The sequence below is a fragment of the Arachis ipaensis genome, chromosome B6, assembly GCF_059453495.1.
Source record: "Arachis ipaensis isolate K30076 ecotype BB chromosome B6, ASM5945349v1, whole genome shotgun sequence".
Classification (NCBI taxonomy): domain Eukaryota; kingdom Viridiplantae; phylum Streptophyta; class Magnoliopsida; order Fabales; family Fabaceae; genus Arachis; species Arachis ipaensis.
In genome coordinates this window covers 124,499,761-124,643,939 of record NC_142441.1, presented here as the reverse complement: position 1 = coordinate 124,643,939, position 144,179 = coordinate 124,499,761, and the positions used below count along the sequence as shown (strand labels likewise).

The window sequence follows — 144,179 nt, the reverse complement described above, 5'->3', positions numbered from 1 at the left end:
CTTGTTTGAATGTGAGTTGACTGTAGCTTCTAATTGTAAATTCTTGTTACTTAGAAAATGATCATCAGACCACTTACTCTAACCTTCTTTTTACTAATTCACTGATTTCAACTTCCTAACCTCTTTTTCATTCCTAACCAACCTAACTTTCACAACATCTCTTCTTGGTTTTTCACTATTCTCTTTAACCTTCTAACCAAGGCATGATGATAATTTTTCCTAATTAACATGAATTCTATTTATATCACATTTTGGATTGTGAAATGTTTCTCAGATTTCTAACTCCTATACAATCCGTAATGCACATTTACTCAACTCATTTCATTATTATACTGCTCTTTTGCCACTATGTGCTTATTTTGTTATTTGCCTACTTGTTTTCCTGTTTTATTATATCCTTGATTTCTGTTTTTCAGGATGTTTGACACCCAAAAGAAAGGAAAAGGAAAGGCAACAACTGGCAAACAGAAAAGAGGAGAATCCTCTATGTCCATCCTGGACATCATGCATGATGACTCCTGGCGGGAGAAACACTTTACCCCGTAGGAGAAGGCTGACCAGCTACTCCCTGCCACTGATCCCATAAAGTTTGCAAACAGATACTGTGAGCTGAAGTATCTGGTGTTTGCAACCTCCAGGAACCTGTACTTGGAGCGGACTCTGAAAATTCTGGAAGAACTCCAGCAATACACCGCCGATCAAATCAAACAAAGAGGTTGGTTCTTCTTGGAGAGAAATCTGACAGAGGTCAATGCTTCTTGGGTAAGAGAGTTTTACTGCAATTACTTCAAAACTTCCCTAGATGCAGTGAACCTAAGAGGGAAGCAGATACTGGTCACTGAAGAGGCCATTGAGGATATTCTACAGCTTCAGCCTAAATCCGATCAGCTTGATGGTTACCAAAAGGCTGAGGAGGACATGCGCTTCATGAAGTTTGACTGGGATGCGGTCAAGACAAGGATAGCCCTTGACCCGACTGTCCCATGGGTCATAGGTCAGAACACCACCATGCCTAAGGGAATCAAGCGGATATACTTAAATGATGAGGCTCGGCTCTGGCACCAGATCCTGAGTAACTTTATTATGCCGAGTACTCAAGAGACGGAGCTACCTGCCGCTATGATCACCCTCCTCTGGTGTGTGATGGAGGGTAAGGACCTGTACCTGCCACGATTCATCTGGTACTACATGGCCAGGGTCCACATCAGAGGCACTCTCCCCTTTCCATATCTGATTACTCTGCTTGGCCGTCGAGCTGACGTGCCTTGGGAGGATGCTGATGAGAAGCCACCTGCTGCAGAATGCAAGAAGATTATCCCTCACAGCAGGAACTTTCTGGCTTTGGACTACAGACCTCTATTCCTCACTACCCCTGATGAGACAGCTACACCTTCAGCTGGCCACTCTTCATCTACTGCTACCCCAGCTACTACCACTGCACCTCCACCTGCCTCAGAGCCAGTTTATCACCTCGTGCACCACCTATTTCAGCAGCTAGACCAGATGGAGCGCCGCAACCGGCGCCGATATGAGAGATCTGAGCGTCGCAGCAAGCGACGCTATAAGCACCTAAAGCTGATGATACGATCTGGCGGTGACATCCCCTCCGAGCTTGACACACCATCAGAGCCATCTGAGGAGGAGGCGGATAATCATGAGGCAGAGACCCATCCACAGAGAGAGGCTGAGCAGGCAGACCCGAAGCAGGCTACATCACAGCAGAAGGCCCCACATCAGATTCAGGCTGCAGACCTAGAGGTTCCTATTCAGTCAGCACCTCCTCTGCAGCAGGCAGACCCTCAGGCCACCACCACAGAGACTCCAGCCACACATCCTTCGAGTGATGACACTCCTTCACACCCTGCTTGAGTGAGCATCGAGGACGATGCTTTCTTTTAAGTGTGGGGAGGTCGCCATCTCTGGCGTTTTTTTTTTTTTGTGAACCACTACAGACTCTTTTTATTTTATTTTGTTATTTTTCTGTATTTTGATCTTTATTTTTATTCCTCAGTACTTATACATTGCTCTTTTCATGTATTTTTACTCTATTTCTGTATTTTGCACTTTAGTTCATATTTTAGCCAGTTAGCTTAGTTGCAATTCTAACTTATTAGTTATAGAATATGTGGATTAATTAGTATAGTTTACCCTTTTAGTATATGATAGTTTGGTTTAAATTGAAAATAAAAAGGAAGTAAACTAGAGACTTTAACATAAACAATCCACACACCTTGTATATATAGAATTACATGTTAGATAGTTAACAACATTTCATCAAGGAGGAACACTAAAACTTTAAAGCCACCCAAAATAAGATTTACATTGAGAATAATGGGAACTCTTAATTTTTACTTGCATGACGTGTATAACTGATATATGATTCTTGAGCTAGAGAATACACAGCCTGTGAATTTTGAGCTTAATTGTATGGTTACATTTAAACCATAAATTTTATTCCTGTGTGTTTCGCCCTTCTTTTTATTCTGATGTTCTTTGCTTTGTTTTAATCTATATGTCCGATTATAGAATATAGATACATACTAAGAAAGTGATTGAGGCCATTAATTAATTGCTCACACATCCCAAAGTAGCCTACCTTTTACATCACCCTTGTTAGCCTCCCTTGAGCCTTTTAATCCCCTCTTGTTCTATAAACCACATTACTAGCATTAAGCAGAAAAACAAAATAAAAAAATCCCAAGCTGAATCCTTGGTTAGCTTAAGATAGAAATTGTGTATAATTTAAGTGTGGAGAATTTTATGGGAACATGGATGATAGAAACAAAGGTAGAAAGTTAAAAAGAATAAAAACATTCAAAATAAAAGTTTTGGGAAGCATGCTCATGTGAAATCAAAACAATTAAATTACCATGTGCATAAAAAAATAAAAAAAATAAAAAATAAAAATTTTATTTAAATAAAGGGGATACACAAATTTCCCAAATGCAAAATAAAAGGAATCAATGCACATGGGATTTTTTTGTTAATATATGAGCTTGCAATACAAAGTGAGAAAATTTGGGTAAATAGGCAAAGAAACCTTTGAATTACAAAATATGTATGTTAGGTGAGATCTTAGACTAATCAAGGATTCACTTATTAGCTCACTTAGCCTTATACATATACCCTTCCTTTACCTTGACCCCATTACAACCTTGAAAAAGACCTCATGATTTTTGTATGCCTATATTCTATAATTGTTGATTGGTTAGATGAAGAACAAAGCTACAGGAAGTAAGGATAAAAAGAAGAATAGAGTGATTAACCCAATAAACACTGAGTGACTAGAGAGTAAACACAGAATCCAGTGAGGGTTCAATAGCTCATCACCATATATCTCTGCTTAAATTGTTAATTGTCTTGCAAGTTTGAAAAATATTTCTTTTTACCCATCTCAATTGTAAAAGTACTTTAACATTATCTAAGGTTGGCTCTGCATATATGATTCCTTGAGAATGTGAATTAATTCAACTACATGTAAGTTTTATATACAAGTGAATGACAATTAGAATTGCATGATTCATGTAGGTAGTTGCATTTAGAGTAGATTGCATTGCATGAGATTCCACCACTTTAACTTTAACCTTACTCTTTATCTTGGATTTAGCATGAGGACATGCTATTGTGTAAGTGTGTGGAGGTTGATAAACCCATATTTTATGAAATATTTTGTGCCTAATTTAAGTGATTTATTTAATCCTTCACTCACTTATTCATGTTAATTACATGGTTTTACTTTCCCTTCCTTATTATGTGATATATGTGAAAAACATATTTCCTATGCTTTAAGAATAATTATTTTAATTACCCTTTATTACCATTCGATGCCGTGATTTGTGTGTTGAGTAGTTTTAGATCCTCTAAGGTAGGAATGACTTAAAGGATGGAAAGGAAACATACGAAAATAGAAGGAAAGCACAAAATGGAGTTTTTGAAGAAACTGGCAGCGACGCGAACGCGTGGGCGACGCGGCCGCATGCCCAGCGCGAAGAGAGCACGACGTGATTGCGTGAATGACCCGAACGCGTGCCACGAGCAAAACGTAGATGACGCGGACACATGACCGAAGCGAACGCATGATAAGGAAAACTCCAGATGACGCGACTGCGTGACCCATGCAGACGCGTGACAGAGGTCGCGCACCAGAAAACGCTCCCAGCGATTTCTGAAGCCCTTTCTGGCCTAGATCCAAGTCCAGAAGGCACAGATCAGAGGTTATGAAGTGGGAGAATGCATCCATTCAAGGAGGCTCCAATTATTCACTTTTGATGATTTAGACGTAGTTTTTAGAGAGAGGTTCTCTCCTCTCTCTCTTAGGATTAGGATTTAGGATTTTTCTCGCTTTCATGATTATCCCTTTTTATCAGGTTCAATTTTCCTTTTTATTATCTTCTCAATTTAATTTATCAACTTCTCTATGTTACAGATAATTCTCTTAATTAATGTTATTTGAGGTATTTCAGTTTATGATTGCTCTCTTTTGTTTATGTTACTGTTACTTCCAACCTGAGATATTTTTATTTGAGTAGATTTACTTTTCCCCTTTTGGTCTTGGTTAAGAAATCAGTAACTCGGGAGTTATCAAACTCAACGTGATCGATAATTGTTATCTTTGCTAATTGAATTGAACTTCAATAATTCCAGTCCTTTCTTAGGAATTGACTAGAACCTGAAGATCAGACTAATTAATCCACTTGATCTTCCTTTGCTTTAGCAAAGGCTAACTAAGTGGGATTAAGACTCAATTCTCATCACCATTGATAAGGATAACTTGGATAGGATTTCCAATTTCTCATACCTTACCAAAAGTTTATTTTACAGTCATTTACTTATTTTAATTGCAATTTAAATTCACTATCTCTCCTTACTTTCAAAACCCCAATTTACAATCTTCATAACCAATAATAAGAACATACTTCCTTGCAGTTCCTTGAGAAGACGACCCGAGGTTTGAATACTTCGGTTATCAATTTATTTAGGGGTTTGTTACTTGTGACAACCAAAACGTTTGTACGAAGGGATTTCTGTCGGTTTAGAAACTATATCTACAACGCGACTATTTTTATAAAATTCTTTACCAGCAAAAATCCTAACGTCAGTGACCCCCGGCTGCTGCAACAAAGGATTGGAAAGTTTTACTAGGTCTGGTACCTGCTTCCTCGTTATTCACTATTGTACGACGCACGGACATGCTTAGTTCACTGTACTGTTTGAGCATCTGTGCTTGATCTGGACAGCAGGGATGTGAATAATGCAACACGACCTTCGAAATTATCCAAACACCAACATCCTTCAATACGTGTATATAAATTCTTGCAGGACAATTTAAACCAGCGGAGGGATTTGTCTTCTCGGTCAGAGATATTTTCGATTTCCATTTTCCCTCTCTGCTACATGTAATTATTTGATTCTTAATTTTGTTTCCCTTCTTATTTGTGCACCAAACTCTTGTAGAAAAACCTGAAACCTTTGAATAATCCTTGTAGAATTTTATAGCATCTTCAAGGGTGTTAAAATTCATCCCAACCTTGGGGACATACTAGTCATCAACACCACAGAAGGTCTGCAAAAATACACTCAAAATACACCATATTAAAACAAGCATAAACTATAGAATGCAAACATAACTATAAAACCATTATAAAAAATAAGAAAACCAGATTCATGAATCATAACTAAACAGAAACTAAAACAATTCAACTAAAATAATAAGACAATTCACCTTCCATCAGATGAAAAGTCATAAAATGTAAATGCACCCAAACATCCCTTAAATGCACCCAATTATTACTGATCTACACCCGAATGTCTGATATAAAATGGACAAAATTATTTTAATTCTAATGAGAACTAGTGCATTAGATTGAATTCAAATAAGGAAGAATAAATAGCAAATATCATAGACAAGGTGCACGCATGATTCAGCTACACAATCAAAAACTACTAATTGGATTCAAATTCAGATTCAATTACTAACTAAAACTAAATCACACCTCAGGAACTTCAGTGGATTTAGTTTTAAAATCCACTTCGCTCTGGTTTAGCTAACAATCTGAAGTTGAATCATCCATTATCTTCAAAAACGATTTCACAGCTTGATGGATAAAACCACAATGAAAAATCTGAAGCACGTAAATGAAGAAGAAGAAAGCAGAGAGAAACGCGCGTAAAGAACAAAGGAGAAGACAGAGAGAAATGCACAAAAGAGATGGAAAAGAGAAGACAAGAAAATGCAGAAGAAATTCGAAAAAGGAAGCAAAATCTTTTCGAAAAAGGAAGTTATATATTCGCGCGTTGATTGATTGAAAAATCTGTTAAACAGGCGCGTGAAACATACGTGCCAAGAGAAGCGCGTTTTAGAGATAAGGGATATTGAGGACTTGTAAGACATGTATAGGAAAAAGACTTGTATGTGGAGATTTTCTGTAATAAATTTTGGCACCGTCAACAAAGAAAATGTTAGAAGAATTAATGCAATCAATTTAAAATCTTTGAAGGATGAATTTAATTAAAAAAATCTTTTGGAGATAAATTTAAAGAATGAGTGATCTTTTAAAGACGAATTTGACCATTTACCAAAAAAAACAAAATATTTTATTAAATTTTAGCGTGTTTGATTTTTTTAAGTAAAAACAGATGTTTCCTAACCTAATTATCATTATCCATCACCGTCATTATCCTCAATTTTAACTGTACGCTTTCCACCTAACAAATATCGGTTGACCGTCGACTTACCGATTTCTTCTTTGCTCTTTAAAGTGCGGGCTATGCTACACATCCAAGTGTTTTTCATCCAAGTTTTATTCAAGTAGGTCTAACACCAACAAAAAGTCACTCTCACTAAAAGAGCGTCATTACACGCGCTGATCTTCTTCTTCTTTCAAATTCACGTATACCTCCTCCTTGTTCTTCTTCGCGTCCGCAGATTCTTCTTCTACTTCTCCTCCTCCTCCTCCTCTTCCTCCTTCTCTTCTTCTTCTCATCTTTCGTTATCATCATCACCAACAACATCAATATTTTGTTAATGGATTATTTTTTCAATCGAATTGAATGAAATGCAATTGCTAAATTGAATTATTGAAAGGACGCAAGTGCTTTGAATATGAATTGAATTGAATTGATAATCTCTAAATTGTAGACAAATGTGTTTCGAATTTAATTTTATATAATGGATTATGTTTCGTTTATTCAATACTATACAATTGTTTCACCATGAGTACATATTCGATTCATTATGCAGAAAGCTGTTCAAATTTGAATTTATATAATGGATAATGTTCTGTTTATTTAGTACTATATAATTGTTTCACCATAATAACATGTTTGGTTCATTTTTGTTCTGCACAATTCAAAACTCTACCTCCTCATCTTCTACTGCTTCTTCACCAGGGAGAGGAAGAAAAGACAAAAAAATACAGCAACAACAATAACAAAAGAACGACGATAAGAAGAAAACACGTGAAAAAGAAGGAATGCGAAAAAGGAGGAGAATGAGGAGGAGGAGGAACGCGAAAAAGAAGGTGAAGAAGAAGACGACGCTCCGTGCGTAAACGAACGTGAGAAGAAGAAGAAGAAGAAAAAGCGCGGGAGAGAAGAGAAGAAGAAAAAGAGAAAAAGCATAAGGAAACACGTTACCTAAAATTGCTTGGATGAATTTAAATGCTAAAATTATTTGGATGCGAAGAATATCTCTTAAAGTGCCACTCTACTATCCACATTAAAGTTAGATTAAAACTGCATCATTAAAGTGATTTCTTTATGAAAAGTACATACTTTTTTTTTCTTTTTCTGGTCTTGCAAACATACTTTATCTTATATATATGCCGAACAAAACTTAATTCTTTAAAAAACAAAACAAAAAAACAAAGGTGGGGAAACGCTATATATTTCAAAAATGAAACCAATTGTAGCAAAAAACTGAAAGAAAATGGAAGTAATGTCTGATTAACTGTACCAAATCTTGCAGGATTAAATTCAACCAAATATGTAACGAATTAAAAGCTACTGAAAGATTATAGCAAGGCAAACATACAAGATAATCTATTATTTAACCATAGCTCACAAACAAGCTCACATGACCATAACATATAAGACGTAATTTTTATTCAAATATTCCAACAAAGTAATACAAATAAACTACAAATCTGCCCTAGTTCTGCCTTGATTTAATTCAATTCCCCAAGGATGATCAATATTTTCAACAGCCAAGCCAAAAAAAGCATTTCAAATTTCAAAATTTAATTCAGATTACTTAGTGTTGCCACGGGAACTGTCTACTTCATGCACACTTCCACTATCACCTGCATTAGCTTTCTCAAGCACAAGTTCTTGCTGCAATGATTCCATCATCTCCTTTAAGGATTTCTCGTCTCCTCCTATAAGTTTCGTCAAAATCTCGGCTTCCTGCGGGTTGATTTCCGATTGGTCTATTTGTTGCATGTTTGCAATTTTTTCTGTTTTGGCTTGTTTCAGTGCAGCATGTTGCTGCAGTGCTTCTATCATCATATTTGAGCTTCTCTCTTCACCTTCTAGTTGCATTTTCATTACAGCCTCCGCTTCCTTGTCAAGAGGCTTGAAATATTCTTCAATGGTTGCCTCCTGCATGAAAGCAGCATCTTGTCATGCAACAATTTAAGTTATGCAAAATGAAACAATTACAGAACTTATTATGAATTAGAAAACAAATATCATTGAAAAGATACTGTTCACAGCAGGTGGTTATTTTAAATGACAGAAGATGATGCATCCAATTACAGTATTTTCACAAGCAACATGGAGTGGCAGGTCCACACCCCAAAGCATGCTAGTAGAACTTCTTAAGGGAGAAGGAAAAAACATGATTAGAAGCACTACCTTCAAAGTCTAACCGAAGGAAAGAAATGGAAGATTCAAAGAAGATTCCAAAGAAATACATGCATCTAAAATTTTATATTTTTCATGACAATACAACTTACTGCTTGTTCTAGTTGCTTGTTCAAAGCTTGCATGTCTTGAATCATGCGACGAACCTCAGATAAAATAATCTGCTCAGGTACTTTATTTATGGCTGCCTTCCTTGCTTGTGCCTTTACAAGAGAGAAATAATACACATCACAATGAGAGGGCAAACAATGCTGGTTCAAAAGAAATGTTGATATCTGCTTTCAAATTATTGTGGTCGTGGACACATTTATATAAGCACGGACACATCTCCTAACTTGTGTAAGGCACAACAGTGACACTGACAAGGCAGTGACACAGCAGATATGCGACTGACATGGCATTAACACTATGCAACCACTATCAGAACCAGAGGCAGCGGCAGTGCCAACAAGAGCGTAAGCAGCAGAAGCGTGATTGGAGACAATGATACCGAAACAGATGTGCAAGAACTAGACTCTCCCTCTTCGAACTGGTTTATAGTTTTCTTCTCTCTCCTCTATGTTGAAGTTTAGAGTGTAATTGCATATGTTGTGCATTGCGGAATTGAAATTTGTAGAACTGAAATTTATTCAGTTATGAATATATTTATTTTTTATTAACGTATTTTACTGTTTTTACTGATATTGTGTACCATTAATGCCACCCTCACCAATCACAATACACTTTATAACTATAACTTGCTGGATGAATCCTCACTATTTTAATTGGGTTCTTTTCCAGTACAAGCACTTACTGTGCTTTTTCAAATATACAGGTTGTGCTGTTTGCAAATGCTAAACTTGGAAGAGCTTAAGACATAACATTTTGGAATAATGCTATTATTTTTTTAATTAGCATAGCATTTTCATATTTATAATATTAACATATCATTTCATTATTATAATATATACTACATTTTATTACATGACGTGTCTTAACCATGTCCCGTCCTATAATTTTAATTGCCAGTGTCTGCATAGTGCCATGTGTTAATATCTGCTTCCTAACTAAAGCTAAATTCATATCAACTCATTAGGAATCTCGAGAGCTTAGCAACTAACACAAAGTACAATAAAGTAATAACTATTTTGTTCTCCCTCTTTTATAGAAGCATGATATCAGCAACAAGAAAACGTGAGCATTCTTAGAAACTTAGTATTTACGATCTATTCCAACTATAGATAAAAAAGGTAATGTTCTACGTTCTATCAACTACATTTTAAACTGCATGATCATTACGACAGCTCCATTATAGTAGAATAAGAAGTGCCTTTGATTTGAAGTGACAGTTAACTCTAACTAATCACCCTATTTGACATTTACTGCACAGGCCTTACAAATGAAATCTTGAGTCAAGCTCACAACATACTCCAGCAAAGAGTATAATAAATCAGAAAAGAGAATATATCAGACCTGTTGGAGATGATTCTCAAGCCGGTGCCTAAAGTTTCGGATTTTTCGTTCTTCATACCCTGACATCACCCGGACATAAAATAGCATCCTCCTCCCAAACTCTAACAACTTACTCATACTGGCAAATCATCAACCAGTATTTGTTTGGGAATTTCCTGCAAAAGTTAATCCACGTCAGAGTCGCAGAACTAAAGCTCATTAATGTTAATTCATCTGAAAACTCTTGCAAAAATTAATTCATACTGTTTCATGTGGCAGCCATATGGAATCAAAATTTGGTTAAATGATCACCAAACAACGAGACATGAACCTCACACAAGAAGAAAGCCTTATTTTCCCCTAAATCTGCCTTTCAGAAACAGAAAATAAACATTATAAAACCAAATTTAAGTTCACAAGTAAAATGGAAATGGAACAAATTCTGCTTTAACACTAGTGAGGTTTTGACACAATGAAAAATGAAGTTAAATTCATCACTCCATGAAAAAAATATCAGGAGCTTAGTAACTAGCAAAAAATACAATGTAGTAATAGCTGGCATTTTCTCCATATTTCATAGGAGTATGATATCAGGTCAAAGAAAAACTTAACTTTACTTCATAACTGAAGAATTAATTACAAAAATACTTCATAAACTAATCTTGGACACTGGATATCGATAAACCTCAAACTAGAAACATATATTTTTTGGTGAGGGAAAGGGATCACAGACCCCAAACTGGAACATCCAGAGCAAAATAAAAGAACTGGCTATTCACCAAGCTCAAGAATCTAGCAGCTATCAATAGACCAATCGGTACAGTATCGCTATTCGCCACATGCACTAAAGAGAGACATAAATAAAACCTGAAAGTTCATTTCGGCATTTTATCAAACACAAAACTGGCAGCCCATAAATCAATTTAGAACAAATAAAATTTTGTGTATAACTAAGCCGGAAAATTAAAAGAAATCATCTATTTCGTGTTATTCAATCTGGGATTAAGATCCATAGCATGCCAAGCCACGACGTAATTCGAAATTTCCAAATGCCCATAAAGAATATTAGATGCATTTCTCGATTTCATAGCCAAAAAATATAATAATAAAAAGAAAAAGAAACAACAACATTAGATTAGATCATCCAGAAATTAGAAGTAAGTTTACCGAGAACTGAAGCAGAGCAACACAAGTTTTTTGGGCAAATTCTGCAGAGTACTGTAGTGTGGAGCGAGGTGCGAAGTATCGCAGCTGGAAGAGAATACAAAATTATTCCTTCGTGCTTTTCTTTTTCTCCTTCTCTTTCTCTCGGTTTTTTTTTTTTTCTTTTCTGTTTGTTTGTTTTTTTTTTTTTTGAGGGAAATGTTTAAGATGGTCAAGTTAAAATCTTGAACATTGATGAGCCAACTTGCGGTCAGTAACACTTTTTTTTTTTCTTTGGGACTTAATTATGAGAATCGGTGATCAAATCGATTAAGTTATTAGATTATTAGATCCCTAATTTAATTGGTTGATCACTGATTAAATCGATTAATCCGGTCTTATATAAATAAAAATAAAAAATAATAAAAAATTTAAAATTAAAATTTAAAATACATAGTTTTATTAACATTTTAAAAATATCTAGCTATTAAAAACAATATAGAATAGAAATAATAAGTATTTTGTTAATTTTACTTTATCATAAATATTTTAATTTTATTTTTCTATTAAAATAACCATTATTTTTTAATTTTAATAATTTATTAATTAATTTATATCTATTATAATATTATATACAAGTATTTATTAAAAAATAATATTAATAGATATTATATAATTATAAAAAGAAAAAATAAGTGAATTTATAACTAAAATTAAAATAAATTAAATAAAAATAAATTATTTGATGAAATATATTTATATATATATTATAATTTGTAATTAAATTAATAAAAAATATGATTGCCTAGTGGTTGTGAATGGCACCCTTTTCATTGAGGCACCCCAAGCATTTAAAAAAAAAAATTACCTTCCAAACAATTCGGTCGGACTGGTCTCACCGATTTTCACCAGTTCACTCTGAGTTTGATCAATTTGCACCGATTATCTACTTTGTTCGATTCAAGCATCGGATCTGACTAGTATAAGATTCGGTTTATCAAATTTTCGGTCGAACCGGCATAATATGAACCTAAGAAAAATAATTTGTTTATTTACTAGTTATTAATACTTTTAATCAATACCAAAATCATAATTAAAAATGCTTCTTGTACCGTATCCTATCTTGTGCCGATCTTTGAAATAATGAACTTTGAAATGCCTAAAAATTTTACGCTTCTAATGACACTGGCGCCGTACAAGGGGATCGGAGATCCTAAAGTTCACGTTACAAAATTTGAATCCATGATGTTTCTTAACAGTGACTCCGATCCTATCTTGTGCTGATCTTTTCCTACTTTTTTAGATGGAGCAACTTTATTGTAGTTTTCTAATTTACCTGCAGGTTCAATCTCGAGTTTTGACAAATTCACCAAGTTATTCATAAACAACTTTGCATCATCCAAAATTTACGTACAAGATTCAGACTACCTCAGTACGATCAAGCAGGGACAACATGAGAGCCTAAAAAACTACATGACACGTTTCACAATGGCAGCCATGAAAACCCCATACCTCAATCCGGAGGTACACCTGCATGCAATAAAAAGTAACCTCCAACTTGAAAAATTCCTTGAAGCAGTAGCAGTGGCAAAGCTGAAGGCATTGGAAGAATTCAGAGACAAAGCAACTGGACAAATTGAAGTCGAAGAACTAAGAGAAGCTCGAAGAATGGAAAGACTACCATCTCGAAAAGAGGAAAAAAGGTGATGAGCAGATAATTTATACGCTTTTTGGCATTGTTTTTAATACGTTTTTAGTATATTTTAATTAGTTTTTATTATATTTTTATTAGTTTTTATTTAAAATTTACTTTTCTGGACTTTACTATGATTTTGTGTGTTTTTCTGTGATTTCAGGTATTTTCTGGCTGAAATTGAGGGACATGAGCAAAAATCTTATTCAGAGGCTGAAAAAGGACTGCAGATGCTGTTGGATTCTGACCTCCCTGTACTCAAAGTGGATTTTACGGAGCTACATAAGCCCAATTGGAGCGCTCTTAATTGCGTTGGAAAGTAGACATCCTGGGCTTTCCAGCAATATATAATAGTCCATACTTTGCCCGAGATTTGATGGCCCAAACAGGCGTTCCAAGTCGCTCAAGAATTCTGGCGTTTAACGCCGGAACTGGCATAAAAACTAGAGTTAAACGCCCAAACTGGCACAAAAGTTGGCGTTTAACTCCAAGAAAAGTCTCTACACATGAAAGCTTCAATGCTCAGCCCAAGCACACACCAAGTGGGCCCCGGAAGTGGATTTTTACACTAAACATCCTAGCTTACTCATTTTCTGTAACCCTAGGTCACCAGTTTACTATAAAAACTATTTTTAGTGATTCATCTTGTACCTCATGATACTTTACACGTTTCTTATTGTATTCTCTACGGCATGAGTCTCTAAACCCCATTGTTGGGGGTGAAGAGCTCTGCTGTTCTTCATGAATTAATGCAATTACTACTGTTTTCCATTCTATCACGCTTGCTTCTATTCTAAGATATTCATTTGCACTTCAACCTGATGAATGTGATGATCCGTGACAATCATCATCATTCTCACTTATGAACGCGTGCCTGACAACCACCTCCGTTCTACATGCAATCAAGCTTGAATGTGTATCTCTTGGGTTTCTAATCTAAGATTGGAACCTTCGTGGTATAGGCTAGAATTATTGGCAATCATTCCTGAGATCCGGAACGTCTAAACCTTGTCTGTGGTATTCTGAGTAGGATCTGGGAAGGGATGACTGTGACGAGCTTCAAACTCGCGAGTGTTGGGCGTAGTGACAGACGCAAAAGGATCAATGGATCTTATTCCGACATGATCGAGAACCGACAGATGATTAGCCGTGCGGTGACAGCGCATTTGGAATATTTTCACTGAGAGGACGGGAAGTAGCCATTGACAACGGTGATGCCCAACTTAAAGCTTGCCATGGAAGGAGCCTTGCGTGCATGAAGAAGAAGATAGTAGGAAAGCAGAGATTCAGAAGATAAAGCATCTCCAAAGCCTCAACCTGTTCTTCATTATTGCGTAATAAGTATTTATTTCATGTTCTTTTACTTTTTACAATTAAATCTGAGAATTATTGACATCCTGACTAAGAGTTATAAGATAACCATAGCTTGCTTCAAGCCGACAATCTCTGTGGGATCGACTCTTACTCACGTAAGGTATTACTTGGACGACCCAGTGCACTTGCTGGTTAGTTGTGCGGAGTTGCAAAAGTGTGATTGCAATTTCGTGCACCAAAAGGCCGCACAGATCTCAAAACGAGGGACTTAAGAAACTTTTCAAGTTGACACCAAAATTTGATTCATATACCAAGTTCAACACCAAAAGAGAGGATATAATTACAGAAATCTTACACAACAAACTTAAAAAGCCGCCAAGAAAAGCCGGAACATATCAAGATCAGAAGTATGTAGACAAGATCAAATACTATGCATTCCTCCAAAAATATGGCCATACCACTGATGAATGTGTAGTAGCCAAAGACCTATTGGAGAGGTTAACCAGACAGGGTTTATTGGATAAATATGTCACTTCCAGAAATCAAAAGGAAGCAGCCAGGGATACTGACAAGCTGAGCCATTGTTTAGATCATAAAGACAAAGGAACTTGGCATGGAGCGGTCAAAATTCCTACTTCGAAAGGAGTAATAAATTACATTTCATGAGGTTTTGAAGGAGGAAGAGCAACCAATACAGCCAGAATAAGAAGTTACTGAGCCATGATGACGATTGATGGATTTTGTCAAAAGATACATACTTCACCTCCATTTGCTGTAAAAGATCAAGCTAAGAGGTGGTTAAATAACCAACCCACAGCAAGCATAAAAACATGGAGACAATTAACGGACAAATTTCTGAATCAATTTTACCCTCCAAAAAGGATGACACAGCTAAGGCTGGACATCCAAGGCTTTAAACAAGAGGATCATGAATCTCTTTATAATGCCTGGGAGAGGTACAGAGGGATGTTAAGAAAATGCCTCTCTGAAATGTTTTCAGAGTGGGTACAGTTAGACATCTTCTACTATGGACTTACAGAAAAAGCTCAGATGTCTCTAGACCACTCAGCTGGTGGATCTATACACATGAGAAAAACAATTGAAGAGGCTCAAGAACTCATAGATACAGTTGCTAGAAATCAACATCTGTACTCAAACAGTGAGTCCTCCATAAAAGAAGAGGCTATGGCAGTAACTACTGATCCCAATCCTCAAGAACATATTGTTGAACTTAATCAGCAATTACTCCTTATGACAAAACAATTAGCAAAATTCAAAGAGATGCTCCAAGACACTAAAAATGCTAACAAGAATATAGAAGCACAATTGAATCAGACAAGATAGCAGTTATCTAAACAGATAACAGAAGAATGCCAAGCTGTCCAACTAAGGAGCGGGAAGACATTGAATAACTCAGCTCAAAATAGCAAAAAGTCAAGAAAGGAACAAATGACAGAGGATGACCAAACCACTACCCAAGATCCCTCTGAGGACATCAAGAGCCCAGAGAGGAATAACTCTGGCGTTCAAACGCCAGAAAAGGGTGGGAAGCTGGCGTTAAATGCCCATCCAGCACCTAACCCTGGCGTTCAAACGCCTATGAGGAATCAGACACCTGCAAGTGCTGATAGTAACCCCTCTAAGAAGGCTTCTCCAACCACTTTTGTAGGGAATAAACCTGCAACAACTAAGGTTGAAGAATATAAAGCCAAGATGCCTTATCCTCAGAAGCTCCGCCAAGCAGAACATGATAAACAATTTGCCCGCTTTGCAGACTATCTCAGGACTCTTGAAATAAAGATCCCGTTTGTAGAGGCACTTGAGCAAATACCTCTTATGCTAAGTTCATGAAAGAGATCTTAAGTCATAAGAAGGATTGGAGAGAAACTGAAAGAGTGTTTCTCACTGAAGAATGTAGTGCAGTCATTCTAAAAAGCTTACCAGAAAAGCTTCAAGGTTGGGCCATTTGCCCTTCCCACTGACTTTGTAGTGCTGGAAATGGAGGAGCACAAGAGTGCAACTCTCATTCTAGGAAGACCTTTCCTAGCAACTGGACGAACTCTTATTGATGTACAAAAAGGGGAAGTGACCCTGAGAGTCAATGAGGATGAGTTCAAGTTAAATGCTGTCAAAGCTATGCAGCATCCAGACACAGCAAATGACTGCATGAGCACTGATATTATTGACTCTTTGGTGGAAGAGATCAATATGACTGAGAGTCTTGAATCAGAGCTAGAGGACATCTTTAAAGATGTTCAGCCTGATTTGGAGGAACCAGAGGAAATAAAAGAACCTCTAAAAATCCCCCAGGAAGAGGAGAAACCTCCTAAATCAGAGCTCAAACCACTACCACCATTCCTGAAATATGCATTTCTGGGAGAGGGTGACACTTTTCCAGTGATCATAAGCTCTGCTTTAAATCTACAGGAAGAGAAAGCACTAATTCAAGTGCTAAGGACACACAAGACAGCTCTTGGGTGGTCCATAAGTGATCTTAAGGGCATTAGCCCAGCAAGATGCATGCACAAGATCCTATTGGAGGATGATGCTAAGCCAGTGGTTCAACCACACAGGCGGCTAAATCCAGCCATGAAGGAAGTGGTGCAGAAAGAGGTCACTAAGTTACTACAGGCTGGGATTATTTATCCTATTTCTGATAGCCCCTGGGTGAGCCCTGTCCAAGTTATCCCTAAGAAGGGAGGCATGACAGTGGTTCATAATGAAAAGAATGAACTGGTTCTCACAAGAACAGTTACAGGGTGGCGTATGTGTATTGACTACAGAAGGCTCAATACAGCCACCAGAAAGGACCATTTTCCTTTACCATTCATAGACCAGATGCTAGAGAGACTAGCAGGCCATGAATATTACTGCTTTTTGAATGGCTATTCAGGCTACAACCAAATTGCAGTGGATCCTCAAGACCAAGAGAAAACAGCATTCACATGTCCATTTGGAGTATTTGCTTACAGAAGAATGCCTTTTGGTCTGTGCAATGCACCTGCAACCTTTCAGAGGTGCATGCTCTCTATCTTCTCTGATATGGTAGAGAAGTTCCTGGAAGTCTTCATGGATGACTTCTCAGTATTTAGAGACTCATTCAGCTCCTGTCTTGATCATCTAGCACTTGTCCTGAAAAGGTGCCAAGAGACTAACCTGGTCTTAAACTGGAAAAAATGTCACTTTATGGTGACTGAAGGAATTGTCCTTGGACACAAAATTTCAAGCAAGGGGATAGAGGTGGATCAAGCCAAGGTAGAGGTAATTGAGAAATTACCACCACCTGCCAATGTTAAGGCAATCAGAAGCTTTCTGGGGCATGCAGGATTCTACAGGAGGTTCATAAAGGATTTTTCAAAAATTGCAAAACCTCTAAGCAACCTGCTAGCTGCTGACATGCCATTTGTGTTTAACACAGAGTGTCTGCAGGCGTTTGAGACCCTAAAAGCCAAGCTGGTCACCGCACCAGTCATCTCTGCACCTGACTGGACATTACCATTCGAATTAATGTGTGATGCCAGTGACTATGCCATTGGTGCAGTGTTGGGACAACGGCATAACAAGCTTCTGTACATCATTTACTATGCCAGTCGTGTTCTAAATGACGCACAGAAGAATTACACAACCACAGAAAAAGAGTTACTTGCAGTGGTTTATGCCATTGACAAGTTTAGATCCTATTTAGTAGGTTCAAAGGTGATTGTGTATACTGACCATGCTGCTCTTAAATATCTACTCACAAAGCAGGATTCAAAACCCATGCTCATAAGATGGGTGTTGCTTCTGCAAGAGTTTGATATAGAAATAAGAGACAGAAAAGGGACAGAGAACCAGGTAGCTGATCACCTGTCCCGGATAGAACCAGTAGCAGGGGCGTCCTTCCCTCCTACTGAGATCTCTGAGACCTTTCCGGATGAGCAACTTTTTGCCATTCAGGAAGAACCATGGTTTGCAGACATTGCAAATTATAAAGCTGTGAGGTTCATACCCCAGGAGTACAGCAGGTTGCAAAAGAAAAAACTAATTTCTGATGCAAAGTACTACTTATGGGATGAACTATATCTCTTTAAGAGATGCGCAGACGGAATGATCCGCAGATGCGTCCCTAGAGAGGAGGCACAGAAGATCCTGTGGCATTGCCATGGATCACAGTATGGAGGACATTTCAGAAGTGAGTGAACAGCCACTAAAGTCCTCCAATGTGGCTTCTATTGGCCTACTCTCTATAGAGATGCCCGAGAGTTTGTGCGTAACTGTGACAGTTGCCAAAGAGCTGGTAACTTGCCTCATGGTTATGCCATGCCTCAACAAGGGATCTTAGAGATTGAGTTGTTTGATGTATGGGGTATTGACTTCATGGGTCCTTTCCCACCATCATACTCAAACACTTACATTCTGGTGGCAGTAGACTACGTATCTAAATGGGTGGAAGCAATTGTCACACCCACTAATGATACCAAGACTGTGCTGAAGTTCCTCCAGAAACATATTTTCAGCAGATTTGGTGTTCCCAGAGTACTAATCAGTGATGGGGGCACCCATTTCTGCAATCAACAGCTTTACTCTGCTATGGTTCGATACGGAATTAGCCACAAAGTAGCAACTCTGTATCATCCACAGATAAATGGGCAGGCTGAAGTCTCTAACAGAGAATTAAAGAGAATCCTGGAACGAACTGTAATTGCCCGAAGAAAGGATTGGGCAAAGAGCTTGGATGATGCTCTGTGGGCATACAGAATAGCATTCAAGACTCCTATAGGAACCTCTCCATTTCAGCTTGTGTATGGCAAGGCCTGTCATCTGCCCGTGGAACTGGAACATAAAGCCTACTGGAAAACCAGATTCCTAAACATGGATGCTAAGTTAGCTGGTGAGAAAAGATTGCTCCAGCTAAATGAGCTAGAGGAGTTCAAACTCAATGCTTTTGAAAATGCAAAAATTTATAAGGAAAAAGCAAAAAAGTGGCATGACAAGAAATTGTCATCCAAAGTCTTTGAGCCAGGACAAAAAGTTCTGCTGTTCAACTCTAGGCTCAGATTATTCCTCGGAAAATTAAAATCCCGGTGGAGGGGACCATATGTGATCACAGGAGTGTCACCATATGGTTATGTTGAGCTTCAAGATATTGATTCTGACAGAAAGTTCATTGTTAATGGACAGAGAATCAAACATTATCTTGAAAGCAATTTTGAGCAAGAATGCTCAAAACTGAGGCTTGAATGAAGCTCAGTAAAGGTCCAGCTAAAGACAATAAAGAAGCGCTTGCTGGGAGGCAACCCAGCCATTAGCAAGTTTTTTGTCTTAATTAATACTTGTAGAAGTTGATATACATTTTTCTTCAAAGGTTAATCATCAAAATTGAAGGAATTCACAGAGTTACAGAAGAATTCAGTGCAAAAAGCAGAGAAAATGAGCTTGCTGGCAAGAAAACGCCAGTAAAGGGCATTTTGGGCGTTAAACGCCAGAATGGGTACCATTCTGGGCGTTTAACACTAGCCAGGGTACCTGGCTGGGCGTTAAACGCCCATAATGGCCAACAATTGGGCGTTAAACGCTAGAATGGATACCATTCTGGGCGTTTAACGCCAGAAAGGCAGGGGGAGGAGATTTTGTTTCCAACTTCAAATTTTTTCAAATTTTCATGTTTTGATTCATACTTTTCTGCATAAAAATGTTTCAAACTTTCATCATTCACCCTCAATTTTCAAAAATTCAAACATTTTCTAAATCTCTTTTCAATTTTCTTTCAAATCCTTCCCAAATCTTCTTCAAAAACTCAATTATCTTCTTAATTTCTTTCCAAATCTTTTTCAACTCATCATATCATCTTTTAAATTCTTAGATGCATAACCAAATTTTCAGATTTAACATCTTTATATCCTTTTCAATTACAAATCTCATCTTTTTCATATCATGATTTTATTTTCTTCCATCAATCATATATCTATGTCATATCTCTTTCAAATTTTTCGAAATCCCTCCCCTCTTCCTATAAATATACATTCAGCCATCCCCTCCTCTCCACCATTCGAATTTGCCTCTTCTCCTCTCTCTCCCATTTCCTTTCTTTTGCTTGAGGGCAAGCAAGCTTCTAAGTTTGGTGTGTTTTTCCGTGATCACTGAGCTAAGACTCATCAAGATCATGGCACCTAAGGGAAAACAAACCAAATCAAGAGGCAAGAAAGAGAATACTCCAAAGAACATGCAGACCATTACCACAAAATAATGGGTCTGAGGTCAGTGATTCCGGAAGTTAAATTCAATCTGAAAGAGGATGAATATCCGGAGATCCAAGAGCAAATTCAAAACAGAGGATGGGAAATTCTAGCTAATCCTGAGACAAAGGTTGGAAGAAACATGGTTCAGGAATTCTACTCAAATCTGTGGCTGACAGATAAGCAAAGAATAACTGGAACCGCCTTTCATACCTACCGAACCATGGTCAGAGGGAGGTTTATTTACTTCCATCTGGACAAAATAAGAGAGATCTTCAAATTGCCTCAACTACAAGATGATCCAGAATCCTTTAATAGGAGAATGGTGAGAGTAGATAAGGGGTTGGATCAAGTTCTAGAGGACATATGCCTCCCTGGAACTAAGTGGATAACCAATTCAAAAGGTGTCCCAAACCAACTCAAGAGGGGAGATCTCAAACCAGTTACAAGAGGCTGGTTGGTCTTCATTGGGCGTTCTATATTGCCCACTAGCAACCGCTCTGAGGTCACTGTCAAAAGAGCAGTGATGATTCATTGTATTATGCTTGGAAAAGAAGTGGAGATTCATCATCTGATTTCTTGTGAGATTTACACAATTGCAAACAAGAACTCCACTGAAGCCAAACTGGCCTACCCAAGCTTAATTTCTTTGCTATGTAAAGATGCTGGGGTGAGGATGGGAATAGATGAATTCATCCCAATCGAACACCCAATCACCAAGAAGTCAATAGAAGGACAAGTGCAAGACAACTCCATCAAAAGGAGGGCACAGGAGTTCCTCCCAGAAATTCCTGAAATTGACTACTGGACCCGCCTAGAAGCATCTGTTACCAAGCTGCAAGAAGCTATGGATTTTTTGGAGCTACAGAAACCCAATTGGAGCGCTCTCAATTGCGTTAGAAAGTAGACATCCTGGGCTTTCCAGAAATATATAATAGTCCATACTTTTCTCGAGATTTGATGGCCCAAACAGGTGTTCCAAGTCAGCTCAAGTATTCTGGCGTTTAACGCCGGAACTGGCATAAAAACTGGAGTTAAACGCCCAAATTGGCACAAAAGTTGGCGTTTAACTCCAAGAAAAGTCTCTACACATGAAAGCTTCAATGCTCAGCCCAAGCACACACCAAGTGGGCCCCGGAAGTGGATTTTTACACTAAACACCCTAGCTTACTCATTTTCTGTAACCCTAGGTCACCAGTTTACTATAAAAACTACTTTTAGTGATTCATCTTGTACCTCATAACACTTTACACGTTTCTTATTATATTCTCTATGGCATGAGTCTCTAAACTCCATTGTTGGGGGTGAGGAGCTCTGCTGTTCTTAATGAATTAATGCAATTACTACTGTTTTCCATTCTATCACGCTTGCTTCTATTCTAAGATATTCATTTGCACTTCAACCTGATGAATGTGATGATCCGTGACAATCATCATCATTCTCACTTATGAACGTGTGCCTGACAACCACCTCCGTTCTACATGCAATCAAGCTTGAATGTGTATCTCTTGGGTTTCTAATCTAAGATTGGAACCTTCGTGGTATAGGCTAGAATTATTGGCGATCATTCCTGAGATCCGGAACGTCTAAACCTTGTCTGTGGTATTCTGAGTAGGATCTTGGAAGGGATGACTGTGACGAGCTTCAAACTCGCGAGTGTTGGGCGTAGTGACAGACGCAAAAGGATCAATGGATCCTATTCCGACATGATCGAGAACCGACAGATGATTAGCCGTGCGGTGATAGCGCATTTGGAACATTTTCACTGAGAGGATGGGAAGTAGCCATTGACAACGGTGATGCCCAACTTAAAGCTTGCCATGGAAGGAGCCTTGCGTGCATGAAGAAGAAGATAGTAGGAAAGCAGAGATTCAGAAGACAAAGCATCTCCAAAGCCTCAACCTGTTCTTCATTACTGCATAACAAGTATTTATTTCATATTCTTTTACTTTTTACAATTAAATCTGAGAATTATTGACATCCTGACTAAGAGTTACAAGATAACCATAGCTTGCTTCAAGCCGACAATCTCCGTGGGATCGACCCTTACTCACGTAAGGTATTACTTGGATGACCCAGTGCACTTGCTGGTTAGTTGTGCGGAGTTGCAAAAGTGTGATTGCAATTTCGTGCACCAAAAGGCCGCACAGATCTCAAAACAAGGGCCTTAAGAAACTTTTCAAGTTGACACCAAAATTTGATTCATGTACCAAGTTCAACACCAAAAGAGATGATATAATTACAGAAATCCTACACAACAAACTTAAAAAGCCGCCAAGGAAAGCCGGAACATATCAAGATCAGAAGTATGTAGACAAGAGCAAATACTGTGCATTCCTCCAAAAATATGGCCATACCACTGATGAATGTGTAGTAGCCAAAGACCTATTGGAGAGGTTAACCAGACAGGGTTTATTGGATAAATATGTCACTTCCAGAAATCAAAAGGAAGCAGCCAGGGATACTGACAAGCTGAGCCATGGTTTAGATCATAAAGACAAAGGAACTTGGCATGGAGCGGTCAAAATTCTACTTCGAAAGGAGTAATAAATTACATTTCATGAGGTTTTGAAGGAGGAAGAGCAACCAATACAGCCAGAAAAAGAAGTTACCGAGCCATGATGACGATGGATGGATTTTGTCAAAAGATACATACTTCACCTCCAATGGAACAACGCCTTCAGCGTGTCCGACATCAAATCACAGTGTCCGAACTTGGATGATCCAGTGGTGATTTCGATACACATGGGAGAACTAACAGTAAAAAAGGTCCTACTCGACCCCGAGAGCAGTGCCGACGTGCTGTTCTACTCCACCTTAAAAAAATGCAACTCAGCGACAAGGCCATGCAGCCCTCATCCGGAGAATTGGTAGGATTCTCCGGAGAAAGGGTACCCGTATCAGGTTATGTATGGTTGAGAACAACACCAGGAGAGTCTCCGATCTCAAAAACCCTAGATATCCAATTTTTAATGGTTGATTTCACTAGTCCTTATAATATTATTTTGGGACTCCCATCTCTTAACTCTTTTTGAGCTATTGTTTCTACAATTCACCTTTGTGTAAAGTTTTTTGTGCAGGACAACATAGTGGCCACAGTGCATGCCGACCACAAGGAAGCTCGGCAATGCTACAATGCAGGCTTAAAGACTATTCCAAGGGAACAAGAGTTCACGCTGTCTACAATATAGAGAGCATTTCAACTCTGGCCGATCTGGACCCTCGGAACAATAACAGTCGACTTGCCTCAATGGGCGACCTAGAAAAGGTACAATTAGGGGCAGCTAACCAATTTACTAACATCGGTTCTGTTTTTCTTGCAGAAATAAAACAACAACTCATTGAACTATTGAAATCCAATTCTGACCTTTTGCATGGACATCTTCCAACATGCTAGGAATTGATCCAAACTTTATATGCCATAAGCTAGTAGTCAATCCTAATGTCCGGCCTATGCGACAGAAAAAAAAAGGAACTTGGGCACAGAAAGAAGAAATGCAGCAATAGCAGAAACACAAAAATTGCTCGATGCAGGCTTCATCCAAAAACTTAGATTTTCATCTTGGTTAGCAAATGTGGTAATGGTTAAGAAGAGCATGAAAAAATGGTGTATGTATGTAGATTTTTTGAACTTGAACAAAGCATGCCCGAAAGATTCCTACCCACTTCCAAACATTGATAGATTAGTATATGATACTTCAGGATTTCAAGTACTTAGTTTCATTGATGCTTATTCCGGTTACAATCAAATACTAATGCACCCCGACGATGAGGACAAAACAACATTTATAACAGATCTAGGAAATTTCTGTTATAAGGTCATGTCTTTCGGGTTGAAAAATGCAGGGGCCACTTATCAGCGATTGATGGACAAGGTTTTCAAGGATCAGATTGGCCGAAACATTGAAATATATGTTGATGACATGTTGGTCAAATGAAGCTCAGAAGAACAACATAAGACCGACCTTAACGAGGTATTCCAACAACTTCGACAATATTACATGAGGTTAAACTCGGAAAAGTGTGCATTCGGAGTGCATGGAGGCAAGTTTCTCGGATTTTTGTTGACTCATAGGGGAATAGAAGCCAACCCTGACAAATGTCAGGCTGTGATTCACATGCAGTCACCTTGGTCAATCAAGGAGGTACAACAACTCACAGGTCGCCTAGCAGCCCTGTCACGATTTCTACCCGCAGTAGCTACCAAATCATATCATTTCTTCAACACCCTCAGGAAAGCCGAGAAGTTTGTTTGGACGGACGAATGCGAAAAAGCTTTCACCAATTTCAAAAATCTTCTTGGCTCACCACTATACTATAGAAACCACAGAAAGGTAAGACTCTTTACTTATACCTTTTAATTTCCCCTAACACAGTCAGTTCTATGCTTGTAACAGAAATAGGGAAGGAACATCATCTAGTATATTTCGTGAGCAGGGTACTATAGAACACCGAAATGAGGTACCCAACAATAGACAAGTTGGCATTCGTCGTAATCATAACAAATCGGCGTCTGCGGCACTATTTCCAAACACACCAAATAATAGTTCGGACTGGTCAACCGTTACGACAAATATTGGCAAAACCAAATCTAGCAGGACGACTCACAAAGTGGTCAATAGAACTTTTGGAATTTGATATAGGCCATCAATCACGAGGATCCCCAAAGCACAAGCATTGGCTGATTTTATTTCAGAATTCACCACTGCAGAAAGTACAACCACCGAATAGGAGTTGTATGTAGACGATGCATCAAACAAAGGTGGATGCGGAGCCGGAATCTTACTAAAAGATAACGTGGTGTGCATGATGAGCAGTCAATAAAATTTCTCTTTCAAATGACCAATACTTAGGCCGAATACGAAGCACTACTAGTCAGCTATGACTAACAAGACAAGTCAAAATTGAAAACTTAAAGGTATACTGCGACTCTCTCCTTGTGATGCAACAGGTAACCGGCCATTTTCAGGTACGAGATCAGGTCTTAGAAAAATATTTAAATTTAGTAAAAGATATGATACAAGATTTCCAAAATTTTGAAATATCACATATACCTAGAGAGCAAAACTGTAGGGCTGATATTTTATCTAAATGAGCTACTTCCAGAATAACCGACTCAACAGATTTAATGTCACATCTCACACTAACAAAACCAAGCTTAAATGCCAAGTTTCTTTTAAGTGTGTCGTCACAGGAAGAAGACTGGCGAAGTCCATACATTCGATATTTAAGAACTGGAGAAATACCAGACAATGAGCAGCTGAGGTCATTCAGACGCAAAGCAAGCTATTACACTATCATGGAAGACGACCTGTACAAATGGGTTGACCGTTATTGAAATTCCGTGGCCATCAGAAGCAGAAGCTGCCATAGACGAGGTTCATGACAACATTTGTGGCCACCACACTGGAGGTTGGAGGTTGGCCACAAAATTTTACGAGCAGGGTATTATTGGGCGACCTTGTGTAAAGATTGTATGAACAAGGTGTAGAAGTGCGATGCATGCCAAAAATGTGCACCGCTTATTCATAGTCCGGCCAAATTGCTGCACACTTCAGATATTAGTTGGCCTTTTTACAAATGGGGGATGGACATTCTCGGACTATTCCCAGTATCGCTAGAACAGGTAAAATTTCTATTAATAGCAATTCATTACTTTACTAAGTGGATAGAAGCATAGCCACTTGCAAAGATAACCTCAGACAAGGTACGCACGTTTATTTGGAAATCAATCATATGTAGATATGGTTTGCCTAGAGAAATTATTTCTGATAATGGTCACCAGTTCATTGATAAAAAAATTGCATCATTTTTATCTGACCTTCACATTAAGCATCGTTTTTCCTCTGTGGAGCACCCACAAAGTAATGGGCTCGCAGAGGCAGCACACAAGATCATCTTGCAGGCCTTAAAGAAAAAATTAACAGATGCTACAGGACGCTGGACCGAGCTAATACCAGAAATATTGGGGAGCTACAACACAACACCACAATCCACAACTAACAAAACCCCATTCCGGTTAGTATATGACACAGATTGTATAATTCCCATAGAAGTCGGCCAAGGTTCAACCCGCACTGAGTACTTTGATGAAGATGCCAATATGGAGGCAAGATCAGCTGAACTCGATACAATAAACAAAGAACGATGCCTGGCTGAAATTCGACAGAAATCCATACAGTTAGCTATGCAAAAGCAATATAACAAAAAAGTACGACCAAGGATGCTACAACAAGGAGATTTGATGCTGAGATAAATAGAAAAAGTCCGAAAACCCGCAGGTCATGGAAAATTAGCAACTACCTACGGGGGCTCTTTTCGAGTCTCCAAAGTCATCGAAAAGGGGGCATATTGCCTCGAAACATTAGATGGAATGACCCTACCCGACACTTGAAAAATTTCATCGTTGAAGTTTTATTATAGTTAATTTTTATTTGTAAACAAGTTGGAGTGGCCAGGTACTCTTTTTCCTGATCACGGGGTTTTTTCCTAAGGAGGGTTTTACTCGGACAGGTTTTAACGAGGCCGACCACTCCACGCCTTTCAAATTCGAAAAGTATTTTTCATATAACAAATAAAGCGCATTCTTTTTCTCTATTTACTACATTGTTCTATCTACAAAGTCATTTCGTTCAAACCAATGCAAGTCAAAAAGTTGGAATCAAAATCTAAAAGCAGCATGCAATAAACATTCAAAGTTCAAACCGACATCATAAGTCAGATAAGCAGTTCACAAAAACAAACCGAAACAAAATCGTTAACCAAGTCAAAATATTCCAAAATACAAATTCTCAAAATGATCAATATTTATCAAGAGGGGGGAGGAACATTCTCGTCATGCTCCTCGCCTGCCTCATCCTCAACAAGCTCCCTGTCCACCACAATTTTTGTAACATCAAGCTTCCTAACATCAAATTCAGGCGCAAACATTGCAATATGGCTTACAACTCGATCGAAGCCAACAGCAAACATCTCCAAAATTTCATTCTCCAGCTCGTGAATACAAGAGGCCATCTGACCTTTGGACTTGTCATTTTCTTTAATTTCATTTTGGAGAAGACGGATTTGGTCTTAAAGCCTACCGACCTCTTCCTCCCTGTCCTTCATCTTAGAGGTCACATTAACAATGGCGCCCTCTTTTTCTCTCATTGATCACCCCAGATTCACAATTTTTTCACCAACAGCACCTTACTCCGCACCCAGCAGTTCAATAGCACGGCCAACGCACAGCAAATGCGAGGCCACAATCTATGACCAAAATAAAAAAAAAACATAAAGCACACATATATAGATGACAACACCCAAATAGCAACAAAGATATACTAATCTGGATAAACTTTTCCATTCCTTCTATACCCGTACAACGAGTCAGCCGCATATCCCTAAGGTACTGAGACACCCTATCAGCAAGTTCGGAGATGGGATATTGATCACTCCAAAGGGATTGAGGGTTCACCCCCTCTATAAACCCATGAAGCTTCCTTTGCTTCTCAAAAGCCGACCTATCAACTTTATCCTCCTTAGAAAGCACTTCCAACAATTTTTCGGAATCGACTCTTTTTCTCTTCGGAGAAGGATGAGGTCGAGTAGTGGAATGACCGACATCCCTACCACTTTCTTTCCCTATTCCCAAACCACTGCCAACCTTTTCATTTTTCTTTTTAAGAAAAGATTGCAGGTGAGAAGTAGACAAATTAGGCATTCTGCCACCTGCAAAACAAACAAAGTGCTACGTTAACAATTACCAACCAACCAGCAAAAGAAACAACTAAAATACAATACCTATAGAAGCCTTTAAACCCTCTTTGTCATTTTATTTCTCAAAATTCAACAACTCCGGGATCGACAGATATTTACCGGCAGCAAAACATTCTATTAAAAAATCAAGAAACATGCCCTCTTCCTCATTTCTTTCCACAGCCTCAAGAATTTGCATTGGCTCCGGATACTAATACAAAGGAAACCTCTCCATCAACTCATCATCCAGATAAAAAGGGTATTCGGTCTCTACCGACCAAACCTTCACAAACATCAACTTGAAATTTTTAAAAGAAGATTTATATAACAGGAAGAGGGAATGACCCGGAAAGCTACTAAGTAAACCCACAAACCTTTTCGCACCCCCTTAGACTAAAATAAAGAAAAGAAAATATTTAATGATGCAGGATATTCCAAAAAATCTATCAAACATTCAAAAACTCACAGAAAAGCCCAAGAGTTTGGGTGTAACTGCAAGGGAGCACAGTTTAGTTGCATCAAAATTTTGCACTCAAAGTCAGTAAAAGAGAATTTCAAATAAAGTTCTAGTATATATATAGAAATAAGCCAAATCTCCCCTCCTCTCACAAACCCTCTGCTCACTGCCCCAAGGGAGTAGTTCGACGCTAAAAGCCGAACCTTTTTTGGTCAGTTTCACAGCACTAAGCTCTAGCAATGACTCGTTATCGCAATAGGCAGACAAACGAGTTTTAACGTTAGCATGCACCCAGTGATAGGGATTTTCGCTTTTAACCTCAACTACTTTTTCCTTTTCTTTTTCTTTATCCATTGTCGAAAAACAAAAAATACAGACAAGGACAAAAAATTAACCTCTTGAAGTCATGTCTCTTTCATGAACTTAAGCAAGAAGAGTAAGGTCAAGAGTTTGTGTCTCTTTCCAAGAAACGGTAATAAAGCATCAATACTACCCATTAACTTAGTGAGTAATTCAAAATGTAACTGTTCACATACCATGATGAAAAAAATGGTCCAGATCTCATCCAAAGAAACAAATGCGGATTTATTACAGCCCGGTTCACAAGGTATAATAATTATTAATTACTAAGTTTTAATTACTGTTGCTATTATTTTCAATATTTAATTTGTTTCAAAAACCCAAGCTTGAACAAAAGCAACCACGTTGTGTTTGGGGCTAACATATTCATCCTCAACCGAGGTATAACTGTACGACAAAAGCTCAACTTGCTAAAACATAAGTTCGGCAAGTCAAGCTTGGGGGTTATGTATCGTATCCTTCATACATTGGAGAAAACAGATTATACCTTGGCAGGACTAAATAAAATTCAAATTAATTAAACTCCTCATCATAACAAACTTTTTCTCTAAAATCTCGCAACTTGTCGGCCACGACTAACGGACTGACGAATAATTTAGCTATAGTGGCTATAAATTAGAGGGAAAGCCGACAATAAAGAGGCAGAAGATCAACAACACAATAAACGATATAATTGACTTGAGCGTCAGAATCCTTTTTGCAGGTACCATGCTTGGGTTCGAGTTCATGGGGATACTTCACTTCTGAGCCAGAAGCTACAAGAGTCCTCAAAGGCAGTCTGAAGCTGACCTATAATGCGGAAGAATATCCTTGCCAAAACACTTCCAATATAGATATTTGAGTGAATTGCATATGACAGCCCTATCCTTTTATAAGGTAGATAATTCGCAATTTAATAATTAGAAAATGATAATTTTTTTAATAGACACATGAATCTTTCTGTGAGATCTAGTCTTGTTCAGTCCTACGTGAATGATAATCATTTGATTAAAACTGTTTAGCTCCTACATAATTATCAAAATAATGACTCAATCAAATAGTTATTATTCCTTTATAATGTCGTTTTAATAACTATATAGGCGAAAACAGTCCCACTCAAATGATTATAATTATATAGAACAGAATTATACAAGCAAAAGTCATATGTAAGTATTTTTTGCTATTTTTTTGAGCGAGATTCTCCTAGAAGGGTTATGCGCTTAACGAAGAAGAAAGATAGGGGCGAATTGTCATTTTCCAATTATTAAGTTGTAGATTATGTAAATTAAAAAAAACAAAGATCAAAAATAAATTTTACTCTTATATATAATTGTACTCCACTCTAAATTTTATTAAAATTGAAATAAAAAAACAGTATTATTATACGAACAATTTTTTTTAATAATTAAATTTAATTGAGTTGGCCTAATAATTTATTGGCTTAAACTAAATTATTGGCCCAATTTAAAATCAACAAAAATTACTCACACTATTCTGCGCGAAAATTACACACTTTAATCTCACAATTTTCATGAAAATTATTTCAAAATTTTCAGTCTTCTTCGTTATTTCTATCAAATCTCTTTTAGAAAAAATATTGAATCTCTAAATATAATTCTCGTCTTTCATCGGTTCCACTCTCAATCTCATTTCTTCATTTTTTTCCCCTTATCTTTATCACGTTCTCATTAAGTTGTTAAAAACAGAAATCTGTAACACAGAAGGGTAGCTACTAACTCTTTAATTTTTTTAATTCACAATCGCTATATATATATATATATATATATATATATATATATATATATATATATATATATATATATATATATATATATATATATATATATATATATATATATATATATATATATTGTGTCTTTTTAACCTTGAATGCATATCAACTATGAATTAGTTTGAATCTTTTTTATTTTGTTACTATCCATTACAAATTTTTTGTGTTCTCCTTTAATAACTTTTGCATTTTTTTTAAAGAGTATAATATCTGGTTTTAATTTAATTTTTGTCTGTAAGCCTTTATGTGTTTTAATGATAGTAGATATGTTAAGTTAGTGCCTACGAATTTTTGTGTTTTTATTAGGAATTTTTATATTTTTTAAAGAGCTCATAATTTCAATCTGTATAATGATGAAAATCTATGAAATCGAAACACACTACAGGTATTACTACACTCCAGGTCAGCATCTCTTCGTCACTTTGTGTTTATTGAGGAACGATATCATGCAATGGCCGTATGTCATAGTTCAACGAATCTATATAGTCATTAGCATGAATTGACAAAATTTTTAACCTCTAAAGTAGCACTACAATCCGCTTACATCTTCCAAAAGCCTGATTTTGGGGTTCACCAAGAATCAAACTTTTGACCTTTCAAATCTAGCGCTCTAATACCATGTCATGATACCACTCATCCGAAAAGCTTCAGCTGATGGGAAAATGTAACACTAATAATTATATCTCTAATACTCCATAAACCTCCATTGTAGACATTGTACAAATATTCCATTAGCTCCTCATACTTTCCCTAAATTTAAAGTTAAATACTATATCATATGGGATCATGTTCAATGACTACCTCCAATGTAACAACATCTGCCCATCTCATCTATGCTGGTTTGGCAACACAGCCAACCTGAGACCTCAAAACCGAATAATATGTTCAGTACTTCAAAAAAAATAACTAAATAAACACAGAGATAAAAATGATGCATGCCATACTATACACATACTTCACAACCAAAGGAAACGTAACCACATTTCTCGCATCAGGGCACCACTTTGAAAATCTACGGTTGATCCAAGAAAGTAGTAATCGGATACTGCGGTTAAATCGCCCACGTCCAAATTGATAGCCATGTATAACGAGTGGTAGGTCCAAATGAGCACAGTCAATCCCCACGGTTTAGTTGTTTTTTTTTTTAAATTTCATTCAATAAGTTAATAATTCTTGTTAGAAAAGCAATGATTTTATAATTTAGTGAGTATTACTTTGAGTTAGTTTGAATTCATTTATTATAGGAAAATTTAGAGAAGAGTTAGCAAAGATCAAATAGGAAGAAAAAGCTAATAAAGAAGAGACAAAAGAAAGAGGAATCAAACAGAGAGTTCTATGGATAAAAAAGAGAGCTCATTGGACAAAAAATCACCAAAGCAGCCCATGCGTGCAACGTGGGGCTTGGTGCGTTGCACGTGAAGAGCAAACAGAGGCAAATTGCACTAAATCAAACCATGCAATGCACGTGGGAGCCCAAGTGTTGCACTTGAAAATCAAACAGAGGCAAATTGCACTAAAATCCAATCATGCGTGCAACGTGGGAACCCATGCGTTGCACTTGAAGATGAAACAGGGGTCAATTATGCTAAATGGAGCTATGCGTTGCACGTGGAGGATGGTGCATTGCACTTGGAGCATCAAACAGAGATCAATTACACCAAGAAAAGGTCATGTGTTGTACGTGGGAGACTATGCATACAACATACCAAATCGGCCACTCCCAGGGGCCTTAATTCTCTCATCAAGTTCTCTAATTCTTCAAATACTTAAGTGATTAACTCAAGACTTAACATAAGCCCATGAAATCAAGCATTAATTTGTGTTATTGGCGGAGATTAACCAAGATTGACATCAAACCGGTTAATTGACTGCCTATATTAGACCTTTATTTTTCTGTCTTTTTAATTTTTCATCTTATCCAAAATTTCATTCACTGTGACGTTGAAAATTCTACCTTTCCTATTTGCTTTTTATTGCTTTTTCATGCAGAGAAATAAAGACAAATAACCTCTCTTGTTTGATCCAGAAATTGAGCGAACTCTTCACTAATTAAGGAAGAAATCTAAAATTCAAGAAGAGAAAATTCTGGAGGAGGAAATTCAAGAGGAACTTGAGCAAGAAAGCATAGAAAACAACAATTTCAATGCAAAGAGGACTCTTGGAGACTTTGTTACCCCCACAAGTAATAGTTATGGGAGTAGCATAGTGAGACCCATTGTGGAGGCAAACAACTTTGAGTTGAAGCCTCAACTCATCTCTTTGGTGCAACAAAATTGCTAATTTAGTGGGAGTCCTCAAGAAGATCCTAATTTGTTCACCTCTACCTTCCTACAAATATGTGACAGGTCAAAATCAATGGTGTCTCTATTGAAGCATATCGCTTAATGTTGTTCCCATTCTTTGTAAGGGATAGCGAAGCAGTGGTTTAAAACTCAACCAAAGGAGAGCATTGCAACATGGGATGATTTGGTTAATAAGTTCTTAACTAAACTTTTTCTCAACCCAGAGGTTAAAAAGTTTAGACATGATATCCAAACTTTCACTCAGAAAGATGGAGAATCTCTCTATGAAGCTTGAAAAAGGTACAAAGAAATATTGAGAAAGTGCCTCCAAAATATGTTTGCTGATTGGGTGCAACTCCAAGTCTTTTATGATGGACTCACTGGTGCGGATTTTGCAATCCATAACTTACTGGCAAGTGCACCAGGTCGTACCAAGTAATACCTCAGGTGAGTGAAGGTCGATTCCATGAAGATTGATGGACCAAGCAACAATGGCTGATTGATTCACTTAGTCAGACAAGCAGAAAAGAGTGTTTTGGGTTTCAATTTGCATCAAACAGTAATTCAAGAAAGCAATTATTAAATTTGGTGTGAAAACTATATAAGAGAACAGTTAAGGTTTCAGAGATATTTATTTTTCCGGATTAAAAATTCTTAATAACTATTTTAATCATACAAGATTCAATTCATGGCAAATGGTAATTGACTAAACTCTAATTCCTTAGTAATTTAGTCTTCTCTAACCTAATCAACCACCAATTCCTTTGTCACTTAATGTAGATTAAAGGTTTAGGTCCAATTCTAGTTTATTAGCTACAAAACCCTAATTACCCAAATATAAGATGATTATATATCACATATCACGTTAAGTCCAGGCAATTAGTGATTTAGGAGGAATTACTTTGAAGCTGATATTCAAGTGAGTTAACTTTTCCAAGAATCAACAAGAATTTATGTAGAAAAAGAGTTATCTTCCAATACACTCAAATTCATAAGGTAAAGAACGAAAGTAATCCTTGAATGAAAATCAGTGCATTAATTAAAATAGAGTGACAATAGTATTAATCCATAGAATAAACAGAGCTCCTAACCTTAACAGGGGAGGTTTAGTTGCTCATGGCTCAGAGAAAAGCTAGGGTTCCAAAAGTGTGTAAAGTGTAGAATGAGCCACCGAGGAGAAGAAGGAGCCCGGAGGACTAAATCTTTTCCCTTTTATATCTAACCTAATTGATTTGAAAATTAAATAAAATAAATAAAATAAAATAATATCTTAACCCTAAAAGATTGTGTTTGATAATAATAATAATAACCAAAAGAAAACAAAATAAATTAATTATTATAAAAATCTTCTATGGATGAAGCCCTTTCCTTGAAGTCCAAAACGCGATGCTGGCACTAAATACCAGACTCAGCGTTTAGCACCGAGGAGGCAGAGAGGGTTGTGGGCGTTGCGATCTTCCTGGTGTTAAACACCAGGCTCGGCATTTAGCGGCACTAGTGTGTGGTTGTTGCACGAATTACGAAGCTCCTGGCGCTAAACGCCAGGTCGGGGCGTTTAGCGCCAACTAACTAGAGGCCTTGCACACATCATGAGATGCCTGACGCCAAATGCCAGGCTTAGCGTTTGGCGCCAGTTTAGCAACTTCACTTTTTTTCTGTACAAACTCTGCCAAACTTACCCGAATTTTTTCTGAAACAAATATAACCATAGTGCGCCTCAAAGTAGCATCCAAATAGGCTTCAAATACTAAAATCTCAATAAAACTTAATAAATTCATATCTAAAATAATAAGAAAATAAAGAACAGTTGCTCACGCATCACAACACCAAACTTGAATTGTTGCTTGTCCTCAAGCAACTAAAAACAAATTTAAACTGAGAAGTGGAATTGCCTGAGAACTGATCTTTCAATTAACCTCCTGTCTCTTCTCTTAGTAGGGTTAATGACACTGTGATCCTGAACAGTTTCGGCATTTCACTATCCTTTGGAGCTCAGGAATGTTAATGTTCCTCAGAACTAGAACTCGGATAATATTATGAATTCTCTTTCTTTTTAACTGCTGATTAATCCTTGAACACAACTTTTTCTTTTGTTCTTTTCTTTGGTGCTTTGTACCTTGAGCCTAGCCGTGACTCTAAATATTTTTTCTCAAGCTTTACTTGACATAAAAACACCACAAGCACTTAATTGGGGAACTCTTTGAGTTCTAATTTTTTTTTTTTAATTTTTTCCAGTCAGTGGTGCCCAGAGCCTTTGGCATACTCTTTATTGGCACTTGGTCTCGATTCTAAGTGCACTGTCTCAGGAATCCCTTGACACAGTCACACCACAAACATATGGCTAGAAAATTAACTTTTTGAGCTTTTGATCATATTTAACCTTCCTAGCCATTGATGCTTAGAGCCTTGGACCTTGTTTTTTATTTTCTTTTTCTTTTTGCTGTTTCTTTTTCTTCAAGGATTAATTTCTTGTTTAATTTAGAGCATTCATAATACTTCTCTAAATTCCTGTATGTCAGGAATTAACAACCTTAACTCCAATGTCAAATATACACTATTCTATTCATACATCCAAAACCACAGATAAATACCACCACATCAAGATAAATAAGACAACTCAAAATATATAAGCTCAAGTTCTCATGCATTATACCACCTCTTCTCTTTTTCTCTTTTCTTTTTTTTTTCAGATTCAAGCTTAATGGCTAATACATGAGACAATTTTTTCAATCAAAATAAAAATACTAAAATAAACAACTAGAAATAAAAAGACTTAAATTGCTACTACTCATGCAAAAGGATTAAAAACAAACAGTAAAAAATAGGAAATAATAACTGAAAACAGAAAATAAGGAAAATATCAATAAAAGAACTAAACCACCTCAGTCATGGTGGATGCCTCCTCCTGGGAATCCTCTAGGAGCTCCAAAATCACACCTCAACTGCTCCATCTCCCGCTGCTGGCGCTGCTGCTCCTCCATAAGCTGTTGAAAGAGAGCAGAGTGGCCTTCAAAGTCCATCCTCAGCTAATTAACAAATGATGCCAGATGCCCAATGGATGATGTCAACTGATCCCAATAATTCTGTAGAGGAAAATAGTATCTCTGGGGCATCTCAGGCTGCTGTGGCTGAGGTGGGGGAGCCGGCTCTTCTCTTGGGACTCTAGCATACTCCCGAGCACACTCCATAGTCTTCTTGGAGATGGGTCGCTCAATGTGGATGAGGGTGTCATGGTTAGTCCGCACCCTAGCAGCCTCACAGAGGTGGAAGATCAGATGTGGGAACACTAGTCTGGCACTGGTGGAGGCGTTCGAAGCTGCACTATAAATCTCTTGTGGAATCATCCACTCCACCTCCACCTCATTACCGAGTATGATACAGTGAATCATCACTGCTCGATCCATGGTCACCTCAGAACGGTTGCTCATCAGGATGATAGAGCGTTGAATAAACTCCAACCATTCCCTAGCAATCGGCTTTAGGTCGTGCCGTCCCAACTGGCTAGGCTGCCCCCTCTGAATTGAGCCTCCACTGAGCTCCCGATAGGCTTATATCCGCTAAAATTTGCTCCACACTCTTGTCATGGTTGACTTGCTCAGTGTAGGACTCATCATCATCCCCGGTCTATAGTAGGCAGAGTGTATCTCTCACAATCTGTGGATTGAAGTCAAGTACTCGTCCTTTGACCATGGTGCGCCAGTTCTTAGGGCTGAGGTTTACGACATGCACATGCTTGTAAGTCATCCAAGCATTGGTGTAAAATTCTTGAACCATGAGTTAGCCCACCTCAGTGACTGGGTTGCACAATGTGCCCCAGCCCCGCCTCTGTATCTCTGCTTGTATTTTCGGGTACTCGTCCGACTTTAGATCAAATCGAACCTCTGGAATCACCTTTTTTTGCCCGGTAATCTCATGAAATTGCTCTTCATGGACCTTAGAGCTAAACCGGTGTAACTCATAGGGACTAGTCACTGGGGTCTTCTCCTTCCTCTTCCTAGAGGATGACTATCTATCCTTGGGTGCCATAGAAAATTTTGAAAAGGAGAAAGCGGCGCGGCCACACCAAACTTAGAAAGTTGCTCGTCCCCGAACAAGGAAAAAAAGAGAATATAGAGAAAGAGGGGGTAAAAATGGTGGGGGAGAAAGGAAGATAATGGGAATATAAAAATTGTGGAGGGTGGATTGGTGAATAGAAAATGGTGTGCGAAAGGAAAAGGGTAAAAGAGGGGGAGTGTGAAGTGAAACTTTGTTGTGTGAAAAAGAAGAGGTGAAAGGGGGGTATAAATAGGAGGGGAAGGGGAGGAGAAGGTAAAAAAATTGAATTGAAATAAATGGGGAGGGGGGTAACGGTTGGCAGGGGATGGGAAAGAGAGATTTGGAGAATAGATGTGATGTGATTGGGGAATAGGAGGTATGGTTGGTGGGAAAGAGAGATACGAGGGAGTGGGACCCACAGGTTTTCACCTTTTCAAATTTCAAACCCCTGCCAAAGTAACCGTTTGGGCGCTGTAGCGCCAGCCTCGGCATTTAGCGCCGCAAGTGCGTCTTCATCATTTTTTTGGCAGGATGGCCTGGCGCTAAACACCCAGGTCTGCACTTAGCGTCAAGGAGGCAGAGATTAATTTTTTACATTGTATCACCATTGGCGCTAAACCCTAATTCCTTAGTAATTTAGTCTCCTCTAACCTAATCAACCGCCAATTCCTTTGTCACTTAATATAGATTAAAGGTTTAGGTTCAATTCTAGTTTATTAGCCACAAAAATTCTAATTACCCAAATATAAGATAATTATATGTCACATATTACGTTAGTCCAGGCAATTAGTGATTTAGGAGAAATTACTTTCAAACTGTTATTCAAGTGAGTTAACTTTTCCAAGAATCATGTAGAAAAAGAGTTATCTTCCAATACACTCAAATTCATAAGGTGAAAAACAAAAGTAATATTTGAATATAAATCAGTGCATTAATTAAAATAGAGTGACAATAGTATTAATCCCTAGAATAAACAGAGCTCCTAACCTTAACGGGGGAAGTTTAGTTGCTCATGACTCAAAAAAAAGCTAGGGTTCCAAAATGTGTAAAGTGTAGAATGAGCCATCAAGGAGAAGAAGGAGCCCAGAGGGCTAAATCTTTTCCCTTTTATATCTAACCTGATTGATTTAGAAATAAAATAAAAGAAATAAAATTAAAAAAATATCTAAACCCTAAAAGATTGTGTTTGGTAATAATAATAACCAAAAGAAAACAAAATAAACTAATTATTATAAAAATCTTCTACGGATGAATCCCTTTCCTTGAAGTCCAAAACGCGGTGCTGGCGCTAAACGCCAGACTCGGTGTTTAGCGTCGAGGAGGCAGAGAGGGTTGTGGGCATTGCATTCTTCCTGGTGCTAAATGCCAGGCTCGGCGTTTAGCCTGGCGTTTAGCGCCAGTAGTGTGTGGTTGTTGCACAAATTACGAAGCTCCTGGCGCTAAACTCCAGATTGGGACTTTTAGCGCCAATCAGCCAGAGGCCTTGCATAGTTGCATGCATCACGAGATGCCTGGCGCCAAACGCCAGACTTAGCGTTTGGCGCCAGCTTGGTAGCTTCGCTTTTTCTTCTTTTTCTTCTGCATGAACTCTGCCAAACTAGCCCAGATTTTTTCTGAAACAAATAAAACCACAATGCATCTCAAAGTAGCATTCAAACAGGCTTCAAATACTAAAATATAAATAAAATTTAAATTCATATCTAAAATAATAAGAAAATAAAAAAAAGATACTCACGTATTACTCACCTCGCCTCTAAAACTTTGTTTGATTCTTCAGCTAGAGGATCCATACATATGAAGACCACTAAAAAAGCCTTGAAGTTGATTGAGATTGTGGCTAACAATAAATATTTATACTTCTTTAAAAGAACAATGAAGAGAGGTGTGATGGAATTGGATACTTGGACACTCTTTTGGCACAAAACAAGGCTATGTCACAATAAATCAGTGCAATCACCAAGCATCTAGGACATTTACAAGTTTTTGCAATAGGAACCCAAGACCTCACATATGAGGACCATCAAAGTGAAGTTTCTGAGTCTTTCAATCAAGAGCAACCCTTTGTTGAGCAAGTTAATTACATGAAAAATTTCTCTAGATTATACAATGACCCTTTTCTAAAATCTACAACCCTGGATAAAGGAATCACCATAACTTTGGCTGGAAAAATCAAAATCAAAGAACCAATAATCTCAATACCTTCAACAACCCTCACCTTTCATAAACACCTCCCAGACAGCCACCACAAAAACCGCAAAAAATACTATCTGAAAAATTCCTTAGAAAAAATCACCCAACATACATCCATATTTATATATCCAAAGAAGTACCAATTTCATGGAAGAAACCTCCAATTTTATACAAGAAACTAGAGCCACTTTTAAGAACTAAGAGGCCTCCATCAGAAATTTAGAGGTGCAAGTAGTTCAACTTGCATAGCAATTTGTTGAAAATCCACAAATACTTTTTTCAGTTATACAATTCTAAATTTTAGGAAAGAGTGCAAACCTATTAATTTGAGAAGTAGAAATATGGTGGAAAAAGAAGTCATGGAAGATGCCAACAAGAAGCACTCTGAGAAAGTTATGGATAACTCCATTCCACAAGATGCACAAGCCTCTGATTCTCCGATTCAAGCTCACAAAGGGAAAGTATCAGAGAAGGCAAAAGTGAAAGAGTATGAGCCTAAACTACCATTCCCTTAAAGGTTTCAAAAAGAGAACAAGGACAAGCAATTCTCCAAGTTCTTCGAAGTGTTTCAAAAATTACAAATCAATATCCCTTTTGCTGAGGTCTTGGAACAAATGCCTCTTTTTGCCAAATTTATGAAGGAGTTGATAGTAAAGAACATGAATTAAAAAGAAGATGAAATAGTGGTTCTCACAAAGTAATGTAGTACAATAATTCAAAAGAATTTACCCCAAAAATTAAAAGATCCTGGGAGCTTTGTCATTCTTTGCACTATTGGTGAAATCACTATAGAAACAACTCTCTGTAATTTAGGAGCTAACATTAATTTAATGCCTCTTTCTTTGATAAAAAAATTGCATATTGAAGAAGTCAAACCAATAAGAATCTCTTTCCAATTAGTTGACCGTTCCATTAAATTACCATCTGGGGTAGTTAAAAATTTGTTAGTGAAAGTAGAAAAATTCATATTTCCTGCTGACTTTGTTATTCTTGATATGGAGGAGAATGCAAATGCTTTCATAATCTTGGGGAGGTCATTTCTTGCCACTAGAAGAGCTTTAATTGATGTGCAAAAAGAAGAGTTCACTTTAAGAGTTCATGATGAGCACATTGTGTTGAATGTATTCAAGGCCATGCAACATCCTAGTGACTCAGAGCATTGCATAAAAATTGACTTAATTGATCCTTTGGTGTAAGAAATCTTAGAAGAGGAAGAGCTAAACAATTTCCTGGAGGAGTCCCCTAAAGAAGGCCACGTGGGTGATGAAAAAAATTATCCAGCACCACAAAATGAAGCTATTTTAGCCCCTGACAAGAAGGAGGGGCCCCAAGTTTGAATTAAAGTCCCTGTCTCCAACCTTTAAATATAATTTTCTTGGTGATGATAATAACCTTTTTAGTGATCATAAGTTTCTCTTTGAGCTTGTCTGAGAAAGTTGAATTGCTTAAAGTGCTAAGAGACCATAAAACAGCACTTGGGTGGACCATCAAGGATCTTAAGGGAATAAGTCCCGGTGTATGCATGCATAAAATCCTTCTTGAAGATGATGCTAAACTGGTGATTCAAGCACAACAGAAGCTCAACCCAGTGATGAAGGAAGTGGTGCAAAAAGAAGTAATGATGTTGTGGGATGCAAAAATAATTTACCCAATTTCTGACAGTATTTGGGTGAGCTCGGTTCAAGTTGTTCTGAAGAAAGGCGGAGTCACAATGATCACCAATAAAAAGAACGAGCTTTTTCCTACAAAAATCGTCATAGGATAGTGCATGTGCATTGACTATAAGAGGCTGAACAATGCCACTAGGAAGGATTACTTTTTCTTGCCTTTTGTTGATCAAATACTAGAAAGATTGGCAGGACATGCTCTTTATTTTTTCTTGGATGGCTATTCCGAGTATAATCAAATTGCAGTAGATCCATTGGACTAAGAGAAAACAACATTCACTTGTCCATTTGGTGTCTTTGCCTACCGCTTCATGCCTTTTGAGCTTTGCAATGCTCTTGCCACTTTTCAAAAGTGCATGCTTTCTATTTTTCCTAACATGGTAGAAAAATTCATTGAGGTATTTATGGATGGTTTCTTTATTTTTGGTGACTCTTTTAATACTTACTTGCAACATCTATCCTTAGTTTTGAGAAGATGCCAAGAGATAAACCTTGTCTTGAATTGGAAAAATGTCACTTTATGGTTACTGAAGGAATTGTTCTTGGCCATCGGATCTCAAACAAAGGCATAGAGGTTGACAAGGCTAAGGTGGAGGTAATTGAGAAATTACTACCCCCTATAAGTGTCAAAGCCATAAGGAGTTTTCTTGGTCATGCTGGATTTTACAGGAGATTTATAAAGGATTTTTTCAAAATTGCTAATCCTTGAGTAATCTTTTGGTCACTGATATTCCTTTTAATTTTGACAATGATTGTTTGTATGCCTTTGAATCCCTTAAAGGCAAGCTTGTCTCTGTCCCATAATTGCTCCACCAAATTGGACTTTACCTTTCGAACTTATGTGTGATGCAAGTGACTTTGCAATTGGTGCTGTCTTGGGACAAAGACAAGACAAGGTTTTACATGTCATTTATTATGCAAGCCGTGTTTTAAATGATGTTAAAAATAATTATACCACAATAGAGAAAGAGCTTTTAGCCGTGATTTTTACTTTTGATAAATTTAGATCATATTTAATTTGTTCAAAAGTAATTGTCTACACTGATCACTTTACTCTTAAGTTTCTTTTGACCAAGCAGAATGCTAAACCAAGGCTAATTAGGTGGGTGCTTCTTTTGCAAAAATTTGATATTGAAATCAGAGATAGGAAAGATTTTGAAAATCAAGTTGCTGACCATCTCTCAGGAACTGAACCTTTAGAATCCCCTGTTGAGCAAATTCTTGTGAATGAAGGATTTTCTAATGACCAACTTCTTGTTATACATAAGGCTCTATGGTTTATGGATATGGCTAATTACAAGGCTGAAAAACGCATTTCAGTGAAGCTCACTTGGCACCAAAGAAAGAAGTTGTAGTATGATGCTCGCTACTTCATATAAGAGGAGCCATATCTGTTTAAGAGATGCTCAGATGGTATAATCCGAAGATGCATCCCGGAGGAAGAAACTAAAGAGGTCTTATGACATTGCCATGGTTCTAAATACGGTGGTTATTTTGGTGGTAATAGAACAGCCGCAAAGGTTCTCCAATGCGACTTATATTGACCAACAACCTTCAAGGATGCCAGTGAATTTGTGAAGAATTGTCCACAATGTCAAAGGTCAGGAAACCTGCCAAAGAAGAATGAAATGCCATAAAATTTCATTTTGGAGGTGGATTATATTTCTAAATGGGTGGAGGCAATCCCATTGCCCACTAACAATGCTCAAGTGGTGCTTTAATTCCTCAAGAATAATATTTTCAATAAGTTTAGTGTTCTGAGAACTTTGATCAGTGATGGAGGAAGCCACTTCTGTAACAAGTAATTAGATGCTCTTCTCCATAAGTATGGGGTCAAACATAAAGTGGATACTCCTTATCACCCCCAGACAAGTGGTCAAGTAGAAGTTTCTAATAGAGAGCTCAAGAGAATTCTAGAAAAGACTGTGCGAGCTTCAAGAAATGATTCAGCTAAGAAACTAGATGATGCTCTCTGGGCATACAGAATGACCTTCAAGACACCCATTGACATGTCCCCTTACCAGCTTGTTTATGGCAAATCTTGCCACTTGCCAATGAAATTAGAGCATAGAGCTTATTGGGCTACCAAGTTTCTTAATTTTGATGCTAAGGTCATGAGGGAGAGGAGGCTCCTTCAACTCAACAAGTTCGATGATTTTAGGGTTGCCGCATATGAAAATCCTAAAGTATACAAGGAGAGGACAAAAATATTACATGATAAGAAAATCTCCTCATGAACATTTGAGCTCGAACAACAAGTTCTTCTCTTTAACTCAAGGCTGAAAATCTTTTCTTGAAAACTCAAAACAAGATGGTCAGACCCTTCACAATCACTAAGGTGTCTCTTTATGGCTACATTGAGGTTATAGAGGTAGAGTCTCAAAGAAAATTCACTATGAACGGTCAATGATTGAAGCATTAAAGAAGTGCACCGTTTATCTGTTAACCTAGAAAGTGCACCGTCAAGCTAGTGATATTGAAGAAGTGCTTGTTGGGAGGTAACCCAATGATTAGTGGTGCACGAAATTGTGATCTCAGGCAACGGCACCAAAAACTCTGTACGCACGTCTTAGTAAATTGTTTTTCATTCACAACTTCGATACAACTAACCAGCAAGTGCACTGGGTCGTCCAAGTAATAAAACCTTACGTGAGTAAGGGTCGATCCCATGGAGATTGTTGGTATGAAGCAAGCTATGGTCACCTTGTAAATCTCAGTCAGGCGGATAATAATTGATTATGGAGTTTTCGAAAATAATACTAATTAAACAGAAAATAAAGATAGAAATACTTATGTATATCACTGGTGAGAATTTCAGACAAAGGTATAGAGATGCTTTCATCCCTCTGAACTTCTGCTTTTCTGCTGTTTTCATCCAATCAGTCCTACTCCTTTCCATGGCTGGCTTCATGTAAGGACATCACCATTGTCACTGGCTACTTTTCATCCTCTCTGGAAAATGGTCTGATGCGCTGTAACTGCATGGCTAATCATCTGGAGGCATCACCGTGGTCAATGGCTGCATCCTATCCTCTTGTGAAAATGGTCCAAATGCTCTGTCACAGCACGGCTAATCATCTGAGGTTCTCGATCATACTGGAATAGGATTCACCCTCCTTTTGCGTCTGTCACTACGCCCAGCACTCGCGAGTTTGAAGTTCGTCACAGTCATTCAATCCCAGAATCCTACTCGGAATACCACAGACAAGGTTTAGACTTTCCAGATTCTCATGAATGCCGCCATCAATCTAGCTTATACCACGAAGATTCTGATTAACAGATCCAAGAGATACTCATCCAATCTAAGGTAGAACGGAAGTGGTTGTCAGGCACGCGTTCATAGGGAATGATGATGATTGTCACGTTCATCACATTCATGTTGAAATGCGAATGAATATCTTAGAAGCGAAATAAGTTGAATTGAATAGAAAAATAGTAGTACTTTGCATTAATTCGTGAGGAACAGCAGAGCTCCACACCTTAATCTATGGTGTGTAGAAACTCTACCGTTGAAAATACATAAGTGAATATAGGGTAAGCATGGCCGAGTGGCCAGCTTCCCATGGAGGTCTAGAGATCTAAAAATGATCAAAAGATAATCCAAAGATGTCTAATACAATAGTAAAAAGTCCTATTTATACTAAACTAGCTACTAGGGTTTACAGAAGTAAGTAATTGATGCATAAATCCACTTCCGGGGCCCACTTGGTGTGTGATTGGGCTGAGCTTGAATGTTACACGTGCAGAGGCTTCTTCTGGAGTTGAACGCCAAGTTGTAACATGTTTTTGGCGTTCAACTCTGGTTCGTGACGTGTTTCTGGCGATTAACTCCAGACTGCAGCGTAGAACTGGCGTTCAACGCCCTTTTGCATCATCTAAACTCGGCCAAAGTATGGACTATTATATATTGCTGGAAAGCCCTGGATGTCTACTTTCCAACGCAATTGGAAGTGCGCCATTTCGAGTTCTGTAGCTACAGAAAATTCACTTTGAGTGCAGGGAGGTCAGAATCCAACAGCATCAGCAGTCCTTCTTCAACCTCTGAATCTGATTTTTGCTCAAGTCCCTCAATTTTAGCCAGAAAATACCTGAAATCACAAAAAAATACACAAACTCATAGTAAAGTCTAGAAATGTGAATTTAACATAAAAACTAATGAAAATATCCCTAAAAGTAACTAGATTCTACTAAAAATATACTAAAAACAATGCCAAAAAGCGTATAAATTATCCGCTCATCACAACACCAAACTTAAATTGTTGCTTGTCCCCAAGCAACTGAAAATCAAATAGGATAAAAAGAAGAGAATATACTATAAATTCCAAACTATCAATGAAACATAGCTCCAATCAGATGAGCGGGACTTGTAGCTTTTTGCCTCTTGAATAGTTTTGGCATCTCACTTTATCCATTGAGGTTCAGAATGATTGGCATCTATAGGAACTCAGAGTTCAGATAGTGTTATTGATTCTCCTAGTTCATTATGTTGATTCTTGAACACAGCTACTTTATGAGTCTTGGCCGTGGCCCTAAGCACTTTGTTTTCCAGTATTACCACCGGATACATAAATGCCACAGACACATAACTGGGTGAACCTTTTCAGATTGTGACTCAGCTTTGCTAAAATCCCCAATTAGAGGTGTCCAGGGTTCTTAAGAACACTCTTCTTTTGCTTTGGACCTTGACTTTAACCGCTCAGTCTCAAGTTTTCACTTGACACCTTCACGCCACAAGCACATGGTTAGGGACAGCTTGGTTTAGCCGCTTAGGCCAGGATTTTATTCCTTTAGGCCCTCCTATCCACTGATGCTCAAAGCCTTGGGATCCTTTTTATTTACCCTTGCCTTTTGGTTTTAAGGGTTATTGGCTTTTTGCTCTTACCTTTTGGTTTTAAGAGCTTTGGCTTTTTCTGCTTGCTTTTTCTCTTTTTTTTTTCGCTATTTTTTTTTCTGCAAGCTTTGCTCTTTACTGCTTTTTCTTGCTTCAAGAATCAATTTTATGATTTTTCAGATTATCAAATAACATGTCTCCTTGTCATCATTCTTTCAAGAGCCAACATATTTAACATTCTTAAACAACAACTTCAAAAGATATATGCACTGTTCAAGCATTCATTCAGAAAACAAAAAGTATTGTCACCACATCAATATAATTAAACTAAGTTCAAGGATAAATTCGAAACTCATGTACTTCTTGTTCTTTTGAATTAAAACATTTTTCATTTAAGAGAGGTGATGGATTCATAGGACATTCATAACTTTAAGACAAAGTTACTAAATACTAATGATCATGTAATAAGACACAAACATGGATAAGCACTTAACATAAAGAAAATGAAAAACATAGAATGTAAGAACAAGGAATGAATCCACCTTAGTGATGGTGGCGTTTCCTTCTTGAGGAACCAATGATGTCCTTGAGCTCTTCTATGTCTCTTCCTTGTCTTTGTGGCTTGATCCCTAGTGATTTTTGGTATTCCTATCCTCAGTTGCTTCCAATAATTATGTGGAGGGAAGTGCATCCCCTGAGGTATCTCAGGGATCTCTTGATTTGCAGCCACATGTTCTACCACTGAGCTATAGACCCTTGAGATGAATCTTTCCATCTCCCATGACTCAGAGATGGAAGCCTTTGTCTTTCCTTTCCCTTTTCTAGAGGTTTCTCCGGTCTTAGGTGCCATCAATGGTAATGGAAAAACAAAAAGCTTATGCTTTTACCACACCAAACTTAGAATGTTGCTCGCCCTCGAGCAAAAGAAGAAAGAATAGAAGAAGAAGAAGAAGATATGGAGGAGATGGAGGGATGTGTGTATGGATGTGAGTGGTGAATGGAAAACAGAAGGGATGACCATGAATGGAGAGAGAGAGAGGGTGAGGTGGGTGGGGATCCTGTGAGATTCACAGATCCTGAGGTGTCAAGGATTTACATCCCTGCACCCATTAGGCATGTAAAACGCCTTTGCATACAATTCTGGCGTTTAAACGCCGAATTGATGCTTGTTCTGGGCATTCAGCGCCCAGATGCAGCATATTTCTGGCGTTGAACGCCAGACAGATGCTCCTTACTGGCGTTTAAACGCCAGTAAGATCCTCCTCCAGGGTGTGATTTTTCTTCTGCTGTTTTTTATTTTTCTTCAATTTTTTTAGTTGTTTTTGTGACTCCACATGATCATGAACCTATGAAGACATATAGCTAATAAAAAATATAATTAAATAAAAATTGGGTTGCCTCCCAACAAGCGCTTCTTTAATGTCAATAGCTTGACAGTGGGCTCTCATGGAGCCTCACAGATGTTCAGAGCATTGTTGAGACTCCCCAACACCAAACTTAGAGTTTGGATATGGGAGTTCAACACCAAACTTAGAGTTTGGTTGTGGCCTCCCAACACCAAACTTAGAGTTTGACTGTGGGGCTCTGGTTGACTCTGTTTTGAGAGAAGCTTACTATGCCTCTTTTCCATGTTTACAGAAGGATAACCTTGAGTTGTAAACACAAGGGAGTCCTCATTCAATTGAAGGACTAATTCACCTCTGTCAACATCAATCACAGCTCTTGCCGTGGCTAGGAAGGGTCTTCCAAGGATGATGGATTCATCCTCATCCTTCCCAGTATCTAGGATTATGAAATCAGCAGGGATGTAAAGGCCTTCAACCTTTACTAACATGTCCTCTACTTGTCCATAAGCCTGTTTTCTGGAATTGTCTGCCATCTCTAATGAGATTCTAGCAGCTTGCACCTCAAAGATTCCCAGTTTCTCCATTACAGAGAGTGGCATGAGGTTTATCCCTGACCCAAGGTCACATAGAGCCTTCTCAAAGGTCATGGTGCCTATGGTACAAGGTATCAGGAACTTTCCAGGATCCTGTTTCTTCTGAGACAATCTCAGTTGATCCAATGCATTTAGTTCATTGGTGAACAGGGGAGGTTCATCTCCCCAAGTCTCATTACCAAATAAATTGGCATTCAGCTTCATGATTGCACCAAGGAACTTGGCAACTTGCTCTTTAGTAACATCCTCATTCTCTTCAGATGAGGAATACTCATCAGAGCTCATGAATGGCATAAGGAGGTTCAATGGAATCTCCATGGTCTCTAGATGAGCCTCAGAGTCCTTTGGTTCCTCAAAGGGAAACTCCTTATTGATCACTGGACGTCCCAGGAGGTCTTCCTCCTTGGGATTCACGTCCTTCTCCTCTCTTGTGGGTTCGGCTATGATGGTCAATTCAATGGCCTTGCACTCTCCTTTTGGATTTTCTTCTGTATTGCTTGGAAGAGTACTAGGAGGGATTTCAGTGATCCTTTTACTCAGCTGGCCCACTTGTACTTCCAAATTTCTAATGGAGGACCTTGTTTCATTCATGAAACTCATAGTGGCCTTAGACAGATCAGAGACTAAATTTGCTAAGCTAGATGGATTCTGCTCAGAATTCTCTGTCTGTTGCTGAGTGGATGATGGAAAAGATTTGCTATTATTAAACCTGTTTCTTCCACCATTATTAAAGCCTTGTTGAGGCTTTTGTTGATCCTTCCATGAGAGATTTGGGTGATTTCTCCATGAGGGATTATAGGTGTTTCCATATGGTTCACCCATGTACTTCACCTCTGCTATTGCAGGGTTTTCAGGATCATAGGCCTCTTCTTCAGAAGGCGCCTCTTGAGTACTGTTGGATGTAGCTTGCATTCCATTCAGACTCTGAGAAATCATATTGACTTGCTGAGTCAATATTTTATTCTGAGCCAATATGGCATTCAGAGTATCAATTTCAAGAACTCTCTTCTTCTGAGGCGTCCCATTACTCACAGGGTTCCTCTCAGAAGTGTACATGAACTGGTTATTAGCAACTATGTCAATAAGTTCTTGAGCTTCTACAGGCGTTTTCTTTAGGTGAATGGATCCACCTGCAGAAGTATCCAATGACATCTTTGATAACTCAGATAAACCATCATAGAATATATCCAGGATGGTCCATTCTGAAAGCATGTCAGAAGGACACTTTTTGGTCAGTTGCTTGTATCTCTCCCAAGCTTCATAGAGGGATTCACCTTCTTTCTATCTGAAGGTTTGAACATCCACTCTAAGCTTACTAAGCTTTTGAGGAGGAAAGAACTTGGCTAAGAAAGCCGTGACCAGCTTATCCCAAGAGTTCAAGCTATCCCTAGGTTGAGAGTCTAACCATACTCTAGCTTTGTCTCTTACAGCAAACGGGAAAAGCATGAGCCTGTAGACTTCAGGATCTACTCCATTAGTCTTAACAGTATCACATATCTGCAAGAATTCAGTTAGGAACTGAAAAGGATCTTCAGATGGAAGTCCATGAAACTTGCAGTTTTGTTGCATCAGAGAAACTAATTGAGGTTTCAGCTCAAAGTTGTTTGCTCCAATGGTGGGGATGGAGATGCTTCTTCCATGTAAATTGGAATTAGGTGCAGTAAAGTCACCAAGCATCCTCCTTGTATTATTATTATTTTCGGCTGCCATCTCCTCTTCTTGTTCGAAAATTTCTGAAAGGTGCTTGCTGGATTGTTGTAATTTAGCTTCTTAGTTTCCTCTTCAGAGTCCTTTCAGGTTCTGGATCTGCTTCAACAAGAATGTTCTTGTCCTTGCTCCTGCTCATATGAAAAAGAGGGAACATAAAAATAATAATAATAGAGATCCTTTTTGCCCAAGTATAGAGGTTCCCTTATGTGAGTAGAAGAAAAGAAGAAGAGAAAATCTGAACTCAGAGAGAGAGAGGGGGTTCGGATTTTTGGTGAGTGAGGAAGAGATGTTAGTAAATAAATAAATAAATAAATAGAAGAGGATGAGAGGGGGAGGTTTTCAAAAATAATTTTTGAAAAAGAGTTAGTGATTTTCGAAAATTAAAAGAAGAAATAAATTAAAATTGAATTTTGAAACAATTAGTTAATTAAAAAGAATTTTTGAAAAAGAGGGAGATATTTTCGAAAATTAGAGAGAGAGGGTTAGTTAGGTAGTTTTGAAAAAGATAAGAAACAAACAAAAAGTTAGTTAGTTAGTTGAAACAAATTTTAAAATCAATTTTGAAAAGATAAGAAGATAGGAAGTTGGAAAAGATATTTTAAAATCAAATTTTTGAAAAAGATATGATTTTGAAAAAGATAAGATAAAAAGATATTTTTGAAAAGATATGATTGAAATTAGTTTTGAAAAAGATTTGATTTTTAAAATCACAATTAATGACTTGACTCACAAGAAATCACAAGATATGATTCTAGAACTTAAAGTTTGAATCTTTCTTAACAAGTAAGTAACAAACTTGAAATTTTTGAATCAAAACATTAATTGTTGATAATATTTTCGAAAATTATGAGATAAAATAAAAAAAATATTTTTGAAAAATATTTTTTTTATAATTTTCGAAAATAAATAAGAAAAAATGAAAAAGATTTGATTTTTGAAAAAGATTTTGAAAAAGATAAGATTTTTGAATTGAAAATTTGATTTGACTCATAAGAAACAATTGAATTTTAAAAATTTTTGAAAAAGTCAATCCAAATTTTTGAATTTTATGAGAGAAAAAAGGAAAGATATTTTTTTTTGAATTTTGAATTTTTAATGATGAAAGAGAAAAACATGAAAAATGACGCAATGCATGAAAATTTTGGATCAAAGCATGTGATGAATGCAAGAACACTATGAATGTCAAGATGAACACCAAGAACACTTTGAATGTCAAGATGAACATCAAAAACTTATTTTTGAAAATTTTTATATGCAAAGAAAATATGCAAGACACCAAACTTAGAAATCTTTCATGTTTAGACTCTATGGATCCAAGAATGCATAAGAAAAACAAGAAAAGACACAAAACAAGAAAACACCAAGATCAAACAAGAAGACTTACCAAGAACAACTTGAAGATCATGAAGAACACTATGAATGCATGATTTTTTCGAAAAATGCAAGATGAACATGCAATTGACACCAAACTTAAAATCTGACTCAAGACTCAAACAAGAAACACAAAATATTTTTTATTTTTGATTTTTATAATTTTATAAAAAAATTTTGTATTTTTTTCGAAAATTATTGTGAAAAAGAAAAATAAGGATTCCAAAATTTTTAATATGAATTCCAGGAATCTTATGCTCTTTAGTCTAAAGCTCCAATCTGAGGGTTAGACATGGCTTAATAGCCAGTCAAGCTTTAGCATGTAAATCAGGTGGATCAGGAACAACAGCAGGTGGATCAGCAACAACTAGCTTGCTCTCTGGGCATACAGAACGACCTTCAAGACACCCATTGGCATGTCACCTTACCAGCTTGTTTATGGCAAATCTTGCCACTTGCCAATGAAATTAGAGCATAGAGCTTATTGGGCTACCAAGTTTCTTAATTTTGATGCTAAGGTCATGAGGGAGAGGAGGCTCCTTCAACTCAACAAGTTCGATGAGTTTAGGGTTGCCGCATATGAAAATGCTAAAGTATACAAGGAGAGGACAAAAATATTACATGATAAGAAAATCTCCTCATGAACATTTGAGCCCGAACAACAAGTTCTTCTCTTCAACTCAAGGCTGAAAATCTTTTCTTGAAAACTCAAAACAAGATGGTCAGACCCTTCACAATCACTAAGGTGTCTCTTTATGGCTACATTGAGGTTATAGAGGTAGAGTCTCAAAGAAAATTCACTATGAACGGTCAATGATTGAAGCGTTAAAGAAGTGCACCATTTATCTGTTAACCTAGAAAGTGCACCGTCAAGCTAGTGATATTGAAGAAGTGCTTGTTGGGAGGTAACCCAATGATTAGTGGTGCACGAAATTATGATCTCAGGCAACGGCGCCAAAAACTCTGTACGCACGTCTTAGTAAATTGTTTTTCATTCACAACTTCGATACAACTAACCAGCAAGTGCACTGGGTCGTCCAAGTAATAAAACCTTACGTGAGTAAGGGTCGATCCCACGGAGATTGTTGGTATGAAGCAAGCTATGGTCACTTTGTAAATCTCAGTCAGGCAGATAATAATTGATTATGGAGTTTTTGAAAATAATACTAATTAAACAGAAAATAAAGATAGAAATACTTATATCACTGGTGAGAATTTCAGATAAAGGTATAGAGATGCTTTCGTCCCTCTGAACTTCTGCTTTCCTACTGTCTTCATCCAATCAGTCCTACTCCTTTCCATGGCTGGCTTCATGTAAGGACATCACCATTGTCACTGGCTACTTTTCATCCTATCTGGAAAATGGTCCAATGCGCTGTCACTGCATGGCTAATCATCTGAAGGCATCACCGTGGTCAATGGCTGCATCCTATCCTCTTGTGAAAATGGTCCAAATGCTCTGTCACAGCATGGCTAATCATCTGAGGTTCTCGATCATACTGGAATAGGATTCACCCTCCTTTTGCGTCTGTCACTACGCCCAGCACTCGCGAGTTTGAAGTTCGTCACAGTCATTCAATCCCAGAATCCTACTCGGAATACCACAGACAAGGTTTAGACTTTCCGGATTCTCATGAATGCCGCCATCAATCTAGCTTATACCACGAAGATTCTAATTAAGAGATCCAAGAGATACTCATCCAATCTAAGGTAGAACGGAAGTGGTTGTCAGGCACGCGTTCATAGGGAATGATGATGATTGTCACGTTCATCACATTCATGTTGAAATGCGAATGAATATCTTAGAAGCGGAATAAGTTGAATTGAATAGAAAAATAGTAGTACTTTGCATTAATTCGTGAGGAACAGCAGAGCTCCACACCTTAATCTATGGTGTGTAAAAACTCTACCGTTGAAAATACATAAGTGAATATAGGGTAAGCATGGCCGAGTGGCCAGCCTCCCATGGAGGTCTAGAGATCTAAAAATGATCAAAAGATAATCCAAAGATGTCTAATACAATAGTATAAAGTCCTATTTATACTAAACTAGCTACTAGGGTTTACAGAAGTAAGTAATTGATGCATAAATCCACTTCCGGGGCCCACTTGGTGTGTGCTTGGGCTGAGCTTGAATGTTACACGTGCAGAGGCTTCTTCTGGAGTTGAACGCCAAGTTGTAACGTGTTTTTGGCGTTCAACTCTGGTTTGTGACGTGTTTCTGGCGTTTAACTCCAGACTGCAGCGTAGAATTGGTGTTCAACGCCCTTTTGCATCATCTAAACTCGGCTAAAGTATGGACTATTATATATTGCTAGAAAGCCCTGGATGTCTACTTTCCAACGCAATTGGAAGAGCGCCATTTCGAGTTCTGTAGCTCCAAAAATCTACTTTGAGTGCAGGGAGGTCAGAATCCAACAGCATCAGCAGTCTTTCTTCAACCTCTGAATCTGATTTTTGCTCAAGTCCCTCAATTTCATCTAGAAAATACCTGAAATCACAGAAAAATACACAAAATCATAGTAAAGTCCAGAAATGTGAATTTAACATAAAAACTAATGAAAACATCCCTAAAAGTAACTAGATTCTACTAAAAACATACTAAAAACAATGCCAAAAAGCGTATAAATTATCCGCTCATCAATTAGTATCCTTTGAATTCTTATTTTATTAGTTCTTATAGCTTTTTCTTTTTGTTTATGATTCATGAATGCAATCAGAGATAACAAATTGCAAGATTTCACTGCCTAAAGCCCAAGCTAAGAACAAAGTTTGGTGGTAAGCAATGCCATGCATTATACGCATGGTGGTGCATTGTATGTGGGAAGGAAAATAGAGCAACCAATTCTCAGGTCCTTCCCATGCGTTGTACACATGCCTTGGTGCGTGCAATGCACCAAATTTTGGCCTCCCCTGGACCTTACCCTCCCATGTGTTATACGCATGCCTTGGTGCGTGCAACGCACCATATATTACCTTCCCTGGGGCCTTTTCTTCTCTTGTATTGCACGTAGAGGAAGGTGTGTCTAACGCACCAACATTTGCCCCCTTGGGCCTTTATTGCGCCATGCGTTCTACTCAAAGTAAAGTGCTTGTAACACACAAAGTTATGGGAGGCATTGGTCCTCCAAAGGGCCATGCGTGTAACGCATAATGTTATGTGTTTAACACACTATAACCACACTTAAGTTTGGTATGGTTAGTCTTTGCATGGGAGTGCATGCATGTCTCCCCACTTGTGCTTATCAAATCTTCTTTGTTTCATTTCATGTATGATTTTATTTTCTCTATTTTCCTATTTTGTTTTTTCTCTTTAATTTTTATTTGAATTTTGATGGTAGAAGCATGTGAGCACCTATGGAATCTTGATGCGTGAGTATCTTTCTTATCTTTTCTTAGTGAATTTGCATGTGAAATTGTTGAATTAAATCAAGATTTAGGTGTTTTAAGCCACCATGAATGCTACTTTGAGTTGTTTTATAATTTGATTTATTACAGGTGGCATTCGGGTGAGTTTGACAGTGTTCGTGTAGAAGAAAGTGGATGATGTTGTCAACCCTAACCTCCTCACACTGCAATGAGTATAACTTGAACTATAGAAATCTGATTGATGCAATTCTAGCGACATTGAAAAGCCAACTTCTAGAGCTTTCTAACGATATATAATAATCTATACTTTTTCTCTACCATGGTGGCGCCAAACGCCAGAAACTCCAAGTTTGGCGCCAAGGACCTCATACAGCGTGAAATGGTTGCTGCCCTCCTGACGCCAAATGCCAGAAACTCCAAGATTGGTGCCAGAAACGTGGGATTGCATACATTGTTACGTGAACATGGCGCCAAACTTCATCCAGCTCAAGTTTGGCGCCAGAATGCTGATTTTGAAGCGCTTCCGTGTGATCTTCACCAAATCTTTTGATTTAATTTAGTTTTTAAAATTAGTTTTGAATTAAGAAAAGATATTTTTAGGTTTTAGAAATTATATTTTAAATTTATTAGGATTATATATAAAAGGAGAAGAGATTCTGACCTAGTCTTCTTCTTATTCTTCTTCTCCTCTTCCACATTTTACACTTTTCTCTACTAAGGTTTATTTTCTCCATGAGCAACTAAATCTCTATTGTTAAGGCTAAGAGTTCTGTTTATTCTATGGATTAATACTATTGTCACTCTATTTTAATTATTATATTGATTTAAATTCGAGAATTACTTTCGTTCTTCATCTTATGAATTTGAGTGTATTGGAAGATAACTCATTTTTTATTTGAATTCTTGTTGAATCTTGAAAAAAGTTAAATCACTTGAATAACAGCTTGAAAGTAAATTCCTCCTAAATTACTAATTTCCTGGACTTAACAGGATACGTGACATATAATCCTCTTATATTTGGGTAATTAGGATTTTTGTGGCTGATAAACTAGAATTGGACTTAAACCTTTAATCTACATTAAGTGACCAAGGAATTGGCAGTTGATTAGGTTAAAGGAGACTAAATCACTAAGGAATTAAGGTTTAGTCAATTATAGTTTGCCATGAATTGAACCTTGCATGATTAAAGTAGTTGGTAAGAATTGTTAATCCAAAAAAATAAATATCTCCGAAACCTTAACTGTTCTCTCATACATTTTTCACACCAAACCTTTGCTTGCTTTCTTGAATTTTCTGAATTACTGTTTAATGCAATTTGAACCCAAAACATTATTTTCTGCTTGTCTGACTAAATGAATCACTCAATTATTGTTGCTTAGTCCATCAATCCTCGTAGGATCAACCCTCACTCACCTGAGGTATTACTTGGTATGACCCGGTGCACTTGCCGGTTAGTTTGTGGTTTTTAAAATCCGCACCAAATCTCTACAATCTTTCAGTCACTAGTCTACTGAGCAAGGCACATGCATTGGTCTCTCTTGTGCATGCATAAATCCTTCAATAACCACCCTATGGTCCACTTTCATACGAAGCTATGCATGCCACTTTTCAAAGTCTCGAGGACCCCCTAAAGGACAAGGTTTTGGTTTTGAATGCAATTGTCCTTACTTGCTTCCATCCACATGCATTGGTCACCTCCCTCTATGCTTCTATCAATCCAATGCCACACTTATCCCACCTCCCTCTATGCTTCCTTCCACATGGTACTCAGCTTCCATGGAGGATAGAGCCACTATTGTTTGCTTCTTTGTTTTTCAAGAAAACAAATATTTGCCTAAGAAGAAGCAATATCTAGTTAAAGAGTGTTTAGTATCGGGGCAGCCGACCTAGTCAGAATCAATGAATCCAAAAATTTGGAAGTCAGAGTCTCTAGGGTAGAATAAGCCTCGACCGGGACTATTCTTCAACTACTTGAGCACCCAAATTGCAGCAGTGTAGTGCATATGAGTTGGGAAAGCCATGAATTGATTTAATTGTTAGGTTGCATAGGTGATATCTGATCTTGTGGTAGTGAGATATATGAGGTGTCCAACTAATCGGCAGTACACGAAAGGATCAGGAAGAATAAGGCTATTGTCTTGGAACAATTTAGTTGTGTTGTCCATATATAGGAGAACTAACAGGCTTTGCACCTAGCAATCCAGAGTCAGATAACATGTCAATACAGTATTTATGTTGTGAGGGGAAAATTCCTTTTGAGGAATGGGCCACTTCAATACCAAAAAAATACTTCAAGGTACCAAGATCCATAATCTTGAAATGTGCATCTAGAGTACACTTGATAGCTGCTAATTTAGAAACTGAACTGCCAGTGATGACAATGTCATCAACATAGACTAATAAAATAGAAATTTTATTGCCAAAAAATTTAACAAAAAGGCTATAATCAAAGACAGTCTGTTGATACCCACAAGATATCAAGAGTACAGAAAGCTTGTCATACCATATTCGGCTCACCTGTTTTAAACCATATAAGGATTTGTGAAGTTGACAGCAGATCCTTGGATTACTGAAAGTGAGGCCGGGAGGTAGATCTATATACACAACTTTAGTAAGATCGCCATGAAGAAAGGCATTATTGACATCGAGCTGATGGATTGGCCACTTTCGGATGGAGGCAATGGCTAAGACCAGTCTAATAGTAGTAAGCTTCACCACTGAAAAAAAGGTCTCCAGAAAATCTACACCCTCTGTCTGCGTAAATTCTTTTGCTACTAACTGTGCTTTGCAACGCTCAATGGACCCGTTTGGATGCCTTTTAATTTTGAAGACCCATTTGTAGCCTATGGATTTCACTCTTAGAGGGCAATCCTCTAGAGACCAAGATTGGTTCAAATCCAAAGCAACAAGTTCCTCTTTCTAGCGGCATGCCACTGAGGGGATTGATTTTCTTCTTAAAAAGACCGAGGTTCATGGTCAGAGTATAGAGATGATAATAAGCTTTTGTGACTGGTTGAGAAATTTGAGAGAAAGGACGAAAGAAATCGGATATCGAGTTCCTGAAGGTGTTGATGTTGATGAATGAAGAGAGGCGTTGCATACATAGTCCTAAAGGTGTATGGGTGGCCTGTGACACAGGAACTTCATCGCAGTGGTAGCATGGGAGGGGTTGAGGGCGCGGTGGAGGGGTCAGGAATGGCTGCTGGAGAGTGAACATGAAGAAGAGAGTTAGAGCGGCACGTTGTGTAGTCTGAGAGAGATGAAAGGGGAGTGATTGGATCATGGGTCAAGGGTTGTGGCCCAATAGGTAAGGAGGGATTTGTTGGAATTTTGTGTGGGCCTATTTCATTTTGTGTAGTGTTTGGGAATGAGGTGTTTTTAGCAAGTGGTATTAGGCTGGGTATTTGGCCTTTTTTGTTATTTATAGAAAAGAAAAATGTTTACTCATAAAACAATATTTCTGGACACTATAAATTTCTTTTGATCCAAAAGATAAAAAACGAATCCCTTTGTACCTATTTGATAACCAAGAAAAATGACTTTGTGAGCCCTTTAATCAAATTTGGAGCGATGGTTGAGAAGGGTTGAAACAAAATAAAGACAACAAAAAACTTTGAGATCATTGTAATTAAATTCTTTGTTAAACAAAATTTTAAAAGGGGTTTTATAATTGAGAATAGAAAAGGAAACTCTATTTATTAAATAAACCGCATGGTTTATAGCATAATACCAAAAATTAAAGGGTAAATTGGATTGAAACATTAAAGCCCTTACTACATTTAATATGTATTGATGTTTACATTCTACTCGCCTATTTTGTTGGAGAGTCTCAACGCAACTTTGTTGATGAAGAATCCCTTTCGAAAAGTAAAAATTTGGAATTAAAAATTCTGGCTCACTATTTGAACAAATTATTTTAACTTTAGAATCAAATTGTGTTTCAACAAGATCAACAAAATTGATGAAATGTTAAGAGACCTCATTCTTGGATTTTAGTAAAATAAACCAAGTGAGTCGACTAAAATCATCTATAATGGTTAGAAAATATTTGTAGTTGTGGATTGAATTTTGTCTAAAAGGTCCCATATGTCAAGATGCAATAGATCAAAAGGAGCATGAGCACGGTTATGACTAACGAAAAAAGAAGGTTTCTTTTGTTTTGAGAAATGACATACATCACATGTTTCATTTTTATGATTCAAGGAAATAAAAAGATATTGTTTATGTAAAATGCTAAGGCGGTGTCCAAAAAATGTCCTAATCTAAAATGTCATAGGTTGGAAGTGTGGATTGAAGTAATATGTGTGGGATGGATGTTGTGTGATGTTGATAAATTTGTCGTGGACTTCTTGTCTAACACATATAACCCATCCTTAATTCACCCAAACTAATCATCCTCGACTTGCTCGATTCTTATATGAGATAATGAAATTGAGAGAAAATAAGTTCACAAGGTAATGTAGAAGTGAGCTTAGACACCGAGATAAGATTAAAATAAAATTGAAGTAAATATAATGCATAATAAGAGTCAAAGAAGATGAAAATTTAACTAATTCTCTTTAATTTTCAATAGCATTTGAACCATTGGGCATGTGGATAAGAATAGGCCTTATTTTTGTGTATGAGACAAAAAAAACAGATTAGAGCAAATATAATCACTAGCACCAGAATCTATGACCCAAGTACCACTAAAAATATTTTGTAGAATCTTGGTTTAAAATAGAAAAAAATTGAAGAATAAAGAATGTGTGTACGTGGGCTAAGGAGAAGCCCAGATTGGGAGGAAGAACCATATCATTTCTAGCCTCTGGCACATAGGTCTCGGCCTGCTTCAAGTAAGCCATCAGAGTGTTATGTTACTGTGGAGTAAGGCCTAAAAGAGGTTCTGGAGTGCTACCATCACTCCCCTATTTCCTTGCAACTGGGCATGTGAATGAGAATAAGATGCCACAGTCATGGCAGTGCTATTGCTGGAAGAAGCTGCTCGGTCCAGAAGCCATGGATGACCAGGGTACCGTGGGTAATCGGGCATATATCTATGCTTTCCATAGCACACATCGATGGTGTGGCCCATCCGGCCGCAAAAGGTACACTGCTTGTTGGAGCCAACACCACGCCCTTGGGAGTTACCACCGCGGCCTCGCCCCGGTGTAGGACAGCGAGTATTGACAACAGCGGCGAGCAAACGTTGATCATCCAGGATTCCAGAAGCGATTTGAAGATTTTGCTCCTGCTGGATCACCATTGCGAAGACCTGAGTAATCGATGGCAGAGGGTCGAGCATCAAAACTTGTGAGCAAACAACAATGTATCTTTCATCCAGTTCTTTCAAAAAATGAATTACGAAGTCTTGATTTCGATGGTTCTTGGCCGAACAGCTACATAGAGGTAGGGGTCTAGCATTCTCCAACTCTTCCCAGAGAATTTTTAGAAAGGTAAAGAAGTCTGTCACTGATTGATTTCCTTGTTTGAGTCCGTATATTTCTTCTTGTAGTTTTGCGATTCCCAACAAATCAATCTATGAAAAATGTTCTTGTAGGTCTTCCCACATAGTGGAGGCGGTGGAGAAGTATATGACACTTTGAGTTATGGAAGGAGAAAGAGAACGAAACAGCCATGATAGATCGAGACTGTTACATCTTTCCCAGGCAGGAAAGATGAGATCATCAGGAGGCGGCGTGGGGATGGTCCTTGTGAGGAATCCATGCTTGTTCTTCATGATGACGACCATGGAGAAAGCACGACTCCATCAGTGGTAATTGTTGGCAATGAGCAGTAGTGTTACCAGGACAGAAGTGGGACTCTCACTAGGATGTATGTAAAAGGGGTTGGATGTATCTATAGAGGAAGAAGAAATAGCTTATGCATTTGTGTTTATAGAGCCACAAGAAGAAGAACAGTAAGGTGTGTTCGGATTTGTGGTCTTGACCATTAGGTATCAGCAGAGCTTCTTTAGAGGAATGAAAGGAATGAAAAAAGCTTAAGAAAGTGTGTATATTTTCATAAATTGAATGATTTTACAGAAACAATATAGAGTAAATACCCTCTCCGGCCCCTGTCCATTTTGAAAATTGACTACCCGCCCCCTATCGTTTATAAATTATCAAATCAGCCCTTATCCATTTACTCCGTGATACCAATTAGCCCTTGAGTTGGTTTCTCCGTTCAAAGTCGACGAAAAACGCTGAGGTGTAACGTGCAATCTGTGACGTGGCTTTGAATCATCAAACGTGGATTGCTCTGTAAGCATGTGGACAAATAAGCCCTGCAGACTCAGCAAAGCGATGCCGTTTTAAAAAGAAGTCCTTTTTCTCGTTTAGGGCAAAATCTCAGTCTCCCCATTTCTGAACCCTAACACTAGTGCCTGAAGCATGAGCGATCCTGAGCAATCTTCAACCTCTAACACACGCCGTGTCTGGAGGAAGAATTTGATGGGTTTGAGTAGCAATGCAAGTGAGGGCAAGAAGGCCAAGTTCCAGCACCCTAAATGCAAGTGTGGCACCTATGCAGTCATGCAACAGTCTGGAACAGCCAAGAACCCAGACAGAATTTTCCTGGGTTGTTCCAACTATGGTGTAAGTGTGCACCCATCTTCAGTTTATGTAATCAACTTCCCACGTTGTTTAACAAGTTGTATTCACTATAATGGCAATTGCAGATGGAGCAACGTCACTGCAACTTTTTTGTTTGGCTGGACGAGCTGATTGCTAAACGTTCTGGCAATGAAGATGACAATGACATTCAAGGAAGAATGATGTTGATGGAGAAAAGGTTGGAGCAACTGGAATTCAAGATTGAAGATGAATATGAAGCAAAATCAAAAAAATGTAGTAATAGCCATAGTGTGTTTGTTATGCTGGCAATGTTAATTGTGTTAACAGCAGTTGTGTTTGTAGTGTTTTAGGGTATATTGTGTTGCTTTAAGTGATGCATGGATATCTGTTGAGATTTGGGTTAATTTGCTCTGTAATTGTAGATTCTAAATGAATTGAATGTGAATTTTTCTTTGTTATAATGTAAAGAGTGAACCCAAGATAACTCTGCACAATGCTGTATAAGGTAAAAGCATAATGTTTATATTCATACTGCTAAGCACAAAGGCATTTACATAGTGAGCCAAAATCATCAGCACATGTCTGAATTCACAAAACAAAAAACATGTTCCATATTGTTTAGTGTATTACTTCCAATAACTTGACAACCAAAAAACTTTACACCAAAATATTCATAACTATAACTAGGATTATATCATTGCTGAATCCTTGGTGGCCTAAACCCATATGTTGGCTTGAATTTGTGGGGTGCATTTAGGCCTAGTGTGGGGATAAACATGAAGGGAGTTGTGGCAGTCCCTGAGTCAGTTGCTCCTTCAGGTGGAAGTTGTTGCTGAGTTGATGGTTGTGAGTTTGGGGTTGTTGCTTGCTGTAGAGGTGGCTGAACTATTGGGGCTGTGGCCTGCTGTTGAGGGTGGTGCACTGTAGGTGCTGGAAGTCTAGTTATAGCTTGCTTGGGTTTGAAATTTGGCCCATGGTTGAGTGCAGTTGGGGTAGCAGGGTTGGAGGGCTCAGTATTGTAGTCCACACCCTAAACCACATGAAAACAACTCAGTTTATTGTATATGCTCTTGGGCCAATTAATTTTATAGTTAAAGAGCATGAATCTGTAAAATAACATTACCTCTACTGGTGGTTGGGCAGGGTGTGAAGATTGAGTGTCAACCCTTGTCTCTTGTTGGACTGAGTGAGTGTTAAAGGTCTTAAGGACTTTTTTCTTTTGCCTTTTTGCTTTACCCTGTGAAAGACATATGAGAAGCAAAGTAAGCACAGCCATGATAGAACAAAAAAATATTTAAGTTAAGGGGAACATTAAGTTCAGACAAAAAACTACCACTGGATCAATAGATGGGGCAGTAACATTTTGGGGAACATTGCTTCCAACTCCTTCCCCTGCTTGTGCAAATAAAAAAATAACAATCTCAGCTACTATACTTTTCAATTGAATAGAGGAAATAACAACTACTACAATGGGAAAGAAAAATATGTAGAAGGCTTCTTACCTGTGCTTCCTGCTGATCTAGAGGTGGCTGTGATGATTGGTTTCCAGTTTGTTGTTGCTTTGCCTTCTTTCGTTTTGGCTGCCAATTCGGATTTGCAGGAGCTCCTTTGCAAGTCATGTGGTAGTGTCCCTTTTGCCCACATTTACTGCACGTGACTTGGAAAGACTTCCTCACCTTGTGACCTTGCTGCTGCATTTGTGACTCAGCCACCACATCAACAGCCCTTTTTTTAGTTGGTCTCCCTGGGGGTCTCCTAATGATTGGTGCCTCTGGACGCAGCCTGTTTGTTTCTTCCCAAAACTCCTCAGAATTCACTGGTTTAATGGAGTCCCCATAAGTAACCCGAACAGCTTCCATTGTAAGCCATTTATGTGCAAAATCCTCTGGCCTCAGCCCTTGTTTCCTTAACCTTGAGATAGCAGCTACTGCATGCTTGCAAGGCAACCCTGGTAGGATAGATACATAAATGCCTTTTACTCACTCAAACTTTACTTAAATAATTGCCAAGAAATGAGTTGATGATTATACCTGTTAGTTGCCAAACGTTGCAAGCACATGTATGTCTTTGCAAATTAACAGCCACTCTGGTCTGGTACCTCTGAACTTCAAACAATACCCTTGCCTCATCCCCAGCCCACTCTGCTGTCCACTTATTGCTCTCAGGAATGATGTACTCATCCAGCCTTAGTTGTTGAACTGGAGCCAATTTACCCTTGCATTTGCTAATTCTGTGCTTGTGCCCTGCCATCTTTCGCATAATGTAACTTCGAAGCTCCTCGCACATAGTTAAAATCGGTTTCTCTCTATACTCCACGATCTTGGCATTCCAAACTTCACACATGTTATTGGTGATGTTGTCACACTTCGGGCCATGGCTAAAGTAAGCCTTCGTCCATGAACCAGGATCAAACTTCCATAGATACTCCCAAGCAGCTGTGTTCACCTTCTTCACAAGTTCCATTGAGTCTTTGAATTCCCTCATTGTTGTGCTCTTAGCAGCCTTCCAAACTAGCCCTTTTGTGTGCTTGTCCTTAAAGTGCTTGATGAAATTTTTCCATATATGTAAGACACAATTCCTATGATGGGCTTGTGGCATTACCTCATGCAATGCCTTAGCCAAACCCTGCAATAACAATTCATAAGAACAGTTGAATGAACAAGTAAACACAGAACACAAACCATATAACAAAAAGGAAACACAAAGAAAGAAGTAATGTAACCTTCTGCTGGTCAGACATGAAGTTCCACCCATTGGCAGCCACAGAACCAAGATCATCATGCAGGATTGAAAGAAACCATTTTCAGGAATCAGTGTTCTCTGCTTCAACTACAGCAAATGCTATAACAAAGAAACTATTATTGGCATCCTGCCCCACAGCTGACAACAGATGACCATCAAAGTACCATTTTAAGAAGCATCCATCCAATCCAATCAGAGGGCGATAACCCACCTTGAAGCCTTTCTTGCAAGCATCCAGTGAAATGTACAACCTATTGAAGAGTGGATGACCCTCCGGTTGAGGAATGACATCAACCATACCAGTGGATCCAGGATTGCTTCTGTGAATTTCATTTAAGTAGTCATGTAGCTTTCCATATTGTTCTCGCTCCTTTCCAATTACTTGCTCTCTAGCAGCTTTCAAAGCTCTGTATATCATCCTATAATTTATATGGACATTATAGTCCTGCTTCATGTGCTCTAGTGCCTCTTTCGGAGTCATTAGAGGTTGAGTTACTAACCTTTTTACCAACTTACTTGTCACCCAAGATCTATCAGCCATGTTGCTGCTCAAATTCCTACCACAGTTATGCTCTCCAATGAATGTCTTGATTTGAAAACTGAGACTCTGACTATTATGAGAGCAAAACACCAGTCATGGACAACCCTCCTCAGCACACCTTGCTCTAATCCTCTTTGGCTCATTCTTCAAATACATAAGCTCTTTTTCCTCATATACAAAGTAATCCTTAAGTGCTTGCTTGAACATTGCCATGGTCTCAAAGTGTTGTCCAAATCATGATTAACAGTAACCAAGTTCAGAAAAAAAAAATATTGGAGCAACACAAGCTAACGAAGCTTCAAGATCAGATAGTGACACTAACCTTAGTAGCGCCGTCAGTTCCTCCGTCTGCAGCACCGTCAACACCTCCCTGTTGGAAGTCTCTATCAGCTTGCTTGGAGGGAGACGTTTCGGTCTCTTAGGGTTTCTTCGTAATTTTCAGGAGAGAACGAGGGTGATGTATGGTGATTGGGGTGTGCACAAGGGGGAGAATGGGATTTCACCCCAAACGAGCCAAATGATGCCAAGCAAAATGGCGTCGCTTTGCTGAGTATGCAGGGGCTTATTTGTCCACATGCTTACAGAACAATCCACGTTTGATGATCCAAAGCCACGTCACGGATTGCACGTTACACCTCAGCATTTTCCGTCGACTTTGAATGGAGAAACCAACTCAAGGGCTAATTGGTATCATAGAGTAAATGGATAAGGGCCGATTTGATAATTTATAAACGATAGGGGGCGGATAGTCAATTTTCAAAATGGACAGGAGCCAGAAAGGGTATTTACTCAACAATATATATACACGTGTACAGCTCACATAACAAATCAAATTTTCCCGTATTATAATGGAAGATTTCTATTTCTAACAGAAAAGAAAAAGTCATCTAAATTCTAGAAACATTAAAAAAGTATAAAGAAAAAAGACAAAAAACAAGGTTTACAAACAGAATAAAAAAAATACAAAAATTGGTCATTCTATTTGGCCTTGCATATTGTTGGAATTTTGTGTGCCTTGGACCTGATGAATTTGATAATTGCAAAATATTCCTTCTTATTTTTATTTTTGTAAAATGAATCTCATATTTGAAAAAATTACAAAAATGAAACATTTTTGAAATTCACACATTTTAGCCTAGTATTAGAATTTTCCGCCTCATTCTCGCAACTAAAATATCATATCAATGATGTTGAAATACACAGTAGTGGTTTTTTATTTCCTTTTGGGAGATGGTGTGGGAATTACTGGTATTTTTAATTTGTTGGTCTTACTAAGAGTTCTCCACCATTTTGTATTATTGAACTCTTTTTTAAACTATATATCAGGTGAAAAAAATGTCTCTAAAATGAGTACATGGTCTTGCATGTTGTTTACAATTGCTTTCAAAAGCAGTAAAATGATTTTTTTCTTACCTAAGTTATGTTAAGAAAAATAAACTAAATAATACAGAAAGAAAAATAGATGAGATAAAATTGTCAGTAACAATTAAGATTTTAAAATATACAAATTATTAATGCTCAAAAAATTATTTTAACATCAAATTTCACTGTCCAAAAACTTACAAAAGTAATGAGTAAAGACATCAACTATAATCCTTCATGAAAAGATGAAGAAACTAAAAACAAGTCTCTTTGCTATGCTAGGTGCTGCTATAGTGACCAATTTTCATGAACAACTTCCATTAAAATAACATTTTTCTCTCTATTCCATTTGATTTCATAGGATTTTTGTGCACACAGAAAATTTTCTTATAAACCCAAATTGTAGCATGTACATACACTCCGTACTTTTGATCCTAGATCATACACATCTTATGGATTTCAAGTTTGGCAACAAAAATCGTATGAAAGCTTTTAAATGCATCATCAAGATTGAAGTTCTTCAATCTAGTCAAGAACAAGCCTCATGTCACATCCTTTTTCCACTATTAAAAGAAATTGAGACATTAAATTAGTGAATGGTTAAATCAAACTCATATTAGACATCACACATCATCTTAAGCCTCCTGGATTTTTGTTCCAGGACAAGTATGTTGGATCCCCAAGTGGTCTGCATAGAACAACAATATAACAATGCATATTAGCTTGCAATGCAAGTTGTAATTTCTAGACAGAAAGAGGTAATCTATGAATGACAAAATAGAATAGTGATTAGCTTTTTGTATCAAATGTCACATAATCTTCTGAGTATATATATGATTATAAACATTAAATGAGACAACTTTTGAAGAGACAAAACAGCTTTAAGCAATAGGAGAATACATATGAATAATTATATCTCAAACTCTAGACCTTTAGATCATAAAAACTCTTATACCATATCATAATACTATTTCTCCCAAAAACTTATATTAATAGGAAAAGACATATAAATGTTTATATCTCTTGATAGATATCTAAATCTTATTACCAAGGACCGACTAATCCGGCACAAGATATGTGATTGCCCTTCCCAACATAGTGTTTTCTATTACCTTCCCCGGAGCTAAGACTTGAGACCACAAAGAAGGGATCTAATTGGTCCTTACATTGTTAAACTAACTCAGATTCTGGTAGATTATAGATTTTATAGATTTGTTCAAATACATATAACTGCAAAAGTAATGACAGAACTATATAGTGTAAGAGAAAAGAATGATGGGGACTATTTTCCTGACCTTGGTTTCAAGATATATAGAAGTAGGAAACCCAAAGCCAGCAACAAGGACATGCTACCAATGACAACATAAGCAATTCCCAAGAAGTTATTTCTTCCACCAATCCAAGTTGCTGTTGAAAGAACCAAGCTCTTCTTGCCACCAAACTCATATGTATTGTAATTGTTCTCTATCACTACCACTATTTCATCATTAGCTTCAAGATCAGTCTCAATCTTCCCATATAACTTTCTGAATTTGGGCAGCGCCGCCGTTCGCATCCAAACAATGAGATCTTCTTGCTCACTCAGCTGGTTCATCACACATGATCACAAGGATTAGTTTATCAAATTATTCTGAAGGTTAAAATGAATGCAAGAGAAAATAATAATTAATTAGATGTTTATGTAAAACATTTTACAAATTAAAAACCTATGTTTTATTCTTAAGAAGGAGGTATGGTTAAGAGTGTTTATTTCTCATGAAGAAAATCAGAGGTATGGTTTGAATAGTAGTAGATATATTTACAGGTTTGGTTGGATCCAGTTTAGCACCCCCAATCAATCCTGAAGCTTGAAAATTTTTGGGATAAACATCGGATCCGAATTTGGTGGTTCGGTCACTCGCCCATGCTATGTTCGTTTTGTTGATGACAACTTCCTTATCCTTGTTTTGAATTTTGTAGGTGTCATTGAATAGACTCCATGCAATAAGGCCACAAGGAACAATTGGTTCAGACTTATTGTTGATTGTTACATAATCTTCAGGACTACATGATGATACATCATTCTCTTTGTCCTTTGTCCTCAGTTGTTCATCGCTTCTACTTTTAACATATCTGCAGATACCAACCAGAGAAAATTAATTATGGAAAAGCATTTCAGCATCTGAGAGAAATGGTTTCCAATAGATTACTCTCTCATTCTCCTTCCTAAATTTATCTCATAAAGCATCATAATTTTGGACAGTGAATCGTTAGATAGCAATCTAGTTAAATATGTCAAATTATCTAATAGTTTTCAATTATCAGCTTCACATGAAGATAGTGAATCTCTAACTATTTTGTGTTAAATTCTTGTAATCACATGTTTATACAAAAAAATAATATAATATAATACTGCTGAGTGAAATCAGAACTTTAAAGAACATCAAGATTCAGATGCAGTACTTTTTCAGTACTCTAATGAACTTGCTTTTCTGCTTAAAATTGGAACGAAACATCAAATGAAATCAAATTCAGCGATGGGAAATGATTTTACTAGTTGATGCCACATACCGGCGATGGTTCTGGTAAAAGTTATCAAGCTGATAATAGACGAAAATCGGGGCCTGCATTTTACTCTTAATCTGCAAAATTCCGCAGCAAATTACTTCCACACAAGAGATTCAAACTAAGTTTCTATATCATATCATTAATCATACAAAAAAGAATCAGATTACTAACACTCAATTTCTGCGTGCAAGTCTTGTTTGTATTATCATCTTTAATGTATGCAGTTGCATTATCTTTGTAAGAATCCGGAATGCATGCTGTGTCATATTCGTATTCAACTTCCACCACCTGCATTAATTTTTTTTTTCTTCTTGTTCATTATTTCAAATTCAAATACACTGAAAACACAAAATCAAGCTGCTATATATAATGTATTGAAACGATGTCGTTACACTCTGTGACGCAGAAAATGCAGCAAGGCCAACAGGGATGAAGACAAGTGCTATAAGTGTAAATATTGTAATGACCTGGGAAACAAATAAAACAAATTAAAATTACTGTTTTATAGAAATTAATTATTATTCAGTTATGAAATTATTAAACGTCTTACCCATCTAGGTGTTAGAATTGGTTGCCAAGCAGGAAGTTCTTGCTGTGTAAATCTAGAATCTACAAAATCAAATAAAATAAAATCGTGAGTTACAATTGTCAATTACGTTACCTATATTATAAATGTTTCAGAAGACACATAGATTAAAAGCCTAATGCTAAAAATTCAAAGTTGATATATGGAATTAACAATTGCTATTCATGTAACTGAAGAGATGGATGAATATTCTTTAAGCATGTTTTAAAGAGAAATCAACGGAATTAGAAAATCAATAAATATATATGTTATTATTAAGTAATAATCAGAGACCAATTTTGTGGCTCAATTGAAAAATTGAAGCTGTCAGATAATGTACAACAAATTTTTGTTTTTATCTTAATAAAATCTTGTCTGTGATTGTTTTAATGGTAAACAACATTTTTGGAATTCATAAATTTTTTAAATATTTTTAAACAAGAAATATTGCATGTCAATATCAAACCCAGGATGAATGTTACAAACTTTTTAGATTCAAAAATCACATTGACCCGGTAATGATCACCAGAAAATTATAAAAAAATCAAAATTAATTTCTAAAAAATAAAATAAAATAAATGAGAGAAATGGAAGGGAAGATGTTGTACATACATTTGGGTTTCTTGGATTTTCTCTTGTTGGATTTTTCCTCTGCGGCAGCCGCAGAACTTGTTGAAGGGTCTGTAGACATGGCCAAGAAACCCAAATGTGACTAAAATTTACACAGCAATTAGGACAACACGATCAAAAAAAATTAAAAAAGAAAAATAAAATGAAAAAAAAGACACTTGCAGAAAAGGGTGGTTTTGTGTGAAGGTGCTAAAAAACCACCTTAATTCTGTTCCACTCTTTCTGTCTTTGTCTCTCTCTCAATCTCTATTTATATTCATTGTTAATTATTTTAGGTGTGGGCTTTGTTGTTATGTTAATGAGGCTATTATGATGAAGAAGATTTAGGTGACAACTTTGAATCAGATTTTTTGGGTACCTAATAAGCACCACACGTTGTGCCAAATTAACTAACTAGTCACATTTGTTTTGAGGAAGAGAGAATGTTGCAAGTACGAGTGCAACTACCAGTCATCAATCCAATATATCATGCAAATCCATAGCTATATGTTTATATAATTATACCTCAATTTTCTCTCCCTTCAATAATATATAAATAGATTTTTTTTTAGAAAAATGAAAAAAAAAAAAAAATTTCCCGGCCGGCCCTCCTTCAAGAGGTACGGAACCAGCCTGAATCCAGGCGTTCTTCCGCATGGCTATCGGACACCAAGGACTAGAAGACAAATATTATTGCTGACTTAAGATAAAGTATTAAAATAAAATCTTGAAAGTATACCACGCTCATAAAAATAATTTCAAAAAATATTAACAATAAATAAATTTTTTAATAATTTAAAAATATGATAAAAATAGTTATTATATTAAAAAAATAAGATTTTGATGTGATTTAAATTAAAAAACTATAAATTGACAAAAAGAAACTATATATTGACAACAAAATTTAGAGATAAGATTATTTTGATGCGATTTTTTATAAGTATTAGAAAAAAAAATTTTTATCTTTACAATTTAATAATTTTATATCAAGTAATTATTGTGAATAACTAAATTTTACTCTAATTTTTGTGTACACTTTATAAATAGTTATTTAAATATTGTCACATAAATTTGGACTAAACGTAAAAAATATTTATTAAATATAAAAATTATTTTTGTCACTTATAAAAAATATATATAATATTTTTTAATTATTTTTTTATATTTTTAAATCATTCATAAATTTATTATCGTTCGTTTTATTTAAAATAATTTTGTTAACAATATGTATTTTGGATACTATTTTAATAATTTATTTTTACTAACTAAAATCAATAATAAAAAGAAGGGTAAAAAACGTAAACAAGCAAAGGACAGAACAATTTGACACAAATAAGTCAAAGCAGAATCTGATTCATCAATCAACCAAAGCACATTTAAATGTAGTTCGAACCTACCTGTTTCGAACTCACTTTTCATGTAATTCGAACCATGTAGATTCGAATTACACATTGATACCCAAAGCCACATAGTTCGAATTCAGCTGATTCGAATTACACAGAAACATGTAATTCGAATCAAGCTGATTCAAACTCCTCCCATGCACGCCATGCAACGTAATTCAAAGTTGCTTAATTCGAATTATAAAGGAGCAGAGCTGTATATATATGGTATGGATGTGAGTTGCTCTCATTAGAGGGGTAAAATGGCTAGTGAGGAAAGTTTTGTGGTGTTGGTTCACCACAGAGGATCGATTAAAAGAAAAACACATTCCGGTGTGAAGTTCACTGATAAGGATCCTCTCTGTATTATCATGAGGCCTACGACTAAGTATGATGACCTTGTTAGCTCTGTACTGATGAAACTTGGTCTGGATGGTGTGAAACGGGTTAAGAAGTTTTTCTATCGCATTCCAATCACGGTGCTCCAAGAAACCGTGAAGTATGATTGTTTCACGATCGGGAGTGATGAGGACTTGCAGGTCATGTTTCATTGTCGCCGGCAGTTTTCGGAAGTGAGGACACCAGAGCTGTTGGCAAAGTTGGTTGATGTGGTATCCAGCTCGGGAGGTTCGAACCGGAATACCACCACTTTAGCCACGGTAGCCGGTTCTAGCTCCAGACCTGCCATTGCTTCTTCCTCCGTCCCTGCGTACAAGCCACCCGTCCAGCCTGTCGCCTCCCTTTCGTTCGCTGTTGATCTCAACGGCAGTGTAGGCGACGAGGTTGGAATAGGAGAATTTCGGACGACCTCTTTACAGTGTGCTGCACCGGTTGGGGTTGGAGATGGATTGTTGGATGATCCAAAGGACAATGATGTCGAGCCGGATATGATTGCTGATGACAGTGGCGATGATATTGGAGTGAGTGAGCCTGCTGGGGCGGGAGGTGGTTCTAGCTCTGGCACACAGCAGTACCCTCCACATTTTTCATCTTTGGACTTGGATGCCATGAGGCAGGAGGGGGTTCCTGGGCAGCCTGCTGGATTTGGCGCTAGAGATGCGGAAAGGTCTGCAGGTCTGACAGAGTTCCAGGTTGGTCAGCAATTTCAGGATAAAGATGAGGCCCTGTTAAGTGTGAAGACTTACAGGGTACTGTTAGGAGTCCAGTTGACGATGCCTGGTACTGTTGCAGTCCTTAGGACGAGCCCTGTTCGAGTTGGTGGACAGCTGGACGAGTCTCAAGCTTATTTTCACAGACTGTTCTGGACGTTTCCATCGTGTATCGAGACATTCCGTCATTGCAAGCCGCTGGTTAGTATTGACGGCACCCATCTGTATGGCAAGTATGGGGGAACGTTGCTTGTCGCGATTGCACAGGACGGGAACTCCAACATACTCCTTGTTGCATTCGCACTAGTCGAGGGTGAGAATGCTGAGTCCTGGTCCTTCTTTCTCTCCCACCTGCGTCAGCACGTGACACCGCAGCCGAGTCTGCTGGTTATATCGGACAGGCATAACGGCATCAAGGCCGCGCTTGGGGCTCCCGACGGAGGCTGGTTACCTCCATCTGCATACTGGGCATTCTGCATTCGACATGTAGCGGCAAATTTCGCCCTAACCTTCAAGGGCAAAGATGCACGGAGGCTTCTTGTCAACGCGACATACGCTAAGACCGAGGTAGAGTTCGATTACTGGTTTGATATTCTGCGGTCTGAAGACCCGGCGATGTATGAGTGTGTGAATCGGATTGAGTATTCCTTGTGGACACAGCATTGTGATGAGGGGTGGAGATTCGGGCACATGACGATGAATATCTCCGAGTGTGTGAACTCAATCCTCAAGGGTGTCAGAAACCTCCCTGTGTGCTCGCTGGTGAAGGTAACATACGGAAGGCTGGCCGAACTATTTGTTCGCAAGGGGAGAGAGGCTGAGGCCCAGCTGGGAACCGGACAACAATTCAGTCAGCACTTGGTGAAGTGTGTTGAGGCCAACTTGAAGATGACGAGGTGCTTCACGGTGACTTTGTACGACAGGGATAACTCGGAGTTCACCGTCGCAGAGATGAATCCGACTGGTTCGTTCTCACTGGGTAGCTACAGAGTCTCACTTGCATCCCAGACATGTGACTGCGAATACTTCCAGGCATTTCATTTCCCGTGTCCGCACGCACTGGCATGCTGTGCCTACTCACGGCTTACATGGCAGCCTTACGTCCACCAGGTGTATCGTCTTAGTTCGGTGTTCAGTGTGTATCAGATGGGATTCACACCTCCCATTCCAGAGGGTTTCTGGCCACCATATAATGGGCCGACTGTGATCCCGGACCCTAACAAGAGGCGTGCGAGAGAGGGTCGTCCGAGGTCCACTAGGATACGGACCAATATGGACGAGGCAGATCCGAACCGGCCAAAGAGATATGGCCTCTGTCGGCAACCCAGACACATACGTCGGAGTTGCCCACAGGTCGGAGGAGCAGAGCACACAGGGGGACATGAGTAGGTGTATTCTTAGCTTTGGTACTTTGTTTATTTCACTTTGGTGTTTAGATTCCACTATTATAGGTTTCATTACTTGTAGTTGATAAGTGATAGAATTTGTTAATGTTAATGCGATGTACTGTGCATGGGATCTTAATTAATGAATATGTTCTATTTTCGGAGTTTTGAACGAAATGTCTGTTGAATGCACACGGCAATAAATAAATCTACAAATTAAATTAATACATGATGCGGAAACTATGCTAGTAATTGAAATAAACACTAAACAGCCATTTTCAAAGTACAATATCATGATTTGGAACAACATACTGAAACATAAATAACCAAACTACATGTTGGATCGTCAAAGTACATCAACGACAATAATAAACTTGGCTAAGATACAACAATGAACATGAACAAACAACATATAGGATACATGAATCATCTAAACAGATGCAAGCCGGTGAAGCAACGACGGGGTACCCGTGTCCTCTGGCCTCTCCGGATAAGCGGCTCCTCGTCCTCGATCTCATCCTCCTTCTCATCCGGGGCAGGCTGTGCAGGTGGCCTAGGCTGGACGGGTGCCCCAGACGGCCCGGCAACTGAATGCGACACAACAGTGTATGCGGAAGGAGGAGTACCACCCAATGCAAAATGGTCAGCAACAGGCATCGTAGGAGGCTTGTTCAGATCGACATCTAAAGGTGCCTGTGTGCCGGAGCTCTGACCACGCCTACGGGCCGCATCATCCTCTTACATGATGGCAGTAATCTCGTCTAGAAAGTGTGACCCGCCGAAGTCCGCATCAAGCCCATCACCTGCCATGAAGTCTGAAAACATCGTCCCCAGGCTAACCCATGGCGTACTCTCCTGAAGTGTCTGGTCATCGGCTAGTACACCAATGAAGTAATCTCCAAGCGGCCCCGAACCAAGTCCACCGTCACCATGGTCAGCCCCGTCACCCATACCTGACCCGTACCACTCGCCTCCATGCCCGCCAACATGGGGACTAACACCACCAACTGCAATATGCCCTGCAGCAACCCCCCCCACGGGTCCGTGCTGATCGTCGTCATCGTCGTCACCATGATCACCGTGCTCGTCCGCCGCAGCACGCCCTCTCTGTCTCCCTCCGTGTCCTCGTCGTCTTCCTCCACGTCGACCGTCCCCATCAGCCTCGTCCATAGCCTGGTCCAGCCACCTCCACTCACGCTGGCTCCGTCGTGTCCCCACACGAGCTCTCCTCTCGACCCGACGCCTATCCGGCACGTCGTCAACACGATCCATGTCAGGAACTCACCCAGCACCCCTCTGTGAGGCCTCCACAGGAATAGGAACGGCTCTCGGATCCCCCAAATACATCTCTGGTGACAAGAACCTCTTTCCATGCTGACTCCACCACTCCAGGAAGTCATGTGAGGGTCCAGGGTCTGCAACAACGTCGAACCTGATAACATGGTCCACACGGCTCTCCCAATGGAGATGCCAGAACTGCAAAGCGGACGGGAACCAACGATCACCGCCTCTCCTGTCCTTCGACATCAGAAAGTCGATGTTCAGGGCGGGCTGCTGACGGGGCTAGACTCCGGCGAACTACGGTAGAATCCTATCTATCTGATGCCACTCTATAACGACAAAGTATATCAGTGACGTCACAGACTGCCACATCGCCGTATGCCGAGGCTCCAACACCTCCGGATGCACAACCTGCAGTACCTCATGGAAGCTATACGGCATCCAGATAAACTGCACAAAGATTTCAACATTGTCAGGCCAACTCATGCTCCAAATTCATAAAGTTTAGTTAATTAAATAAACTTAGCTGGTAGTATACTCACATCCCTGTCCTGTAACATGTCTATCCTCAGTCTCCACATCTGCACTCTAGGTCCCTTATCGCTACCGGAAGGGTTGTAACCTGACCACCTGCATCTCACATGGGTGTTATGGCTAATTAAAGGTATGACAGATTTGTAATACATTAGAAGCGTACATGGAATTAACTATTTTAACTTGAAATAGAAAAGTCTGAGTAGGGTACCTCGAGGCCAATGGCTAGCTGCACGTATCATACCTGACAGGCCTAAACCTAGGAAAGCGCCAAAAGATCCAAGACTGAAGTAGCTGAAGTGGGCCCGCTAACTTCACCACATGTCTGTTCACCACTCGGCACATGCACCGATTCAACCATGCCAATGCTGCAGACCCCCAGCTGTAGGTACCCATCTCCTCAAGCCTAGCTACGTAGGGAAGCCATCAAATGTGAATGCGGTTGCCGGACTTGTCGGCAAACAGCTGAGTGCCCAACAACATCATGATATAGGCACGAGCAAAACGCCGCACAGTCTCCTCATCGGCTCCCTCGGGGCACTCTCCAAAAGTCTTTTGGAACCAGGTACAATTTACTGCGAACTTCTGAACCTGGCTCGGAGGAGGAATCACTCCAAGCAACTCCTGGAACCACACCCAAGCTGGACGGCCACCCTGGATGTATATCTGGAAATCTGTAAGGCAACCACTGACATAACGCCCGTCCACTGGCAACCCCAACTGGTACGCCATGTCCTGAAGTGTGATCGTGCACTCTCCGAACGGCATATGGAAGGTGTGCGTTTCCAGATGCCACCGCTCGACGAAGACACTGACAAGGGGCTCATCTAACCAGAACCATCTATCGTTCAGCCTCGTAAGATGGTATAATCCGGCCATCTACGAGTACGGAACATACCGCTCATCGAGTCGCATGTCCTGCTGCCGCCGCATTATTAGAACCACTTAGAAAACCAGTAACAAAAATAACTAACACCAGAAACCACTTATGGAAACCACTAACAGAATCTACATGCAAAACCAATATAATAAACCACTAGCAAAACCACATGCTTAAACCGCTAACTTAAACCACCTAGAAATCCACTTACGAAAACCACATGCAAAACCACTATCATAAACCACTTACAAAACCACATAGTAAACCACTTCCAATACCACCAAAATAAACTGCCAAAATAAATCATCAACAAAATTGCATACAAAACAACTAACAAAAACCACTAATAAAAACTACTAACCTAAACCGCCAACAAAACCACATGCTTAAACCGCTAACATAAACCACATACAAATCCACTTACGAAAACCACATGCAAAACCACTATCATAAACCGCACACAAAATCACATAATAAACAACTTCCAATACCACCAAAATAAACCTCCAAAATAAACCATCAACAAAACTGCATACAAAACCACTAACAAAAACCACTAATAAAAATCACTAACATAAACCGCCAACTAAACCGCATGCAAAACCTCTAAAATAAATCACTTGCAATACCACTAGGATAAACCACTAACATAAACCGCCACTAAAACCGCATGCAAAACCACTAACTCAGATAAACCGCTAGCACAAAGTTTTCTATCTACTAACCTCGTCGTTGATAACCCTGGCTATATGAGCAACTCCGTCCAACCGATATAGCCTTTCCGGATCGTCCCCCATTGGCTGAGTATTCTGTTCGAGTCTTTGTTGGATCGAATCTGGGTCGTTTTCTCTGGGATTTGATGAGGTATGAGAATGGAAAAGTGATTCGAATGAGGGGATTCGAACTCCTTATATAGCCGAATCCTAGGTAATTCGAATCAGCCCCATTCGAATTACTATTTGGGCCAAATTGTGAGTAATTCGAAACAACTAGATTCAAATTACTTGGGGCAGCGTGCACATGTGTAATTCGAACCAACCTAGTTCGAATTATGCTCATTTGTAGTTCGAATCATCTAGATTCGAATTAGCTTGGTTAATGGATCCTTTATAATTCGAGTTACATTGATTCGAATTATTTGTTAATGTAGTTAGAATCCAGCTAGTTCGAATTACATAGTAATGTGCTTTGGCTGATTCATGAAGCTATTTTCAGTTTGGCTGATTCATGTAATTTATTTCTTCCATTGGCTTAATAGTGTTTTTTGCCCTAAAGAATTTTGTCTTACATATTTAAAAGCCTATATTTAGAACTCATATCATATTCCCATTATCTAAACTCAAGTTGCTTTTGTTGAACAATGGTATTAATTTGCACTAACGTACTTATTATTTTTTTTTTATAAATTAAATATATATAATAATAAACACGAAGTTAGTCAAAATAATAGATATTATTAGAAGATAGAGATGAAGAGTAAGAGAGATTGAGCAGAAAAAAATTATATTGAATACTCACTAATTCCTTGTTAATATAAGGGAGCTTTGTTTATATTTTCATGAATTATTAATCTAAGTTTTTTTTTGTTTTGAGGTTATCCATTGATCTATTTTTAAGATTGAATTTTCGTTCTTTATTCTTTAAAAATTTAGAAGTATTGAAAAATATTTTAACTTTGTTTTAAATTCTGTTTATTACTTTGAAAAAATTAATATCGGAATTAAAGCTTGAAAACTCTTTTTTGTGACTTTTTTATTTGACTAGGAATAGTATTTTAAAAACTGCGCGACGTTGTTTTTCTCTTAATTTTCAATTGTTTAGTACTAGCTTAAATACGTGACATATAATTCAACCTAAAACTACTTTTTGACTATTATTTAAAACTGAATCAATATTGTGTTAAACCTCTTTTCTTAATCGGTTAACCAAGAAATTAGTGATTGATTAATTAAAGATAAATTGAATTACCAAAGAATTAGAGTTCAATTATTTATGATTTATCGTGAAAAAATCTTTGCATGCATCAAAATAGATAAACATAAGGTTTAATCTTCCTGAAAAATAAACATCTCCAAAACCCTTGATATTCTCAATGACTGTTTTCTCTCAATTTTATACGCGTTCATCACTGTCTGCACAAGCATTCAAGCACTTAACTTCCAAGCAAGATACGACCTCAACCCTCAAATCCAGGTTCAATCGATTTAGTTAGTGATTCAAGCCGATATTTTCTTTCTCAATCCTTTAATCCTCGTAAAACGATATCCACTCACCGTGGTATTACTTAAACGATTTGGTGCACTTATTAGTATCCATGAACATTAGTTGATGCTCATCAACGAGAGGATTAGAGAGAGTGAGAGACGAGAGGGTGAGGAGAGAGAGATGGTGTAATTCGAAATGAGGGGGGAGAGGATTTTCGATTCGAATTTAGGACAACATTACCATCGGATTTACTGGCATATGCGAGTGGATAAAACGCTGCATTCAACTAATTACGTTTATCATCGGAAAAAACCAACCCTAAATCCGATGGTAATCGTGGCACCAATTATTTTGCCTTTCTCTCCATTTGTTACTGGCGAATTTACCATCGAAAAACCGAATCTGAGAGTAAGTTTTTTATCTGACGAATTTGTTACAAAATCTGCCGATAAAGCCGTCGTTAACCTCCAATACTAAATTCGGCAGTATTTAGTATTTTTCTTGTAGTGTACTTTCCTTTTTCAATTTATACAACCCACACCTTAATGATTGAAAAATGACAATCCGTCTCCTATCATTCCTTTTAGTTAGATGCATGAGCCCTTCTATGAGAATTTCTGGTAAAAAGTGACAGAAAATGCTTACGTATGACAGTACCTTGTATGATCTAGCCTTCACTTGTCCTACATGGATGATAACCATTTGATTGGGATTGTTTATTGCCTTTACAGTCATCAAAATAATGCTGCAGAGAAATGATAACCATTTGATTGGGACATCGTTTTGATGATTATTTAGGAGCTAAACAATCCCAATTGAATGGTTATCATTCATGTAAGACTGATGAATGCCAAGTCATACAAATTACATTATATATAAGCATTTTTCATTATCTTTTGCCAAAAAATTTTACAAAAAGATTCACGTGTCTAATAAAAAGGAAGAATAAGGACTCATGCATCTAATGAAAAAGAAGAATAAGGGACGTATTATCAATTTCCAATCATTAAGGTACAAATTGTCTAAATTAAAAAGAGCAAAGACTGAAAAAAATTTTACTCATATTTTAAAAATTCAAACCATAATTTTTGGAGTAGTTCTTTTGTAAATACCACCTCTGCGGCTCTGCCAATCAAAGAATTCATCTCAATCCAATCTCTATTCAATTAACTTCACGATTAATATTAATCGTATTAACAAAATTTGTCTTGAAATAAGATTGTCTATTTACATAGTTTGTGGCTACTATCATGATTTGTTCTTCTTGCTTTTCTTTGATCAATATTGTAAAAATAAACAATTTTTTTTTAAACAAAAAGCTCAACACAGTAAGATGGAATATTTAGAAAGTTCAAAATTATAATGTAAACACTAAAAAAGAAACCGTAGTTATCACTGGCATTGCCATCAACAACTAGACGGAACAAAGTCAACCCACTCTTTGTAGCTCTTAATCGACTTGGTAATAATTTTCGCAACGCCTGTCTTTTAATTCCTGAAAATCCTGGCATTTCTTTCCAACCACGTATTCCTGATAGCAAAAAATCCAATCAGCGACTTGTTACGTTCGTCTTTTTTTATAGGAGCTCCTGTTCAACTCTCAAAGTGTTGCTTAATAGTTCCTGGAATAGACTAAAGTTTATTATAGACATATAACTAAGCACACCACACCTGCCACGTGAACTCACAGCCAATGAATAAGTGGAAATCATTCTCAGTTTTTTTTTTACATAAAACACAAATCATATCCTTGTGATCAATAATGCCCAATCTAATCAATCTTTCCTTAGTATTGACCCTACCAACTAACACAAACTAGGTGAGTAGCTCAACTCTTGGTGGTACTAGTCCTCTCCATATAGATCTAGTGAAACTATAACTGCTAATGTCCTCCAGGAGAGTCTCAGCCTGCAAAACCTGCACAAATGAGTTAGTAGAATAAACTCCTTATCTATCACATTTCCATACTATTCTGTCTTCCCTCTCACTTGTTAACCTGACAGATTGTAGAACTCCATGAAGTTGGTTAACTAATTCTAACTCCCATTGGAATAGTACCCTTCTCCAATGAAAGTTCCATATCCACTCCAGTCCATCCCAAAACCCAAAGTCCCCTATTACAGATCTGACTTGGTTTAAAACCGAGAAAAGCCTTGGAAATACATCCTGAAACACACCACATGGTAGCCAATTATCTTTCCAGAAACGACTTCTTCTACCATATCCTAACTCTAATTATAACCCTCTGATCATCTTATCTCTCGCTTGCTGTTCTCTTATCTGCAACTGACAAATGTCTCTCCACGGACCCTTTATTTTAGGAACCGGCTGACAAAAAAGAAGGACATTTGGATTCAAGTCATTGCAGGAGCACACAATTTTCTTCCATAATGGGTAATCCTCCTTTAAAAACTGCCACCACCACTTGAACAATAATGCTGTATTCCGAAGCACTGCATCGCCCACGCCCAAACCCCCAAAGCGTTTTGGAGCTTGCACAATATCTCACCTCACCAAAAGTACCCAATCCCTTCCATCCTCATTACTCCATAAGAACATCCTCTGCAAAGATATCAACTTATCTACTACTGCTCTGGGCATCTTATATAAGTTAAGATAGTAAACCGGCAGACTATTAAGCACAGATTTAACGAGTACCAGCTTACCAGCTTTATTAATCGTTTTGGCTTTCCACAGATTGAGTTTTTCTTCTACTTTGTCTATAATATGTTTCCATGTTTTGACCAATTTCAGATTCGCTCCCAAAGAAATACTTATGAGCGGATAATTTATACCCTTTTTGGCATTGTTTTTACATAGTTTTTAGTATGTTTTAATTACTTTTTATTATATTTTTATTAGTTTTTATTCAAAAATCACATTTCTGGACTTTACTAGGAGTTTGTGTATTTTTCTATGATTTCAGATATTTTCTAGCTGAAATTGAGGGACCTGAGCAAAAATCTGATTCAGAGGCTGAAAAAGGACTGCAGATGTTGTTGGATTCTGACCCTGCTGCATTCGAAGTGGATTTTCTGGAGCTATAGAAGCCCAATTGGCGCCCACTCAATTGAGTTGGAAATTAGACATCCTGGCTTTCTAGCAATATATAATAATCCATACCTTGCCCGAGATTTGATGGCCCAAACTGGCGTTCAAAGTCAGCCTAAAACATCTTGGCGTAAAACGCCCAAACTGGCACCAGAATTGGAGTTAAACGCCCAAACTGGCACCAAAGCTGGCGTTTAACTCCAGGAACAGCCTATGCATGAAAAAAGCTTTAATGCTCAGCCCAAGCACACACCAAGTGGGCCCCGTAAATAGATTTCTACACTATCTGCACTTAGTTACTCATTTTCTGTAAACCTAGGTTACTAGTTTAGTATAAAAACTGCTTTTAGAGATTTATTTTATATCTTTGGAATATCTTTTGATCACTTTGATCTTTGAGACCATTGTTCACGTTTGGAGAAGCTGGCCTCATGGCCATACCTAGACTTTACACTTATGTATTTTCTACGGTGGAGTTTCTACACCCCATAGATTAAGGTGTGGAGCTCTGCTGTTCTTCATGAATTAATGCAAGTACTATTGTTTTTCCTTTAATTCACGCCTACTTTCTCTCCAAGATATACTCTTGTTCTTAATTCAGTTAAGTCATAATGAAGGGGTGACCCGTGACAATCACCCAATCTTCATTACTCGCTTAGCCAAGATCGTGTGGCTGACAACCACAAAGCGATCTACATGATGTTCAACGTAGTCATTGGACGACCGCTGGAGTATAATCTCTTGGATATCTAATACACGAACCGAGTCCGTGAGATTAGTATCTTCGTGGTATAGGCTAGAACCATTGGCAGCATTCCTGAGATCCGAAAAGTCTAAACCTTGTCTGTGGTATTTCGAGTAGGATCTGGGAAGGGATGACTGTGACGAGTTTCAAACTTACGAATGTTGGGCGCAGTGACAGTGTACAAAAGGACAATGGTCCTATTCCGACGCTAGCGAGAGCCGACAGATGATTAGACGTGCGGTGACAGCGCATATGGATTTGTTTTCATCCGAGAGGATCATACAGCTTGCCATGGAAGGAGGTAACGCATGGTTGGAAGAAGGCAGTAGGAAAGCAGAAGTTCAGAAGCAACAAAGCATCTCCAGACGCTTATCTGAAATTTCCACCAATGAATTACATAAGTATCTCTATCTTATTTTCTGTTTTATTTATATTTTAATTATCAAAACCTCATAACCATTTGAATCCGCCTAACTGAGATTTACAAGGATGACCATAGCTTGCTTCAAGCTGACAATCTCCGTGGGATCGACCCTTACTCACGTAAGGTTTATTACTTGGACGACCCAGTGCACTTGCTGGTTAGTTGCGCGGAGTTGTGTGAAAAAGTGTGTAGTCACGTTTTGCGCACCAAGTTTTTGGCGCCGTTGCCGGGGATTGTTCGAGTTTGGACAACTGACGGTTCATCTTGTTGCTCAGATTAGGTAATTTTATTTTATTTTTAAGCTTTTTATTTTTGAAAATTTCAAAAAAAATATTTTGTGTTCTTCAAAATTTTTAAGAATGAATTCTAGAGTTTCATCATGATCTGTTGAAGCCTGGCTGGTTGTCAAGCCATGTCTAAATTCTTTTGGACCGAGGTCTCCACTTATCATTGCAGGAGCTTTTTTATTCCCATCAATATGGCTGTTGTATGTAATGCTCTGCTGAAGCTTAGCTGGCCATTGGCCATGTCTAATATTTTGGACCGAAGCTTTCACATAAAGCTTGGTTGGCTATTAAGCCATGTCTAAATTTTTGGACCGGAGCTTTAGACTAACATTGCATGATTCCTGGAATTCTTATTAAAAATTTTGTATCTTTTTATTTTCTTTTTCCAACATAATTTTGAAAAATCAAAAAAAATTTATAAAACCATAAAAACCAAAAATTCTGTATTTCTTGTTTAAGTCTAGTGTCAAATTTTAAGTTTGGTGTTAATTGCATGTTCTAACTTTTCTTAAAAATTTTGAAAAATTCATGCATGTGTTCCTCATTTATCTTCAAGTTGTTCTTGATGATTTTCCTTGTTTGATCTTTACATTTTCTTGTTTTGTGTCTTTTCTTGTTTTTCATATGCATTCTTAAATTATTAGTGTCTATAGATTAAAAATTTTTTAAGTTTGGTGTCTTGCATGTCTTTCTTTTCTTAAAAATTTTCAAAAATATGTTCTTGGTGTTCATCATGATCTTCAAAGTGTTCTTGGTGTTCATCTTGACATTCAAAGTGTTCTTGCATATTTTTCTTGTTTTGATTCGTGATTTTTATGTCATGTTTCATTTTGATGTTTTTCTCTTTCCGCATTAAAAATTCAAAAATAAAAAATAATATCTTTCCCTTATTCTTCTCATAAATTTCGAAATTTTGAATTGATTTAGTCAAAGAATTTTAAAATTTGGTTGTTTCTTATTAGTCAAGTCAAAATTTCAACTTCAAAATCCTATCTTTTTCAAAAATCAAATCTTTTTCATTTTTTTCTTAATATTTTAAAAAATTTTAAAAATTTGATTTTCAAAATCTTTTTCTTAGTTCATATTTTCGAAATTAATGCTAACATTTAATGTCTAGATTTAAAAATTTTCAAGTTATTACTTGCTTATTAAGAAAGGATCAATCTTTAAATTCTAAAATCATATCTTTTAGTTTCTTATTAGTCAAGTAATCAACTTTAATTTCAAAAATAAAATCTTTTTAAATTCCTTTTCAAATCTTTTTCAAAATAAATTTCAATCATATATTTTTCAAAATCAATTTCAAAATCTTTTCTAACTTCTTATCTTTTCAAAATTGATTTTCAAATCTTTTTCAATTAACCACTTAACTTTTTGCTTGATTTTAAAAAGTTTATTATTTCTTATCTTTTTCAAAACTACCTAACTACTTTTCTTTCTCTTATTTTTGAAAACTCCTCACCACTTTTTCAAAATTCCTTTTTAATTAACTAATTGTTTTAAATTTTAATTTTAGTTTATTCCTTTTAATAATTTTGAATACTAACCAATAATTAAAACAAAAATAAAAATATTTTCCTTTTATTTTAATTTAAAATTTGAATTCTCTCTCTCTCTCATCTCTTTCTATCTATTTATTTAATCACTAACACTTCTTTTCTTCTTTAAATTCGAACCCTCTCTACCTCTCTGTGTTCGAATTTTTCTCTTCTCATTCTTCTACTCTTCTCTTCTTATACTCACATAAAGGAATCTCTATACTGTGACATAGAGGATTCCTCTTCTTCTCTGTTCTCTTCTTTTTCATATGAGCAGGAGCAAGGATAAGAATATTCTTGTTGAAGCTGATCCGAAACCTGAAAGGACTCTAAAGAGGAAGCTAAGAGAAGCTAAAGTACAACACTTTAGAGAGGACCTAACAGAATTTTTCAAAAAAGAAGAAGAGATGGCCGAACCCAACAACAATGGTGGAGATGCAAGGAAGATGCTTGGTGACTTTATTGCACCCTCTTCTGACTTCTGTGGAAGGAGCATCTCAATTCCTGCAATTGGAGCAAACAACTTTGAGCTTAAGCCTCAATTAGTTTCTCTGATGCAGCAGAATTGCAAGTTTCATGAACTTCCATTGGAAGATCCTCATCAGTTCTTAGCTGAATTCTTGTAAATCTGTGACACTGTTAAGACCAATGGGATTAATCCTGAGGTCTACAGACTTATGCTTTTTCCCTTTGCTGTAAGAGACAGAGCCAGGACATGGTTGGACTCACAATCTAAAGATAGCCTGAACTCTTGGGAAAAGTTGGTCAATGCTTTCTTGGCCAAATTCTTTCCACCTCAGAAGTTGAGGAAGCTTAGAGTGGAATTCCAAACCTTCAGACAGAAGGAAAGTGAATCCCTCTATGAAGCTTGGGAAAGATACAAGCAATTGATCAGGAGGTGTCCTTTTGATATGTTTTTAGAATGGAGCATCATATGTATATTCTATGATGGTCTGTCTGAATTGTCCAAGATGTCATTGGATCACTCTGCTGGAGGATCTCTTCATCTGAAGAAGACGCCTGCAGAAGCCCAGGAACTCATTGAAATGGTTGTAAATAACCAGTTCATGTATACTTCTGAAAGGAATCCTATGAATAATGGGACAACTCAGAAGAAAGGAGTTCTTGAGATTGATACTCTGAATGCAATATTGGCTCAGAACAAAATATTGACTCAGCAAGTCAATATGATTTTTCAGAGTCTGTCTAGAATGCAAGCTGCAACAGGCAGTACTAAGGAAGCTTCCTCTGAAGAAGAAGCCTATGACCCTGAGAACCCTGGAATGAAAAAGGTGAATTACATGGGAGAATCCTATGAAAACACCTATAATCTTTCATGGAGGAATCATCCAAATTTCTCATGGAAGGATCAATAGAAGCCTAATCAAGGCTTCAGTAACAATAATGGTGGGAGAAATAGGTTTGACAATAGCAAACCTTTTCCATCATCTTCTTAGCAACAGACAGAGAATTCTAAGCAGAGCCACTCTGACTTAGCAACTGTAGTCTCTGATCTATCTAAGACCACTCTCAGTTTTATGACTGAAGCAAGGTCCTCCATTAGAAATTTGGAGGCACAAGTGGGTCAGTTGAGTAAAAGCGTTACTAAACTCCCTCCTAGTACTCTCCTAAGCAATAGAGAAGAGAATCCAAAGAGAGAGTGCAAGGCCATCTACACGTCCAACATGGCCGAACCTATAGAGGAGGGAAAGATAGTGATTTCCACTGAGGAAGACATCAATGGACGTCCACTAGCCACCAAGGAATTCCCTAATGAGGAACCCAAGGAATCTGAGGCTCATATAGAGACCATAGAGATTCCACTGAACTTACTATTGCCATTCATGAACTTTGATGAGTATTCTTCCTCTGAAGAGGATGAAGATATTGTGGAAGAGAAAGTTGCTCAATATCTAGGAGCAATCATAAAGCTGAATGCCAAGTTATTTGGTAATGAGACCTGGGAGGATGAACCCCCATTGCTCATCAATGAACTAAATGATCTGGTTCAACTGAAATTACCTTAGAAGAAACAGGATCCTGGAAAGTTCTTAATACCTTATACCATAGGCACCATGACCTTTGAGAAGGCTCTGTGTGACCTGGGGTCAGGGATAAACCTCATGCCCCTCTCTGTAATGGAGAAACTAGAGATCTTTGAGGTACAAGCTGCAAGAATCTCACTAGAGATGGCAGACAATTCAAGGAAACAAGCTTATGGACTTGTAGAGGATGTCTTGGTGAAGGTTGAAGGCCTGTACATCCCTGTTGATTTCATAATCCTAGATACTGGAAAGGAAGAGGATGAATCCATCATCCTTGGAAGACCCTTCCTAGCCACAGCAAGAGCTGTGATTGATGTGGATAGAGGAGAGCTAGTCCTTCAATTGAATGAGGACTACCTTGTGTTTAAGGCCCAATGATCTTCTTCTATAACCATGGAGAGAAAGTATGAAAAGCTTCTCTCAATACAGAGTCAAACAGAGCCCCCACACTCAACTTCTAAGTTTGGTGTTGGGAGGCCATCATTAAGCTCTGAGTCTCTGTGAAGCTCTCTAAGAGCTCACTGTCAAGCTATTGACATTAAAGAAGCGCTTGTTGGGAGGCAACCCAATGTTATTTAATTATATTTATTTATTTTCCATTGTTATTTTTATGTTTTCTTTAGGTTGATGATCATGTGAAGTCACAAAAACAAATGAAAAATCAAAAACAGAATAAAAAACAGCATAAAAAATAGCACACCCTAGAGGACAAGCTCACTGGCATTTAAACGCCAGTAAGGATAGCAGAATGGGCGTCTAACGCCCAGTCTGGCAGCATTCTGGGCGTTAAACGCCAAAATGGGTAGCACTATGGGCGTTTAATGCCAAAAAGGGCTGACTGGCATCTGGCTGGTGTTAAAACGCCAGAAATGGGCATCTGGCTGGCGTTTAACGCCAGAAATGGACAGCAGAGTGGCGTTTAACGCCAGGAAAGGTAGCAGAGCTGGTGTTAAATGCCAGATTTGGCACAGAATGGGCGTTTGAACGTCAAAATGGTGCAGGAACTCTGATAAACCACTATTTTATGGTTTATATTGTGTTTAATTGTGTGGTTTTATCATGATCCTTACCCACTTATTCATTAAATTAGCATACAATTATAATTCCTTCCTAAATTTATTACATGTTTGAAAACTGCTTCCTAGAGACTTTAATTATGTATTTTTAATTCTCCTTTATTCCATTCGATGACGTGATCTGTGTGTTGAGTGTTTCAGACTTTACAGGGCATGAATGAGTTGGAGATTGGAAAGGAAGCTGGCAGAAATGGAAGGAACACAAGAATTTGAGGAGATAACCAGCGAGAAGTGACGCGGTCGCATGGCTCACGCGACCACGCGAAGGAGAGCAAATTGCAGTGACGCGGCCGCATGGCTCACGCGGCCGCGCGGATTGGAAAAGCTAAAGCGACGCGGTAGCATGGACAACCCGAACGCGTGGCAAGGAAAAGCACGAATGACGCGTCCGCATGGGTGACGCGATCGCGTGACATGTGCGATCTGCATAATCTGCAGAACTCACTGGGGGCGATTTTGGACCTTATTTCGACCCAGTTTTCGGCCCGGAACAGCAGACTAGAGCCAGAGAATATGCAAAAACAAAGGACAACATTCATTCTACACAGTTTTCAGTTTTAGATCGAGTTTTACTCCTCCTCTAGGTTTTTTTTTCTTTAGTTTTTAGGATTTAATTTTCAATTGGTCTTAGCATTGAAACATTGAGAAGAGTTAGTACTTCATCAAGACTTCGTCATTCTAGTTCGTTCTCTTAACTTGGTTTTATTATTCCATGTTCTTTGCTTTGCTCAATTTTGTCAATTGAATACTTTTATGATTATTTAATACAAGGGTTATTTCTTTTATTTTAATTCATTTTAATTTCCAATAATCATGTCTTCTTTTAATTCCCTTTCATGTGTTATGGATTTATTATTTACAATGAGCAAGTAGTTCCCTTACTTGATGGGGAGTTGATTGAAAGGAACTCTTGAGTTGGAAGGATTGAAAGAAAATTTGTAATTGGGTTAACTGTTGGATTGCTATCTAGTCACTAACACCAATCCCTTTGAACTAAGTGGGTTGCAACTCGTGAACAGATCTAGCATTCCAACTCGTTTGACTTTCCTTTACCTAGTAAAGGATAATTAAACAGAACAACCATTAATTATCAATTAATCTTGAAATCATTCCATCAATAATAGAGATTCCAACTAATCAACTCCCACTCAAGGCTTTTACTCATATTATTTAATTTTCCCAATTTAATTTTCCATCTACTTAACTCAATTTCTTTGGAAACATCTGATTAATAAAATAGAACACTTTTCTGCAACTCGTTGGGAGACGACCTAGGACTCAAACTCCCAATAATTTTTACTTTAAATTCTCTGTGACATATTTCTAAATTGATAGGCAGATTTTCGATGAGTTAAGAACTATACTTACAACGTAACTATTTTAATAATTTTTAATTCACCAACTTCTGTGCTCCGTCAATTTTTGGCGCCGTTGCCGGGGAGTTGCAATAGAGTGCTAAAGTTATTAATTAGAATTTATTTATTTGCATTTTATTTTATTATTTTTACTATGAGCTGCATGTTTCTTTCGTCAAATGACGCGTTCACTACCTAACCCCAACTTGCCAATATTCGATCCTGAAATTGAAAGGACTATTTCACGAATAAGGCGAGCTAAGCGTCGGTTAGTCCTCTCTAAGGACGAATCTGAAACGTCAGTTGAGGAAGAAACCAGTCCCCGTTCTACTAATTCGATTGTTTTACGTGCAGGAGACATGGCAGCTAGGAGAGCTACCATCCAGGAGGAATGAGCTCCTGATTTTACGATGCAACCGTTTCAAGCGCATCATCCAGTGGTAGCTACAGATTTTGAAATAAAGACCGCACTGCTAAATTTGATGCCCAAGTTTCATGGCTTACCTGCTCAAGAGCCCATCAAGTACTTGAGAGATTTCCAAGCAGCCTGTTCCACTGTCAGGCGTGATGGTACTGATGAAACTTCAATTTTGCTGAAAGCTTTCCCGTTTTCTCTTGAGAGAAAGGCAAGAGAGTGGTACTACACTCAACCTCTAGCAAATGTATCCAACTGGGATACACTCAAAAAGGAGTTTTTGGAGAAATTCTTTCCATCTGAAGTTACTGATAAACTGAGGAAGGATATTTCCACAATTGTTCAGGATGACAATGAGTCTCTCTTTGAATACTGGGAGCGCTTCAATAATCTTCTGGAAGCATGCCCCCACCACAGGATTGATAAGATGGTGTTACTCAGCTATATCACACAGGGTATGAGGCCCCAAGATAAGACTACATTGGAAAGTGCCAGCAATGGGTCTATGAAGAAGTACAAGACCACTGATGAAGCATGGCAATTGATCAGTGATTTAGCTGAATCTACTAGGAACCACAGGCAAAAGCAAGGCCATTCAAAAGCTGTTGCAGAAGTATCCTCTAACAGAGAGACTGCGGCTCTAGCTCAGAGTATATGTGAGATGACCAACTTGCTGAAGCAGATGCAATTGAATCAACAACAAGCTCAGCAAGCTCAACCTCCTCCACCACAACAAAACCAACAACTAGTCCCATAGAGAGTTTGCGGAATCTGTGTTGATTATAGCCATTATACTGATGAATGCCCGCAGCTCCAACAAGAAGACAACATGGTGGCATCCACTCATAACTTCTATGACCGCCCCAACCAAGGGTACAATCAAAGTGGAAACAATAACCATGGATGGCAGGACAATTCTAACCAGAATTGGAGGGACAACAATAACAGAGGAGGCAGAGATAATCAGGGAAATCAGAGGTGGAATAATAACAACAACAGGCAGCAGAATCAACCTTACAGAGCACCTCACCTGAGGCAAAACCAAGGACCACAGCACAATCAACAGCAGACCTCTCAATTCACTCATTCTTCTTCATCTCCTAATGAAGAGTTACTACAATCTTTTGAGCGAAGACAGCAGACCATGGAAAATAACATCATGAATAGTATTAATGCCAGTCTGAACGGTCTGACCTCTACTTTGCAAGCTCTTGTCTCACAGATTGGAGCAACGCAAAATTCCAGTAACCAACCTTCAAGCTCCACTGGAATCCCCTCTCAACTATTACCCAATCCAAAGGGAGGCGTTAATGCCATCACCCTAAGGTCCGAAACCACTCTGCAGGAGAGGAACCAGGAGGAACCAAGCCCACCAGAACACGCCTCAGCTGAAGAGGTTGTAGAAATAGAAGATGTTAAGGAGGAAGAGGACATACAGGACATAGCTGAAGAAGAAATAGCTCAACGACAAAAGGAAGCACCAAAAGGCACAGACACTACAGAAAACACTACTCCTATTCCATTTCCACAACTTGCAAGGAAGCCCAGGATGCAGCTGGAACCCGATCCTAAAATGGTAGAAATATTCAAAAAGGTCGAGGTAATTGTTCCTCTTTTTGATGTTATTCAGCAAGTACCTAAATATGCAAAGTTTCTAAAAGATTTGTGTATTCATAAAGACAAAATTAATGAATTAGAAACTATTCCTTTAGGTAGTTCCATATCTGCTTTAATGGGAGGATTACTTGAAAAATGTAGTGATCCAGGTCCTTGTATAGTTAGCTGTACTATTGGTGGTGTAGTAATTTATGATTGCATGTGTGATTTAGGAGCATGTGTTAGTATAATGCCTTTGGCTATATATGATATTTTGAGGCTCCCTCCCTTAAAAAGGTCGGCAGCTCGTTTTGTGTTAGCAGATAAAAGCATTATTACAGTGGCTGGAGTTGCTCAAGATGTTTTGGTGAACATTAAAGGGCTTACATTTCCCACTGATTTTTATATCTTGGAGATGCCCCATAATGATTCAGATAAACCATCATCAATCCTACTTGGAAGACCATTCCTGAAGACATCAAAATTCAAATTGGATGCTTTTTCAGGAACATACTCCTTTGAAATAGATGGCCGCATAGTAATCTTCAATCTGAATGGAGTCATTGACAACCCTCCAGAAGATCGTTCTATCTTCCAATGTGATGTCATAGATGAAAGTGTAGCTGAAGTTCACAAGGAAGAGTTAGAAGAGAGGCACACTGGACAAGGTCCAAGTGTGGGGACCCTCTTAACTAACAATGAGGGCACTTCGTCATTTTCACAAGCTCCAGATAATCCAGAGCCTGCCCATGATCAGAAGTTAGAATTGAAACCCCTTCCTCCACATCTCAAATATGCTTATCTTGAAGATGAGCAGAAGTTTCCAGTTATCATTGCAAGGGAACTTACTTCTCAACAAGAAGAGCAGTTACTTGATGTGCTGAGAAAGCATAAGAAGGCAATTGGGTGGAGTTTGGCAGACATAGTAGGAATCAACCCTCAAGTATGTGAGCACAGAATATTTTTAGAAGAGGGAGCAAGACCTGTCCGTCAACCCCAAAGAAGATTGAATCCCACCATCTTGGAAGTTGTCAAAAAGGAAGTGACCAGACTATTGGAAGCAGATATCATATATCCCATTTCAGACAGTGAATGGGTAAGCCCAGTACAAGTGGTGCCCAAGAAGTCTGAAGTCACTACAGTGAAGAATGAGCATGGAGAGCTCATAGCAACTAGAGTTCAGAATGCTTGGAGAGTCTGCATTGATTACAGGCGTCTCAACCAAGCTACCCGTAAGGATCACTACCCACTTTCATTCATTGATCAAATGCTGGATCGCCTGTCAGGTAAATCACGTTATTGCTTTTTAGATGGTTACACAGGTTATTTCCAGATTCATATAGCTCCTGAGGATTAGGAAAAGACCACTTTCACATGTCCTTTTGGGACATATGCTTACAAGAGAATGCCCTTTGGCTTGTGCAATGCACCAACTACTTTCCAAAGGTGTATGATGAGTCTTTTCTCTGACCTTATTGAGGAGTGTATGGAAGTTTTTATGGACGATTTTAGCGTTTATGGTGATTCTTTTAGCCTTTGCTTAGATGGATTATCTAGAGTGTTAGATAGATGTGTTAATACAAACCTTGTATTAAATTTTAAAAAATGTCACTTTATGGTAAAACAAGGGATTGTATTGGGACATGTGATATCTAATAATTGTATTTCTGTAGACCCAGCAAAGGTGAATGTTATTTCTAGTTTATCTTACCCCTCTTCTGTGAGGGAAGTTTGTTCGTTCCTTGGCCATGCAGGTTTTTACAGGAGATTTATTAAGGACTTTAGTAAGGTAGCACTTCCCTTATCCAGATTATTGCAGAAGGATATTGAGTTCGAGTTCAGTGAGGATTGCAAACAAGCGTTTGATAAGCTGAAGACTGTTCTGACTCAAGCTCCAATTGTGAGAGGACCAGACTGGAGCCAGCCGTTTGAAATCATGTGCGATGCTTCCAACCATGCAGTAGGAGCAGCGCTGGCTCAGCATGAAGGTAAGGATCCTTTTGTTATTGCTTATGCGTCTAAGACTTTAGACACTGCCCAGTCCAATTATACTACTACTGAGAAAGAGCTTCTTGCTATTGTTTTTACTCTGGATAAATTCCGAGCTTATTTACTTGGTACTAGAGTAGTAGTGTATTTGGACCATGCAGCTTTAAAGTACCTACTAGCTAAAAAGGAGTCCAAACCAAGACTTATACGTTGGATACTGCTGTTACAAGAATTTGATTTAGAAATAAAGGATAGGAGTGGTAATCAGAATTTAGTGGCAGACCACCTGAGTCGCCTTGAGCATATTAACGATGATTCTACTCCTATAGATGATAATTTTCCTTTTGATAACCTGCAAGCAGTATCTGAGGTAGTCTCTTGGTATGCACCTGTAGCTAATTATTTAGTTAGCCGCACATTTCCTCCAAATTTTTCTAAGCATCAAAGAGACAAGCTGAAAAGCGAGTCTAAATATTATATATGGGATGACCCGTATTTATGGAGATGTGGCACTGACCAAGTAATTAGACGTTGTGTGCCTCAATCAGAATTCCAGTCCATTTTAGAGGCCTGTCACTCATCTGAGAGTGGAGGACATTTTGGCCCTCAAAGAACAGCTAGAAAGATCTTAGACTGTGGATTCTGGTGGCCTACTCTTTTTAGAGACGCTGCGGAGTTTTGTAAATCTTGTCTCCCATGCCAAAAATTTGGTAATATATCCAGGAGGGATGAGATGCCTCAACAAATTATGCTTTTCTGTGAAATTTTTTATGTTTGGGGCATTGACTTCATGGGTCCATTTCCAAATTCTAATGGATATTTTTTATATATTATTAGCTGTGGATTATGTTTCCAAATGGGTGGAAGCAATTCCTACCCGTACTGATGATGCTAACACTGTTGTTTCCTTTGTGAGAAACCATATTATATGTCGCTTCGGATCACCACGAGCAATCGTGAGCGATCAAGGCACCCATTTTTGTAATAGGAGACTAAAAGGATTAATGAAGAAACATGGGATAATTCATAAAGTTGCAACGGCTTACCATCCCCAAACTAATGGGCAAGTCGAAGTGTCAAACAGAGAAATTAAGCGTATCTTACAAAAGATAGTAAAGCCTCATAGAAAAGACTGGAGCACCAGGCTACAAGATGCACTCTGGGCATGTAGAACAGCATACAAGACACCCATTGGGATGAGTCCTTTCCGCTTAGTTTATGGAAAAGCTTGTCATCTCCCAGTTGAAGTAGAGCACAGAGCCTTTTGGGCAGTTAAGGAGTGCAATATGGGAATTGAGAAAGCCGGAGCTGAAAGGAAGTTGCAACTGCAGGAACTGGAGAGCCTTCGCCTAGAAGCTTATGAGAACTCAAGAATATACAAGGAGAAGATGAAGGTTGTACATGATCAGCACATCAAGAAGAAAGAGTTCCAACCTAGGGATTTCGTCCTCCTTTACAAATCTCGACTAAGGCTCATGCCAGGTAAGTTGAGATCACGATGGGAAGGTCCATACAGAGTAGAGAAGGCCGAACCGTACGGAGTTTATCACCTAAGCCATCCTTCAAGCTCTGAACTTATTAAAGTTAATGGACAACGCCTGAAGCTATACCATGGCGAGAAGATGCAGAGAAACAAGGAGCTTGAGATCTTCCTCTTGGAAGATCCCCACATAGCAGAAGATTGAGCTAGTGGAGCGTCCAACTTACGGACGTTAAAGCAAAGTGCTAGGTGGGAGACAACCCACCATGGTATGATCGTTGTTTTCTTTATTTTTAGTTTCTCCTATTCAATAACTCTTCTCTTTATTAGTACTTTCGTGCATCTGCATTTACATGTTTCTATTTTTCATAAAAAAAAAAAGAAATTTAACATGGTGTTAGAAATTTATTTGAGTCATTTTTCCTCATTATATGCTTGTGGATATTTGTAAATTGTTTGGCAATTATATATTATTTTCTTTAAAGAGTTGCTTGCATGTTAACTTTAATACTTTCTTTACCTTATTCACCATGCATGCTATGTGTTTGTGAAAAAGCCCTTATGGCATTAGGCACTTCTCTCTTATACTCTCTACTATTTAATGCTTGCTTTTTCATAAATTCTCTTTACTATTGTATTAATTGAATTTAATTATCAATACAAACATGGTAATTTATTACAAGTAATGCTTGGTCTATGCTACTCATGCCCTTTTCTGGCATGCCAATAAACACCTTGCATCCACTTATCTTTCGATGCACTGGCTATTTTTCATTGCTGGCTTTTCACATGTACTCGAGAGCATGTGTTAATATCAATTACATCCTAATGTGCATCCATCACCACTCTTCCATTCTCTTTCTTGCTATATATCTATTTGAATTTAATTTACTTTCTCCTCCCTTTTTCAGGATGGCCACCAAGAAAGGAAGGGAGAAAGCAACTCCTAAACCCCCAGCAAGAAGAGGAACTAAAAGAGCATTAGTGGCAGAGCCGTCTTCAACCGCAGTCAAGCCCTCAACAAAAAGAGTTAAGAGGATAATAAAGGTTGATGAAAAGGAGAAAGCCTTTCCAGCAAAGGACATTGCGTGATTTTCCAATCGCTACTATGAGCAGATGTTCCCTATCTTGGCAGAAAAGAACTATAACAATGAATACCTTCTTATCCTCCCGTCCAATATTGCTACCTCTGTTGAGCCGCGAATTGAACGAAGATAATGGGATTTCCTACGGAGACAGCCAAGGCAGGTCAATCTTTCTTGGGTAGTTGAGTTCTACTCTAACTTCTACATGCCAACCCTGCAGTCTGTTTATGTTCGGAAGAAGCAAGTCCCCATTACAGAAGAGGCCATTCAGCAAGCTCTGAGTCTTCCCCCTATTCCAGAAGGAATGGACGCCTTCCAAGAAGCCGCACTTAAGCGCCAGAGGTACCAATTTGACTGGGACTCCGTTCTCGGAGTTATCGCCTTACCTGGCAGCCGTTGGATCTACGGATACCACCGTACCCGCCCTAAGGGAATCTTGGCTTCGGCACTTACCTTAGAGGCTCGCGTATGGGCACAGATCATGTCCCATTACGTCTTCCTAAGCACTCATGAGTCCTCCTTCACTGCGGACATGGCTGTTCTACTCTGGTGCATCCTTACAGACCAACCTCTGAATCTCTCAAGACATATCCGGAATGCTATGGGACACGTACAAATTGCGGGCAACTTACCTTTCCCCGCCTTGGTCTCAGATCTTGTCTCAGCAGCCGGAGTCTCCTACAGGGCTGGGGACACCAAAGCCGTGCTTCCACGGGATGATCAGTATGTCCCTAACGGGAAATACCTCAGACTTCCAGTAGCCACTACAAGTCTTCCTACTGCTCCAGTTGAAGATAATCCTTCTTTAATACCACAAGCACCTACAACTGATGAATTGCTCCAGCAGATAATCAAAAAGTTGGATCGGCAAGAACACAAAGCTAAGTTAAGAAAGCGCCGTAACAACCGAAGATTCAAACAGCTCAGGGAGCTACTTAGAGGAGATTGCAGAGACTCAGACACCCCAGAATCCACTTCTTTTACCAGCACAGGAAGCCATGACGGTCCCGATTATGGAGATACTGCTACCAGCCCACCCCTGTTCCTGACAAATGGCACCGCGGACGGTGCAAAGACTTAAGTGTGGGGAGGTCGGTCAGTACCTGACTTCAGGAGATAATTTCTCTTCTCTAGCACCAATAATTAGGATATTTTAGTTAGATTTTCTTTCTTTTATAGAATAGAATAAATTGCATAGGTTAGGATAGTTGCATGCATGTTCTACTTGATTGAAAAGACAATAAGTTTCTTCTAAAACTCTATCTTTGGAACAAAATTTCACTAATTTTTCAAAATTTTTATGATAAATTTGCTTGAGTTGTATTTAGAACATGATGTTTGAGCTAAAGAACACACAACCTGTGAAAGATTTGAGCCTTTATGTATGGTTACATTATTTAACCATAATTATTTCATTCTTGTGTGCTTCCCTCTCTATGATTGTAATCTATATTTTGTTTTATCTTATATGTCCAATATTTATTATATTTGCATGCTTGCACATGATTGAGGCCATTATTTGTTTAAACTCACTTATCCAAATTAAGCCTACCCTTTTCAATTACCTTTGTTAACCACTTTGAGCCTTTAAATCCCATTTGTTCTATATCTTACCACATTACTAACCTTAAGCTGAAAAACAATTGTATATCCCAAATTGAATCTTTGGTTAGCTTAAGATAGAATTGTGTGTGCTAGTTAAGTATGGGAAATTGTGGGAACAAAAGTTGTTAAGAGAATGTGTCATGAGAATTTAATGGGAATTTGGATACCTACTCATGTGAAACTATAAGAATTAAAAATCTATGTGCATTGATAAGCTATATTTATTTTTAATGTCAAAAAAAAATTTATTATATATATATATATATATATATATATATATATAATAAGGGGATAAAATTACCCCAATGATGAATTAAGAATTCAAAAGATCAATGCACATATGATAAAATCAAAATAAAAAGTTGATACATGAGTATGGATTGAAAAAGGGAATTCTGGGTAGTTAGGTATGAATTCTGAGATTACATTAAAAATATACAAGTTGGGTTGGAGTTTGGGTTAATTAAAGATTCAATTTATCAGCTCACTTAACTAAATGTATATCCACATCCTCACCTTGGCCCTATTACAACCTTGAAAAGATCTCATGATGTTTGCATTGGTATATTAACTGTTGTTGATTGGTTAGGAGAAGAACAAAAGTTAGAGGGCATGATTAGAGAAGGATAGAGTGATTACCCTATACACTAGAGATTAGAGCGTACATACATTATCAGTGAGGGTTCAATGCTTGAATTTCCATGTTCCCTGCTTTCATAGGCTATCCTCTTGCATTTTTATCTGTTTTACTGTATAATGAGAGAATTAGTGGAATTTGATTTGTAGTTATTTTGAAGAGCTTATTTACTTTTAATCAAGTGGACAAGAATCATATAGTTACATTTATTTATATATATATAGGATTGCATTGCATTTCATGAGTTTCTACATGTTCATACTTATCTACTTTATCTCATTCAATTAAGCATGAGGACATGCTAATGTTTAAGTGTGGGGAGGTTGATAAACCACTATTTTATGGTTTATATTGTGTTTAATTGTGTGGTTTTATCATGATCCTTACCCAGTTATTCATTAAATTAGCATGCAATTATAATTCCTTCCTGAATTTATTACATGTTTGAAAATTGCTTCCTAGAGACTTTAATTATGTATTTTTAATTCTCTTTTATTCCGTTTGATGCCGTGATCTGTGTGTTGAGTGTTTCAGACTTTACAGGGCATGAATGAGTTGGAGATTGGAAAGGAAGCTGGCAGAAATGGAAGGAACACAAGAATTTGAGGAGATAACCAGCGAGAAGTGACGCGGTCGCATGGCTCACGCGACCGCGCGAAGGAGAGCAAATCGCTGTGACGCGGCCGCATGGCTCACGCGGCCGCGCGGATTGGAAAAGCTAAAGCGACGCGGTAGCATGGACGACACGAACGCGTGGCAAGGAAAAGCGCGAATGACGCGTCCGCATGGGTGACGCGATCGCGTGACATGTGCGATCTGCATAATCTGAAGAACTCGCTGGGGGCGATTTTGGACCTTATTTCGACCCAGTTTTCGGCCCGGAACAGCAGACTAGAGCCAGAGAACATGCAGAAACAAAGGACAACATTTATTCTACACAGTTTTCAGTTTTAGATCGAGTTTTACTCCTCCTCTAGGTTTTTTTTTATTTAGTTTTTAGGATTTAATTTTCAATTGGTCTTAGCATTGGAACATTGAGAAGAGTTAGTACTTCATCAAGACTTCGTCATTCTAGTTCGTTCTCTTAACTTGGTTTTATTATTCCATGTTCTTTGCTTTGCTCAATTTTGTCAATTGAATACTTTTATGATTATTTAATACAAGGGTTATTTCTTTTATTTTAATTCATTTTAATTTCCAATAATCATGTCTTCTTTTAATTCCCTTTCATGTGTTATGGATTTATTATTTACAATGAGCGAGTAGTTCCCTCACTTGATGGGGAGTTGATTGAAAGGAACTCTTGAGTTGGAAGGATTGAAAGAAAATTTGTAATTGGGTTAACTGTTGGATTGCTATCTAGTCACTAACACCAATCCCTTTGAACTAAGTGGGTTGCAACTTGTGAATAGATCTAGCATTCCAACTCGTTTGACTTTCCTTTACCTAGTAAAGGATAACTAAACAGAACAACCATTAATTATCAATTAATCTTGAAATCATTCCATCAATAATAGAGATTCCAACTAATCAACTCCCACTCAAGGCTTTTACTTATATTATTTAATTTTTCCAATTTAATTTTCCATCTACTTAACTCAATTTCTTTGGAAACATCTGATTAATAAAATAGCACACTTTTCTGCAACTCGTTGGGAGACGACATGGGACTCAAACTCCCAGTAATTTTTACTTTAAATTCTCTGTGACATATTTCTAAATTGATAGGCAGATTTTCGGTGAGTTAAGAACTATACTTACAACGTAACTATTTTAATAATTTTTAATTCACCAACTTCTGTGCTCCGTCAGACTCAAATTCCTTGACACCTCAAGATCTGTGAACCCCACAGGATCCCCACCTATCCCACCTCTTCTTCTCTCCTCTTCACACCTTTCTATAACACTCTTCCCCAAACACCCTTGACCAATCCCATCAAAATCTCTTCCCTAAACACCTCTCACCTATCAAATCCTACCCTCTTCCCCATATTCTCTTCACCACTCACATCCATCCATCATTAAACTCCACCTACCTCACCATTCAAATTCAAACCATTTCCCTCCCAAACCCACCCACACATGGCCGAATACCCTCTCTCCCTTACCCTATAAATACCCCTCCTTACCACCTTCATCTTCACACAACATACATACTACTACACCCTTGGCCGAATTCACACACCCCTACATCTCCTCCATTTCTTCTTCTTCTACTCCTTTCTTTCTTCTTTTTTGCTCGAGGACGAGCAACCATTCTAAGTTTGGTGTGGGAAAAGCTAAAGTTTTTTGTTTTCCATAACTACTAATGGCACCTAAGGCCAGAGAAACCTCTAGAAAGAGGAAAGAGAAGACAATTGCTTCCACCTCCGAGTCATGGGAGATGGAGAGATTCATCTCAAAGGTCCATCAAGACTACTTCTATGAAGTTGTGGCCAAGAAAAAGGTGATCCCCGAGGTCCCCTTCAAGCTCAAAAAGAGTGAATATCCGGAGATCCGACATGAGATTTGAAGAAGAAGTTGGGAAATTCTCACCAACCCCATTCAACAAGTCGGGATCTTAATGGTTCAAGAGTTCTATGCTAATGCATGGATCACTAAGAACCATGACCAAAGTGTGAACCTGAACCCAAATAATTGGCTTACAATGGTTCGGGGGAATTACTTGGATTTTAGTCCGAAAATTGTGAGGTTGGCATTTAACTTGCCAATGATGCAAGGAGATCCTCACCCTTTCACTAGAAGGGTCAACTTTGATCAAAGGTTGGACCAAGTCCTTATGGACATCTGTGTGGAAGGCGCTCAATGAAAGAGAGATTCAAGAGGCGAGCCGGTTCAACTAAGAAGGCTTGACCTCAAACCCATGGCTAGGGGATGGTTGGAGTTCATCCAACGCTCTATCATTCCTACTAGCAACCGGTCTGAAGTTACTGTAGACCGGGCTATCATGATCCATAGTATCATGAATGGAGAGGAAGTAGAAGTTCATGAGATCATATCCCTAGAACTCTACAAGGTGGCGGACAAGTATTCTACTTTGGCAAGGTTAACTTTCCCTCATCTCATTTGTCACCTATGCAATTCAGCTGGAATTATCATAGAGGAAGATATCCTCATTGAAGAGGACAAACCCATCACTAAGAGAAGGATGGAGCAAACAAGAGAGCCCACTCATGGACCTCAACAAGAGCATGAGGAAATTCCTCATCATGAAATCTCTGAGATGTCTCAATGGATGCACTTTCCTCCACAAAACTATTGGGAGCAAATCAACACCTCCCTAGGAGAATTAAGTTCCAACATGGGACAACTAAGGATGGAGCACCAAGAACATTCCATCCTCCTCCATGAAATTAGAGAAGACCAAAGAGCCATGAGGGAGGAGCAACAAAGGCAAGGAAGAGACATAGAGGAGCTCAAGCACTCCATAAGATCTTCAAGAGGAAGAACTAGCCGCCATCACTAAGGTGGACCCGTTCTTTAATTTTCTTGTTCTTATTTTTTTTGTTTTTCGAAAATTATGCTTTATGTTTTGTCTATGTTTGTGTCTTTATTACATGATTATTAGTGTTTAGTGTCTATGTCTTAAAGCTATGAATGTCCTATAAATCCATCACCTTTCTTAAAATAAAAAAATGTTTTTAATTGCAAAAGAACAAGAAGTACATGATTTCGAATTCTATCTTGAAATTAGTTTAATTATTTTGATGTGGTGGCAAATACCTTTTGTTTTCTGAATGAATGCTTGAACAGTGCATATTTTTGAATTTGTTGTTTATGAATGTTAAAATTGTTGGCTCTTGAAAGAATAATGAAAAAAGAGAAATATTATTGGTAATCTGAAAAATCATAAAATTGATTCTTGAAGCAAGAAAAAGCAGTGAACACAAAGCTTGCAGAAAAAAAAAAGAAAAAATATGCAAAAAAAAAAGAGAAAAAGCAAGCAAAAAAAGTCAATAGCCCTTTAAACCAAAAGGCAAGGGTAAAAAAGGATCCAAGACTTTGAGCATTAATGGATAGGAGGGCCTAAAGGAATAAAATCCTGGCCTAAGCGGCTAAACCAAGCTGTCCCTAACCATGTGCTTGTGGCGTGAAGGTGTCAAGTGAAAAGCTTGAGACTGAGCGGTTAAAGTCGTGGTCCAAAAGAAAAAAGAGTGTGCTTAAGAGCTCTGGGCACCTCTAACTGGGGACTCTAGCAAAGGTGAGTCATAATCTGAAAAGGTTCACCCAGTTATGTATCTGTGGTATTTATGTATCCAGTGGTAATACTAGAAAATAAAATGCTTAGGGTCACGGCCAAGACTCATAAAGTAGCTGTGTTCACGAATCAACATACTGAACTAAGAGAATCAATAACACTATCTGAATTCTGAGTTCATATAGATGCCAATCATTCTGAACTCCAAAGGATAAAGTGAGATGCCAAAACTGTTCAGAAGCAAAAGGCTATAAGTCCCGCTCATCTAATTGAAGCTAATCTTCATTGATAAATTTGGAATTCATTGTATATTCTCTTCTTTTTATCTTATTTTGTTTTCAATTGCTTGGGGACAAGCAACAATTTAAGTTTGGTGTTGTGATGAGCGGATAATTTATACCCTTTTTGGCATTATTTTTACATAGTTTTTAGTATGTTTTAATTACTTTTATTATATTTTTATTAGTTTTTATTCAAAAATTATATTTCTGGACTTTACTATGATTTTATGTATTTTTCTGTAATTTCAGGTATTTTCTGACTGAAATTGAGGGACCTGAGCAAAAATCTGATTCAGAGGCTGAAAAAGGACTGCAGATGCTGTTAGATTCTGACCCTGCTGCATTCGAAGTGGATTTTCTGAAGCTACAGAAGCCCAATTGGCGTGCTCTTAATTGCGTTGGAAAGTAGACATCCTGGGCTTTCCAGCAATATATAATAGTTTATACCTTGCCCGAGATTTGATGGCCCAAACTGGCGTTCAAAGTCAGCCTAAAACATCTTGGCGTAAAATGCCCAAACTGGCACCAGAATTGGAGTTAAACGCCCAAATTGGCACTAAGGCTGGCGTTTAACTCCAGGAACAGCTTATGTACGAAAAAAGCTTTAATGTTCAGCCCAAGCACACACCAAGTGGGCCCCAGAAGTGGATTTCTGCACTATCTGCACTTAGTTACTCATTTTCTGTAAACCTAGGTTACTAGTTTAGTATAAAAACTACTTTTAGAGATTTATTTTATATCTTTGGAATATCTTTTGATCACTTTGATCTTTGAGACCATTGTTCACGTTTGGAGAGGCTAGCCTCACGGCCATGCCTAGATCTTTCACTTATGTATTTTCTACGGTGGAGTTTCTACACCCCATAGATTAAGGTGTGGAGGTCTGCTGTTCTTCATGAATTAATGCAAGTACTATTGTTTTTCCTTCAATTCACGCCTACTTTCTCTCCAAGATATACTCTTGTTCTTAATTCAGTTAAGTCAGAATACCCGTGACAATCACCCAATCTTCGTTACTCGCTTAGCCAAGATCGCGTGCCTAACAACCACAAAGCGATCTACATGATGTTCAACGTAGTCATTGGATGACAGCTGGAGTATACTCTCTTGGATATCTAATACACGGACCGAGTCCGTGAGATTAGTATCTTCGTGGTATAGGCTAGAACCATTGGCAGCATTCCTGAGATCCAGAAAGTCTAAACCTTGTCTGTGGTATTCCGAGTAGGATCTGGGAAGGGATAACTGTGACGAGTTTCAAACTTGTGAATGTTGGGCGCAGTGACAGTGTGCAAAAGGACAATAGTCCTATTCCGACGCTAGCGGGAACTGACAGATGATTAACCGTGCGGTGACAGCGCATATGAATTTGTTTTCATCCGGGAGGATCATACAGCTTGCCATGGAAAGAGGTAATGCATGGTTGGAAGAAGGCAGTAGAAAAGCAAAAGTTCAGAAGCAACAAAGTATCTCCAGATGCTTATCTGAAATTCCCACCAATGAATTACATAAGTATCTCTATCTTATTTTCTGTTTTATTTATATTTTAATTATCAAAACCTCATAACCATTTGAATCCGCCTGTCTGAGATTTACAAGGATGACCATAGCTTGCTTCAAGCCGACAATCTCCGTGGGATCGACCCTTACTCACGTAAGGTTTATTACTTGGACGACCCAGTACACTTGCTGGTTAGTTGCGCGGAGTTGTGTGAAAAAGTGTGTAGTCACGTTTCGCGCACCAAATACCAAGATATTTGACTGGCAACGTTGCTTCCTTAAACCCCAACAAGCTACACATCCTTTGTGACCACTCTCGCTCGCAATTAACCGGAATCAAATTTGTTTTGAAAGTAAACACAAATTTTTTAAAAAATAGGAAATAAATACATAAATTTTTTAATGATAAACATAAATTTTTAAAAAGTAAATAGACAATTTTTAAAGAAAAACATAAGAATTAAACACAATTTGAAAATAAATATACAAAATTTTAAATAAAAACATTGAAAACAAACACATTTTTTTACGCTAAATACATAAATTTCGTGGAGATAATCACATACATTGTCTTTTTTTTAACGTAAATACACAAATTTTTCTTACTAATCTACCCACACTGGATTTGAAGGTCTTCTAGTCTCGATTAATATACCTTTTACTCCACAACCCGCACTAATGAGAATCACTATATATTCTCTTCATTCAATTCCATTCATAAACTTCTTCCAAAAATCCAGGTACAAATTAAACGGAAATGGATCCTCTCAAAAAGAAGCAGATCTAGACAAAACCATAGGAAAACGAACTTATAACACCATCAAAATGAATACACTAATTAACCACATGAGAACTTCAAGATGATTTGTACGAGTTATTCATTTGGTTCTTCTAATAGTCGGTCTCAAATTTTTCCATTCACTCTAATGATCCCGTGCTTGCTCCTGTTGGAACTCTGTTTTCATTTCAAAGAGTTTAAACCAAAAAGAAAAATTTTAAAATCCTTTGGCCTAACCCATCTAATCTCTTCCATTAGCATCGCCTTCTTCCTCAAATAAGTTACATGTTGCTTCATTATTTAAGTTCAGCATGTTAAACTCACCAGCCTCATCTTCATATTTAGCTTGATAATAATAGCAAACCAAACCATTTCCTCCACCTTTGGAGGGAATAGTTCCAAATCAATTTGTTTTCATCACCTGCATTTTTATTAAAATTACGTGAGCACTTAATTATAAAAAAAAAATGAATAATCTCATATCATTAGATGTAATTTTACACCATTAAAAGCATTAATAATGACTAATTGATAACTATAAATCGTAAAACTTGTTGACCTCCTAACACTCCTCTTTGCAATATAAAATGTAAATTCATAGTGGTTTTTTTTCTAATAAGACAGCTCAACATAATACAGTGGAGCAACATACAATCAAACTGCAACCATGATCATAAAAGGAATTAAAAACAAAATAAAGCAAACTATCCTGATGTCATCTCCGGCATTGTCATCAACAATAAAAGGAATCCAAACTATTCCACTCTCTATAACTGGTCAAAGATCTCTGAAATACATCTTCTTTGTTATTAAAAATCCGCATGTTCCTCTCTAGTCAGACATTCCAAGTAACCGCACAGAAGTATATCATCCACTTATTTCGCTCCTCCTTTCTGTTACCAACCCCTGTCCAACTCACAAAATGTTCTTTTATTGAGTCCAGCATAGTCCACGATCTCCCGAAATCAGAAAGCCATCGACACTACACCTGCCAAATGAACTTACGACCCAAAAACAAGTGGTGAATCTGTTCAACATCTCTTTTACATAAAACACGTGTTATTCTTCTTCCAAAATCAGTGTTCTTGATGTCAAAAGAAATCAAGTAATGAAGAACTGGAAAATAGCCAACCTATTGGAAGAACCAAAACTAGCTGCTTGAGAGATTGATCAGATAGAGAACGAATTACATAAATCTAAAAATACGTGCGTGGTTCACTTAACCAAAATATACAACCTTATGATTAAACACAACCCTCGATTTGTTTAATTATTGTTATCAGTGCCCTATCCACCAAAACTAACATCATCTTAATTAATTATAGAGAGTATAAATGTAACCTTGCACTATGCAAGCATAGGAATCAGCGGAAAACAATTAAGTGATAACGCAGAACGCAGAACGCAGGCCGCATTTTTTATGTACACATCACTTTCATATAAGGTCAAACATAGCACATTGATAATTAAATTAAATTTGGTTCATAGTATCATTCTATTCACACACGTTGTTATACTCCCCTTGATGATTATTACAACACAACTTGTTTCTTTCCCATTAAATAATATAAAAAAACATTAAAAGTTCTAGTGAAAGCCGACTATAGCCGAATCCCTTCCATTCCTATTTCGATTTTTCTATGTATGCATTATTTCGATGAAATCAATTTGAGTCCTACTATATATAGACCAAGTTGAAATGCGAATTGATGTGAGTTAACAAATATTCATTCTATCAAAAACATATACATTATATATAGCTATTATTAAGTAATTACTAACTCTATTTTTGTCCAAATCAAATAATTAATATGGCTGCTGCTTTTGTTGGTCGAGTAGCATTCTTTGCCATTTCCATGGTTTTGCTTTCATCATTTGCTACTGCAACTGACTTCTTTGTTGGTGATAATGACGGATGGAAACTTGAATATAATTACACAAAATGGGCCCAAGATAAAGTTTTCCATGTTGGTGATGTCCTTGGTAGGTTTCACATGTTTTTTTTCTTTTTTCTTTTTTTGAAAAGAATAATATCCTAAATTAATCTCTAACGAATTTTTAGTCCTTATTAAATCCTATCACCAAATTATTAAATTTCTCATTTTATCCTTAATTTATTTATTTAAATTTTAACTACACTATCTAACTCACTCCCTTCTGTTTCATTACGTTATTCTTTATTTTGGAGGAAAAAAAAGGTTATTATTAAGCTTTTATAGATACTTATAGTTATATTATATTATTTTTATCCTACTGAATTTTAAGAACTTTAACATTGTACTTAAATAGATACAAATTTAATAGTAAGTAACTAACCAAAATGCTATTTACATACTAAAATCAATAATTAAAATTAACTACTAATATATTTGTACATATATAGTTTAATTTATTTTTAATTTGTATTTATATTCCAATATATATTATATATTATTGGCTGATTTTAATAGCTAATTTTGATATACATATAATATAGTGAATCAGCTAATTGTACAATACTACATCTTGTTGAGTTTACAATAATTTATATCAATATTGAGATTATTATTCAATTAATCTCTTAATAGCTTGTAAAAAAAATCCCGTGTTTTTTTTTAGAAAAATATTGGGAAAACATAGTAATACTTTTCCTAAAATTAATTTTTACCCTTCATATTTAAACTTTTTTTATATTTTTCTTCTAATATTTTTAAAATGGTTTTAACTTTGTCCCTTTTGGTTAAATAATCAACGCTCAAACGTTAATTTAACTTTTTTTGAAAAAAAAATTGAAACTTTAAACAAAATTTTGAGACATTTAGTATATTTTATTTTCTTTAAATTACTAATTATATATGCTATAATAACTCCTATATGGCTGTATCAATACAATTATATTATGTGTAAAAAAAAAAAAATTAATCATCATCTACATAGAATATATATTTAAAAAATATATTAAAAATAAATGAAATAATATATAAATTTAGACACAAATATACAGCAATTAATTGTTTTATATACATATAGCATTTTCGAGATTCACATATAGCTAGGGACTTAAAGTTTAAGGCAATAATAAACTAATTTGTGTTCTTTTAACCTTTTTAATTTTATTTGTGTGTTGGGTAGTGTTCAAATACAACAATGAGAGCCACAATGTGCTGAAAGTGAATGCAACATCTTTCAAGGACTGTGTCACCTCTGATCCACTGGAAACATTCCGAAGCGGCCATGATTGGATTTCCCTTCAAAGCCCGGGAAAGAAGTGGTACATCTGCGGCATTGCAGGCCATTGTGCTGACCACCAAATGAAGCTTGTCATCAACGTCCTCGCCGACGGCCCCGCCCCCGCTCCTACTTCTTCTTCTCACTCTCTTCTCTCCTCTCTTGCTGTGATGGTCGCAGCGGCCATGATTGCCGTTGCGGCCATCTTCGCCTAGAGAGAAGACCGTCGCTGGTGGTATTGAATTTCTTCAACTTTTAATTATTGTTTTGTGTTGTTATGGAAAAATAACGGAATAAGACTCTCTGGGTAGGTGTATGAGTTTCGGGTAGCTTCTACAAGCGGTTGACTTTGTTTATTACATCATTACATGGTTGTTCACTACTGAATCACGATAATTAAATTTGATTTTATATTATATCTCACCAACATGTATTTGTCTGTCGTTGTTCTATTTTCGGAGGACACTTTTAAATTTGTGCCAACAAATTTTAGATCTCACATTTTAGTTTCTAATAAATTTAAAAAAAATACTCTTTTATTTTTCATCATTTGTTCAAAAAACAAAATATCATTCATAATTTAAAAATTTTTAATTAGTCTCTTACTATTTATGTAATCGGCCTAAACGACTCCTTTGAGTCTCTTAGACCAACAACAAAGACAGCTAAACCATTTACTTTAATGATTGGAGATCAATTAAAAATTTTTAAATTGACAAGAGTAACTTTGATTCCATTAAATAAATAACAAAGTTGCGAGAATCAAACCGGTCAATGAATCGGTCGAGCGACTGGTGGTATAATAGTTTAATGGACATTAAAGTTAAATTAAGATATTCTTCTTCTTTTATTTTATTAAATTTTTCATATTTACATAGAATGATAAACTAAACAGAAACAAGCAAATCATAACACTACTACTATATAAAACAAACTACTACTAATAGTCGTTAATAATGGGTCCTATAATAATCAAAGTGGATATACAAAGAACAACCATAAAACTAGCCAGATAGCTAAACAAATAATTAAGAAGAAGAAGATGATGAATAATTTAACCATGAGTGGAGCCACCACCATCACCACCACCACCCCTGCATCGATTAAAGGCACTGCAACCACGGTTGTAACGGTTGGCAGGAGGACCCGGGCTACAATTCTTGGTAGTATTATCATTTTTCGAACATGGAATTCCATCCCTCCCTATTGCACCGTTTCCTATCACCTTGTTCTTTGATTCAAATATCTCCATGATACTCTCTGAATCCATCACAAATTCCTTCTTTGCTTCCATGCACTCCCCTATTGTTCCATTGTATGATGACTTAGGTATAGTCTTTGACATCATGCGCATTCCGACCACCATCGCCGTCATGGTGACCATACAAGTCACGATCAGAGCTAAGTGAAGTGAGTAGTTTTTGTTGGCCATTGTATTATTATTGATTTATTAGTAAAAATAAAGATTAAGAATATTGTTGATCAAGTGTGACAAAATTATCACGTCTAATACCGATATTTATAATAAAATATTGATGTGTAAATCGTATATCAAAATCTTATTATTAATTTGAGATAATTTTTTTTTGTTATGAATATGTATGTATAAAGATCACAACTCACTAAAAATAAGATAATCGAAATTCTAAGAAGTTAAATTCAAGTTATTTCTTAATTCATATATTTTACAGTAGATTAAAATTAATCTTGATATATATAATTGTAGTATATATAAAAAATATGGGTATGTATTTTATTGATGATGTAGGTATGGTGGAAACATTGTCAACCGAATTATCTTAATTATTTAGACAACAAGAAACAATTATTATTTGAAGAATAATGGATAAAACATTATCCACAATATATTATAGGAAACCACATACAAAATTATTTGATTGAGATTTAATATGATTCAAAATATATCTTATTAAGATTTGGTATAATTTTAGACATATACATTATTTTCTCATTCAATCTTCTATTATCTACAAATTTTATTGCAAATTAAATTGGCCAACACATCTTTTTTCCTTACTCCTCGGACGATCCTTTGCGCCACCATGTTATGTCGTTCACAGTGGCGGCGTTGATATGAAAGTGCAGGAAATTTCACATGAAAGTATATAATATTTTGTATAAGGTGAAAATTCAGATGCAGTTAATTTTATGTGAAATTGATAGTTAAGAGTTGTTAAATAATTTAATAAGTTTGATTAAATTGTCATCTAACGATTCTCAACTATCAATTTCAGATGAAATTAACTGCACTTAAATTTTTACCTTCGTATAAATAAAGTATATAAAAATGTGAAAATTTACATAAAATTGATAATTAAAAATGACTAAATAATTGACAAATTTAATTAAATTATTATTAATAATTATCAACTTCACATAAAAATAACTAATTACATATGAATTTTTACTATATCAAAAATCCTAAATCTTATAACAAATTAACGTATTATAATAAGCCATGGGTTATAATTTGGTCCTATTTGTGTCCTCAAGTTTGTAATCCTTCCTTACTGATAGGGAGAGTTTTTTTTTTTGTAAAAAAAATATTTGTTGTGGTTATTAATTTTATTATAATTTATTTAAATTTTTAGAATACGTATTACATATTTACATGTTTTTTTCTTATATTGGATTATATTTAAACTAATACTAACTAAATTTTCATTATATCACTTTTATTTTTTCACTAAATATATTAGTCACTATTATTATTTGACACTTATTTTAATAAAAATATTAAAAAAAATTTATATAAAAATCTTTGTTTAAAAATATGACTTATTTGTTTAGTTATATTTTAAATAAAAATAATATTTTTATAACATATTAAAATTAAATTTTATAATTTATTATTCAATAATCAAAATAAAATATCTTCTCATAAGAATAATTGTAAAATCTTTATGAGCCACTAATTTTTCTATATAGAAAAAAAGGAGGCTGAAAAAAGATAAATATTTAATAATAATAGTAACCTAACGTCTAAGTCTTTGAAATAAAATTACATATTGACTGAAAAAAAATTACAAGAGTAGCATTATTAATAGAAATTCTTCAACGGACATCAAATGTATGTTTGGATTAGAATTTGTAAACGAAAATTTGTATAAAATTAATTTTACAAATTTGATTTTGATAAAAAGTGAGTTAGTGTTAACGTGATTTATGTTTAGTAATTTTGTATCAAAATAAATTATAATAAATAAATGTAGCTTGGAATATATCATTTAAAATTACGTTTAGACAAAAATTACTAAAAAAGACATCAATTTATATTATTTAAAACTATATTATTTTAACACTCTTTGACTATAATTTCTTTTGAAAAAAATTTAAATTTATGTGTTAAAATTTAGTACTCTTTTAATTATAATTTATTAGTACTTTTCTTTAGTATTCTTTTTGTATTTAATTATATTTTTCTAATGAAATTTATATTATAAAGATTAACGATAATAAATAAAATATATACTAATTTAAGAATATATAGTTAAAAATATACAAAGTCAAATAAAAAAATAAAGTTCTATAAAAAAATACTTATTAATAAAAGTGATTAAAAAAATTTATATCAACAATGAATACTAAAAATTTTATTAAAAAAATAAAAATACATAAGTGAACATAAAAAAACTCGAAACAAAAAGATTCATACTATTAACAAGAAAAATAAATAAAAAATTAATAAAAATTAAAACTTAACAAAGAGAAATAATAATATTAAAAAAATATTTGTTTGTAAAGCATAGCCATGAAAAACAAATTCAAGAATTCTGATGATTATTTTTTTTATTTTTTATTGTAAATGAGATTGAATGATAGAATGGATAGAATATTAATTAATTTTTTAATTTATCAAGTGAACATAAAAAGTTACAATTTGTTGCTTATGGTGAATGGGAGTTTAAATCCAAAATCATGTTCGCGTTTAGAGAAAAACAAGTTAGCCAAACAAAAATTACAGCATTAAAAAAGATTGAACGTGCTTCTTGTGCTTTCAATCTGTTTATGAAACACACCCTAAGTAATCAAAGGCAAAAGCTAAAGAAAATAACAATAAGAGTAAGCTAAGAGAGATTAATGCTTAGTTTGGTAAAGCTTTTCGAAGAGGTGTTTGTACTTTTGAAAAGCTCAAACTCCTCATTTTGTGTTTGGTAAATCAAAAAGACCATGTGCTTGTGCTTGCAACTTTTAAATTATCGGGATACATAGAGCTTTTCAAAGTTGGCTTATGCTTTTCAAAATTTAAAAGTTTAATATATCCTCGTATGTTAACTAATTTTTAAATTTAATATTTGTATTTACGTCTATAATAGTATTTTTAAGTTTTAAAAGCTATTTTACCAAACACAATTTTTGTTGCTTGTATTTATTGAAAGCTATTTTTAATTTAATTTACTAAATATAAATGCTACAACTTTTAAAAAGTCATCTTTTAAAAATTAACTTTTGGGTTATGCTACGTGTACACCAAAATCAGCCACCAGTATAAAATACATGCTGGAATATAAATACATTAAAAATAAATTAAACCACACATGTATGTATATACAAATACATTTGTCTTCAACGTTTTCATCCTATTTAAGTCTCTAACGTTTCAAAATCGTCTCAATTTGTCCTGCTGTCAATTCTGTTAACGGATCCCTAACGGCAGGACAACATTGAGTCAATTTTAAAATGTTAGGGACTTAAATAGGACGATTAAAACGTTAGGAACAACTTTGTGACTTACCACAAACATTGGAGACAAAATTGATACTTTATTCAATTGGGATTTATAATTTATTATCTTAGTTGGATTTTGAAACCAACATTGTTCATGCATGCCCCTTCATTATGCTACAAAAAAAATACCGATTCAGTCACACTTTTTTTAAACTACATTTAAAAAGCGTAGCCTATTCATAGAATAGGCTTACCATTTTATAGAAGAATAATAAACATAGTTATGGCATCACTTAAAAAATGTGTCCTTAAATATTATAACAATCACTTATAAAGCATAGCCTTATCTTAATGGTTATGTTTTGGGTACGCTTACAAAACGTTTCCTAATCTAAACGCGCTATAAGCTTAATGAATTTTTCTCTTTCATTCGTTCAGAGATCAGAGTTTACCTTCATCGCTGTTTTCGCCCTTCTTCTTAACAAACCTGTGAAACCCTTCTTTATCCTTAATCTTGCAAAACCTTTTCCCTTTCCCCTTCTAATTCTCTGAAACCACTCTGATATCTCTAAAAAGTAAAAACCCTTTTCCCTTTCTAATTCTCTTGAAACCCTTGCCCTTTTATCTCCAAAACCAAACACTCTCATCTCTCAACACTCATTTACGGCACCGGCACTGGACAGACGATGGCTAATGGCAGGGAGATATTGAGTAACGGAACCATGACTGGTAGAAAGCAACAGAACAGAGGAGGTGAGGTGAGCTGCGACGAAAACTAAGCTGCAGCCGCGAGAAAGAGGTGCGATGGTGACTGATATGGGGTGGAGATGCGAAGATGTGACCGGAACCACCACTCGCCACTCCGGCTCCACATTCTAATGTCTCAGAATCTCTCTATCCCTCTCGTAACCACTCAGTCAGTCTCGGTCAAAACCGCTCACTCTCTGTTCTCAGTGACGAAAAAGAGTGAAGAATGTCAAGTTGGCCTTGGCAATGACGAACCGCGATGGAGAACTGAGATGGTAGTGATGATGAACCGAGACATTAGCAATGAACATAGATCAATGGTGTGTATGAATTTTTCTGGTTTTGCAATTTTTTTGAGGATTTGTTGTTCTAATATTTGGGGTTCTACAATCTTTTGTAATTTCTGCTTCTTACTATGTTAGAGTTTGCTTTTTTATTTTGTATTTTGCTTTATTATTTTGCATCTTGCTTTTTTAGGGTTTGTTAGTTGTTATTAGTGTTATTCTCTCATTGGAAACCAAGTACCAGCAGGTTTGGTAGTTGTTATTAGTGTTATTCTTGAGGAACTGTATTACTTTCTTGGGATAAACTAATTATTATGGATTAAATTACATGCTGTATGGCAAGAATTTACGATAAATATCATGAAATAATTATTGATAGATTGGTTTACCTAGTCATAACTTGACTTTCATGCTACTCTCTGATGATCTGATCATAACTTGCCAAAGTGAATTTAAAATATTTTAACCTGTTCTCACTCATTCTTTAACTTGCTCTCACTTTTCAGTTCGAAGGTGAGTATGATTTTGATAGTGATGATTAGGTATGAGATATATAGAATTCTTCTCTTCATTCTATTCTATGATAATTTCTATTTAGAGAGTATCACAACAATGCAGTGTGCTGCGAGTGCTAATTTAAAAATTTCTTCTTCTGTTAATCATTATGGCATAATCAGATAGAGAAAAAGTGGAGTCTCTTTGGAGAAACAATGTCACAGGTATTTCAATGTCTCTATCTTGCTTTCTGCAAATTGTCAAACTCTTCGTTCCAGATTTTATTTTTGATGAATTAAACAAAGCATTATAGTAGAAGATGTCTGGGGCTGCTTTAAAAAATATTCTATGCGTACCATCCTACTTTTCAATTATTGATTTAATTTGATAATGTAACTTGGATGCATATTATTATTCACACTGTTACTTTTGATACCTTTGCAGGAGAATGCTGACAATTTTGCAAAGTTAAAAGGCCTGCTGCAGGGTATAGTACACGCTACTTCAAATTTTGAGTTGAGTTCTTTATGGTTACCAAGTAGATTTAGGTCAAAGGTAGGCATTGTTGCATTAATACCATTACATTATAGTTCTATTGAAACTGAGATTTGATGGCTAAAATTTGGTAATGAGCATCCCAGGTTTATAATGTTGCTTCACCCAATGATTGCTTGGGACCCACCTGAATTAGCAAGGTAAAACAAGCTCTCAAATAGTAAAATTTTTTTAATTTTGATGCCGAACAAAATGTTATTGTTTGAATTTTAATTTTGACCTCTTGGACATGTTTTATCGCTTCCTATTATATTCTTTAACCTTTTAATTGTTATAGGTTTCATGGGCCTTTGGCTTTCATTATATTAAGATTCTATGTATATATAAGATAGAAAGAAATCTAGCTGTAGCTGAATATAAATCCTTATCAATTCCATAGAGGAGTTTTCAAATTATTTGTGTTCGGATTTATATTTCAGTGATAATGCTAAAACTGTTTTGCTATTCTACTTAGGATAACCAAATTAGGATTGAGTTGGATCTGTAATCTTCTTATCATTTAGTTTGTAATCTCTAAGTTACACATTGAGACTAACTTCAGGGTGCAACTTGGGCTGACTCTCCAAAAAAATAACTTAGTTCTATTATGCTAATTATTTTTATTTGAAAGTTGAAACAATGGTCAACTAGTTCCATTCGCAGTATCCCAGGTTTATTGAGACCTTTGGTACCCATATTGTTGTTGGAATGAAAATGGGAGGAAAGGATGTAATATATTTGAAGCAGCAGCACTCATTAGCTCTCCAACCTGCTGATGTTCAAAAAAGACTGAAAGAGATGGCAGATAGAAGATTTATGGATGCTACTGGCTAATATACAATTGGAATCCGGGAACAGAGGATAACATTCGCTAATATCAGTCCATCAAGTTCTTATTCTAAGGAGGTATGCATTGAACATTACCCTTGACAATATTTAACCTGTTTACTAGTTTCTTGCTAGTTGTGTAAGGAAGAAATAATTACATGCCAGCTGAACAGAAGTGGAGTATTTCAATTCCTTTGCATGTTAAAGTTTTTCTTGAATTTAGATCTTAATTTGGTGGGCTTTGAATAAAACAGAACTAACATAAAATACTTAAAATTTGTTGAGGAGAGTCGACCGAAAAGTTTGCATTAACTGTAAAATTATCCCGGGAGAGAGTTTGACAACACAACATAGGGTGCTCGTTATAGATTTTCGCGTTGAGCAAAAGTTGAGGAAAAGACATCATACGAAGAACCCAAGGACAAGGTGGTGGCGGATGAAAGGTGAGGAACAAAGAAGCTTCCTAAGACGGATAGGAGAAGAGGCAAAGTGGGATGGGAATGGAAGCGCGGAAGAGATGTGGAGGGAGATGGCAGAAGTTATCAGAAGAATAACAAAAGAAAGTTTTAGTGAATCTAAAGGAATAGGATCAAGAGACAAGGAGTCCTGGTGGTAGAATACGAGTATACAAGAAAAGATAAAGATAAAAAGAGAGTGCTTTAAAGAGTGGTCTTTATGCCGCAACGCAGATAACTGAAAAAAATATAAGGCGGCTAAGAAATAGACAAAAGTGGCTGTAAGTGAAGCAAGAACAAGAACATATGAGGGTCTCTACTAGTCTTTGGGTACAAAAGAAGGAGAAAAAGATATATATAGAATCGCAAAGAGCCGGAAAAGAAGAACGAGAGATTTGGATCAGGTTAAGTGCATAAAAGATAAGGATGGAGAGGTGTTGGCTCAAGAGGAGAAGATTAATAAAAGGTGGAAGAGCTACTTCTACGAGTTATTTAATGAGGGACAGAAGACTCTTCCGAGCCTTGGTCGATTATGCACAAGGGAAGAAGATCAAAACTTTGACTACTATAGAAGGATTCGAGACTTCGAGGTAAAAGAGGCTCTAAAGCAGATGAAAAATGGCAGGGCAGTAGGACCTGATAATATCCCGATTGAGGTTTGGAATGGTCTTGGAGAAAAAGGCATCAACTGGTTAACCAAGCTTTTTAATAAGATTTTAAGGTCAAAGAAGATGCCTGATGAGTGGAGAAAGAGTACCTTGGTACCTATCTACAAGAATAAGGGGGATATATAAAGTTGCGGAAACTATAGAGGAATCAAGCTTATGATTCATACTATGAAGTTATGGGAAAGGGTGATAGAATGGAGGTTGAGAAAAGAGACACAAGTAACAGAGAATCAATTTAGATTTATGCCAGGCAGATCTACCACGAAAGCGATATACCTATTAAAAAGGATGATGGAGAGGTATCGTAGTAATAAAAGGGATCTATATATGGCGTTTATTGATTTGGAAAAAGCGTATGATAGGGTACCAAGGGAGGTCTTATGGAAGGTTTTAGAAAAGAGGAGAGTAAGGATCACATATATTCGGACAATTAAAGACATGTATGATGGGGCCACAACTAGTGTGAAGACTCAAGGTGGTGTGACAGAGGAATTTTCTATTGGTATAGGATTACACCAGGGATCATCCTTAAGTCCATACCTTTTCACATTAGTCTTGGAAGTACTCACAGAGCACATCCAAGAGCATGTGCCATGGTGCATGCTTTTTGCCGATGATATCGTCCTTATGGGAGAGTCAAGGGAAGACCTAAATAAGAAGTTGGAGTTATGGAGAGAAGCTCTAGAAGTGTATGGTCTGCGCATAAGCCGTAGCAAGACGGAATATATGGAATGTAGGTTCAGTCTGAGAAGGGAAAACCCTAATATAGAGGTGAAGATTGGAGAGAACATCCTACGAAAAGTTAAAAGTTTTAAGTATCTTGAGTGCATCATACAGGATAACGGAGAGATTGAACAGGATGTAAATCATAGGATCCAAGCAGGTTGGTCAAAATGGCGGAGTGCATCTGGTTTTATATGCGACAAAAAAGTGCCTTTAAAACTTAAAGGTAAATTCTATCGCACCGATATAAGACCGGCTATGCTTTATGGTACGGAGTGTTGGGCGGCTAAAGGGGAGCACGAACATAAGCTGAGTGTGGCAGAGATGAATATGTTGAGATGGATGAGTGGTCATACGCGATTGGATAAAATAAAGAATGAAGATATAAGGGAGAGAGTTGGAGTAGCACCCATTGTGGAAAAGATGGTTGAATCGCGTCTCAGGTGGTTTGGACATGTGAGAAGAAGACCGATAGAACATCCAGTCAGGAGGGTGGATGAGATGGAAGATGGACAAAGGGCAAATGGCAGAGGAAGACCTAAGAAGACCATCTGTGAGGTGGTCAAACGAGATCTACATGTAAACGGTCTCTCTATAGACATGATACATGACAGAGCACAATGGCATCGTTTGATTCATGTAGCCGATCCCACTTAGTGGGACAAGGCTTTTGTTGTTGTTGTTGTTGTTTGTTTTATTTTGCCTAGAATTATAATAAATGGAAAAAAATAAGTGTCTCATTTTACGTTGATTCTTAATTTACACAACTATTGTCAGTTTGGTTTCTAATAATTTTCGGTTTGATTTTTTAATTTTTATAATTGCAAATGTCATTATAATATTTTTCTAATTACTTTTCTATATAATTATGCAGGATAATATTGAGGAGATAATGAAGATTAAGCTATTTATCATTGTGGTTTAATTTATTGGCTAAGATGGAGTAGTGTTGGGAATGGATACATGTATGGTTGACTAATGACTTTTATTAAAAGATATTTACGTAGGATATAATGTTTTAGTTTTTTGCATAGTATTAGTAGTAAATTTTAAGTGGTCTCATGCTTATTTTGGTATGGCTATGCTTAATTTAGTGTGAGATGTATGAATATTCAAAATTAACTTCATTCCAATACTTTTGATTCATTATAAATATATTTTGTTTATAGATAATTTTTTTATTTAAAGAAATTATTTAATATAATTATGTATTTTATTTTTATTTTATAATATTTAACTCATTTAATTAAAAATACAGAATTATATATGTAATTATATCACTAAATATTATATTGTACAAAAAATTATTAGAATATTATATATAGGTAAAAACAAAAAAACAATGAGGGATCTAAGATTACATTTATATAGAGTAGTTATGGTATACAATGTGGCTACGCTTTAAAAATGATATAATAGTGTAGCCTATTCTGGTAAGTATGAAAACTGAAAAGCATAACTTTTGATTCTAAACGGTATCACTTAAAAAGTGCACCCTATTTTCAAAGGCCAGAAGCGTAGCTTTTTATACAAAAAAGCATAACCTTTGAAAATAGGCAATATTAATATAGACATCTCTTACAAAAGTGTTTTCGAAACCTAAAAAGCGTAGCCTTTATCTAAGGTATCATGGTTTTTCATTTTTTGCTACACTTCTATTAATATTGAAGAAAACTATCAATTATGTGTTACTAGCTAGAAGAGTATGTAGAAAATTAAATCAGAATAAAAGTAAAGTTATGAGCTAGTCTATCTTTTAATGAGAGTTTAAAATTGGATTTGCTACATTATTAATTTGTGCTTCATTCACGTGGAAACATATATAATATAATAATTAATTTGATTCAACAAATTCTTACTTGAACTGTAAATGTATGTGATTATTATACCCTTTTAAAGTCTTTCATATGTTATTATTATATTATGTACAAAAGTCTACAATGAAATATGTAGTTAATTGTGTCTCTGTACATGACATGAAACACTATCATGAAAGTACAGGGACTTCGCATGAAAGTATATAACATTTCTTATAAGATGAAAATTCAGCTACGTGAAATTAATAATTAAAAATCGTAAAATAATTCAAAAAATTTAACTAAATTATTATTTAATAGTTCTTAATTATTAATTTTACATAAAATTAATTATATTTAATTTTTTATCTTTATATAAAATATATAAAAATATGAAAATTTATGTAAAATTAATAATTAAAAATTATTAAATAATATAACAAATTTAACTAAAATATTATTAATAATAATCAACTTTACATCAAAATAACTAATTGTATATAAATTTTCACTATATCAAAAATCCTAAATCCTATAACAAATTACCGTATTATAATAAACCATGGACTATAATTTTGGCCTAATATGGGCATATTTGTGTCCACAAGTTTGTAATCCTTCCTTACTCATAGGGAGAGTTTTTTTTTTAATATTTGTTGTGGTTATAAATTCTATCATAATTTATTTAAATTTTTAGAATACATATTACATATTTACATGTTTGTTTCTTACATAGGATTAATATTTAAACTAATAATACTAACTAAATTTTTATTCTATCACTTTTTATTTTTTCACTAAATATATTAGTCACTATTATTTTTTGATACTTATTTTAATAAAGATATCAAAAATATTTTTATATAAATATTTTTGTTTAAATGTATAATTTGTTTATTTAATTATATTTTAAATAAAAAATATTTTTATAATATACTAAAATTAAATTTTACAATTTTTATTATTTAATGATTAAAATAAAATATCTCCTTATGAAAATAATTGTAAAGTCTTTGTTGGAATATCACTAAATTTTCTATATACAGAAAAAAAAAGGAGGCTGAGGAAAGATAAATGTTTAACAATAGTAACCGAACGTCTAAGCCTTTGAACAAAAATTACATATTGACTGGAAAAAAAAAATAAATACAAGAGTGACATTATTAATAGAAAATTAGAAATTTTTCTATGGATAAGTAATCAAAGACAAAAGCTAAAGAAAATAACAATAAGAGTAAGTTAAGAGAGACTAAATGATAACATAAAAAATAAGTTAAATTAAGAGACTCTTCTTCTTTTATTTTATTAAACTTTTTATATTTACATAGAATATTAAACTAAATCGAAACAAGCGAATTCATAACATTACTACTATATAAAACAAACTATTACTAATAGCAGTTAATAATGGGTCCTATAAAAATCAAAGTGAATATACAAAGAACAACCGTAAATCTAGCTAGATAGTTAAACAAATAATTAAGAAGAAGAAGATGATGATGAATAATTTAACCATGGGTGAAGCCACCACCACCCCTGCATCGATTAATGGCATTGCAGCCACGGTTGTAATGGTTGGCAGGAGGACCCGGTCTACAATTTTTGGTGGTATTATCTTTCTTCGAGCATGAAATTCCATTCTTTCCCATTACACCGTTCTCTATCACCTTATTCTTTGATTCAAATATCTCCATGTTGCTCTCTGAATCTATCTCAAACTCTTGCTTTACTTCCATGCACTTCCCTATCGTCCCATTGCATGATGGCGAAGGTATAGTCTTTGTTATCGTGCGCATTCCAACCACCGCCACAGTCATGATAGCAATGCAAGCCACGATAAGAGCCAAGTGAAGTGAGTAGTTTTTGTTGACCATTGTATTATTATTAACTTTGTTAGGTACCAGAGATCAAGAGTGAAGAAGATGAAGATTGAAGAAGAACGTTGCAGAAAAGATTTTGCAATTAACAATGAAATTGGTATTTTTGTATCATTATTCAATGAAATAGAAGAAGTTTTATATTGTACAAGAAATGGGCCACATAAACCCTATATGTAGAACTCAATCCTGACCCAATAACTAATTGATAACAGATTTTCTTGCTTAGTCAAGTTATCTCAGTATTACTATTGTTTATACACTTAACACCCCCCCCCTCAAACTCATGGTCGTTTTAGACAAGACCCTGAGTTTGTTCTTGAAACGATCAAAGGTGGGAAGGGACAGAGGCTTGGTCAAAAGATCTGCAACTTGGTCTGTGGCTGGGATGTGAACTACAACAAGCTGATTGCGATTTACTCGCTCCCGTACTGAATGGAGATCAAGGTCAAAGTGTTTGGTTTTGTTATGGAGGATAGGATTGGCTGTGAGCATGACAGCACTGATGTTATCACTGTAAATCACAGGAGTGTTTGAACATTGGAGTCGAAGTTCAGTGAACAAGTTCAATATCCACCGAAGATCTGTTTCGGCTGCAGCAATGCTCCTGAACTCAGCCTCAGCACTGGACTTGCTGACAGAATGTTGCTTCCTACTTGCCCAAGAGACCAGATTGGTGCCAAGATAGACACAGAAGCCAGTAGTGGATCGACGGTCATCAACGTCCGAGCCCCAATCTGAATCTGCAAAGGCAAACAAAGTCAAATCAGTACAAGATTGAAAGAAAAGTCCTTGATCAATGGTACCTGCTAAATATCTCAAAATTCTCTTAACACACTTCCAGTGTGGGAGAAGAGGTTTATGCATATACTGAGAAACTTTATTCACAGCATAAGCAATGTCAGGCCTGGTTAGAGTGGCATACTGAAGGGCTCCAACAATTGATCTGTAATGAGTTGGATTATCAAATACATCACTGCCATGAGCTGAAAGTTTAGTACTAGTAATCAAGGGAGTAGGCATAGGATGAGATTCATGCATCTTAGATCTAACTAAAAGGTCTCTAATATACTTTGATTGTGATAATATGTAAGATCCTGATGTTGTTTTTGTTGCTTCTATGCCTAAAAAGAAATTGAATTCTCCCAAGTCCTTCAAAGCAAAAATGGAATTAAGTTGGGATATAAGTTGAACAATCTCAGAATCACTATTACAAGTAACAAGAATATCATCAACATACACTAAAACATACATAGTAGAAGTTTTAGTAAATCGTACAAACAAAGAAGGATCTGACCTGGTATCCTGAAAGCCAAATCGAGATAAAGTGGCAGCCAATTTAGTAAACCAGGCTCGAGGGGCCTGTTTCAAACCATAAATTGACTTATGAAGTTTGCAAACCTGATTTGGGGAGCCTTAGGGAAAAGAGGGAGGTTGTTGCATGTAAACAGTTTCTTGAAGGTCACCATTGAGGAAAGCATTGTTGAAATCGAATTGTCGAATTGGCCAAGATTGAGAAATTGCAAGTGTTAAAATGATACGAATGGTTGCTGGCTTGATGACAGGGCTGAAAACTTGATCATAGTCAATTCCTTCTCGTTGATGAAAGCCTTTGGGCACTAGTCGTGCTTTATATTTGAGAATTGTTCCATCGGGATGTCGTTTGATAGCAAAGACCCAACGGCAACCTATCACTGTGCTATTTTTTGGTGGTTCAACCATTTTCCAAGTTTGATTTCGATGCAGAGCAGCCAACTCCTCCTCCATGGCTTTGGTCCAATGTGGTGTTGTAAGAGCAAGTTTAGTATTGGGGGGTATTTCATTGAGAAGATCAGGAGGAGCTTTCACTGTGGATTGTAAAGCTTTAGGCTTTAGGGACCCAGTCTTTGAGCGTGTGACCATAGGATGAACATTGGTGGTGTTGGAGTTGGCAATGGGCGGAGGTGGAATTTCAATGTCCTCTATAGAGATAGGATCTGGGGTTGGGGAATTAGCTATTGTATCTGAGGAGGAGGCTGGAGGGCTAGTACTAAGAATTGGTGTGGTAGATGTGTGAGTGATAAGTGAAGGAGAAACTGAATTAGGTGTAGAATCGGTAGTGGTAGTCAATATAGGAACCGGCAATATAGAAGTGACAGTAGGATTTCTGGCTGGCATGTTGCACTGTGCTGAAAACATAGAACTATATGGAAAAATTGTTTCATCAAAAAGCACATGACGAGTAATAAATATCTTACCTTGAGAATTCATACACTTATAGCCTTTGTGATGTGGGGCATATCCCATAAAGACACACAAATCAGATTTAAATTGAAATTTAGTAGAGTTATAAGGTGTAAGTAGAGGATAGCATCCACATCCAAACACTTTAAAAAAAAACTATAATCTGGCACTTGTTTATGTAAAAGTTCAAATGGTGATTTATTTGATGTCACAGTGGAAGGTAATCTATTTATAATGAATGCAACAGCTAAAAATGCATCATCCCAGTGTTTAAGAGGCATGGATGCAGTAGCTAATAATGAAAGGCCTACTTCGACTAAATGTCTATGTTTCCTCTCAACTCTACCATTTTGTTGATGAGTATAGGGACATGAAAATCGATGTATGATGCCATTTGTTGCTAAAAAGGATTTAAAAGAATGAGACATATACTCTTGACTATGATCAAATTGTAATTGTTTAATTCTTAAACCAGTAAAATTTTCCATCTGATTTTTGTATTGCTGAAAAGCAGCGAACACTTGTGACTTTGAGGATATCAAGTAGATGCAAAGATATCTTGTGCATGCATCTAGAAATGAAACATAATATGAGAAACCATGATGAGAAATGACTGATGAGGGTCCCCAAACATCAGTGTAGACCATTTCTAATGGATGATTGAATTTAAAATTGTCAGTGGTAAAAGGCAGTGAGTGCATTTTGGACATACAACAAGACTTGCATAGAGATGAATGATTAATATCATTTTTATTCATATGAATCGAAGAAAGATTACAAGAATTAAGTACTGAAGATACAATTTTAGGGGTACAATGACCCAATCTTTGATGCCAGACCTGAAAATCAGTACAAACAGTAGTAAAAGCAAGAGGATTGGATTGAATTTTAGATGATTTAGTTATAGCAACCCTCTCAAATTCATACACTTCTTGCTTAGGAGATCCTTGGAGCAGAATCTGGTGGGTGCCCTGTGATTTTACATAACATGCATCAGGATGAAATTCAAAATAGCAATTGTTGTCAACTGTGAATTGATGCACACTGATTAGATTATGAGAGATATCTGGTGCATGAAGTAATTGTTTTAAAATAAATCTGTGATTATTGTCTAAAGAGATGAGATAGGAATGACCAATGTGTGTAATAGGAGTTTGAAAACCATTACCTAGCACTACCTGTTCTGCCCCTTGAAAATCCGAAGAGGAGTAAAGATTGGTCTGATCATTAGTGATATGATGTGAGGCTCCCGTGTCTGGGAACCAGGAGGATTCAACATCAGATTTAGGTGTTGTAAAATAGGCTCTGGGGTTGTGAAAAGAGTTTGGTGGTGGTGTTACTGAGGATGAGGAATTGGAATTGTTGTTTGAATTTGTGTGAAAACTCTGGTCGAACCGATGAAAACATGAAGCTGCAGTGTGGCCAAATCTTTCACAGAGTTGACATTGAGGACGATTTGTGGAATTCCAATTCGATCTGCCACCTCTAAAGGTTCTTCCTCGTCCCCTTCTTGCTGCAAAACCTCTACCATTTCCTCTATTGTTGAATTGATAGCTGGTTTGAGTGAAGTTTGATTGTATGATTCCAAGATCAGGTTTCTTGAATTTTTCCAACATACTTTCATGAGAGATCAGTAATGCTTCAGCATCTATTAGACTCATAGAGTCTGATTTTGACATCATCGAGATGTAGACTTTGTATTCTTCATTTAAACCCTCAGTAATGGCTTCAAAGTGCTCATCAAGTGTTAAATGATGACCCATGGCAGCTAAAGAATCAGCAATTTTTCTAATTTTCTTGAGATACTCACTAGCTGAACTTCCTCCTTTCTTGATGCTTTTCAATTCTGTCCTCAATTGCTTGATTTTGATTTTCGAAAATTTTTCAAAGTGCTCTTGAATTCTTTCCCACATCTGATAAGCAAATTTACAACCAATCATTTTTGTTTTGAAAGATTCATCCATGGATTGAAGAAGCCATGTAGTGAGAAGATTATCACGTTGTTTCCACTGCTTGTAGCTCTTTGAAACTGTGTTGGATGCACGATCTGCTTCAGAATCAAACATGGAGGGGACCAATTCTTTCTGGAGGTGATCTTCAAGATCATTGGCTCCTATTGTGAATAAAGCAAGTTGTTCCCAAGTAAAGAAGCTTGCTTCATCAAGTTTGTCACCAATCGGCATGAATTTCTGAGAATTATTTGTGAGAAGAGGAAGATTGTTGGTCATGGTTAGGGTTTTGGAAGATGTGATTTCTGGTGAATTTACTTCTGGATCGGAGTCTAGCTCTGATACCATGTTAGGTACCAGAGATCAAGAGTGAAGAAGATGAAGATTGAAGAAGAACGTTGCAGAGAAGATTTTGCAATTAACAATGAAATTGGTATTTTTGTATCATTATTCAATGAAATAGAAGAAGTTTTATATTGTACAAGAAATGGGCCACATAAACCCTATATGTAGAACTCAATCCTGGCCCAATAACTAATTGATAACAGATTTTCTTGCTTAGTCAAGTTATCTCAGTATTATTATTGTTTATACACTTAACAAACTTACTAGTAGAAATAAAGATTAAGAATATTATTGATCAAGTGTGATAAAATTATCACGTCTAATACTGCTATTTATAATAAAATATTGATATATGTAGTGTATAAATTGTATACCAAATCTTATTATTAATTTAAGATACATTCTATTTTTATTTTAATAATTATGAAATTTGAATATAGTTACATGTAATTAACTGTTTTATGGATATGTATGTTTTTTTGGTGACACCATTTCCGTGCTAGTTCTGGTCATTAGAATGAGATAATAATAATCGAGATTATCTTAATTAGTTACTAGAGATATCATATATACTCATTATTTTAGGAAATCAAATTCAAATTATTCTTTAATTCACGTATTTAATTTTACAGTAGATTAAAACTAATCTTGATTTATTATTAGTAGTATAAAGAATATATATGTATTTTATCTTAATAACTTAGACAATAAGTAACAACCATTATTTGAGGAATAATAGATAAAATATTATCCACAATATATTATGGGAAACTACATACAAAATTATTTGATTGAGATTTAATATGATTTAAAATATATCTTATTAAGATTTGGTATGATTTTAGATACGATAATACATTATTTTCTCATTCAATCTTCTATTATCTACAAATTTTGTAGCAAAATTTGGCCAATACAAGTATACAACACATCTTCTTTCCTTACTCTTCCGATGATCCTTTGTGCCACCATGTTATGTCGTTCACATTGGCAGCGTTGACATGAAAGTGCAGAAAAATTTCACATAAAAATATATAACATTTCGTATAAAATATATCAAAATATAAAATTTACGTAAAATTAATAATTAAAAATAATTAAATAATTTAATAGATTTAACTAAATTATTATTAATAATTCTAAATTTCACATAAAAATAACTAATTATATATAAATTTTTACTATATCAAAAACCCTAAACCTTATAACAAATTAACGTATTATAATAATTAAGGATGTTATGGTTTTATATGATGGTCCTTTCTACTGTGTTTGTCTTTTAATGTGCCCAAATACGAGGAACAGGGTCTGTGTCTAGACAACAAAATCTCTATTGTGGCTGAGGACCCCATAACAACATTTTCAAGCCTTAAACTTTTTAAAAGCTAATTATTTAATTACATGTAAATCAAAATAAAATCTTCATTCGTGCTTAGCTTACGGACACAAAAAATTAAATTAATGTAGAATAGGTTGTCTAAACTCTAAAGTAGGAGATATGCCAAGGACGATTCGATGTCCGGTTTATCTTTACCCATCCATGTTAATTAGTTCTTCACCAAAAATTAAAATAAAATAAAATTCTTTTATTTTCTTTATTTAATTTTTCGACCAAAAAACAATCATTTTCTATTATTTTCTATGTATGATATCATTCATATATCTTTAGTCGAAAACATAAATTTTATTAGATAAACCGAATTTTAAATAATAAAATTTAGAGGTTAACAATTTAGTCAAGATCAAATAATACACCCATCACAATATTATTGGTAGACAAAGGGATGGACAACATAATGTTGGTCATGTTTATTCACACATACACATAACTACTTTATAAAATTAATCTCTTAAATTAAATTCTCTATTAATATCTAAACACTAACTACTCTATATATATTCAGTTCACTTCATTTCTTTCCCTTATTCACTTCACAAACACACATGGAAACTGAGCCAACTTATTACGGCGGCATCAAGAGCTACTTGAGGAGGCGCTGCTACCAACGCGGCAGCTCCGGCAGTGGGGGAAGGAAACAAAGGTCATAAGGTGGTTGAAAAGAACACTTCTAAAGGTTAGATGGGTAATTAGATCACCTTTGAAGATGTTGATTAAGCTTAAGAATGTTTATATGAACTTCATGTTAAGGTTAGCCGGCAACATAGGATCATTGAACACTCAGAATAATGTTGTGTTTGGTGGGAAAAGGATCCCAAAGCTCCTCAATTTTCTATGCATTTTTCTGGTGATGCTTTTGAGGCAAGGCTTATATATGAAATTTTCAAGACCTTGGTTGCTTCTCATGAATTAAATCCCATGTAATAATTGTCAATTTTTTTATTCTCTTCTTTCTTTTCTTTTCTTATTCTTCTGTTTTTTTTTTTAATTTATATGCGATTGCAGTTAATTTTATATGAAGTTGATAGTTAAGAATTGTTAGATAATAATTTAATTAAATATGTTAAATTATTTAAAAGCTCTTAGCTACAATTTTACATAAAATTAATTATCTGAATTTTCACCTTTATATACTATGTTAGTTTATAAATAAGTCTAAACGTAATTACTTTTTATACTATTGTTTGAAAAATAATAAATTTTATTTTTATGTAATAATATTTAATCACAACTTTTTTGATTTTGTTCATGTGATTGAATAAATTTTCCTTCATCTGTATGGGTTGAGAATTCTTTTTCCTTTTCAAATTCTAATTCATATTTTTTTTATAGAGAAATCTCTAATTAATAATAAATAAGATCCTTTTTAAATTGTATTTAAGAAATTTTTTGGTCTAGATAAAAAAATAATGCCGCTTGATTATTATCAAACTGATTGCAATTTTTTTTGTATATAAATTTTATCAAAAGATATTCTATTTCTAATAAATTATGAACTAAATCAAAATCATTTTTAACGAGTCTATAAGAAGTGATCCTATTTTTTCATAAGGTGGACTTAGATTTATGTGTATTATTGGAATCTATACTATTAATAAGTCAGTCGTTAATTATTTTTGTCTTTTATTATTTCCTCTTGCCTTTTATAGTATAATCTGAAGTAATTTTATTTCTAAGAGTAATACAAGAAAATTCATACACTCTATTTGTTTAATAATATAAGCGATCATATAGAGCTAGATGATGATTGACAATTGGACATATATATAATATATGATATATACTATTATTTTAGGGTAAGCACATCAACATCCGATCGAGCTTTATTAGTATATATTCAATCATGAAAATAATTAACAATATATAATGACGTGTTGCGAGTTAAAAATAATTGACAAAATAATAATTTGTAGTACTAGTAACATAATAAATAAAAAAGAAGAAGAAAAGGAAATTGTAGGTGTAAGTTACCACAACTCTAATTCACACAACAAGACTGCAATTTGTAACTGCTAATTCAGAACTTTCAAGGAACAAATCCGCAATAAGTTACAACAAATAACAAAGGTAGCAATGAATCCAATCCATTTCAAGTTACAATAAATGGCGGGTAATCATTATGCAGGGTATGAGGAAAAGTCGCATCCAAAAGTTTATAATATTAGAATTCTATGGCTGAAATCTATCAAAACAATATAACAATAATTTAAAACCCTAATCACAATTATAGTAATAGCCTTCATAACGCAAAAGTGTCTACAATGGCTGAAGATAAGGATCAATCATAGCATCACGTACATTATCAGAAGTAACATGTTTTCAGTATCAATTAACTACCTTATTATTAATAAGAAGCAAGGTTACGCATTTATAAAGTTAATATATATAAACACCTTATGGAGGATATATAGCAATTATATATAAAGAAAGAAAGAGAAAAATAATGGATTGAATTGAAACCTCGGAGGGACTTTCAGAGGAAGAAGGAGATTGGGCGGAAGAAGAATGAAGGAGAAGAGTGAAGAAGATAATCAAGGCCAAAGCCATGAAATAAGAATAGAGGAAGTAACCAATAAAGTATATGTACAATGTGTACAATGGGAATTTAGAAATGTTCAATTCAGTAGGATATCAGATATTTATTATTTTTGGTACCCGGATAATTATTCTGGATAGTATGGATATATTGTGTTTTAAAAATTAGTAATATTTTATCGTGAATATTCATTTTTTAGCTCATATTGAACCAATAAATAATTCATTGTACACATTGTACAAATACTCCATTAGCTTTATAGCAGGATTCATAAGAATAAGAATGAGAAACGCAATATAATTATTTATGAAAAATTCATGTTATTTAGTTCGTTGCATGATCTATCTATATAATACAGTTGATCACTTCAGTACAGGAAATTTGGAATATATCCTTAAAACACTTGCTTTCACTTAAATTCTAATATTAAACCTATTTGTAGGGCATTTTTATTTCCTCCAACAATTCAATTAGAATTGCAAATGGGAGAATATAATCCTTTAACCAAAGTACTCCCAATTTCTCATTTATTTCAATTATTTTTATTTTTATTTTTATTTTATTAATTATAATTAAGTATGTTTTTTATTTTTTAAAAAATCATTAAGTAATTTTTAATTTTTTACTTTTTACTATTAAATAAAAAATTACTAAAAGAATTTGATGAAATTAACAAAAAATACTAGAAATACGTTTTCTTTATTAGAAGTTTATTATCCACATTATCAATAGTTAAAATTTAAAACGGCTGTATAGGAAAAAAATATGTTTTCATGTAAATATAATAATATTGCTACATTGGCCCCAAATATTATTATTTTGGACTAGCAATCAATAATAATTTATATTCATATTTACAGGATTTACATATATACTAAAAATATATAGTTTACATAATTACAATTATATTTATTAAAATTTATACATACATATAAATTATTATAGTTTGTATCTATATTTATCAGAATTATTTTGCACACTTAAATTAGTAAAATTTATTTATCAAAAATAATTTAATATTTATATTGGTCAAATACAAATCAAAATTATTAAGGATCAGTTTAAATTGACTTTTGAAAATAGTATTTATTTTTTTATCTTTTCTTTAATAGACAAAAATTATTTCACATATACTTTTTTAATATAAATATTTAAAAAAAAAAGTATTTAAATATGTTTAAAATTAAATAAAAATACCTTATTTAAAAAATTATTTTTTTAACTAGAAAAATAATCCAAACCAACACTAAAAGCTGTTGGCCAAATATCAGGGTTTTTGAAATATAAAGGTTTGGTTTGATAAATTTTTTATTTTTCAAAAGTAGCTTATAAAAGTTATCTTTTAAAGGTTAACTTTTTAAAAGTTGCAGTACCTGCGTTTGGTAAAATCAAACTAAAAAAATTACTTTCGATAAGCATAAGTACCATAATTGTGTTCGATAAAATAATTTTTAAAAGTAAAAGGACCATAATAAATGTATATATAATAAAGAATAATTCCTTTTTTTTAGTGTTAATAATTAATAAGGATAATTTTAGATATTTATTATTATATATAGGATTATATTAGACTTTTTAATTTTGATAAGTACAAGCCAACTTTAAAAAGCTTCCGTACATTTAAAAGTTGCAATCATAAGTACACGAATTTTTAATTTATCAAATACAAAACGAGATGCTTTTGTTTTTTTTAAAGTAAAGATTTTCTCCAAAATATTTTACCAAACCAATGCTTAGTTTGGTGAAATTTTTAGTTTTTAAAAAATGTAGCATTTATATTTGATAAATTAAATTAAAAATGACTTTTAATAAACACAATCAACAACAATTACGTTTGATAAAATAGCTTTTAAAATTTAAAAATATTATAAAAGATATAAATTTAAGCGTTAAATTTGAAAATTAGTTAATATATGAGGTTATATTAGTGTTTTGTCGATTTTTAGCAAATCGATGGTGGTTCGATTCTAATGGTCTGAGAGCAAAACCTACTCCTCTTTCACAGGTACCAGTTTTTCTATAAGTGCATCAAAGGTCCTCGAATTAGACGAACATCAAAAGGAAAACGAGTTCAAAAGGTGCAAAAGACTGAAAAAGTGTAAAATAAAGATTTCGAAAAATAAAATTGACTGAAATTGAAAAAGGAATTGTAATGAATTTAAACAAAGTGATAAAATGCCTTCAATTGAATCAAATGACTTTTGACATGGAAATTAAAGATGTTGAAGAGTAAATTTGACATGGAAATTAAATAATGCTTGAAAGATAAATGTGCTTGAAAAGTAAAGTTTGCTAAAACTGTAAATTTAAAAAATAAAGACATGGAAGGAACCTTACAGAAATCAAACTCGAATGCAGACTCAGGAATTCACTGGGGATATGAGTGTGCTTGAGTATATTTCTGGAGAAAAGTTCCAACCCTTATGCCGTACTGCTTCCTATTATTTATAGTCCTCTTTCCATAACTGATCACTAAAGAATTCGTGCCCCTTCATGTGCGGAGATTAAGGTAACCGTTCTTGCTCTGTTGCCCAAGAGCGTTACTTAACAAATCCTTAATTTGAATAAGTCTTCGATCCCCTCCATTCGTGCAACTGCTCAATTCTTCATTTGAGTATCTGCTCGATTTACCAAGAGATCGAAATCGAACTTATGCTAAATAATTCCCACTTAATATTTGCACATATATCTCTTTTAGTCCCTGCTTCCATCTCGACACTCTACTAACTTTCAAATTGACTTAGTCTTTCGAAAACAATTATTTCGACTAACAAATTGCCCCCTAGGATTAATGTGTTTGCTTTCAAAGCCGCTCCTTGAAAAATAAAACACTTAATCCTAATCCAGTCTTTAATTACTTTAACCAGTCATAATGGCCATTTTCCTTTTCTATCAATTCTGACCCGTTTGACACGTCTCCCACGATTCACAGTCTTCCTCTCTCCACTACTTCGCCTTGTTTGCAAAGTTACCTCCTTTCTTTTTGAATTCTTTATGCAATAACGGTTAAGCCGAAAAATCCCCCCTTTAAATTCAAACTTCTCATCTTTGCTTAACTTTCTCGAATTCTTACTCTCTCGACCTCTTTTGCATTTCTCCTTCTTGTGTGACCCCTATCTTTCATCCTTTATTTTTCTTTGCCCATCAATGGCTGCTTCTTCATCTCACATCGCTACTTGGGACAAAGGCAAACATCCTATGATGCAACCATCGGCTCCTCCGGCCTTACACATACTGAACCAGATCAATGATGAAGTCATTGATGACCCACAGCTCCAACTCGATGATCCCAGAATCCTTATCCCCTTCACTGTAGGCAATGACACCCACTGTTTTGTTGGCCCCATTGAAAGCATGGAAAGGGCGAACAAGCGACTTCTTTACTTCCCCAACGCTTAAGGAGAAGACCTATTGATTAATCAAGACCTTGACATCTCCTTTTTTACCAATCAAAAATCCTTCAGAAATAACCCTAAAGTCACCCCTCGTGGAACCAACTTTACGGCCTGGCATGAGCGTCTTGCACCAGTAAAGAACGCTGCTTGGGGGACTCTTGGGATTCAGGATCTTCTACGACTTTCTCACTTCACTCCTTCAACACTTCCCTGGATGATTGGGGCCGTAACTTATTTCTGGAACAAGACTACCAACAATTTTCACCTTCCTTGTGCGATGATCGGTATGTCACTTCTCGATGTCACTGCCATCACAGGGCTCTCAATTAGCTCTCCAGATTTTACCTCTGATATACAACTTAAACAGCAATACAACATCGCTCCCATGACTTCCTACAACGACTTCATTGCTCACCATATGGGCAAAGAGAACAACCCTGTTACAGATGATGAATATGTGGCCTTTTTATTTTATTGGTTAAACGCAATAATCTTATGCTCTCGAAGTTTTCAAATGTAGAAGCTTTTCCTCCCTCTTGCCGCCCTCCTCTATGAAGGAAACAACTTTAATGTGGCCAAGTTACTTCTAGAGCATATTTTCGAAGAGCTCGGACAGTTTGTCAACTGTCTTTAAAACAATTACTTGATTAGTACGGGAGGTCCTCTCTGGCTTCTCCAACTCTGGCTAAATGCCATTTTCGAAAAACATATGATAAACCCCAAAGGTGGCGTTTCGGACAAACAGCATATCGATGGCTTTTGATTAGCTAATTTCAAACCAAATTTTCCAGAAGCTCAATCGGATGAAAATCGATTTTGGGTTGTTTTTTCCTTTTTCATTCTTGTAAAAATTTATATAATGAGGACCTCAATTTCACCCCCTTTTTACATCAAAATTGTGGTCTTGTTTGGCTTGAACGTCTCCTTTTCCCCAATGACACCAAAGAGAGTGAACTTACCAACAGAAATTGGGCAGGCCTACTAGCGGTACAAGTGATCCCAACAGGGCTACCTCAACACAAAAAGGAACGTTTCAAAGCCACCCTGTATGCCCCTCACTATGCAGCCAGACAACTAGGCTTCTCCCAAGCTATCCCAACTCCACTCCCCAAGAATAGCAAACCCTTCTGCCCTGTCACTTTGGCTTCGAAGAAAGAACTTGATGTTTGCCTCTTGAAGAATAAAAAACAAAGAGAAGGCTATAATCATCTTGCTTATGATCGTAGCTCATTCATTACAAAATCTTGCTTTGACTGGTGGACTACTTACTATTCCAAGTATAGCCGTACTTTAGATGAAATCAAGAGTTCTGTTATCCGAGCAGTTCCTACTGCTGAGGGCTCTCCCAAGAGGCCTCTGAAAAAAAGGAAAGCCGAAGCTAGAACTTCTTCACGACAACCACAAACGAAAGGTCGAAGAACTACTTCGAAGACTTCCAGAAAGGTAACTGTACTTTATTTATATATATATACATTTTCCCCAACATTCTTCGGAAACCATATTTGCTTACAATCCTCTTGATTTCAAAATTTCTCTAGTTACAGTTGCAACCGTCAAGCGAGAGTTCTTCTGATGATAGTGAACGCTCCATCGAAAATCTCCTTGCTGTATCCTCGAAGTCAGATTATACAATTGATTCGAATTCGAGCTCTCAGTTGATTCGAAGAACAAGCCTCGTTCCAATAATATCATATTGTCTTCAATTATATTAATTTAATCAGAGTAAACCTCGACTGATGTATGTTGTATTTCAGCCTGTCACTGCTGCTCAATCGATCACTTCATCTCTTGCACCTGACCAACCATTTCAACAACATCAACAAGATTTGGAGCAGCAAGCATCTCATTCATCAATTCAAACCATCGCTTCTGCTGAACCTCTCCAAGTAGCTCCTCCAACTTCATTTGAGACCTAAATAGTTGATTTAACAGGAAGACATGCTCACCATTCTCCAATACAGATCTTAAGTATCGAAAATCCTTCTCCGCTAAACCAAGTTGAAACCTCAATTGGATTCCAGGTGGCTCCTAATTCTGACTCTCCTTCTCGAGTCGCTGAAACTATTGCCCCTGATTCAGATTCTCCATCCCGAGTTCTGGAAACCATCCTTTCACCACAAAGGATTCCCAGTCCACCCAAGGATACTGAACTCCTAACTTCTCCTGGTTCAAGAGCTGGAGATCTGGGCATAGTCCCTGAATCCACAGATGCTGACCTGCTTACACTAGTTACTATCCTGAGTCGAGTCATTCAGGAGGATAAGGTGCCCATTTCTACCAGCGCACTTATAGGTCCTTCTTCATCCAATTTCCCGCTTGAGCCAAGTATTAGTGCTCGAGAACAACTTTTGGCCCTTCTCAAACTTTTGGATCATCCACCCACTAAATGGACAAATAATGCAACTTTAAACCCAATTCTGTCTGATATCCTGAGTTCATCTCTTGAACTTCAGGTTCCATCCCAACACTCTGCTATAATCGGCCAATTCATAAAAATTGCTAATAGGTGTGTATCTGCTCAAGATAAGCTGCAAGAGGTCAAAGATAAAGTAGCTAAAATTCGGTCTGAATCAGATAGCTACACTGTAGTTCTCCAACCTATTAAAGCTTCCCATGAAGAGTTCAACTTAAGTATCTCTCAAACCTTTTCTGCTCAAGCTTATTATGACAAGGAAGAAAGAGAACTTGAGGCAGAATTAGCTCAAATCAATGAAAAACTTGCCAAAATTCGGAAGAGAAAGGCTGATATAGCAACACCTCTAGCCACTACGCAACACAAGAACCAAAAGCTCGTACAAGAAATCCATTCCATTGAGGCCAAACAAGAAGAATGTGAAAAACAACTTGGCAAGGCCCAATATGAAGAATACGAGCAAGTCAAAACACTTTCGGCTCTGGATAGTGAAAGGATTAAGCTACGTTCAGATTTATCAAAGCTTATGGCGCGTTACCTTTCTCCTCCTTAGGGTTCAATACTTGTAATGATTTTCTTTTGTTTTTAACCTCAAACTTATGCATTTCAATTCTGAGTTAACAAAGAAAGATATGGCTTTAAATACTTTCCATTTATTGAATTAATTACATTTCCAGATTCGATATTTTTGACTCGATATGCGTTTTCAGAATATAATCCAATTACTTGGAAAGGACACTTCCAAGTATGGGACTATTTGCCAAGAATTCTCGACTTCTTTTTCATTGGCAAAATAACTTTCAAACCAACTTACCTATACTAAAGCATTTTTCTTTTACTCGACGGTTGTAATTTCGGGCAACATTCTCTTTTTGCCTAATCACGTTTTCGAGCACCAAAATGCGCTTCGAGTCTAACTCATTCAACTCATCAAACATTTCATTCCAATAATCATCGACTAGCAAATCGTCTTGCTTTGACCCCCTTAAAGTGTTAAGATTGATTTCTAATGGTAACACTGTATCATGGCCATATACTAATTTATAAGGTGAAGTACCTGTCGATCCCCTTGGTGAATTTCGATAAGCCCACAATACTTGTCTTAAAGTTTCATGCCAAGTTCGGGGTCTATTTCTGATTTGCTTTTTAATCAAACTAATCAAAATTTTATTTGCTACTTCAACTTGGCCATTAGCTTGTGCATAATAAGGAGTTTAAGTAACCATATTAATATTCCTTGAAGTTGCAAAATTCTTGATTCGCTGACCAGTAAACATAGTCCCTTGGTCAGTACTCAATGTTTGAAGAATTCCAAATCGATGGATTATATGTTCCTCGATAAAATCTATTATTTCATTTTGCCTAGCTTCTATTAAAGGAACTGCTTCGACCCACTTTGTAAAACAATCTATTATTACCAGAATAAATTTATGATGTTTTGATGAAGAGGGATGAATCAATCCAATCAAATCCAAAGAACATCCTCTAAACGGCCATGGCTTAATAATCAAATACAACTCAGATGCTGGGATTTGTTGTATCGACCCATGCCTTTGACATTCTTGACATGCCTTTACGTATTCAATACAATCTTTTATCATTGAAGGCCAATAGACATGATTTTGATATAATACCTATTTCATTTTCATTCCAGCCTGATGAGCACCACATATACCTCTATGGACTTCATCTAAAGCAATGTCTTTATCATCTTGACTTAGACATCTCGAAAGACTCCCATCGATTCCCTTCTTATACAACTCATCAGCCATTAAGACAAAATTCATTGCTCGCAATTTTATCTTTTTATCGATTTGAGTACTAGGATTCTTTAAATACTCAGCAATGGATTTTCTCCAATCATCATCTTCCCAATCATCTACACATAAAACATCTCTTTCATCTACACGTACCAATATTTGGTAGATATTTGCCAACTTTCTTAGTGTTTCTGGACCTATCTTGTACCTCGAAGCAATTTGGGCCAACTCATTAGCGATTTCATTCTGGATCCTTGGGATATGGACCAGTAAAACTTTTCGAAAAGAAATTAACAATTCCCAAGCTATTGCCAAATATTTTTGTAACCTCTCATTGTTACACTTGAACTCTTTCAATAATTGTTTTAAGACCAATTGAGAATCTCCTAAGATTTGGACTTCCAAAGCACCTTTCCCAATCAAAATTTCCAGGCCTAAAATTAAAGCTTCATATTTTGCCATATTATTCGAGCAAGGATATTTTAGCTCGAACAGAAATTCTGATGGGATTCCCGCTGGTGACACAATAAGAATTCCTACCCCTGCACGATCTTTGTGCTTCGATCCATCAAAATATAACTTCCAATAATCAACTTTAACATTGAGTATATTTGCCCCCTGGTCATTCAGATTGTTCGAGCTATCTACTAGAAAATCTGCAATAACCTGACCTTTCACAACTTTAGCTAGTATATACTGCAAATCAAACTCTGTCAAAGCTAGCATCCATTTTCCCAAACAACCTCGTAACATTAGAAAACTCAACATATATTTGACAAGATCAGTTTGTGCAACAACTTTCATAGGTTTATCTACCATGTAACACTTCAATTTCATGCATGCGTAGTATAGGGATAAGGACAATCTCTCAATTGGGGAATACCTTGCCTCAATATCAGTCAAAACTCGACTAAGGTAATAAATTGCCTATTCATGTCCATTTTCATCATCTTAGACTAACATACACCCAATTGCATCTGTAGATGCTGCAATGTACAATTTCAATGGCTCATGTGGGCGAACATTCGCCATTATTGGAGCTTTAGACAAATAAGCCTTTATTGACTCGAATGCATGTTGATGCTCATATGTCCATTCGAACTGTGAGTCATTCTTTAACTTTACTAAATGTGCAAATACTTGAGTTCGACCAGAAGGATTCGAAATAAACCTTCGAAGATAATTTACTTTCTCCAAGAACGATTGCACTTCTTTTTTCGATTTAAGAGAAGACAATACTAATATTGTATTAGCCTTACTCTTATCGATTGCAATCTCCTTTTTGTGAGCAACAAAACCTAGGAAGTTTCCTGCCGACACACCAAAGGCACATTTTAAAGGATTCATTTTCAATTCTTTTTTCCGCATAGTAACAAATGCCTTTCTTAAATGATCAATGTGTTGATTCACTAAATTTGACTTGACCATTACATCATCAATATATACCTCCATAAATCTCCTGATATACTCATGGAATATGGCATTCATTGCACGTTGGTAAGTTGCACCAGCATATTTCAAACCGAAAGGCATAACTACCCACTCATACGTGCCTAATGCCCCGGGACAACGAAAAGTAGTTTTGGATACATCATCTTCTGAAATGAAGATTTGGTTATATCTTGAATAACCGTCCACAAAACTTAAAATCTCATTTTCTGCTGTAGAATCGATTAACATATCTGCTATGGGCATGAAATATTCATCTTTCAGGGTGGCATTATTAAGATCCCTAAAGTCAATACACACCCTTAATTTTCCATTTTTCTTCATCACAGGAACAATATTCGAAACCCATTCAACATAATGTGCGGTTCGAATAAATTTTGCTTTAATCAACCGTTCTATTTCTTCCTTAATCTTTTGATTGATTTCGGGAGCAAAAAGTCGAGGAGTTTGTTTCACAGGTCGAGTATTTGGTTTCAATTCCAATCGATGTTCTACAAGAGAACGCTCAAGACCAGGCATCTCATGATAATTTCAAGCAAAATAATCTTTAAATTCATGTAAAAGTTGGGAAAGTTCAGTTCGAAAAGGATCCGGGAGACCTTTACAGATGTAAGTAATTTGAGCATCATCAATAGATCCCAAATTAATCTCCTCTAGGGGATCTTGGGATTCAAATCCTCTTAAAGGATCCTCATCTTTTACTGAATATTTTTCAAAATCCAATGGTTCTAAATCATAGATGCAATCAAAAGAGAAATCAATAGAGTCATTAGGAATAGAATGAACTTGATCATTTGCTGGATTAACAACACCTTCATTTTCGATACAATGAACTTCTCTTATTTTATCAACAGTTTGACTAATAATATCATTTGAATTAGATAATGAAGAAAAACTTAAACCATGACTAAACTCTATCAAAGACATCGAATTCTTACTAGTAACAGAAGAAATTACATTCCTAAGTGATTCAACTTCATCAGAAGAACTAACTTTATTCTCTACTGAAGGAAAATTACTTATATAATTATTTAAAATTACCAGATAATATGAGACATCTTGATCATGTTCCATCGAACAACGTCTTGAATCCATTCTAGGACGAACAATCCCAACCAGTTGGGGGCATAGCAAGGTGTGGATAAGGCAGTTTCACCGTCAGACCTTCTGAAGACAAATAGTAACCCTCACAATTGTAAGAATTCAACACCCTGTCAACATTCAAAGACTTTAATTTTGGACTATATACCCTGAAATCAACATGTAGTTGTTCAACATACAAATTTGAATCAGCCTTAACAATTTCAGGCTTTTCATCTTTTGTCCAAAGCAGGACACTTTGATGCATAGTAGATGGTACAACCCTAGCTCCGTGAATCCAGTCCTGGCCTAATAAAGCATTATAACTTGCCCTCGAAGGTACTACCACGAAAACAGTGTTTTGTTCGGAAGACCCCACCTTTACCTCCATGGTAACCAAACCTTTCACAGGAGTAGAAGTACCACTAAAGTCTGTTACAGTAATGTTGGTGGGGACCAAATCATCAGGATACTTACCGACTTTCATCAACATCCTCTCTGGTAAGAGACTTATTGTTGCCCCACCATCAATTAAAACTTTACTTACTTTAATTCCTCTCATAGTTGTAGTGATATGAAGTGGACGAAGATGAGACTTTTATTTTTCAGAAGGCCTTACAAAGCACCCCAGTTCATCTTCATATCGGATGAAAGAAAAGGCCTCTTTAGCATCCATATCATAATCTTCTTCAGGGTTACCTTCATATTCACCCAAGTATTTGGTTGGGATAATTGAAATTGTTCCAACCATTTTAACATCACCCTTTTCGAAATACTTTTCATCTAAATCAACATCCTTATCTTCGTCCACACCTGGAGTATTAACTACTGCTTTGCCTTTATCCAATTTCGCATGAGAAGGAATACCTTTTGAGTAAGTTTCTCCATCAGATGGAAAAACTACTCAAGAGTGCACTGATGGTGTTGCCCCCTTGCCTTTCTCAGTTTGAGGCTTCTTTATTTGCTGTTGATTCCTTCTTCCTCTGCCCTTTGGGTACCCCCAAACTCGGCCATGATAGTACAGATACTGACCTCGAGGAGGTCCTCGATGTCCCCATTGTGGGTTTCGCCTGTATTGAGCATCCCCATTCTGGAATTCTCGGCAATTCTGAATCCACTGAACTCCTATAGCTTGAGAACGGCTTATTGGCATGGTAGCATCTTGTTGAGGAGCCTTAGAACTTTGTCCATCTACTCATTGAATTGGTTTCCTCTGACGAGCCTGCTCCTTTCTATGAGCCAATTCTTTTTTCATCCTTTCTTTTTCAAAGATTGCTGCAGCCTCAGCATCAAACACAACATTACATCGAAGACACAGAGATATGTCATGATCTTTGATCTTTTGCTGCACCAAAAAAATCCAACAAACCATCCCTCACTCGAGGATATACTGATCGGACTTGTGATTTGAAATCACCCAAAGTCTCATTAAAATCATAAGACATTCCAACTATGTTCACACCAAAATATGGCTCAGCAAAACTGGCTTTAGCATCAAAAGGATCAGCATCAACTTTCATCTCTTTTTTCCCATCATCAAATTTCAAATGTCCTTCCATAATAGCCTCCTGTATCAAGTCCCTAAAATGAACACAGCTATTAGTCGAATGACTAGTTGCTTGGTGAAATTTACAGTAAGGTTTTCCTTTTATATCTTTCACTGAAAGTAAAGTTCTACCATCAGGCAGAATTAACTGTTCATCTTTAAGTAACACATCGAAAATCTATTCAGATTTCGAAATACCAAAACTATATTTCTTTCCACTCTTTAGTTTTGAATCATTCGACTTTTCATTACTAGAGAGATTTCTAAGCAAAGAACACACATATTGAGGACCCTTCTTAAGTTCAGCTAAATCAGCCTCCGCTTCGAAATCGAACTCCTCCTCTGAGGATTCCATGGTCACATAAGCAATCTTTTCCTTTCGGGTAAAAGGTCTACTTTTTAACCTATGTTCACTCTTATATTTCTCTTTTTCCTTTTTCATAAGTTCAACCTAATGAACCTTTTCAGCCAAATTGGCTAAGTCAGGTATATGCACATTAAGTAGTTTTCGACGCATATAAAATCATAACCTCATAACTGCTATTTTCACCACTTTACTTTTAGGTAGTGACACATAACATATACTTCTAGTATTTTTGAAACGTATCATATAATCATTGATGGTTTCACCATCTTCTCATTTTAACGCTACTAGATCAGTAACTGATACGTTCAACTCCCCTCGATAAAATTGAGCATGAAAAGAAGTTTCCAACTGATTCCACGTCGTTATCGAATTTGGTTTGAGATTCGAAAACCAAGTAAACGCATTCTTTGTTAACGAAGAAGGAAAAAACTTCATTTTCAAATTTTCATCATTGGCTAGATTCCCAATCTCAACCAAATATCGATTGACATGTTCAGTAGTCGACTATCCAACTTCCCCTGCAAATTTTGTAATTATTTTCAGATTCTTCACTCCTCTTGGGACTTCGGCCATTTGAACAACTTGAGGAAAGCAGACACAAAATGAGGCCGGTTCACAAATCCAATGTTCAAATCGACTCTATTGAGTACATCCTCCACAATCCTTATGCCTTGGTAACGTTCACCACCATGATTAGTACGTAATCGGGCTAGAACATCATCTGCATTTTGACCACGGAAAATTATCTGAGGATTCTCTCTGTTTAAAACATTATTTTCATTTTGAAATATATTTTTGAAACCCTCATTATTCCCCCTGACATCATGCCCTTCACCTTCATCATAATCAACGATTCGAGTAATCCGTTCAACTTGTCTTGCAAGTCGTTCGAACTTCGATTCGTGACCAGCCATCATAGGATTTGAAATTGTAGTCATTTGTTGAGTCAATAAGTTGACCAAATCATGATGGCTTTCTTCTACATGTTGTTGAAATGCTGCTAAAGAATTAGAGGCATTCAACGTAGAACCCACATTATAATCACGAGAAAATTCAGAATACTGTTGTGAATTTTGAGAATTATTTACTCCATTTACATTCCTAAAATGAATTGGAGGAACAAAACCACTCACCGGTGGAGTATAACCTTGAGGAAGGCCATAAGGAGGCCAACCAGTAGTTACTGGGGGCTGGACTGGTGGTAAATTACCACGTGGACGAATACTACGCCCATTATTTCCAATTTGTACACTAGTAACTATTGTACTTTCACTTACAATCAAACCTTCTGAACATGAAGTAACGTCCGAAGATTGCACAGTTACTGGTATGCTGTCATTGGTGGACGAACCACCATTCATATTTGACACTTCGTCAGCCTTTTGAATAGTCCTTCCACTTCTTAATTGCATACACCAAATGACACCAAAAATCTTTTGACACACTTCAGTTTAAAACCGTCCCACCGGGTGTGCCAATTTGTTTTTTTCGATTTTTAATAAATCGATGGTGGTTCGATTCTAACAGTCTGGGAGCGACACCTACTCCTCTTTTGCAGTTACCAGTTTTTCTATAAGTGCATCAAAGGTCTTCGAATTAGACGAACATCAAAAGGAAAACGAGTTCAAAAGGTGCAAAAGACTGAAGAAGTGTAAAATAAAGATTTTGAAAAATAAAACTGACTGAAATTAAAAAGGAATTGTAATGAATTTAAACAAAGCAATAAAATGCCTTCGATTGAATCAAATGACTTTTGACTTGGAAATTAAAGATGCTGAAGTGTAAATTTGACATGGAAATTAAATAATGCTTGAAAGATAAATGTGCTTGAAAAGTAAAGTTTGCTGAAACTGTAAATTCAAAAAATAAAGACATGGAAGGAACCCTACAGAAATCAAACTCGAATGTAGACTCAAGAATTCGCTGGGGATATGAGTGTGCTTGAGTAAATTTTTGGAGAAAAGTTCCAACCCTTATGCCGTACTGCTTCCTGTTATTTGTAGCCCTCTTTCCATAACTGATCACTAAAGAATTCGTGCCCCTTCACGTGCCGGGATTAAGGTAACCGTTCCCGCTCTGTTGCCCAAGAGCGTTACTTAACAAATCCTTAATTCGAATAAGTCTTCGATCCCCTCCATTCGTGTAACTGCTCGATTCTCCATTTGAGTAGCTGCTCAATTTATCGAGAGATCGAAATCGAACTTTTGCTAAATAATTCCCACTTAATGTTTGCACATATACCTCTTTTAGTCCCTGCTTCCATCTCAACACTCTACCAACTTTCGAATTGACTTAGTCTTTCGAAAACAATTATTTCGACTAACAATTAGACTTTTAAAATTTGAAAAGCACAAGCCAACTTTGAAAAGCTCCACCTTAATTGCTTTCAAAAGTACTGCGATCTTTTAAAAGCTGCAAGTACAAGTACGTGATCTTTTTGATTTACCAAACACAAAATGAGAAATTTGTGCATCTCTTCGAAAAGTTTTACCAAACCAAGTCCAAGTCTAACTACTTGTCCAGTTAACTTGAACAACTTTTTAAAAATTTTAAAAAAAATCTAATTTTAAAATTTTCAAATTTTAAATATGCGTTCAAAAAATCTATTTTCATAAGAAAAAAATGCAAAGTCATTCTTCCCCTCTTCTAATGCGACATCGCTGCTCCTCTCCTCCTATGTGATTAGCCTCCTCCTCATTGCATCGCCGTTCTCAACGAAATCCTCTCACACCGCATTGCTTACACGTATTGACATCCAAGCTTTTTTCGCGAAGTCACAATTTGTGTACTCCCTGATATCCAGCATGTGGTGTCATTGACCCGAACCACCGTCGCACATATTGTCTTGCATTGTCGTGGTGCTGCCCACAAGAATCGTCTAACTACCGCAGCAATGACGCAGAACGCAACGGCCTAACCACTCTTCCATATCTCCTCCACAAACGAACGCATGCATGCGCATATTTTGTTGCCGATTGCAGACGGATATCTAAATAAACGTGAGATGTTTCTTTTATTAAAATTCAGATGTTTCTTTTTGTTTAACTACAATAGAGGGCACATCAAAAAAAGTCTAATAACACAAAAAATCATCCCACATTCTTATCCAAATCTAATCCTAGTTTTACTTTTCATTTTCACACATAGTAAAATTCAAAAAACAACCACACACCTACTCTTCTTCCTTTTTCACTTCCACTCACACTGCCACTCTGATTCACGCAGTTGTGCTGTCGCCTTCCAACCGGTGCCGATGA

General features: G+C 36.6%; 7 protein-coding genes, 4 non-coding genes and 2 pseudogenes across 16 annotated transcripts; 4 read left to right on the top strand and 9 right to left on the bottom strand.

Annotated features, from left to right (window-relative positions):
• Positions 1-8,012: 8,012 nt before the first annotated feature.
• LOC107604813 (transcription factor IIIB) lies at positions 8,013-11,683 on the bottom strand. Of its 3 annotated transcripts, none has more exons than XM_016306508.3 (5): positions 11,461-11,683; positions 10,558-10,659; positions 10,315-10,469; positions 8,955-9,065; positions 8,013-8,598 (listed from the first exon to the last, which is right to left on the bottom strand). In XM_016306508.3, exons 3-5 carry the CDS (start codon positions 10,429-10,431, stop codon positions 8,248-8,250), a joined length of 579 nt encoding a protein of 192 aa, XP_016161994.1. In that variant the 5' UTR covers positions 10,432-10,469; positions 10,558-10,659; positions 11,461-11,683; the 3' UTR covers positions 8,013-8,247. The 3 variants fall into 3 exon arrangements, with proteins under 3 accessions (XP_016161994.1, XP_088348314.1, XP_016161993.1); XM_088492188.1 differs by having other exon boundaries at positions 10,558-10,663; positions 11,461-11,633; XM_016306507.3 differs by lacking the exon at positions 10,558-10,659 and having other exon boundaries at positions 11,461-11,633.
• Positions 11,684-33,497: 21,814 nt separating this feature from the next.
• LOC148562608 (small nucleolar RNA R71) lies at positions 33,498-33,604 on the bottom strand. Its single transcript, XR_015887139.1, has one exon. It is a non-coding gene; the product is annotated as a small nucleolar RNA R71 (small nucleolar RNA).
• Positions 33,605-49,133: 15,529 nt separating this feature from the next.
• Positions 49,134-49,241, top strand: LOC148562607 (small nucleolar RNA R71). Its single transcript, XR_015888079.1, has one exon. It is a non-coding gene; the product is annotated as a small nucleolar RNA R71 (small nucleolar RNA).
• Positions 49,242-61,624: 12,383 nt separating this feature from the next.
• On the bottom strand, positions 61,625-63,528 carry LOC110263806 (uncharacterized). Its single transcript, XM_088490933.1, has 4 exons — positions 62,961-63,528; positions 62,433-62,878; positions 62,054-62,167; positions 61,625-61,960 (listed from the first exon to the last, which is right to left on the bottom strand). Exons 1-4 carry the CDS (start codon positions 63,526-63,528, stop codon positions 61,625-61,627), a joined length of 1,464 nt encoding a protein of 487 aa, XP_088347059.1.
• Positions 63,529-65,688: 2,160 nt separating this feature from the next.
• LOC107648355 (ALA-interacting subunit 1-like) lies at positions 65,689-69,649 on the bottom strand. 2 transcript variants are annotated; one of them, XM_016352253.3, is made up of 8 exons: positions 69,300-69,649; positions 68,673-68,731; positions 68,515-68,589; positions 68,294-68,410; positions 68,126-68,196; positions 67,378-67,687; positions 66,871-67,160; positions 65,689-66,263 (listed from the first exon to the last, which is right to left on the bottom strand). In XM_016352253.3, exons 1-8 carry the CDS (start codon positions 69,376-69,378, stop codon positions 66,206-66,208), a joined length of 1,059 nt encoding a protein of 352 aa, XP_016207739.1. In that variant the 5' UTR covers positions 69,379-69,649; the 3' UTR covers positions 65,689-66,205. The 2 variants fall into 2 exon arrangements, with proteins under 2 accessions (XP_016207739.1, XP_020960441.1); XM_021104782.2 differs by lacking the exon at positions 69,300-69,649 and adding an exon at positions 68,862-68,889.
• A 3,949-nt stretch (positions 69,650-73,598) lies between these two features.
• Positions 73,599-74,342, bottom strand: LOC148562606 (uncharacterized; annotated as a pseudogene).
• Positions 74,343-84,926: 10,584 nt separating this feature from the next.
• On the bottom strand, positions 84,927-85,033 carry LOC148562605 (small nucleolar RNA R71). The gene has a single exon (XR_015888324.1). It is a non-coding gene; the product is annotated as a small nucleolar RNA R71 (small nucleolar RNA).
• Positions 85,034-89,321: 4,288 nt separating this feature from the next.
• On the bottom strand, positions 89,322-89,428 carry LOC148562604 (small nucleolar RNA R71). The gene has a single exon (XR_015887787.1). It is a non-coding gene; the product is annotated as a small nucleolar RNA R71 (small nucleolar RNA).
• A 16,540-nt stretch (positions 89,429-105,968) lies between these two features.
• On the top strand, positions 105,969-107,579 carry LOC107648356 (blue copper protein 1a-like). The gene is made up of 2 exons (XM_016352254.3): positions 105,969-106,140; positions 107,269-107,579. The coding sequence occupies exons 1-2, from the start codon at positions 105,969-105,971 to the stop codon at positions 107,577-107,579; spliced, it is 483 nt and encodes a 160-aa protein (XP_016207740.1).
• A 4,836-nt stretch (positions 107,580-112,415) lies between these two features.
• Positions 112,416-117,953, top strand: LOC148562603 (uncharacterized). Of its 3 annotated transcripts, XM_088491809.1 has the most exons (6): positions 112,418-113,120; positions 113,762-113,803; positions 114,024-114,134; positions 114,221-114,274; positions 114,777-115,019; positions 117,662-117,953. In XM_088491809.1, the coding sequence occupies exons 1-4, from the start codon at positions 112,881-112,883 to the stop codon at positions 114,263-114,265; spliced, it is 438 nt and encodes a 145-aa protein (XP_088347935.1). In that variant the 5' UTR covers positions 112,418-112,880; the 3' UTR covers positions 114,266-114,274; positions 114,777-115,019; positions 117,662-117,953. The 3 variants fall into 3 exon arrangements, with proteins under 3 accessions (XP_088347933.1, XP_088347935.1, XP_088347934.1); XM_088491808.1 differs by having other exon boundaries at positions 114,024-114,274; XM_088491807.1 differs by having other exon boundaries at positions 112,416-113,120; positions 114,024-115,019.
• Positions 117,954-120,091: 2,138 nt separating this feature from the next.
• Positions 120,092-120,457, bottom strand: LOC107647244 (rapid alkalinization factor-like). The gene has a single exon (XM_016351345.1). It carries the CDS (start codon positions 120,455-120,457, stop codon positions 120,092-120,094), a length of 366 nt encoding a protein of 121 aa, XP_016206831.1.
• Positions 120,458-126,921: 6,464 nt separating this feature from the next.
• On the top strand, positions 126,922-127,300 carry LOC107647245 (uncharacterized; annotated as a pseudogene).
• Positions 127,301-136,354: 9,054 nt separating this feature from the next.
• On the bottom strand, positions 136,355-137,299 carry LOC148562602 (uncharacterized). The gene has a single exon (XM_088490932.1). It carries the CDS (start codon positions 137,297-137,299, stop codon positions 136,355-136,357), a length of 945 nt encoding a protein of 314 aa, XP_088347058.1.
• Positions 137,300-144,179: the final 6,880 nt, after the last annotated feature.

Coding starts and splice junctions, on each gene's coding strand:
- LOC107604813 (XM_016306508.3), bottom strand. CDS start 10,431: ATGAGTAAGTTGTTAGAGTTTGGGAGGAGGATGCTATTTTATGTCCGG. Junction 9,066..10,314: donor TTGAGAATCATCTCCAACAG/GTCTGATATATT, acceptor TCTCTTGTAAAG/GCACAAGCAAGGAAGGCAGC. Junction 8,599..8,954: donor ACAAGCAACTAGAACAAGCA/GTAAGTTGTATT, acceptor GCTTTCATGCAG/GAGGCAACCATTGAAGAATA.
- LOC110263806 (XM_088490933.1), bottom strand. CDS start 63,528: ATGCCACAAGCCCATCATAGGAATTGTGTCTTACATATATGGAAAAAT. Junction 62,879..62,960: donor CAACGTTTGGCAACTAACAG/GTATAATCATCA, acceptor CTATCCTACCAG/GGTTGCCTTGCAAGCATGCA. Junction 61,961..62,053: donor CTGCCCAACCACCAGTAGAG/GTAATGTTATTT, acceptor CATGTGGTTTAG/GGTGTGGACTACAATACTGA.
- LOC107648355 (XM_016352253.3), bottom strand. CDS start 69,378: ATGTCTACAGACCCTTCAACAAGTTCTGCGGCTGCCGCAGAGGAAAAA. Junction 68,732..69,299: donor AAAATCCAAGAAACCCAAAT/GTATGTACAACA, acceptor TTGATTTTGTAG/ATTCTAGATTTACACAGCAA. Junction 68,590..68,672: donor CAATTCTAACACCTAGATGG/GTAAGACGTTTA, acceptor TTTGTTTCCCAG/GTCATTACAATATTTACACT.
- LOC107648356 (XM_016352254.3), top strand. CDS start 105,969: ATGGCTGCTGCTTTTGTTGGTCGAGTAGCATTCTTTGCCATTTCCATG. Junction 106,141..107,268: donor CCATGTTGGTGATGTCCTTG/GTAGGTTTCACA, acceptor TGTGTTGGGTAG/TGTTCAAATACAACAATGAG.
- LOC148562603 (XM_088491807.1), top strand. CDS start 112,881: ATGCGAAGATGTGACCGGAACCACCACTCGCCACTCCGGCTCCACATT. Junction 113,121..113,761: donor GCAATGAACATAGATCAATG/GTGTGTATGAAT, acceptor TGGCATAATCAG/ATAGAGAAAAAGTGGAGTCT. Junction 113,804..114,023: donor TTGGAGAAACAATGTCACAG/GTATTTCAATGT, acceptor ATACCTTTGCAG/GAGAATGCTGACAATTTTGC.
- LOC107647244 (XM_016351345.1), bottom strand. CDS start 120,457: ATGGTCAACAAAAACTACTCACTTCACTTGGCTCTTATCGTGGCTTGC.
- LOC148562602 (XM_088490932.1), bottom strand. CDS start 137,299: ATGGTAGATAAACCTATGAAAGTTGTTGCACAAACTGATCTTGTCAAA.